The following is a 144,179-nucleotide window of genomic DNA, read 5'->3' as shown; positions in this document are numbered from 1 at the left end:
TTGTCAGTGTATGCACGGGCCTGGCTGGTATGCATCAATTCTCTTTCTGTTGATTTTTCCACCAGAATGATGTATTACCTTTACCTGTAAACATCTTACACTTACGTCTACTCTTTACTATAGTGTACAAATGAAACAAATGGCAAAAATGAAACAAATTGCAAATTTTCTTTGAAGAAGTTGAGAGGGGTAGCTGGGTGGTATCTTTTAATTTGTTTAAGTAGAGTCCTTCTTTTGTCTCGATAGCAGGTCCGTCTTATCCTACTGCCAGAGACGCAGTAAAGAGAGAGATGCCGGCTGGGACAAGCCCATGCTGTGCTTTCTGAAACACCTTGTTAACGTGGGGTCTCTAGGAAACGTTATTCCTGCGGCACATGCACTGTAGCACATTAATGCCTGATTGGTAAGTGTTTAAGTTTACAATTTGCGTCACCACTGCGTCAGTGGGGACTGTGTAAAGGGATACCCTTTACATAATACTGTGGTTTGAAACCTGCAGCATTCACTGTGGTCTTGTTACACAATGAATGTGTACAGTGTTCCGATATAAGTGTACACTCTTAGAAAAAAAGAGTTCCAAAAGGGCTTTTCAGGTGTCCCCATAGGAGAACCCTTTTTGGTTCCAGGTCGAACCCTTTTGGGTTCCATGTAGAACCCTCTGTGGAAAGGGTTCTACATTGAACCCAAAAGGGTTCTACCTGGAACCAAAAAAGGTTCTTCAAAGGGTTCTCCTGTGGGGACAGCCGAAGAACCCTTTTAGGTTCTAGATAGTATTTTTTTGGTTGTAAGAGTGTAGGCTACACTATGATTTGTCCTTAATGTGATGACCCTCCCATTGTCTGCATGGTTCGGATTGTGCCGCGGTAATAAAGGGTTGAATTTGTTTCTGGTACTTTCCCTGTCTATGTCCTCACAGAGCTCAGATAGTTGAAAGTAATCTCCTTGTACCATTCACAATGAATTAGAATTGATTTCCCCCTCGGGGTCTTAGCAATGACCTTTAAATTATTGTCCGGCCTTATTTGTTTGAGTTGGGCTTTTACTATGAAAAGTACCCATATCTATAGGGTCAGAACAGAATAGCTGCATAGCTCAATAAAGAAGCCTAGATTTAACATTTAACCCACTTAGTCATAGCGAGAGGTTTCCATGGTTTAACCTGATTCTGAGTTGATGGTTATAATAGGAAACTATTTTAGAGAGTAGTGAAGCTGCTTTATTCTGGACTCCTGGTGACCCTCCTGCCTGCCTGTTCAGCCTGAGGTGTCCAATAACCCAATTTGAGTTGACTTTGCTTGTCCAGGGAGAAAGGTGGCCTGGGGTTATGGAATGGGATAATTCAAGGAACACAATGAAGTCAAAGATAGAGCGCACACTCACACATGAGCGTGCGCACATCCATGCACACACACACACACACACACACACACACACACACACACACACACACGCACACATACACGCACATGTACACGTACACACACACACACACACAAATGCACACACTCACGTGCAATGCTTGAGTGAGCTAATTCGGTTTATTTTAGGGGTTGCATTGCAATCACATCTACAGTAGTTGATGATCAATATGGAGTATATCTCTACTCTACTTCGCTCTACCTAGAAACTACATTCTCTCGTTGAATTGTGTCTATCTCAATACAGTTTCATAATATTCGTTATTATGAAAACTCTTATCTTAAATGAATATTTTCTGTGAAGTTTGAATAATTTAACGGAATAGTAAAGTGTAGTTGAGCATCTGAACTACACTTTACTGTTCAGTTGAATTATTCAACTTGAGCCTTGGCAATGCATGAGTCATTCTTCACTTACGGACAAGCGTCTTTGTTGACTATGAATCAGAGAACATGGATGAAATGGAAATGAATTGAACCAGCTCCCTGCTGACTCCTGATTATCAGACCAAATGTTGCGTTAATTGCATTAAACAGGGCAATTAGCGAAAACAGAGTGATGAGAAACATATTCATTCCTCGCTCACAGCCGATTGAAACACATTCCTTCACCGATCAACTAGTATTTATGAAATGAAAGAAACATTCTCAAACGAGTGAGAATGTTCAGACGCTTGATGTGTGTATAGTAATTATATTGTGTAATTTCCCCTCAAATGTCATGAACAAACATGTTATTCATAAAAGTTGCGTGAAAAAAAAATTGTTAGGGGTTCCCTTTTACACGTGACGTGATTCACTTTATTGATTCATAAACTGGAAGAAAATCTAAAATCCATTTGAATACTACGTTACAACTATTCCACGCTCCCTCCCTAAGTGATTTCGCCCCTATATATTTTTGTCAATATTGATTGATATCTTCATTAATTGCCAGGCGGCGTCGGACCAGGTGCTGAGTGCGTGGAGCTCGGGGATATAGTGTGCTGTGAACGTCATGCCATATTAAGAGCCGGGCCCGACGGCCTCGGAGCGAGCAGTAAGCCATTGTTGGACTTGGCAACAGCTTATAGCTCCCTGGGGTTTGTGCCATAAAAAGGCTTTCTGTTAGTGGCCCGAGTGCTTATTGTAGAAAAATTGTCCCTCAAAATAATTAGCATAGAAGAATGCAAAATGCATAATGTTAGGCAATTGACAGCTGCTTAGCTGAAACAAAGGGCTGTAAAATGGCTTTTGGTGTGAGCAGCACTTCTCATGGAAATGAACCATTGCCTGCCTTTTGGGGGCAAAGGGATTTATCTATGTGGTTATGCTAATTGTGTATTCATTCATATATCTGATTAATTATTAGTGTATTTAGTTACGTATTAATTTGTATTCAAATGTGGGGCTGGGCTAGATTGTCCTCTCTTTGTCTCTGTCTCTTTCTCTCTCTCTCTCTCTCTCTCTCTCTCTCTCTTTCTCTCTCGCTCCATCTTGTGTTAAGTGAATGTCATTTAGGGACAAACTTGCAGAAATGTCACACAGAAAACTACTGTTGAATTTAAGAAAAAGTTTCAATAATTGATGATTATTTTAGGATCCACAAGTTTCCTGGTGTCTACGCAGCAGGCTGGCAACTCACATCCCAACATAACCTTTGCGGAATAACATCCTCCAAAAGAACTCCCTTGTTGAGATAACTAGAAACAAGTTATCCCTTTCTTGCCTGAATACTTCTGGAATGGGGTTAGTTGAGTCCTTGTGGTCCTCAAAAGGTTGGGGTTTGTGGGATAGAGCACATATTTAAGTAATGTAAAGTGCTAACAGCATGTATTCATAGAGGGAGGATTCCAGAATGTTGTGTGATTCCTGAATGATGTAGGCTATGAAAAGGACTGACATTATCTCCAACATTCCAGACAGGGACTGTGCCCTGTGTTTAGTATGCTAATTCTCCCTCTAATTCAGCTTTGGGCGCAGAAACAAAAAAGTGAGCAGTGCCAGAGGCATCCAGCCCATTGGGGGCAAAAGCAACACGTTCCCCTCAAATTTGTCCTTTTTATATGTATATATACATATATATTTCCAGTTGAAGTTGGAAGTTTAGATACACTTAGGTTGGAGTCATTAAAACTCATTTTTCAACCACTCCACAAATTTCTTGGTAATAAACTATAGTTTTGGCAAGTCGGTTAGGACATCTACTTTGTGTATGACACAATTGTTTACAGACAGATTATTTCACTTATAATTCACTGTATCACAATTCCAGTGGGTCAGAAGTTTACATACACTAAGTTGACTGTGCCTTTAAACAGCTTGGAAAATTCCAGAAAATGATGTCATGGCTTTAGAAGCTTCTGATAGGCTAATTGACATCATCTGAGTCAATTGGAAGTGTACCTGTGGATGAATTTCAAGGCCTACCTTCAAACTCAGTGCCTCTTTGCTTGACATCATGGGAAAATCAAATGAAATCAGTCAAGACATCAGAAAAAAATGGTGGACCTCCACAAGTCTGGTTCATCCTTGGGAGCAATTTCCAAATGCCTGAATGTACCACGTTCATCTGTACAAACAATAGTACACAAGTATAAACACCACGGGACCACGCAACCGTCATACCGTTCAGGAAGGAGACGCGTTCTGTCTCCTAGAGATGAACGTACTTTGGTACAAAAAGTGCAAATCAATCCCAGATCAACAGCAAAGGACCTTGTGAAGATGCTGGAGGAAACATGTACAAAAGTATCTATATCCACAGTAAAACGAGTCCTATATCGACATAACCTGAAAGGCCGCTCAGCAAGGAAGAAGCCACTGCTCAAAAACTGCCACAAATAGCCAGACTACGGTTTGCAACTACACATGGGGACAAAGATCATACTTTTTGGAGAAATGTCCTCTGGTCTGATGAAACAAAAATATAACTGTTTGGCCATAATGACCATCGTTATGTTTGGAGGAAAAAGGGGGAGGCTTGCAAGCCGAAGAACACCATCCCAACTGTGAAGCATGGGGGTGACAGCATCATGTTGTTTGGGTGCTTTGCTGCAGGAGGGACTGGTGCACTTCACAAAATTGATGGCATCACGAGGAAGGAAAATTATGTGGATATATTGAAGCAACATCTCATGACATCAGTCAGGAAGTTAAAGCTTGTTCGCAAATGGGTCTTCCAAATGGACAATGACCCCAAGCATACTTCCAAAGTTGTGGTAAAATGGCTTAAGGACAACAAAGTGGCCATCACAAAGCCCTGACCTCAATCCCATAGAAAATTTGTGGGCAGAACTGAAAAAGCGTGTGTGAGCAAGGAGGCCTACAAACCTGACTCAGTTACACCAGCTCTGTCAGGAGGAATGGGCCAAAATTTACCCAACTTATTGTGGGAAGCTTGTGGAAGGCTACCCGAAACGTTTGACCCAAGTGAAACAATTTAAAGGCAATGCTACCAAATACTAATTGAGTGTATGTAAACTTCTGACCCACTGGGAATGTGATGAAAGAAATAAAAGCTGAAATAAATCATTCTTTGTACCATTATTCTGACATTTCACATTCTTAAAATAAAGTGGTGATCCTAACTGACCTAAGACAGGGAATCTTTACTTGGATTAAATGTCAGGAATTGTGAAAAACTGAGTTTTTAAATATATTTGGCTAAGGTGTATGTAAACTTCCAACTTCAACTGTATATATAATATTACATAAAATGTAAAAATGTTTGTTGTTGTTTCTGTGTAATATTACTAGCCGGTTAGCAGTTTTATGACATTGGCTTTAGCTAGTCCAGGTAGGTTCCCAATGTAATGACACATTATATAAACTCTTGATAGTGTTTTATTTACATTTTAGAGGCGATAAGGTGATAAATTGGACAGATCGAGTGAAAAAAAGCAGTTTTCCCACACGAGATCTCTCCTTCTCACTATCACGCATTAGTTTCACTTCCCCACCCGCCATTTTTAAAAAGACCCGACGGAGCTCATTGCCTTCTTGAATCATGCAGAAACGGGCAGCGTGGAGGTCATGTCATTTATTTTGTTGGAAAGGGGAGAAATTGTGCTATACAATGGTATTGACATTACAGTTGATCTGGAAGTATTACGGTTTTGGGGCGCTAAAATAAGGTCAATTGTACGGACCATGGCGATGTACAAAAGTGAGTGAGTTTATGTTAACCACCCGTTGGGAGGATACAGACAGCTCAAGAGGATATGCAAAAGAATAAACAGATTTTTTACATAGAATCAAGCGTAATGGTTATGGTTCTAGATAGCAGGAAAAAGCTGTTTCAGGTGTTTGAAAAATGCAAAATTCTACAACTTCGATCCCCCAGCCATCCTCATGTACTTTGTGCCCCCTCAGATTTTCAGGGTGTGTGACGCCCATGAGCGGTGCTGCTGTGATTGTGAGGAGATCAGGTTTCAGTGGCTGAATAGGGCTAATTACTCAGATGAATCATCACAGAGGACACGTGGACTGACTGACTGACGGACGGACTAACTGACTGACTGGCTGGCTGATTGACGGACCGAGTAACTGACTGACTGACCACCTGGCTGACTGGCTGGTTGGCTGACTTGTTCACTGACTGACTTACTATCTCACTGACGGACGTACGGATAGACTGATTGTCTGTCTGTCTGACTGGCTGACAGACTGATTGGTTGACTGACTAGCTGACTGACTGACTTACTGGTTGGCTGATTGGCTGACTGACTAGCTGACTGACTGGCTGGCTGACTGACTGACTGGCTGACTGGCAGGCTGACTGGCCGAGGCCAGAGGATGAAACACAAAACTCAAAGCTGTCAATATGAGCTATCTTCAAGAAGACAGGTCCCACCTTCCCTTCCCTCCACTGGGGGCTGCAGTGCTCTTTCTAGGTTCAGATGTTTTAGTTTGGTTTTCAAGTCACCAACTTGATAGAATGCAGAAGCATGCAGAGAGATCCCATAAATTGGATTCTATATGTAATCACATTGAAGCATGTACTGTATATAATATGATGCTCCAGACTGCATGCTTCTACATCATTTAAACGGGTATGTAAAGCATAACTACACCCTGGGAAAGTGATTGCGTCATATGACGTTCATAAAGGATTGGAGAAATGACTGAGATTTACTGAAAAAGATCCCGTACGTTACTCCGGACCTTGACATGTATGGATGGCACTGTAGCCTCTAATTCCAGTCATGTTGATGGCCTAAATAACCACATTGGAACCAATGCATCATTTGGTGTGGAGACATACTTTATCTCTCTCTTATCTTAAACAAATTCACATTAAACACTAACTTCCTAAAAATCATTGTCCTTCAAATCCCAGTATAGTCTTCGAATAATGGAAAATCACTGTTAATATTGTGCCAACATAACAATTTCCATCACAGTATCTCTTTCTGTGTACACTTTAGAGATGTCAGTCAGAAGGCTGTAGAGATAGGCAGTAGTGATTTCCCTGCTCTCTGCTTCACGCTCTTTAAAAGTTGAACTGGCGCAGCAGCAGCACACCCATTCTCCCATTGTTCCCAGAGCAGAGAGCCAGGCGCTTGGTATTCCCAGCACAGGCCCGACCGTTCCAAACTTCGGCCTGGAGGAGGATAGTCAGTGCATTAGGAATCCAGCCTAGTGCCTCTGGTTCTCTCACTGAGCTTTCCAACTCAATCTTGGTCTGTGGTTGTATGCCGTTCCTCCTCCTTCCTCCTCCCCAGCCCATTCCTTTGGACTATCATGTACATCATCACTAGAGGAGTACAGCTTGTTTTAGTTATTTTGAGTTATGGCTGTGTAACTTATTTCCTTATATTATTTCAACTGTTGTCCCTGTGTATACTGCAAGTCCACTCCACCCCAACACGAAACCAGAAAGTCCCCTCATTTGGGTGTTGCAGCAGCAACTGATTCATACTTCTCCTAAAACACTTGAATTATAGGACGCGCTGTGTAATATTTGATCCACTGTCATTAAAAACAAAAAAATGTTTTAACCTTTATTTAACTCGGCAAGTCAGTTAAGAACAAATTCTTATTTTCAATGATGGCCTACCAAAAGGCAAAAGGCCTCCTGCGGGGACGGGGGCCTGGGATTGAAAATAAAAAATAAATACAATATAAATATAGGACAAAACACACATCACAACAAGAGAGACAACACAACACTATTTAAAGAGAGACCTAAGACAACAACATAGCAAGGCAGCAGCACATGACAACACAGCATGGTAGCAACACAACATAACAACAACATGGTAGCAACACAACATGGTAGCAGCACAAAACATGGTACAAACATTATTGGGCACAGACAACAGCACAAAGGTCAAGAAGGTAGAGACAACAATACATCACACAAAGCAGCCACAACTGTCAGTAAGAGTGTCCATGATTGAGTCTTTGACTGAAGAGATTGAGATAAAACTGTACAGTTTGAGTGTTTGTTGCAGATCGTTCCAGTCGCTAGCTGCAGCGAAATGAAAAGAGGAGCGACCCAGGGATGTGTGTGCTTTGGGGACCTTTAACAGAATGTGACTGGCAGAACGGGTGTTGTATGTGGAGGATGAGGGCTGCAGTAGGTACATAGGACAGGAAAATACTAAAACCATTTCTATTTTGTTTAGAAGTCACCCTAAATCATCAAAGACTTGAGAGAGGCCTCTCACCTGTTTTCTCATGAAACGATCCCTTTCATATCAGCAGTCCAGCTGGTTTCTGTACTCTCCTGGCTTGATTAGAAGGTATGAGAGCGAGAGAGAGAGAGAGAGAGAGAGAGAGATCCAGACTGATGGTGATTTATTTTCTTAACATGACATCTGTCTAAAGTGTTTTTTCTTCCGTCTTTCGTCAGTCATCTCTGTACCCTTACCAACCAACCTCTCTCAGTTGTACTTTCAACGCTGTTCTTTCTCTCCGGGCTTCTTCCATGCTGGGCTGGTGGTAGTGTAATGGACATTATTTGGCTACACTAGCGTTAGTTTGATAGACAGTGTTTGACTCCACTTGTGGCGCTACCGTAGTAAATGATGGACAGGGTCATAGTGGGGGACAGTGGCTCAGTGTATTGGGTTCTGCCCTCGGAGCACACAGACTGCAGACACTCTGTTCTGGCCCCATGGGGGGTTACAGAGCTCTAAGCCCCTAACAAATCTCTCAATTGTGCTCCTCAACATACACACAACAGACACACACACACTCACACACACATACATACACAGGCCCCACATGATTGTTATCAGGCCTCTCTCCCGAATAACACACACCCACATTAAACCACCATCCATGTATTACATTCACCATACACTCACCATACACTCACCATACACTCGCCATGCGTTCACCATACATTCACCATACATTCCCTATAGATTTGACTATGGTGATCACATCTTAATGGGGCATCCATCCAATATCTAAAACGAGAAGTGTGATTAAGAGAAGTAGGTGCTGGAAAGCAAAGCCCTGCTTGCGAGCACAGGAGACGTGTCCACCCTCAGTTCCTAGAGGCTCCTTGCCAATATTTGTTCATGTTCCCTCAACTGAGATCTCAGCCCGGCTGAATTTTGTATGAACACAAGCTGCGAGTGATGTCATTCATTGAGCGGGGGACCCGGGGTTTGAATCCCAGTAATGAATTGTGAATGGGAACAGATTAGTTGCAGGCAGAAATTCCCTAGCTCCCTAGCTCCATAGCAGGCTTCTTGAACGGTTGCCATCTCTCCTGGGGAATGGTGTGTGGAGCCGAGCGCTCTTTATTCTACACTTGTTAGCACGTGCACTTACCAGGTCAGTCAGCAGTCAGTCAGGCTGGAAACAAGGAAGGTTAATGAGTCCATGAGATGTTGGCTGAACTGTTTTGGGAGTCAAAACCACCATTGTGAGCGATGAGTTATGCAAAATAGATATAGAATAAATCAGCTATGTGCCAGTATCGGGTTAGATTTATTGCAAAAGCAATATAAGCTAAGAACACAGTGGTTCATTGTGTAGATTGTCTTTAAATCTAGTCACCTACAGTATGTACACATTTCTGTTGATCACAAGACAGCTACTGTTTTAATGGCAAGCATTGAGTAATTTTCAAAATATTTCCAAAATGGTCTGTTTCTGTCAAGTGTTCTCTGTAGTTTCTGTACAAATAACTACTGAAAGTCAAGAATATACCTGTACATCTTTGATGCTTTATATGGTTAAACTGCCTGATTTACACTGAACGTATAAAACATGCTCTTTCCATGACAGACCAGGTGAATCCAGATGAAAGCTATGATCCCTTATTGATGTCACTTGTTAAATCAGTGTAGCTGAAGGGGAGGAGACACCTTAAAGAAGGATTTTTTATTTTTTATTGAGACATGGAATGTGTATGTGTGCCATTCAGAGGGTGAATAGGCAATACAAAAGATTTAAGTGCCTTTGAACAGGGTATGCTAATAGATGCCAGGCGCACGGGTTTGTGTCAAGAACTGCAACGCTGCTGGGTTTTTCACGCTCAACAGTTTCCTGTGTGTATCAAGAATGGTCCACCACTCAAAGGACATCCAGCCAACTTGACACAACTGTGGGAAGCATTGGAGTCCATTAATTGAGGCTGTTCTGAAGGGGGTGTAAAGAATCATTGTATCATGTAAACCACTGTGAAATATCTTTACCATAATCCTAAATATTGTATTTTCAGCTGTTTGAAGCTGGTGTACAAAACCTAAAGTAAAACACAAAAAAACTTAACTTAAGAACGGGAAGCATAGAAATAGCGCACAGAGAACAGATCTATCGCTTCTTAGACTTGCTTTCTTTGAGAATGACAGATCTATAACATGCATTTCTATATGAATTTGATCGGGTCTGCCCAAAATGCAGCTTTAAGTCATCGTAGTAAACAACTTAGTGACTCAGCTTAAAGAAATATGGCATAGTAAGTCCTCTTTCTTTAGGAACGAAAAGTGTGGCTTTAAAGCAAACATTCCAACATGAAATCCACCTAAGACCATAATAGCACTTTGGTATTCCCACACAAGTTTCTTTAAGCCCCGTTAATCATGTGTGTTGTACAATCTTTTTGGCGACTGCGTTCTTAACTGGTGAAGTCACTTATACCAGCAGATTAGTGGATTGCTTGTGAGGCTGTGACCCTAAAATAGCATGGCTGGTCTGCAGCTGACCCATAATAAACATGCATCAGATTGGCCTATTGGTTGAGCTGCTTTACTGTCCAGCGTGTGTATGGATTTCTATAGAGGCCATGCAACCTCGATGCACACAACGCGTCTTTATGTCTTTCACGGAAGCATACGATTACCAATAATTAGGAATGTGGAGTTAATGAATCATCAGGTGGTAGAGCCAAATTCCATTACTCTTTCACACTGATAGGTCTTCGTAGGTCTCTGGGCCCCGGACCGGTACACAACAACGACCCTGTGTGTGTGTGTGTGTGTGTGTGTGTGTGTGTGTGTGTGTGTGTGTGTGTGTGTGTGTGTGTGTGTGTGTGTGTGTGTGTGTGTGTGTGTGTGTGTGTGTGTGTGTGTGTGTGTGTGTGTGTGTGTGTGTGTGTGTGCGCGCTCCTATTCCCTATAGCCCCTTACATACATCAGCCAGACAGACTCCGCAAGACACAGTAATTGCTCCCTCTAAACGTTGAGGCAATCAGCAACTCAATCAGGCCCCAGCGTTACTACGTAGTGCAATGGGAACTGCACTACTCAACACAGGAGGAGCACTCTGGGGGCCCCCAAATCTCTGGAACTAATGACTGTGAATATGTGGCCCAGAAGTATGTGCCCTAAAGAGATGCAGCTAGCTAAGCAAAAATACGGGACCTGGAGGCAGGCAGGCAACACCCTATAGAAAAAGAGAAAATCACCCAGAAATTCACTCGTTGGAAATATTAACCCCTCATGCCCCACCTAGCTACCCCGGGACTCCAGGAGCGTGCTGGAACCTGCCTGGGTAGAAGCCTGTGTATACATAGAACAGTACAGATCTGTTTCTCCTACAGGCCCTCTCAGCCAGTCAGTGTTCTTCCTTCTGCCAACGGAACACTGTAAATCATTCTGCCAACGGAACACTGTAAATCATTCTGCCAACGGAACACTGCAAATGGTTCTGAGGGATTCTAGAGCTTCTAGAGATGCCACACTGATACTGTACGTATGTATTCTTAAATAATATGGATGTCAGGGTGAAGACGTCTGCTGTGACCTAATTTGATAGAGTTATAGGTTTTAGGGTGCTTTTGACACCTCTTTGGTCGATTACTAAAATGGTAGTCCTACAATACCTGACCAGAAGATACTGGAAAGGGCAATTAAGGCCCACTGTTATGTACTCAACATACTATGTGCGCTGACCTAGATCTCCGTATAAACAGTATAAAAAAATAAATATTAAAGATCTTCTAGTAAAACTAAAGTATAAGTGAATGTATTCGTCTTTACTAACCAATTAAATGCAAGTCATCAGTCCAATCCTTTCAAAAAGAAAAGTTCTTAGTATGCCTCGTCTCTCTTCTCTGTGACCTAGAAAAGAGGATGAGTTTTTGCCTTCATCAGGGAGAAAAATATCCGCTACTTCACAGTGTTTTTATGAATTACTCTCATTATTTAAGGTTACTGATCTACTGTGAGAGATGTGTTACGGCGTAACGTACTGCATTATCTAAATCTTCACAGGACCGTTCGCATTAATATTTATGAGCAGGACAGGCAGACGTCATTCTCATGAGCTCTGAGCAATATGAATATTGTAATGAGGCTGGGGAGGGGGGGGGACTGTCTTCACTCCCAACAAGCAACAAACGTCTTGCATCAATATTCATGAGGGAAAGATGCTGCGATGCTGCTCCGTGTTTCCAACAGCACCCAGGCCGTGTGTGCGTACGTGTGTGTGTGTGTGCGTTCATGCACGTGTGTGTGCGCGTGTTTGTTGCGGGGAGACAATTATGCTCAGTGGTCCCACAGTAAAAGCAAAACACCATCTGTAGCATTTAGCAGAACAATGTTGTGGCTACTCTGCTAGGTCTCAAAAGTAAAAGGACATGCTACAAGCCTCCAGAGTGGACCACGTTTCTCTGCCCATGCTTTTACTAGAAAACATTACATGACTGGCTAGCTGTCCTAGCCGCCATATCACCTGTTAGGATACAGTCTAGATCTGCACTGTCTAGGTCAATCACTTGGTGTTCTTTCTCTATTCGTCATCCATGTTAATTGAATAATTGATCAAACCTGCAGAATAGTGGTAAATGTTAGCCTGTTGTCATTCATTCCTATGTAATGGCGTTTTCTCTCTTCTTAGATGCCCTCTTCGTCAAGGCTGTGGTTCAGTAACAATGTTATCGGTGAAGGTCATCTATTGGTTCATCATCAGCACAGCCCATGTGCTCTGAACACACTAGTGCACACATCACGTTACCGACCACATGCCACTCGGATTGTAAGGGGTAATGACCTTGTCACGTCCTGACCCTAGTAAGATGTTATTTTCTATAGTAGTGTAGGGCAGGGCGTGACAGGGGGTGTTTTTGGTTAATCTATGTTTTCTATTTCTATGTTTAGGTTCTAGTTTGTCTATTTCTATGTTGGGATTGTTTGGGGTTGATCTCTAATTGGAGGCAGCAGATCCTCATTGCCTCTGATTAGAGATCATATTTAAGTAGGGGTTTTTCTCATTGTGGTTTGTGGGTTATTATCTTTTCAGTTGTGTGTTTTCCTCTCTGCGTCACGGTTTGTTGTTTTTCTATTTTCAAGTTATTTATGTATTGCATTAAGTTTCACGTTTAATAAATATGTGGAACTACGAACACGCTGCATCTTGGTCCGCTCCTTCGAACAGCCGTGACAGAATAACCCACCACCAAAGGACCAAGCAGCATGGAAAGGATCAGCAGGAGAGATGGACTTGGGAGGAAATTTTGGACGGGGAAGGACCCTGGAGTCAGGCTGGGGAGTATCGCCGACCGAAGAAGGAACTTGAGGCAGCGAAGGCAGAGCGATGATACTACAAGGCGTTATATGCACCGAAAGGCAAGTGCGAGAGGCAGCCCCCAATTTTTTTTTGGGGGGGGGCGGCACACGGGGAGGTTTGCTAAGTCAGGATGGAGACCTGAGCCAACTCCCCATGCTTACCGTGGGGAGCGGGTGACGAGGAAAGCACCGAGCTATGTGGGAATGGCCATTGTATGCGCACTGTATCGCCCATCCGCACGCACAGTCCGGTGCGGTCGATACGGGCTCCGCAGCGTTGCCATGCTAGAGTTGGCACTCAGCCAGGAAGGAGTGTGCCTGCTCAGCGCATCTGGCCGTCAGTGTGTCTCCTCGGCCCAGTTTATCCTGCGTCTGCTCTACGCACGGCAGCCCTCATTCCCCAGCACAGCCCAGTTCGCCCTGTGCCAGCGCTCCACCCGTGCCGGGCTACAGTGACCATCCAGCCAGGACAGGTTGTGCAGGCCATGCGCTCCAGACCTCCAGTGCGCCTCCAAGACCCAGTGTACCCTGTGCCTGCTCCGCGCACTCTACCTCCAGTGCGCCACCATAGCCCAGTACGCCCTGTTCCTGCTCCTCGCACTAGCCCGAAGGTATGTGGTACTAGCCTGGCACCTCCTATACCAGTCCCATGTAGCAGACCTCCAGTGCATCACCAGAGCCCAGTACGTCCTGTTCCTGCTGTGAGCACGCGGTCCAAAGTACGTCTCCCCAGTCCGGTGAGACCAGTTCCAGCGCCCCGAAGGAAGCCTCTAATGATGGTCAATGGTCAGACGTCTCCAGCGATAATCCATGGCATGAAGCCTCCAGTGATGATCCATGGCCCGGAGCCTGTAGTGTTAATCCATGGCACGAAGCCTCCAGTGATGATCCATGGCCCGGAGCTCGTAGGGATGATCCAAGGCACGAAGCCTCCAGTGATGATCCATGGCCCGGAGCTTGCAGGGATGATCCATGGCACGAAGCCTCCAGTGATAACCCATGGCCCGGAGCCTCCAGTGATGATCCATGGCACAAAGCCTCCAGTGATTATCCATGACGCGGAACCAGTAGTGATGACCCATGGCACGGAGCCTGCAGCGAAGGTCCCCAGTCCGGAACCTACAGAGACGCTCTTCAGCACGGCGCCTCCAGCGACGCTCCTCAGCCCGGAGCCTCCAGCGACGCTCCTCGGCCCGGAGCCTCCAGCGACGCTCCTCAGCCCGGAGCCTCCAGCGGCGGTCCGCAACCCGGAGCCTCCAGCGGTGGCCTTTAGCCCAGTGTCTTCAGCGGCGGCCTTTAGCCCGGAGTCTTCAGCGGTGGTTGGCGGTCCGAAGCCTCCGGCGATGATCCATGGTCTGGTTCCTCCGGACATACAGAAGCGGGGGGATCAGCGGGTGGTGGGGGTACTACGCCCGGAACCAGAGCCGCCGCCTTAGATATTAGTCACCCACCCTACCCTCCCTTTGTGTTTTTGTGGTTGTTGTTTTGTTGGGTTTTTGTTTGCATTCGGAGTCTGCACCTTTTGGGTGGGGGTACTGTCACGTCCTGACCCTAATAAGTTGTAATTTTCTATAGTAGAGTAGGGCAGGGGGTGTTTTTGGTTAATCTATGTTTTCTATTTCTATGTTTAGGTTCTAGTTTGTCTCTTTCTATGTTGGGATTGTTTGGGGTTGATCTCTAATTGGAGGCAGCTGATCCTCATTGCCTCTGATTAGAGATCATATTTAAGTAGGGGTTTTTCTCATTGTGGTTTGTGGGTTATTATTTTGTGAGTAGTGTATGCCTGCTCTGGGTCACGGCTTTCTTGTTTGTTTTGTATTTCAAGTGTATGGTTTATTGCATTAGTTTCACGACTGAATAAAAGATGTGGAACTATGATCACGCTGCGTATTGGTCCGATCCTTCCAAAAGCCCTGACAGACCTACAGGTTATTTTCAGAGGTGAAGACATTAGCTATTTCTTTGAGATCATTCTGTTCTTATCGACTAGCAACCTTCTCCTAACGTTATCCCACGTACAGCCAAGTGTTTGGGACGGGGTGGCTGAGCATCTGACTTATCCCTCATCTTGAGACCTGGGTTGGGCTGAATGCCTGGAGCCTGACTGGAGAGGTTAAGTATGCAGGGCACTGATGCTGCGTGGGGATGGATGGCTGCAGGAAAGAAGCTTTGACTAAGAGCTTGACCATTGTGTGAATTCAGTGGGTGTGTGTGGAGGAACATGTGTGTGTCAGGTTTTAATGGATTGTAGTTATTGTGTTGCTTTAATGAGTCTGTAAAAACACAGTCATTACAGGACTCTTCATCTTGTGTGGCCTGACTGGCCTGTCTGAGTCTCTTTAACAGACCGTTCACAAGTTAAACATTTTGTCTGAAAACATCACTGGGCTACGGAGGTCAGGCAAAGAGAAATCTGCCTAATGAAACTCAAGGAAGAGGGAATACTTTAAATGTAAGAACTATGAATCGTTGTGTGTTGATGCCTTGGGTAGAACAATCTAGAGATGTACTTAGTTTGATAACTGAACTGGAACATTCCAGTCATTCCCTGTAATAAAGTCATGAGAACGAGAGCCAGAAAAGTGGTGACGTCATTTTAAACAAGACACTTTACTTCTGCCTATAGCTAGCTTCACTCTGTCTCTTTGAGATACAGTATGTCAATGGAGTTTGCTAGTATTTTTGGTCATGTGCAAGATGATATCATAGGAAAACATAATCTTGTCATGTTCTTGCCAAAAGTTATGCGCTAACCAATTCAAGCTTCTGTCAATTGGTCATGCTCCCAGCAAGCTTTGCGGTGCCAATGGGAAAAGATAAGCTTCAACCACTTGACGCTCATGTCAATGGGAAAAGATGTGTCAACAAATTCATGCTTATGTCAATAAATGAATGAGTGTCATAGGTTTGACGCCAATGTCAATACATTTTCAGTCAATGGGGAAAGATGAGTGCCAACCAATTGACGCTTATGTCAATACATTGCATTCAACGGCAAAAGATGAGTGTCAAAAGGTTGACGTTTACGTCAGTACATTGCGGAGAGAGAGAGTCAACAGACAGACAAAGGTGAGAGAGAGAGAGAGAGAGAGATGAGAGGAGGGGGATGGAGGGGAGAGAGAGGGGGAGAGGTGGAGGGAGTAAAAGAAGTGGAGGGGGATAAAGAGGACGTAGAGAGATAGAGACTGAAGGAGGCAAAGAGAAGGAGAGAGAAGGTGGGAGGGAGGGAGGGAGAGAGAGAGAGAGAGAGAGAAGAGAGAGACGGGGAAAGAAAAAAAGACTGTGAGTGTCATCTTTTCATCTTTCCCATTGACTGGAATGTATTGATGTAAGCATCAATTGGTAGACCGTATCAACCAATTGACAGTGTCAACCAATTTCACATTAACTGCAAAGTATTGATACAGTGCCTTGCAAAAGTATTCACCCCCCTTGGTGTTTTTCCTATTTTGTTGCACTACAACCTGTAATTTAAATGGATATAGGACTTTGGGGGGGTGCACTCTCAAGTTTTCTGTTTTGTCTTATTTCTTGTTTGTTTCACAATAAAAAAATATTTAGCATCTTCAAAGTGGTAGGCATGTTGTTTAAATCAAATGATCCAAACCCCCAAAAAATCTATTTTAATTCCAGGTTGTAAGGCAACAAAATAGGAAAAATGCCAAGGGGGGTGAATACTTTCGCAAGCCACTATATAAGCATCAATTGGTTGACGCTCATCTTTTCCCATTGGCACCGCAAAACCTGATGGGAGCATGGTCAATTGACATAAGCATCAATTGGTTAACACCAAATATTTAGCAAAAATGTGACAGGATTATATTTTGAAGCTGATAATGGGCTGGCATGAATGTCCCATCTTGTTAAATCCTTTTCCCTAACTAGGAATTATGTTTATGCCTTCAGAAAGTATTCATATCTGGTTGACTTGTTACAGCCTGAATTCAAAATGGATTAAATATTTTTTTCCTCAACCATCTACTCACAATACCTCATAATGACAAAGTGAAAACATGTTTTTAGAAATGTTTACATGTATTGAAAATGAAATACAGAAATATCTCATTTGCGTAAGTATTCACACCCCTGAGTCAGCACTGCAGAAGCTCGTTTGGCAGCGATTACAGCCGTGAGTCTTTCTGGGTAAGTCTGTAAGAGCTTTCCACACCTGGATTGTGCAACAGTTGCCCAATATGTTTTTCAAAATTCTTCAAGCTCTGTCAAATTGGTTGTTGATCATTGCTAGACAACCATTTTTAGGTCTTGCCATAGATTTTCAAGTAGATTTAAGTCAAAACTGTAACTCGGCCACTCAGGAACATTCACTGTCTTCTTGGTGAGCAACTCCAATGTAGAATTGGCGTTGTGTTTTATGTAATGTTCTGCTGGAAGGTGACTTAATCTCCCAGTGCCTGGTGGAAAGCACACTGAACCAGGTTTTCCAATAGGATTTTTCATGCTTCATTCCATTTCCTTTTCATCCTGAAAAACTCCCCAGTCCTTTATGATTACAAGCATACCCATAACATGATGCAGCACCACTATGCTTGAAAATATGGAGTGTGGTACTCAGTAATGTGTTGAATTGGATTTCCCAAACATAACCCTTTGTATTCAGGCCAAAAAGCGAATTACTTTGCCACATGTTTTGCAGTATGACTTTAGTGCCTTGTTGCAAAGATGATGCATTTGGAACATTTTTATTCTGTAAAAGCTTCCTTATTTTCACTCTGTCAGTTAGGTTAGTATTGTGGAGTAACTACAATGTTGTTGATCCATCCTCAGTTTTCTCCTATCACAGCCATTAAACTCTGTAACTGTTTTAAAGTCACCATTGTCCTCATGGTGAAATCCCTGAGCGGTTTCCTTCCTCTTCGGCAACTGAGTTAGGAAGGATGCCTGTGTTTTTGTAGCGACTGAGTGTATTGATACACCATCAAGGGATATTTCATGTCTGCTTTTTTATTTTTAACCATCTGCAAATAGGTACCCTTCTTTGCAGAGAATTGCAAACATCCCTGGCCTTTGTGGTTGATTCTGTGTTTGAAATTCACTGCTCGACAATGGGACCTTACAGATAATTGTATGTGTGGTGTACAGAGACGAGGTAGTTATTCAAAAATCATGTTCAACTCTATTATTGCACACAGAGTGTGCAACGTTATGTGACTTTTTAAGCAAATTTTTACTCCTGAGCTTATTTAGGCTTTCCATAACAAAGGGGTTGAATACTTATTGACTCAAGACATTTCAGCTTTCATTTTTAATTCATTTATAAACATTTTGAAAAACATAATTATGGGGTATTGTGTGTAGGCCAGTGATCAAAAATCTCAATTTAATTCATTTCACATGGAATGGTGTTTTCATTCTTACATTCCTATCCAAGAAGGGGACTCTCAGGCCAAGCCTCGTAATTCAGTCACCGTTTCGATGATTTTTCAGAACAGAGAAAAGTCCCTACTTAACGAGAAGAAGAAAGACAGAAAAAGAAGAGAACTACAAGGGAAGGAGGGAGTCTAGAGTCCATAATCATAGTCCATAATCGACGGGTACCTGTGTTCACTTTAAAGTTGTCGAAGACAACGTTATCTCTCTCATAATAATAGTATAGAATCCTCTTTTGTTCCTGTGTTCTGTCTTTGAAACAGAAGTTAAAGACATGTTTTACGTTACCGCATTCCATTGAAGTGCACTCATAGAGCGTATAAGGTTCATTCAAGCATACACTCAGGGATTTTCAATACCGCAAGCATCTCCCTGACGTTTACAAGAATGTGTCTGTTGTGTATAGATCAATCAAGTGTTTTGTTGAGAACTTGTTGTGAACTTTGGCTGTCTGGCGAGAACAACATTGACTTGTCCTTTCATCCTGTCAAGGCCACACCCAGCCATCTCATTGAGGTTGCAGTGAGGAGGGGTGACGTTGGAGTTAGGAGGGGGAGGTTGGAGTTAGGAAGGGGGAGAGGAGGGGTTAGGTTGGAGTGAGGAGGGTGAGTTCGGAGTTAGGAGGAATGAGAAGGTGTAGAGGAGGGGTTAGGTTGGAGTGAGGAGGGTGAGTTCGGAGTTAGGAGGAATGAGAAGGGGTAGTGAGGAGGGTGAGTTCGGAGTTAGGAGGAATGAGAAGGGGTAGTGAGGAGGGTGGGTTCGGAGTTAGGAGGAATGAGAAGGGGTAGTGAGGAGGGTGAGTTCGGAGTTAGGAGGAATGAGAAGGGGTAGTGAGGAGGGTGGGTTCGGAGTTAGGAGGAATGAGAAGGGGTAGTGAGGAGGGTGGGTTCGGAGTTAGGAGGAATGAGAAGGGGTAGTGAGGAGGGTGAGTTCGGAGTTAGGAGGAATGAGAAGGGGTAGTGAGGAGGGTGAGTTCGGAGTTAGGAGGAATGAGAAGGGGTAGTGAGGAGGGTGGGTTCGGAGTTAGGAGGAATGAGAAGGGGTAGTGAGGAGGGTGAGTTCGGAGTTAGGAGGAATGAGAAGGGGTAGTGAGGAGGATGAGTGCGGAGTTAGGAGGAATGAGAAGGGGTAGAGGAGGGATGAGGTTGGAGTTGGGTCAGGTCACTAGGGGTCGATGACAACGTGTTATGGCTCTTCAGATGTTTCTTTGTTGTCTCTTGCTTTAGCTATAAAGCCCCTTGAGAGGGGAGCTGAGTCAATTCCATGAAACCGAAGAGCATTCCTACTGTACAGAAGAGGCCTTGTGTGACATATTTGTGGATATTGGAGTGGTTTATAGTACTGAAGGGCAGAAGGGTCTTAGGGCATGCAAGGTTTTTCTGTGTGAAAATCACATATTTGTCTTTAGTAGGTATGTTTTTCAATTTGGCATTTTGACCGTCAAAAACCAATAAACCGAACAGTTCGATCTAACAGTGAGGGAGACGTTCACACCTTTATTCAGGACAACCTTTCCAGGGTTGATGGGCACGTACATGTAATAAGACGATCTGTAGGTTATGACTGGTATACGGTTTGATGGGTTCAGCTAAATGAAAACCTGCAGGTACATGTTCAACCACAGCTGAACCTATAACCAACTCACAGAGTGATAAGTCTTGTATATAGCCCACAGATCAATTGCATAAGTTATGGCTAATAACTTCTAACTGAAATATCTTCAAAAGTTCTTGGAAAATGGAACACCTGACTTAAACAATTAATGTCTTAAGAGAAGGTTTTATTGACAGGTATGAGCTGGTGCATACGCTGTCATAGGGATTTATGCTCGTATGAATTTATGGTCTAAAAATGAGATTAGCGAATCACCATACCATAAATTAATATAGCTGTAGCAACATACACTTGGCTTTAGCTGTGTTCATGCCATGTGATTCTAATCGGATCATGCTGTCAGTTAGCGTCAAAACACAGAGCTGGCCTATTCTCAGCCTGCCTAGCTCAGCCTGCCTATTCTCAGCCTGCCTGTTCTCTCTGCATGTCTCTCTTTCTCTCTCTCTCTCTCTGTCTGTCCTCCCCTCTCGGTCTCTCTGTCGCTCTCTCACCATCTCTCTTTCTGTTTCGCTCTCCATTTCTCTCTCTGTCTCTCTGTCTCTCCCTCTCTGTAATTTAGGAAACATCTCTCTTCGTTATTTCCCACTCCTCTTGCTCTCCTTCGCGCTCTCTATCTCTGTCCCTCCCTCCTTCCTTCCTTCTCTCTCTATGTCCCTCCCTCCTTCCTTCTTTCTCTCCCTCTCTCTCTCCCTCACAACACCAGATTATAACACTGACTCATCCCTTCACTGCCAGATTGAGAGACGGTCTGTTTTTATCTGAAACATATTAATTCACCGAGCTGACAAAAACACTTCATTCCCTTGGCAGACAGTGATAGATACATTTAAAGTGATTATCTTGCTGATGGACGTGAGAGACACAGCATCGTGTTTTCAAGAGGCCTGGGCTGTCATGTGTGGTCTCTTGGCATTGGTGTGTGTGTGTGTGTGTGTGTGCGCGCACGCATGCATGTTTGTGCGTGTGCAGTCCTGCCCTGTCTGTCTCTCTCACTGATTCTGACGTGTGAGGTATTTTGTTCACCCTCAGGTTGACACTGAGTTGCCTTCTTTAAAAACACTACTGCAAAACAAACGGGAGCCTATAAGTAACCAGATCTGATGCTATCAGCTAATGCTGTTGATTGCTTCTGTTTACCAATCACTGAGAGTGTGACCTAGGGCCAACCACTTGAGCCCTGGAGCCCTGCCCAGATTCACTCTGCACTAATTATTATGTGTGTGTGTGTGTGTGTTCGAGTTTGAGTGGTTACACGTTTAACGGTTAGATTAGAGTTGACCACTCCTGCCATATCTTACATATTAGGGTGGCAGGTAGCCTAGTGGTTAGAGCATTGGACTAGTAACCAAAAGGTTGCAAGATCAAATCCCCAAGGTAAAAATCTGTCGTTCTGACCCTGAACGAGGCCTAGGCCGTCATTAAAAATAAGAATTTGTTCTTAACTGACTTGCCTAGTTAAATAAAAATTGAAGTAGTCCCCAGAAAGACTCAAGAGAGTTCCAACCTAATTCAGAATAAGACATTTATTTTTCAACAATTACAAAAGAACAAAATATTTTTAAATCATATTTATATCTTACATCAGCTGTACAGAGATGACGTGTTTTTTCTAAATGATTCTGGAACAAGAAATGAACTAGAAAACCTACAAGTATTTAAGTCGATGAAAAAATATTTGTCTATACAAAATAGAAAAAAAGACATTGAACTGAAAATGGAATCCATAATATTGTACCCTGATGTAGTGTTTAGGCCTCTTAACTGGTCACAAAGTATTTTATAAAATATTACCAAAAAAGAAATCTTGGCCTCTTTGGTTCCATGATTAGGTATAATACATTTGAACAGAACTCAATTTGCTTTCTATAAAAAAAATGTTTTTTTCCAATGGCAGTTTCTTTCTTTTTTTTTAACTAAATCACACAACTTTTCAGTGCAAATATTGTAACTATCATTCACTTTGAAGAGGAAGCGAAAGATTACATTTCAAGTACTGGTAATAGTTAATAACTATAACTAAAAGTTCAGTTTGTCTGGTGTCCGTGGGTCAATACTATACATTGCATAGCTCATGTGGCACTTATATTTAAAAGGATTGTGAGCAAGGGTCGGTGTACCACATTGTACTCTTTAAAGGCATTTCAATCTGCAAGTGCTATTTAATGTGCATTAGGAAGTGCTATGCTGCACCAGGACTTTAACCAAACAATATGGCAACTCTTCGCTTTTGATTGGCTGACTGAAAGGAGAGGTTGTGCTTCAGCTGTCGAAGAAATGTGACTCTTCCTGTTAAAAGTGTGAACGAAAGAAGAAAGGATTCAGAAGGAAGTAATGGAAAGGTCAATGTTTCTTCCCTATTGTCACTGTTTCATATCACAGCCTAAACTCCCAGGTTTTCATGACAGCTTCAGCATTTGCATGGTGTGTTGGAATGTATTTTTATGTTCTGCTCACTCTTCTGACATGGAAGCCATTTTGATTTCCGGATGCTGGCCGTAAAATGAAAAAGTTTTTATATAAAATGGAATCTTGTGACACATCAACGAGATGTATTTCTTGTTAGAAGTGCTGAAGTTGTACAAGAGGTGAGTTGTCAGGGCTTTCACTATACATTTTGCAGTCATACTTTCTTGAAAGAGGCGTGGTTTGGAATTGTCTATCAGCAAGTGCACCTCCTTCATAATCTCAGGCTCTTTTCCACCTTCGTCAGAGTATCGAAATAGAACTCTCCATTTTCAGAATAGAAATGGCAATCTTGGAAAATATATCATGCGATAAGTACCATTTAGTTCCAATCCCTCTGATAATGACACCTACATGAATTTGCAAACACATGTTCACAAAAAAATGGGGTTAAATCATATGTTCATATGTTGGCAAAAGAAAAAAGGCTTCTACCAGAGAATATTATTAACAAACATAAATATATATACAAGTGTTTGTTCAGGCATATGTGAGAATGAGTGTGTAGGATATGTGTGAATGAATGAAGCTGTGTGTGCATGTGTGTATGCCTTATAATTGTCCATAAATATCACTTTGATTTGTATAATTAATTTTGGAATATCCTTTTCTTGTTTACAAATGTTCATAAAAGTCCACTTGAAGCACATGCGGTCTCAACTCAAGCGCATCCACACTCCTCCACGATCATATTGGGTACGTCTCTCTTGACGATGTTGTATTCATCGTCGAAGTAGAGCATTGACATGGTGCTGAGCTTGGTGGGAATGCAACAGGAGTTCATGGAGCCAGGGCTCATGCCTCTCATCCGATACTGATTGACCACTGCAGTGTGGAAGGACGACGCCGACCCTGGCACTCCCGCCATGTACGGTGGACAGTTGCCCTCACAGTAGTTCCCAAAGTACCCCGACGGCGCAATGATCCAGTCGTTCCAGCCGATGAGGCGGAAGTCTATGTAGAACTGCTGTCTGCAGCACAGGCTACTGCTCCCGTCACACTCCAGCCCCCTCTTTCTGATGCGGTGCTTGTTGTCCGCTTGCCGGGCCTGTATGACTAGAAACGGCCTGTGGGACTCGTCGTTCTGGTTCACGAGGATCGGTAAGACCGCCAGGTCCTCGCAGCCCTCACAGCGCACGTCCAGGTTCTGCCGCCGGCCGCCCTTCTCGAACACCATCTGGATAGCGTTGGTCAGGGGGAAGGTGTGCCAGCCGCTCCTCTTCAGCTCGACACGCTTTTCCACCAGGTTCCACTTGCTGCCCAGGCCAGGCTCCTGGTAGTACACCTTGACTGTGACCTTCCTCCGCTGGCCCTTGTCCAGGGTGTTAGGAAGCAGCCTTAAGTACAGCCAGAGGGTGGCCTGGGTCACGTACAGGTGCTGGTTTCCCTCGTTGGAGATCAGGAAGAACAGGCTGGATTTGGATGATACCAGCTCATCTGGGAAAGACAGGAACAGAATAGGAAAAGGTCCGTTAAAAGTCCGTTTTAAACCTTTAAAGGTCAGTATGGCAATGTTAAAAAAGGAGACAAACACACAGATTCATTGGCTATATGGTCTAAACAAACATCTTTCAAAAACCTTACTGCTATTGGACAAAGCGTCAAGAAGATACTACCACACTGAGTGGTCCCAAGCTTGGATTGTTGGATGAATAGCTGGACAAGAACTGGGCACATTGGGAACAGTTCAACAGTTTGGGATTAAATTGAGATAGACGGTTACTATGGTCTCCCTGGTTATAGCCTGTCTTAATGTCATCTTTATCTGGCCTGGGACGTAAACAGAGTTAGGAATGGTACTAAAGGGATTTGGTGGATGGGTGTACACTGGGAGACAGCTCTAACAGAGACACTCAGCTCTGAGTGTCAGCTCTGAGCTCTGGGCCCGTATTCAGAAAGTGTCTCAGGGTGCTGATCCAGGATCAGTTTTGTATTTTAGATCATGAAAAATAGGGGGGACCTGTACCTAGATCAGCACTCCTACTCTGAGACGCTTTATGAATACAGGCCCTGGTCTTGTCACGTAGGTCTACATGAGGTCTGCAACGACAGCATCAGCCAGTCTGGAATCAGTTCCAGCTGGCCCTTGCTTATAGGGAGCCTTGACAGTGACAATGACAGTACAGATCTGGGATCAGGCCCACTTGAAGTTGCCCCTGGCCCGAAGTCAGGCTGGGTATGGAGAAGAGGGCTTATCAGAGCCAAGTACAAAGGCTCAAAGGCTTTGCTGTGAATACTGCAGAAAAACGAGAGCTTACTGGGCCTAACTGCTTACACAATGCACAGTAATGTGATGTAAAGGCATGGTAAAGCCAGGCACATTGAGTGAAGAGGAGCACGGCTTCACTGTGGATTCATGATGAAGGAAAAAACGAATTTACATGAAACTAGCTGGCCTTCCCAACAACCCAACTATCACCACAGAAACCTTTTCTGGCTGTACAGTGCGTGCCAATGTTTAGTTGTTTTAGGTTTGTGCCATATTGTTTTCATGTGTGGGTAGGTTCAGGTTCGGGTTAGGGTAGGGTCAGGGTCCAAAGTCAGATTCAAATCTAACTTGCACTTGGCACATGACATGACTAAAACAACTCCTCCTCTTCCACACTGACTTTGCCTGGTCAGGCTTCCTGCACCACCATGCAGTTGATCAAGAGAAGACCTGAACCTTGAACTACCTAAAGAAACCCAAGAGACAGTAACATCTTCAGTAGCTAAGGCAGCAACTGAAATAGATGGTTTCTCCCCAGTCCTCCAGTAAGAGTGAAACCTTCTAACCTGAGAGACCATCAGCAACACGCTACATGGATACTCTGTGACTGACTGAGCAACATGAAGCTGTCAGGTGAAGGAAAGTTGGAAAACGCACACATGTCAAGGGTCACCTCTCCAGCCTGAACACTGAGCTGTGCTGCCTGCCTGTTTGCTTGCCGCCCAAAGCGAGGGGACCCGACCTGGGCGGGCCTGGGCCCCATCATCAGGCATAGCTATAATGGAGGCTGCCCTGTCCTGCCCAGTCAGTCTCCATCTGCACTGCCTCACACAACACAAGACAGGTAATCTCCTTGTTATTACTCAACTCAAAGACTTAGTCAACAGACAGCTATAGACCACACTCTGACTGTACTAGCACCAGGCCATGGGTGGCAGCACAGCTGTCAAGACGTGACCAACAATAAGCAAAAAGCTAAGATCTAGTGTCTCCTGATTTGAAATGGATGTTCTATTTATCTTCTGTTTACCAATGGATGACTTTGATATATTACTGTATCGGTTATTTCTTCTTTCATCAGGGGAGGCGGGAAAAGGGGGGCTTTGTGAAACAAACCTAAGGGGTCCATTTTTCACTCTGTGAGTAAAGAGGGAAATTATCTCAGATGGAACAGGATACTCAAGAACGGAATACTCCCCAAAAAGGCACATCTAATCTGAAAGTGATTTGTCAGGTGATCTTATAAGAGCGCCAACGCAGTATACAGCATTCTTTCTTTATCCTTCTCAGGGACAGAAACAGAGTTGCAGCGAAAGCGTCTTCAGATGCTATCACTATAGCTGACACTGTTGCATCTTTGTCAGGCGACTGCTGTAGTAACGATACACAACGGCAAATACAAGGTCTAACGTACAAGCATGATGAAGCCAATGAGTACTGTGCAGGCAGGAACCAAGTCCCACTCTAGGACTATATAAGGGAGATGGTCCCTCACACCATGCATTCTAATACGGAACAGTCGGTGGCAGTGAGTTCACCATTCCAGTTCACTCTACATTCAGCATGCATGGTCCTGGCACAAAGCGCTGACCTTATGTAGATGTACAGCCAATCTAAAGCAGCTCTTCTTTCAGGTCAGCTTATAGCTGGTACCAGGAGATCACAGGAGAATTATATTATATGGGTGGCATTCAGATGAAACGCTCAGCATGGGTGAACATTAGGTTTTTATCAGGTGTCTTAGATTGACTGTACACTCTTAGAGAAAAGGCTTCCAAAAAGGGTTATTCGGGTGTCCCCATAGGACAAGCCTTTTTGGTTCCAGGTAGAAGAACCCTTTTGGGTTCCATATAGAACCCTCTGTGAAAAGAGTTCTACCTGGAACCCAAAGGGGTTCTACCTGGAACCAAAAACGGTTCTCCTATGGGGACAGCCGAATAACCCTTTTAGGTTCTAGATAGCACCATTTTTTTCTACGTGTATTTGAGAAGCACCAAACAGGGTTGGTTATGAACATATCTCTGATCAGCTAACCAAATCACTGACACTCATTGTGTTGGAGAGATGTGCATCCGGTTCGAGAAAATCTTGGGTGACTTAAACTGCTATAAGAATAAGAGGTAATAAGACGTTTGATTTGAATACACGTGGGCTCAAGCAGGTGGCATCATTGATCATTTCCAGTCCCCCTTCATCATCTCTAAGCAAATTGTTCTGTGAGCTCTTCTCAGTGCCACGACCAGCTGGCAGCAGCTACCACCCTGTGTAATACTGCCAACTGGCAAGGAGGGCAAAGAGGCACAAGGAAGGCAACCCAGCTGAATCTACACAAATGTACAGTACAAAGTTACAGAGCTTTTGTGAATAATGTGAAAACATTATGGGGCTTTTCAAATCTTTTTGGGATTGTCCAGATCATTCCTTTCCTTTGAATGTGATATTATACCTACCCTTAATCTATTCTGTTGTTTTGAAGATGAGTGCTATGAGGCTGTTAGTGAGATTTTTTATGAGTCTCTGGGGGCGTGAACCTCAGCCTGAGGACACATTTTTTTCTGTGCTCACACTAACAAATGCTTGGTAGTTTGGTTGACCTAACTGCTGGGCTGCAGGTGTTGGGTCACTTAGTTGGTTTTGTTTTCTTTAAGAACTGCTGGGTAATTGACGCTGGGTTATTGAGATACGACCCAGAGGATCAGAAGACTGGAGGCATAGTTTCGTAGGGGGCGTGGCATTCAGATAGTTATTTTTAGCCACCTGAGCAAATGTCATTCCTGTTCATCTGTTCTGTTGAATAGCCATCACATGCTATGGTTAACCATGGACTTCTTTGTAGCTTTAATGATGCTTATAGAAGTGTATGAGTTCCCTAAAAGTCTCTGTACATCCCATTGTTGGGATACAATAAGGTGGTATACCTTATTATAATATGTAATAATTCATTTTTTTAAATTCAGGATGATGAACAGGAATGACATTTATGATGTTAGATAAGGTCTCTGATACTAACAGTTGTCCTCTCAAGATGAAGCATCGTACTGCCTGTATATGCCTGTAGCATGACTCAGGTTATCACTCAACCAACTAGTGTTTCCCAATAGTGTTGGATCTGTGACATCCACTTGTATTGATCATATATTCACTAATGCCGCAGAGCTTTGCTCCAAAGCAATATACGTCCCCATTGGCTGTAGTGACCATAACATTGTGGCAATAACAAGGAAAGCCAAACTACCGAGAGATCCTACAAAATGTTTTCTGAGGAGTCTTTTGTTGAAGAATTAAAAAATGCATGGTTGGTCCCTAATAAAGGAGGAGAATGCAGATGCAGCACGTGGAGTATTATTCTTGCCAATTGTTGACAAACGTACACCCCTTATTAAGAAACTAACTGTGAGAACTGTTAGAGCCCCCTGGATCAATGATGAATTTTATGGTTCAAAGCAATTATGCAAAAAGTGGCAAACTAGTCAGGCTGCTCAGCTGATTGGTTGACATACTGTAAATTGAGACATTTTGTGACCAAACTTTACATTGAAGTTGATGGGTCATTTTTAACAAAACCTTTTGATACAGCCATTGATTTCAATGGCTATTAGTAGACAAATTGAGAAGTGAAATGACAACATTGAACAGTGAACCATCATATTTGTGTATTGAAGATCTAATAATGAAAGAGAAGGATTGCAACGTTAAATTTGGTCAAGTTTGCGTGGAAGAGGTTGAAAAGCGGTTGTTATCCATCAATAATGATAAGCCACCAAGTACAGACAACCTAGATAGGAAACTATTGAGAATGGTAGTAGACTGTATTGCCGCCCCTATTTGCTATGTCTAACCCAAGCCTAAAGGAGTGTGTCCACATGCGTGGAAGGAAGCTAAAGTAATTCCACTACCTAAAAATAGTAAAGCACCATTTGCTGGTTCTAACAGCCGCCCAATCAGTTTGCTGCCTGTTCTTAGTAAAATGATGGAGAGAATTGTGTTTGAACAAATACAATGCTATTTTTTTATGAACAAGTTAACTACTGACATTCAAAATGCATATATGGTAGGGCACTCAACTTGTGCTGGACTGACTCAGATGACTGATGATTTAATAAAATAAATGGATAATAATATGATAGTTGGAGCTGTATTATTAGATTTCTGTGCAGCCGTTGATGTTATTGATCATAATTTGTTATGAAAAAACTCACTTGTTATGGCTTTACATAACTTGCCATTAAGTGGTTGGAGAGTTACTTATTCAATAGAACTCAGAGTATTTTTCAATAGAGGCTTCTCTAACATCAGATATGTACAGTGTGGTATCCCTCAGGGCAGTTGCCTTGGGCTGTTAATCTTCTCTATTTTTACAAATTATTTGCTACTTGTCTTACAAGAAGCTAAAATGACTATGTATGCTGATAATTGCACACTCTACACATCAGCACCTACAGCCAGTGAGCTCACTGAGACTCTTATCAAGGAGTTACAGTCAGTGCTATAATGGGTAATAAACAACAAACTGGTCTTAAATACATCTAAAACCAAAAGCATTTTATTTGGTTCAAAGTATTCTCTTAGACCTAAACCTCAACTGGAGTTATGCATAAAGGGTTTGACCATTCAACAAGTTGAAGAAGCTGAACTTTTTGGAGAAATGTCCTCTGGTCTGATGAAACAAAAATAGAACTGTTTGGCCATAATGACCATCGTTATGTTTGGAGAAAAAAGGGGGAGGGTTGCAAGCCGAAGAACACCATCCCAACTGTGAAGCATGGGGGTGGAAGCATCATGTTGTGGGGGTGCTTTGCTGCAGGAGGGACTGGTGCACTTCACAAAATAGATGGCATCACGTGGATGGAAAATGATGTGGATATATTGAAGCAACATCTCAAGACGTCATTCAGGAAGTTAAAGCTTGGTCACAAATGGGTCTTCCAAATGGACAATGACCCCAAGTATACTTCCACATTTGAGGCAAAATGGCTTAAGGACAACAAAGTCAAAGTATTGGAGTGGCCATCACAAAGCCCTGACCTCAATCCCATAGAAAATTTGTGGGCAAAACTGAAAAAGCGTGTGCGAGCAAGGAGGCCTACAAACCTGACTCAGTTACACCAGCTCTGTCAGGAGGAATGGGCCAAAATTCACCCAACTTAAGCTTGTAGAAGGCTACCCAAAAAGTTTGACCTAAGTTAAACAATTTAAAGGCAATGCTACCAAATACTAATTGAGTGTATGTAAACTTCTGACCCACTGGGAATGTGATGAAAAAATGTTAAGCTGAAATAAATCATTCTCTCTACTATTATTCTGACATTTCACATTCTTAAAATAAAATGGTGATCCTAACTGACCTTAAGACAGGGAATTTTTACTAGGATTAAATGTCAGGAATTGTGAAACACTGAGTTTAACTGTATTTGGCTAAGGTGTATGTAAACTTCCGACTTCAACTGTTCCGCACCAGACATGCAACTATTGGTCTCTTACGGTACCCAAACCAAAAACAGATTGAATGCGTCGCTCAGTTACAGTATGTATAGAGCCATGTCATCATGGAATGTTCTTCCACCAGAGGTTACTCAGGCAAACAGCAAGTCTAACTTTAAAAACTGATTTAAAAAACATATTGTATCACCACGCTTCTCCTATTTCTAAAGATCTAATTTAACTGTACTGTATAAGAATATTGATATGTATATCTGAATAGTGTGTTAAGTGTTTTTGTTGAATCTTGGTGTCTTTCCTATATTTAAAACTATTTTTATTTAGAATTTAATGTAATATTTATGTTGTTCTTGTCTATTACTGTTCTGTACTTTGTCATGTATTTGTAGGTTTCTATGTGGACCACAGGAGGTTGGTGGCACCATAATCGGGGAGGATGGGCTCGTGGTAATGGCTGGAGCGGCATAGGTGGGATAGTATCAAATACAACAAACACGTGGTTTCCAAAAAATGTCAACTGTTAATTTGACAAAACCTGGATCCTTCTAGCCATGACCATAGCTAATGGGGACGCTAATAAACTAAACTCATGGGTGGCCAATAAGATATAGCTGAAAGCCACGCCCCTAATAAGACACGCCTCCTGGAAATAACCTAAGGATTACATTCAAAAAGGCCAAGCTGCTTGTTCCACCCAGCATGAGAGTAAAAAAATACCCAACTGATGATAAAATTAACCCATGTGTGGGTAATCCCAACAAACCAACATGTTGGGTTATTCACCCAACCCAACTGGCTGGGTCAAAATAACCAAACATGTGTTATGTCCACTAGTTAACCAGCGCTGGGTTACCAAATAACCCAAAGTGTTTGCAGAATAGCTTGGGGAAAATAATAATTTAAAACACCTATAAATTATAAACAGAAGCAACATTTGATTTTGTTTAGTTTTATATTTCAAGCTATTTGACTGAGTTTTCCTGTATGCATGGAACCCGCATCAGTTGATTTCTGGTTTCATGCTCCCTACCTAATGTTTAGAAAGTAGGCTACTACTGTGCCTACTGTAAGGAATTTGTGAATGTATTGTTTTCAAATCACAGACCCTTTCTGCACTTAGCGCGGCCGGGGATGATGCGCAACATCACCTTGATCAAATGTTTAGTCCAAACTTTACGCACCATACCCAGCTTGGTCTGCGTAAAAGTGGTTTTATTTGTTCGTTTTTTTCCTAATACAATAGAGTAAACGGTAGCTTGCCTGTAATATACAATAATTACACACCTGTCTCTGCGAAACTGATTATCTCCGAGCTTTCCTCCAGCACCTCGTTGGCATTGCTGGTCGCGTGTCCATCCAGATTCGGGATTTCTACTCTCCCATCCTCGCGCACTTTACCCGCGTGGAGTTTCCGAAGCGCAGTCACCATCGCCGCCTTCGGGATAGGATGGGTGATGTTGGGTCTTACCCTCATCTGTAACCTGCTCAAGATATGCCTTTTCACCGCCTCCAGAAAGTCAATGTCCACCTGTCCCGATTCTTCGGGCTGACCGATGCCACACGAAGAGCAAGTTTCCTGAGCTACGGTTTGCGTCTCTATTCCCGGCAAAGTGTTCAAGGATCCCGGCGCCGCTTCTTTGCAGCGGACAGACAACACGCAAGCCACAAATAATGCCACTTTGATTATACAGTTAATCATTTTCTTTATGAAGAAGAAAAGTCGTGATATTTGAAGTGCAATAATTCGTTTTCTACTATAAAAAGGTATGCAGAATATTTCTGTCAAATGTAGACTATTCACTTGGCGTTTTAAAAAAAAAAACGATTTCGAATGAAAAGAAAGATAAAGTTGCAGAATCACGTTAGTCCGTATACATTTGCAAGGAGTCCATGCAATAATAAATATTCACTCAATTCAGACGCATTTTGATGGAATTAACTATTCCATTCACCGTAACTTGAAATATTCCCCTTATTTCGTGTCTGTTTTCATTCCCGATGTCTGTCACTCAGTTGACTTCACTTCAGGGGCACATTGGGAGTCAAGTCCGTTCTGCTTGTCTCAATGACTTTGCTTCACCCTTTCAAGATAACACAATTTAAAAACCAGTAGGCTACCATTATCCGTCAATTGAGTTTCAGTTCAATGCCTGACGTATCATGCCATGGTTTAATTGAACTGCAATCCGCAATAATCATCATTTAGAAACGATTAGAAGAGGACAAACTAAACGAAAAGAAAATCACCCATTGGTTGATAAACACAAATCAGGATATTCCATAAATGGAAAAAGCTGAAGGGTCGGTCAAATAATAACTTATCGCATATTGTAGCATCCAGTTTGTCATTTGCTTTGGACTTATTCCTTCAGTTTTTGTTCCTGTGTATCCTTATTAAAATGCACCTTAATTGGATTTGAATTCCCGATATGAAATTGCCCTGATATACTTGAGCACAAAGAGGCCTAATGATCGGACGAACCTTTCTCTTGCTATGTCGATTTAGGAGCCCTCCATAGACTGAACGTTTTTATACAAGGAGTTGAAACCACGTGGGACGTCCCACCAACTAAACAGACTCCTAGTATTTGGTAGGAGATTATGCATAGGCTTAAGGTAAACTATCCTCCTTAGCTCTCCTGTCCAGAGAAAATGCTTATGGCCTATGGAAAACGAATTAGGAGAGATAAAAAAAATTACTTAAGAATTGAAGTAACCAATTGTTTACCAGACTGCCTGATGGCTTGTGCATAATGAATTGATTTGCGCACAATATATAGAATCACTAGCATAGGCTATCTTTACAGTGGAAACGATCTACTTTAGAAATAAGAACGAGGATTACATCAATAAACTTCAATTATATAATAAATTAACATTTGATATGCTCCTTATGAAGCCTGTAGGTCTAATAGCCTAGACAAGGCCATGTTTTAATATAAAACATGCTATCCAAATGTACTGTTTTTTTGCCTTTTCATGCACAAACAAACAGAAAACGTGTTCCCTATAGATGCTCCAAATGAAAAAAATAAAATGGTACCGACAGATTTTTGACAGGCCTTTCTTTTTGTGGCTCAAGCATGACAGCATGGCGACCATAAGCATCTCCCAAACAATACTGGATGAATTGGAAACAACACCAAGGTAATACAGATTTAAGCGCCAAAGGTGACACTGCCAAGGCACCACTTTTATTATTTGAAGTGATACAAAAACATTGACCAATTCAAGTCAGAGCTCTGTTTTATCGTCACTCAAATATGAGTGAAATATAAGCTTAATACATATATCACACAATACATTTTACCTAACATTGGCAACACAGTAATTTGTGAATGCCCAACATATTTTAACGCACTTTTTGTTTATGTGCGCTCTCCCAATACTATAACAAACAGATCAAGTTGAAAGTTGTTAAATGCTGCCACCCATCTTCTAAATATTGCAACTACACATTGCATGAATCGTACACATTTTTTTACAATCTGCAGCCAGGCAATAAACCGATAGGACTGAGCCATATAGCCTATATAGGCATATCTATCTAACAGTTAAACAATAAAACATTAATTTACAGCATAAATCATGAAATATACTGGATAATATTGAGGGAAAACAATGCACAATGACTGTGTAGGCTACTTTAGATAATTAGGTGTGATAAATGAAAACGTTTTCACCGTTTCTAATTGTCAGGCCTACAGACTTATAGCGATGTATTTGTCAAATGCAAGTCTGTGCAATTCCAGTCCTGGAGGGCAGAAACACTTTTGGATTCTGTTTCCACCTGTAGTTAATTGCAATTACCCATGAGGCCTCATTTATAAACGTTGCGTAGACCTACATACCAAATATATAGGCTACCCAAAAACATGCGTGCGCCATTTAAAAAAAAAAACTGAACTTTACCTGCGAATGTTCTTAGCTTTCGCAAAGTTAGACCATGCGTACGCACAGTTTCTAGTGGTTGGATGAAGTATTGCATTGCAAGCAAGCAAGCAGCGGAGTATTTCGAGCAAATGGGGGATATGATGACGTGCTACCTTCATAACAAACAAAACAAATAATATAATATATATGATTCAGTTATTTGCTGTTAGTGAGAAGAGTGAAGATCCATTTTTCTGCAACTTTGCATTCTAAAAATAGATATTTCGTATGATGATTGCAGAATAAATGCCTCACCTTTTCTGACTGTGACGGTTTCATAGTCACGAAGTATTCTGCTCGCTGGTCACCATAGCTGCACCCACCTGTAGCACGCGTTCCAGCAGGTATATTTCACTTGTCACCCCCAAAGCCAATTCCTCCTTTGGCCGCCTCTCCTTCATGTTCTCTGCTGCCAATGACTGGAACGAACTACAAAAATCTCTGAAACTGGAAACACTTATCTCCCTCACTAGCTTTAAGCACCAGCTGTCAGAGCAGCTCACGGATCACTGCACCTGTACATAGCCCATCTATAAATAGCCCAAACAACTACCTCTTCCCCTACTGTATTTATTTATTTATTTTGCTCCTTTGCACCCCAGTATTTCTACTTTGCACACTCATCTACTGTCAAATCTACCATTCCAGTGTTTTAATTGCTATATTGTATTTACTTCGCACCATGGCCTATTTATTGCCTTTACCTCCCTTATCTCACCTCATTTGCTCACATTGTATATAGACTTATTTTTCTACTGTATTATTGACTGTATGTTTGTTTTACTCCATGTGCCGTGTGTTGTATGTATCGAACTGCTTTCCTTTATCTTGGCCAGGTCACAGTTGTAAATGAGAACTTGTTCTCAACTTGCCTACCTGGTTAAATAAAGGTGAAATAAATAAAATAAAAGTACCCCATAGGCTGTCTGATTAACACTCCAAACAGCCTACCGACCCCTCTGAGGCGTCCGCATGGTCCTAAAGCACACTATCTTCATTTGGTATTACATTCCAATGATAAAACCGGGTGGACAAAAATGCAATTTCAGAATGTGGGAGGGACGTTCCCCCTTCGCCTACAACGTGGACCCACTTTATCGTAGTAATTAGATTTCAAGTAGCCAATTTTACTCCATGCGATCCGATTCGGAAGCGCAGTTTAATGGTAGAACAAATCCTTTTCCATTTACGTGTTTTTAGGCTGTATATGTGAATACCCTACTGTAATTTCAAATGCCTCAAGTAAACAACATTTAATTTATAAATATAATACATAATACATATTGTCATGCAGAATAAATTCCTCCCCACCTTTCCTGGCCATGATAGGTTCATATTACAGAATATGTTTTAACCTACAACAAATTACCATGCGCATCTCTCATTTAATTGGGCCTATTAGGTAGGCTATTATTTCAAGTATTTTGCTCTATGCATTCAAAAGGGAGCGTGGTTTATAATATAGCCTACAGTAGAATTCAACAGATGAACAGACAGTTGATCTTTTGTTTTGAAGAGTGTAGGATACCACTGTAAATAGGGCTACTAGGTTTTACATTTTGTCGAGCTGCTAGACAACGTTTCAGAATTTGCGGGCAGTGCAGCATATTTAGGTTTGGGGAAAAAGTAAATGCAAAACTTGTTTGAATTCAAACGATTTGTTTACAGGTCCACAACAATTTGCAATTGTTTTTTTTTTCTTTTAGAAGCGGTCAGATACAGCAAATGTCACTGTAAAAGTTTAAAACATTCTGCCAACACCTCCAGAGACATTTGATCACGTTCGCCATTGCTATTTCCTTTACAGACTGCCCTGGCCTGATTGCAATAGAGAGAAATAGTAGCCTAATGGAGTCCTTTTGTAGTCACTAACTCTGCCATGGTTTGTTGGACAAAACCTATGAGGAAAATGAATGGTGTCTTCGTATGGTTTTTGGATAAACCCTGAAAACAAGGTCTGTGGCGGACACAGGCTTATGAGATCTTATACGTTTTGTTCTATGAAATAATCTTCATCAGCTAACTTCACTTTTTGAAGAATTGATGTTATAAAAAAAGCACATTAAGCACATAAAGGCTTCATAATTCATAATGGTCATGTTAACCGCTATTATATCATAGAACAAAACGAGTAAGATCTCCTAAATTTGTGTTAAGGATCGGACCCTTTTTTCCAATTTTCGCCTAAAATGACATACCCAAATCTAACTGCCTGTAGCTCAGGACCTGAAGCAAGGATACGCATATTCTTGATACCATTTAAAAGGAAACACTTTGAAGTTTGTGGAAATGTGAAAGTACTGTAGGAGAATATAACACATTAGATTTGGTAAAAGATAACACAAAGAAAAATACATGTTATTTTGTTAGTTTTTAAAACAATATTTTGAAATGCCAGAGAAAGGCCACAATGTATTATCGCAGTTTTGGGGCAATTTAGATTTTGGCCACTAGATGGCAGTAGTGTATGTGCAAAGTTTTATACTGATCCAATGAACCATTGCATTACTGTTCAAAATGTTGTATCAAGTCTGCCCAAATGTGCCTAATTGGTTTATTGATACATTTTCAAGTACATAACTGTGCATTCTCCTCAAACAATAGCATGGTATTCTTTCACTGTTACTTACAATGTCATGCTAATCACATTAGCACACATTAGCTCAACCATCCTGTGGGGGGGGGGGGGGGGGGGGTACACCGATCACATAGAGGTTAACATCAGACCCTATTTTCATAATTTATTCCAAAACCCTGTTCTTTCATTTACATTACATTTACATTTAAGTCATTTAGCAGACGCTCTTATCCAGAGCGACTTACAAATTGGTGCATTCACCTTATGATATCCAGTGGAACAACCACTTTACAATAGTGCATCTAAATCTTTTAAGGGGGGGGGGGGGGGGGGGTTAGAAGGATTACTTTATCCTATCCTAGGTATTCCTTAAAGAGGTGGGGTTTCAGGTGTCTCCGGAAGGTGGTGATTGACTCCGCTGTCCTGGTGTCGTGAGGGAGCTTGTTCCACCATTGGGGTGCCAGAGCAGCGAACAGTTTTGACTGGGCTGAGCGGGAACTGTGCTTCCTCAGAGGTAGGGGGGCCAGCAGGCCAGAGGTGGATGAACGCAGTGCCCTTGTTTGGGTGTAGGGTCTTTCCTCATTTATCTTTTCCCAGGGATGGCTGAACAAACCCCATAGTTAACTAATTTCTGGGTTTTAGGACTACAAGCTGGCAAGCTTTATAGAGCCCCACAGTGGAGGTGTCATAATACCCATAAAACCTAGTGGTCAAGAGGGAAATTATTCCAATCGTTTTTCCACCATTCATTTTTCCCATAGGGGATTTTAGAATCATTTAAAATAAGGGCTGTGTTTCGTGTAGGCTTATCCTGGCGTGACGTTTTGATAACCATGTAACTCTCTCTCGGATAAGGTGACTTTTATCAATATATTCGTCTCTATTTACTCTCAGATTCGAAAATGCTAATTAGCATCAACGTAGACATGCAAGACTACAAATCCCTGCAAGGTCCTGCACGTTATCTCTAGCTGACACCTTTGCTAACATGTATTGTGTCAATTTAAAACTTGCACAAGACAGTTCACAGAATTGTCAATTTAAAGAGATTTAGCCAATTTATTAATTACTACATTTAGCTAACTACATTAGATTGTTAATCCAGAGATTCTTACCTTTGCCTCGATTCGGTAGTCTCGTCCAGATCATCATGGCATTTGTAGTTCTTTATGATAGCCACATTAGCAGCTAATTAACATTTCATTTTTGGTGGGTAAATACAGGCAAAAATATTGATAAAAGTCCTTGTCCAAGAGAGATTTGTTTTCAAAATATCATGCCAGGGTAAGCCTACACAAAACACAGCCCTTATTTGAACTGTATCTAAAATCCCCTATGGGAAAAATTAACATTGGAAAAACTATTGGAACCATTTCCCTGTTTGACCGCTAGATGTTATGGGTATTATGACTCATACTGTGGTAGGGAAGACCGGAGATGGTTGTAACACTGGAAAGTGTAACAATGGAAACTCCAATCAGGAGCAAGGTAGAATCATCTGATTCCCTATGTACATGCTCAGTTTAGTCCTGAACCCTCATGTGAAAAAGCAAGTCCCTGTGATAAATTCTTTAGATTCCATCGACAGAAATATGATTTTGAGGAAAGAAAGTCATTATTTTGACACATTTGTTTTTTCTGATGGCATCAACTGCTTTGTAGTTTTATTCACCAAACTTATATCTGGTTTATAAGCAGTCTATGTAGAGATATTTAATGCATGTTAGCAATGGAAGCTAGCTAATGTCGGCATGGGTCAGGATTTTATTTTAGATTTTTTTTCTCCCCAATTTCGTGATATCCAATTGGTAGTTACAGTCTTGTCCCATCACTGCAACTCCCGTAGAGACTCGGGAGAGGCGAAGGTTGAGAGCCATGCGTCGACCCTGCCAAGCCACACCAATGTGTCAGAGGAAACACCTTACAATTGGCGACCATGTCAGCGTGCATGCGCCCGGCCCGCCACAGGATTCACTAGAGTGCGATGGGATAGGGACATCCCGGCCAGCCAAACCCTTCCGTAACCCGGACAACGCTGGGCCAATTGTGCGTCACTTCATGGGTCTCCCGGTCGTGGCCGACTGCGACACAGCCCGGGTTCGAACCCGGATCTGTAGTGGTGCCACTTGGGAGGCCCTAGTTGTAACAACTTGTGAGGAAATCTTACACCGAACCCTGAGTAAAACATAATGTTTTTGGTACATGTTTTCTTATACTTTCACCATGACAAGGTCATGAAAAAGAAAGACAGACAGTGGAGTACCTCTCCACAGTTTGAAAAAGGATGTAGCAGATCATGTAGCAGAGCAGGGGAAGTCAATCAGATCAAAGTTGTACGGCATATGTCATGTCACTCTGTACAGATGCTACAAAGAGAGAAGGAAGCTACTGGACAGGAGCGTGTACGGGCCATTGAAGAAAATGGTGAACTCAGCCAGTGATGACTGTTTGAGGATGAAGCCCGGAAAGACCATGACCCCTGCTCCAGCTGACACACTGGTCTTGTCAGCTGCCTCCCAGGTCACCTCTACAGACACCGCTCAGGCCATTGTGCCCACAGCTATCAAGACCACCACTCCAGCTGCCTTCCAGGCCACCTCTCCAACTGCCTCCCAGGCCACCTCTCCAACTGCCTTCCAGGCCACCTCTCCAACTGCCTTCCAGGCTACCTCTCCAACTGCCTTCCAGGCCACCTCTCCAGCTGCCTTCCAGGCCACCTCTCCAACTGCCTCCAGGCTACCTCTCCAACTGCCTCCCAGGCCACCTCTCCAACTGCCTCCCAGGCCACCTCTCCAGCTGCCTCCTAGGCCACCTCTCCAGCTGCCTCCCAGGCCACCTCTCCAGCTGACTTCCAGGCCATCTCTCCAACTGCCTTCCAGGCCACCTACAACTGCCTTCCAGGCCATCTCACAACTGCTGCCTCCAAAGCCACTTCTTCAGCTGCCTTCCAGGCCACATCTCCAGCTGCCTCCTAGGCCAGCTCTCCAGCTGCCTCCCAGGCCACCTCTCCAGCTGACTTCCAGGCCTTCTCTCCAACTGCCTTCCAGGCCACCTACAACTGCCTTCCAGGCCATCTCACAACTGCTGCCTCCAAAGCCACTTCTTCAGCTGCCTTCCAGGCCACCTCTCCAGCTGCCTTCCAGGCCATCTCTCCAACTTCCTTCCAGGCCACCTCTCCAACTGCCTTCCAGGCCATCTCTCCAACTGCCTTCCTGGCCACCTCTCCAACTGCCTCCCTGGCCACCTCTCCAGCTGCCTCCCAGGCCACCTCTCCAACTGCCTTCCAGTTCATCTCCCCAGCTGCCTCCAAAGCCACTTCTCCAACTGTCTTCCAGGCCACCTCTCGAACTGCCTTCCAGGCCATCTCTCCAACTGACCATATGTGACATTCCAGGCCTTGTCAAAACAGGTGCCACCACTACACCCACCAATGTACTGGCTGGGTTCAGGTGCACTGGCATTTGGCCAAACAACCCTGATATATTTCAGGAATGTGACTATTTCAGGAATGTGACTTTGCACCCTCCCTTATCACTGATCGTCCTGCTCCAGCTGACACACTGGTTTTGCCAGCTGCCTCCCAGGTGACCTCTTCAGACACCACTCAGCCCAATTTGCCCCTGTGCCCACAGCTATCCAGGCCACCTCTCCCACTGCCTTCCAGGCCACCTCTCCAGCTGCCTTCCAGTTCATCTCTCCAGCTGCCTCCCAGGCCACCTCTCCAGCTGCCTCCCAGGCCACCTCTCCACCTGCCTCCCAGGCCACCTCTCCACCTGCTTTCTAGGCCACCTCTCCAGCTTCCTCCCAGGCTACCTCTCCAGCTGACTGCCAGGCCACCTCTCCAGCTTCCTCCCAGGCTACCTCTCCAGCTGACTGCCAGGCCACCTCTCCAGCTTCCTCCCAGGCTACCTCTCCAGCTGACTGCCAGGCCACCTCTCCAACTGCCTTCCAGTTCATCTCTCCAACTGCTTTCCAGGCCAGCTCTCCTACTGACTATATATGACATTCCAGGCCTTGTCAAAACAGGTGCCACAACACCCACCAATGTACTGGCTGGGTTCAGGTGCACTGGCATTTGGCCATACAACCCTGATATATTTCAGGAATGTGACTTTGCACCCTCACTTGTCACTGATCGAACTGCTCCAGCTGACAAGTTGGTCTTGCCAGCTGCCTCCCAGGTCACCTCTTCAGAGACCTCTCAGGCCACCTCTCCAGCTGCCTCCCAGGCCACCTCTCCAGCTGCCTCCCAGGCCACCTCTCCAGCTGCTTTCCAGTTCATCTCTCCAACTGCTTTCCAGTTCATCTCTCCAACTGCTTTCCAGGCCACCTCTCCAGATGCCTCCCAGGCCATCTCTCCAGCTGCCTCCCAGGCCACCTCTCAAGCTGACTGCCAGGCCATCTCTCCAACTGCCTTCCAGTTCATCTCTCCAACTGTCTTCCAGGCCAGCTCTCCAACTGACCATATATGACATTCCAGGCCTTGTCAAAACAGGTGCCACAACAACCACCAATGTACTGGCTGGGTTCAGATGCACTGGAATTTGGCCATACAACCCTGATATATTTCAGGAATGTGACTATTTCAGGAATGTGACTTTGCACCCTCACTTGTCACTGATCGTCCTGCTCCAGCTGATACACTGGTTTTGCCAGCTGCCTCCCAGGTCAGCTCTTCAGACACCACTCAGGCCAATTTGCCCACTGTGCCCACAGCTATCCAGGCCACCTCTCCAGCTGCCTTCCAGTTCATCTCTCCAACTGCTTTCCAGGCCAGCTCTCCAACTGACCATATATGACATTCCAGGCCTTGTCAAAACAGGTGCCACAACAACCACCAATGTACTGGCTGGGTTCAGGTGCACTGGCATTTGGCCATACAACCCTGATATATTTCAGGAATGTGACTTTGCACCCACACTTATCACTGATCGTCCTGCTCCAGCTGACACACTGGTCTTGCCAGCTGCCTCCCAGGTCAGCTCTTCAGACACCCCTCAGGCCAATTTGCCCACAGTGCCCACAGCTATCCAGGCCACCTCTACAGCTGCCTTCCAGGCCACCTCTCCAGCTGCCTTCCAGGCCAACTCTCCAGCTGCCTTCCAGGCCACCTCTCCAGCTGCCTTGCAGGCCACCTCTCCAACTGTCTTCCAGGCCACCTCTCTAACTGCCTTCCAGGCCACCTCTCCAGTCACCTCACAGGGCAACTCCCCACATGTATCAGGCTGTGGCTGGGAAACACCTTGTTACCCTTCTGATTTCAATCCAGTTGAATCCCTGCTGCTCTCCGGGGATGTGCAACTTAATCCTGGGCCTAACATCACCGAGCCAGCGATACTCACCGGAGTGGAAAGCAGGGGATGGCCTCGTCCACAGATCATCGCCGCTGTGGAAGTGGGTGAGTGCTATCGTCCCATGGTTTCTCTCGATTCACCCAGCTCCAGGATAGATTTGGACTCTTCAAACATACCCAAGCCGCTATATGCGATCCCTGACTTTGCTTCTGGTACGCAAGCTGTTTTAAGTAGTTCCTCACATCCAGTGCAAGCGGGAGGGATTGTTAATTCCGCTACCGAACTGCCCCTAATCAAAACGAAACAAAACGGCCTAAACCCAGCTGTCAGAAAACACAGAAAATGTAACTTTTTTCAATGTGTCAATCACTCTCGAGTCATCTGGGACCCACGGGCTAAGCCCAAGGGACTACTAGGAGGGCACTTGAACATTCGTAGTGTCATTCCAAAAAGTGATCAAATTCAACATCTACTCACAGACTCCAACCTTGACTTCCTCTGCCTCTCAGAGACATGGCTCCATACAAACTCTCCATGTGCTGCTTTGATTGTGCCTGGCTACAATGTTTTCAGGAGAGACAGGATTGAAGGAAGAGGAGGGGGTCTGATGATTTACATTAAAGAACATATCCGATGTAAACAAATTGAGTGGTCATGTGATAATGAACTAGAATGTATTGGCCTGAACGTTACACTGTCTCCCCAAATGTCCTTTACCCTTATTGGAATGTATAGACCACCTTCCACCAAAAGTGTGTTTTTTGATCAGTTTAATAACATGCTTAGGGAATGTGATTTTGGGAAGGAGGTCATCTTAATGGGAGATTTTAATATTAATTATGAAGACAAGTCTTGTAGGAAAACCCTCAAACGGATCACTAATACCTTTGACCTTACACAGCTCGTTAAAGGGCCAACCAGGGTGACTTGTTGCTCTAAAACACAGATTGATTTGGTGTTCAGTAATAAACCAGAGAGAGTGACTAAATCATTCAATATGGTTACTGGGCTATCTGATCATAATTTGACACTTATAGCCAGAAAGTTGTCTAAGAGCAGGTTTAAGCTCTCTACTGTTAGAAAGCCGGATCAACTAAGAATACCTAAGAGTGAATTAAACTATTTTGAAAAAGCAATTAATGGAATTAACTGGAATGATCTCTTGTCCTATACAGACGTGGAAGCTGATAGTGAGATGGATGAAATCATACCTTGAAGGCAGAACTCAGTGTGTCAGAGTGAGCAATGAGCTGTCGCCCACTCTTAGCTATGATGTGGGCGTGCCCCAAGGGTCAATACTGGGGCCCCTCCTGTTCAGCTTGTACATTAATGATCTGCCTTCCGTCTGCACTGGGTCTGAAGTTCAAATGTATGCAGATGATACAGTGATATATGTGCATGCAAAGAGCAAACAACAAGCTGCACAAGAACTCACTACTGTAATGGTCCAGGTTACAAAGTGGCTCAGTGACTCGTGTTTGCATCTCAATCTGAAAAAAACTGTTTGCATGTTCTTCACAAAGAGGGCAACAGATGCTACTGAGCCAGATGTCTATGTGTCAGGGGAGAAGCTCCAGGTGGTATCTGATTTTAAGTACCTTGGAATCATACTTGATTCCAACCTCTCTTTTAAAAAGCATGTGAAAAAGGTAATTCAAATAACCAAATTCAACCTAGCTAATTTCCGATTTATACGAAATTGTTTGACCACAGAGGTAGCAAAACTGTATTTCAAATCGATGATACTCCCCCACTTAACATACTGCTTGACTAGTTGGACCCAAGCTTGCTATACAACATTAAAACCTATTCAGTCTGTCTACAAACAGGCTCTCAAAGTGCTCGATAGAAAGCCCAATAGCCATCATCACTGTTACATCCTCAGAAAGCATGAGCTCCTGAGTTGGGAAAATCTTGTGCAATACACCGACGCATGTCTTGTATTCAAGATCCTAAATGGCCTAGCTCCCCCTCCACTCAGTATTTTTGTTAAACAGAAAACCCAAACATATGGCAGCAGATCCACAAGGTCTGCCATGAGAGGTGACTGTATAGTTCCCTTAAGGAAAAGCACCTTCAGTAAAACTGCTTTCTCTGTGAGAGCTTCCCATGTCTGGAACACACTGCCATCAGACACACATAACTGCACCACATATCACACTTTCACAAAATGCATGAAGACATGGCTAAAGGTCAATCAGACTTGTGAACATAATCCCTAGCTGTGTATTGCCGCTTTCCATGTTGTCTGTTGTCTGTAGCTTGTGAGGTGTGGAAACACTGTTGTTTTTATGGATTTTGTCTTGTTGCTTTTTGTTCTATGTTGCTCTGTCTGTATGCTACATCTTGCTTGTCCTATGTTGCTCTGTCTGTATGCTATGTCTTGCTTGTCCTATGTTACTCTGCGTGTGCTCACTGTTCAATGATTGTCTATATTGTAATTGTTTTTAATAACCTGCCCAGGGACTGCGGTTGAAAATTAGCCGGCTGGCTAAAACCGGCACTTTTACTGAAACGTTGATTAATGTGCACTGTCCCTGTAAAAATAAAATAAACTCAATAAACTCAATGTACGCCCCTTCCCAAAAGCAGGGCCCAGGAAAATTACAAGGGGTAGGAAGAGGGGAAAAACTGTGATTTTGACGGATACAACCGTCAAGCAGGCACTGGAAGAAGAGCATAAAAAGTCTCAGACACACACCACAAACATTCAGGTGTTGGTGTTTAGTTTAGCCTAGTTGTTGTATGGTTGAGAAATACCATTTAGAGGGTAAAATAATACATTTTATTATTTAAGTTTATTATTTCTGCCATACAAAATGTTAAACATGGCAATGTTGCTCTCATGTTCTCAGTAAAGGTGTTTAATAATTAGTCGCATGTCATGATTTATGCACTTTTTATTATGTTACAATTCATCCCAAGCACTGTTACTAACCTAGACCATTGGGTAAATTGTAACACTTCACTACTTGTATTTAAGACAACACCATGCATTTGCAATTTGATTTACATATATAATAACCACACCAATTTGTAAAGGACAGCTGTAGGTTGTTTGTGTCAAGTTTCGAATACACTACCATAAACAATCTCTGAGAAACTGACGAAAAGCTGAAAATTGTTACTACCATCCCGTCTCCCCTACTCCATACATTAAAAGCATGCAGCAAACAAAGGCATTATTGCCAACATAAAAGTTGAATGATGGGCGTTTTTCAGGCAGTTTTAATGCTAGTTCACCTGCGCACAGTTTCGGGGCCGGTTTGATTTATAAAGGGAAAAATGCATATGTATTGTGTGCGCCAAGTTTCTAAATATTAATATTTTTTTACATGCAGTCTTTAAAAAAAATGCAGCATGCCTTTCGAACAGTCATCCTACTCGGATTTCCAACTCGGGAGTCGGGCCTCTTTCTAGAGCTCCGACTTTCCGACGTGAAGATCACCGACACCATAATTTGGTTTTTACCTCGGCATCAGTTATTCAACGTCGCCATGACATCGCCTACAAGTGTGATCGGAGAAGCAGTCTTCGCCCATCTTGTTCATATTGTACTGTCTTTGATGGCACAATTCCAAATGACATCACATCCTGTTCATAAAACGTTTTTTTCACACGACGTCCGGGAGTGGTCAAAATATCCGCATTTGCGGCTGGTAAGTGAAATTTGTCCTCTACGTTAGCGTTCCCATGGTGTATACCGGATAACAGCCAAGAAATACACCCAACTCATTACGAGGTGAGACGTTTGCTATCTCTATGCACTTTTGTAGAAGTATGTACAAGTGGAAATCGATATCAGAAGCGGGTTTTGATTTATATCTTATATTGGTCAAACATACCAAAGTTTGCGCTAACGTCTTTTGATTGACAGATTCTCATCCAATATTCGGTTGACCACAGCTTTCTAATTTGTATATATCCAATCGAGAGCTGCTCCTTGAGAGAAAGTGGCGGGTCTAGAAAAGTAGCAGGAAGAAAGTATCAGAAGTCTCAAATCAATTAAAAAAAAAAATCTATTTGGATTTTGGTAGGGGTGCAACTTTCACTAGGGGAGACGGGAGACATGTCCACCCAGTTTTATCTTTGGAATGTGATTTTGGGGCAGTAGTTAGGGCACTTAAAAGGGACATGCGTTTAGCTGCATTATTTTAAAAATACTTTTGGCTATGGGGAACTTATGGTCTTATAGTTCCTGAGAACAATGTTTTATTATGCTTTTAGTTTCTGTTTTGGAACTGACAATAAGGCCTATTACATTGTGGGAATGTTTTCTCTGGTTTTGTAGCAATACATTGTTTATATAATTTTTTTATAATTCATATTTGGATCCTCGTTAGCTTTTGCAGCAGCTACACTAGACATGATGCCTTCATTCAGTTGATGACACAGGAGGTTCTCACACACACTTATTTTTTTTCTTCTGCTTCTTGTGGTATGCTTGATTTATACATCCATTTCATGATCTACTGATATCATTCCTTCAGATTATTTTGACTATGGTCCTTGCTATCTGGGGTCCTTGGGATGTCTCTACTCCATAATAATGTTAAAAGAAAGACGCGCTTCAACAGAGGACAAACACACTTTTTTACTTAGCGACTGCATAGCGAGTCGGAGGTTCATTTAAAAACTGCTGTCAGCACTCAACTCCGTGGAGGAGGTACTTGGCTAGGCACATGTTTGCTTTGCTTCCCAACCTATTGGCTGTGAAGGTGTGTACTGAAAGTGCAGTAGGCTAGGCCTACATAATTTTGCCCTAGAAGGCTGCCACACCACTGCTGCCCTCATTAATGAAATTATAGGGGTCAGCCTATGTTTCAGTCAGCTGCCATTTTGAGATTGGCTGTTTTGTCAACCTTTTAGGTCCATGTGGATCTGTTTTGACATTATATGTACATATGTATACAAAACCCTACCTTCTTTCTCTGGACACTTTTGCAACTTAAATGTTTTAGTTTTGTAGGCTAATTTACATGTTTGTGTCCAACTGTAGGAAGTTCTGGTGTTGGTGGAGGCGGTTTCCGTTAGTGTAGTAGCTGCAAACAGTGTCCAAATCCAAAGATGTCTACCGGAAAGAGTAAGAACCAGAGCTCTCTGGTGCTGCACAAGGTGATCATGGTGGGAAGTGGAGGTGTCGGGAAGTCAGCCCTCACTCTGCAGTTCATGTATGACGAGGTAAGAGCGATAAGTCTAGTCCTTACCAGACTCCGTACATTGCTCCCTTTGTAGAATGTGGTCTGGACGCCCAGGCTAAAGAAAGACTTGGGCAAGCTACCACTCAAACCTCCAATACTGCTTTTCCATTGAAAAGAGTTTACGATTCTGTAAATAAAATAATTCCCTCACTCCTTCCTAACTCCTAGTTTGTGGAGGATTACGAGCCCACCAAGGCAGACAGCTACAGGAAGAAGGTGGTGCTGGATGGAGAGGAGGTCCAGATTGACATCCTGGACACAGCTGGACAGGAGGACTATGCTGCCATCAGAGACAACTACTTCCGGAGCGGAGAGGGCTTCCTGCTAGTCTTCTCCATCACCGAACATGAGTCGTTCACCGCCACCTCAGAGTTCCGGTACGTCCACTCTGATAGGCCGATTTATAGTACATCAAACACATGATCAACTGACCAATGACAGGCTATGCCTTACCCATGTACAATATAGGGCCAGGACCACATGACCTAACCTGGAAATATTCTGGCTATATACATGTATTTAGTTAGAAACATTTAGTGCTTTATATAAACTTTAAGCCCTTCAGGAACATTCACTGTCTTCTTGATAACAACTCCAGTGTAGATTTGGCCTTGTGTTTTAAGTTATTGTCCTGCTAAAAGGTGAATTCATCTCCCAGTGTTTGGTGGAAAGCAGACTGAACCAGGTTTTCCTCTAGGCTTTTGCCTGTGCATAGCTCCATTCCATGTATATATATTTTTTTTATCCTGAAAAACCCCTTAACGTTACAAGCATACCCATAACATGATGCAGCCACCACTATGCTTGAAAATGGTACTCAGTAATGTGTTGTATTGGAGTTGCCCCAAATATGACACTTTGTATTCAGTACAAAAAGTGAATTGCTTTGTCACATTTTTTGCAGAATTACTTTAGTGCTTTGTTGCAAACAGAATGCATGTTTTGGAATATTTGTATTTTGTAAAGGCTTCCTTCTATTCACCCTGGCCTTTGTGGTTGATTCAGTGTTTGAAATTCACTGCTTGACTTAGGGACCTTACAGATAATTGTATATGTGGGGTATAGAGATGAGGTAGTCATTCAAAAATCCTGTTAAACACTATTGCACACAGTGAGTCCATGCAAATTATTTTGGGACTTGTTAAGCACATGTTTACTCCTGAACTTATTTAGACTTGCCATAACAAAGGGGTTGAGTCAATAAGTATTCAAGACTTTTCAGCTTTTCATCTTTTAATGAATTTGTTAATTTCTGAAAACAATTCCACGTTGACATTTAGGGGGTATTGTGTGTAGGCCAGTGACATTAAATCTCAATGTAATAAATGTTCAATTCAGGCTGTAAGTTAAGTGGTGTGAATACCTTAAAGACATGTGTTTCTGGAACGTAATCACAAGGCAATAAATGTGTTCATATTAGTTGGCAGGGGTCTTTACGTCAACATTGTGTTTTGATGTATTTCTGATACTTTCCCCATCTGTTTATCCAGAAATCAAAGCCTTTACTTATGCCATCAAAAAAAGTATATCCTAAGCTTTCATTTGACACCTAATTTGATCTGCTCCTGCTAATTACACCCCAGTGTTAAGTTTTTTTTTTTTTTTTAGGACAGTGTTTAGATCCAACTGGGTCTTCATCAGGACTAATGTATTGTATGTGTCTTCCTAGGGAGCAGATTATGCGGGTGAAAGCAGAGAACGATACCATCCCTCTGTTGGTGGTGGGGAACAAGTCGGATCTGGAGGACCGTAGGCAGGTGTCGTTGGACGAGGTCAGGGCCAAGGCAGAGGAGTGGGGGGTGCAGTACGTGGAGACCTCAGCCAAGACACGAGCCAACGTTGACAAGGTATGTAACCAAACTTAAACATACTGTGCACTTCGCTACAGTAGGACTAGGAACAATACACCTTCATGTAATTTCTTTCTTAGGAGTTCTACATTTTTAGATGGGGGGGGTGGAATTAGGTTATAGGAATGTGTTTCAACACATGGGATACCAGAAACGACAAGCAAGCATGATTTTAAAAACAACCTTAACAGTAAAACAACTTTCAATGTAACTATATGGTTGAAATAATAACTGTCCATTCTTTTCAGGTATTCTTTGATCTCATGAGGGAGGTGCGAAAAAAGAAAATGTCAGAGAGCAAGGACAAGGGTGGAAAAGAAGGCAAGATCAAGAAGGCTTTCAAATGTTGTCTGCTTTGATCTAGGCCAGACCTTTCAGTCAGACACACAGAGCCAAACCAGACCAGAGCCTCCGCAGCACAGTGGCATTAGACAGGGACATGTTCATTAGGACATACTGTAGCAAAATGTTTCGAAACCTTTTGCAATGAAAAAAAAACAAACAAAAAAAGATTGCGTTTCTTATTGGACAATATATTACGTCTCCCTTTTGGAGCATTTTCTTCAGTTTCTTGCCTACTGAACACAACCCAGATCTACAGATCCTTCCCACTGAACTGAGCCTTCTGCCTTTAACACACGCATATCAAATCCATATACAATACCTCTCACATTGTGGCAGTCAGAGGGGTGGCCTTATCACTAACCTATGTTAGTTATGCAAACCATCCGTTGTGCCACTGTTGGGGACGGGTCCAGAGGGGACTGTTTAGATGAAGTGCCTCAACATTGATCGTGAATATATAGGTTATGATCGCAGACAATCACTCACTCGCACACTACTTAAATATGGCCTTGGTTTAATACTCACTTGTAGGAATAAGTAGCCTCATCACCAAGAGAAATTGGCTATGCTGTTTGATGTCTTACTGTTTGCACTGCAATCAATTTTATATTCCTACTTCCACTACTACACTATTTTTTAACTTTTTTTATTTATGGTCCACTGCATGAAAATCGGTCAGATAATTAAGTCACCGTATTCATAATCCAACATATTATCCACATGTAAAATCCAACATGTACTATATCCACATCATATGTAGTACCAGTCAAAAGTTTGGACACACCTACTCATTCAAGGGTTTATCTTTATTTTTACTATTTTCTACATTGTAGAATAATAGTGAAGACAAACTATGAAATGACACATTCAATCATGTAGTAACCAAAAAAGTGTTAAACAAATCCAAATATATTTTAGATTCTTCAAAGTAGCCACCCTTTGCCTTGATGACAGCTTTGCACACTCTAGGCATTCTCTCAACCATCTTCACCTGGAATGCTTTTCCAACAGTCTTGAAGGAGTTTCCACATGCTGAGCACTTGTTGGCTGCTTTTCCTTCACTCTGCGATCCAACTTATCCCAAACTATCTCAATTGAGTTGAGGTCGGGGGATTATGGAGGCCAGGTCATCTGATGCAGCACTCATCACTCTCCTTCTTGGTCTAATAGTTATTACACAGCCTGGAGGTGTGTTGGGTCATTGTCCTGTTGAAAAACAAATTATAGTCCCACTAAGCGCAAACCAGATGGGATGGTGTATCGCAGCAGAATGTTGTGGTAGCCATGCTGGGTAAGTGTGTCTTGAATTCTAAATAAATCAGACAGTGTCACCATCACACGACTTCCTCCATGCTTCACGGTGGGAACCACATATGTGGAGATCATCCGTTCACCTACTCTGCGTCTCACAAAGACACGGCGGTTGGAACCTCAAATCTCAAAGGACAGATTTCCACCGGTCTAATGTCCATTGCTCGTGTTTCTTGGCCAAAGCAAATCTCTTCTTATTGGTGTCCTTTAGTAGTGGTTTCTTTGCAGCAATTTGACCATGAAGGCCTGATTCACACAGTCTCCTCTGAACAGTTGATGTTGAGATGTCTGTTATTTGAACTTTTATTTTATTTATTTGGGCTGCAATCTGAGTCTGGTAACTCTAATGAACTTGTCCTCTGCAGCAGAGGTAACTGAGTCTTCTTTTCCTGTGGCAGTCCTCATGAGAGCCAGTTTCATCATAGCGCTTGATTGTTTTTGCGACTACACTTGAAGATACTTTCGAAGTTCTTAATTTACCACATTGACTGACCTTCATGTCTTAAAGTAATGATGGACTGTTGTTTCTCTTTGCTTATTTGAGCCGTTCTTGCCATAATATGGACTTGGTCTTTTACCAAATAGGGCTATCTTCTGTATACCACCCCTACCTTGTCACAACACAACTGATTGGCTCAAATACATTAAGAAGGAAGGAAATTCCACAAATTAACTTTAAACAAGGCACACCTGTTAATTGAAATGCGTTCTAGGTGACTACCCCATGCAGCTTTTTTTTTTTTGGTTACTGTTATTTCATAATTTTGATGTCTTCCCTATTATTCTACAATGTAGTAAAAATAAAGAAACCCTGAAATGAGTAGGTGTCAACTTTTGACTGGTACTTTTTTTTTTGTTAACACATTTTGTCGACTGTACTTTTTCTCCACAAATGTCAACGTTTCAGTGTTGCCTTTCTAATTCTACACTTCAAACTGAAGCATTAAACTAAATTACTGTTTGTATGCACACTTATTATGGGTTATATACAAACAGTTTTTGTGTTGCCAAATAAAGTTGTCTTTTGTAATGAATTCGCAGTGCAGCTCAGTATTTAAAAGTAGCCCCTGTACATCCTACATTTAAATGGAATTGACCCCAACCCTGCTGTCCAACTTCTGGGTCTGTCATCTCCTGAGTGTCTGTCTTATCAGTTGCCAGTCATTCAAGGTCAAAGGTGCTGTTCAAAATGTGCTTGAAAAGAGTGCGGTAAGGAGTTGCGGCCTTGTCACATGTGCTGGACTATTTGTTGCTGGTGTGGTTTGACTAGTGCCTTTGATGTGTTTTGAGGGCAGAAGAGCACCAAAAGGTTTTATGTTTATGAGTGTTGTAAAACACCATTCCAGTGCTGTTAAACTTGACTTTGACTAAATGGATGACAGAGGCCTTGTGGCCTTCAGTCTGTTAACACACTGTTGCAAAGCAGCAGGACAGGGTCATATCCATTAGTGCACATTGTAGCAAACCATTTTTGCTGCATAAAACTAAACCAAACTAGTGTCTCTTATTGGACAAGTCCGGGTAGTTCCTCCCTGTTTTAGCCTGTTTTCTTCCGTTTGGTGCTTAATGAATAGGATCCAGGTCAGCCTTAGATCCAGTAGCACACAGATGGCATGTCCCATTGACGGCTGGCTAACCTCTTCCCAAGTACATCCTATCTCACTGACACTACAACACCTATGGCCTGAGAAACCTCAGCTAGTTCTGAAGACCCTTCTAGCTTGGCAAGAGAGCCCTGACTCAAGTCATTCAGTCACTAAACACAGAATAAGAGACAAGCCACATCTTCATCAGACCTGTAGCCTCTCTGTAGATGTCAGGATTTTGCAATATCATGTCCTGCGGTCAGAGAGAAATATAATACAACATCTTTGCTGTAGCCTAGTTGAGTTGTTTGTCTCAGGATCATCAGCCACAGCAGTCTGAAATTGAACACTAGGTGGAGGCAGAGAATCTTGATAGAAAGGCAAGAATCATTTTTGTTTCCTTCTGCTGAACATGGACAACTAGGCCTGACTCACCAGTAGAGAGGGAGGTGCTGAGCATGTGACTTATACAGTCTGACTCCACTCCTTCCAGCTGACTGCCCTAACCTGTGTTACTGTATACATACTGTATTGTCACATCATAGAAAAGACTATACAGTAGAAATAGAATGGGCAGAATTCTAATTCAATGGTTGTTGATTCTATGGTGGTTGTTGCTGCAGTGTTCAATCTAGAATGGTGAATGTGGAAAGGCAAATGAGGCAGTGTTGGTGCTGTGTACATATTCACAGTCGAGGCATAGAGAGAAAGGACCATGTCAACAAAAGAATACAGCAGAAATTAGACTTTACTTACAGAACATTGGCACTTCACTGACATGATATGGCTCCTATTTACAACAAAAACACAGAGCATGTCGCAGACCAGGCAGAGCCCATTGAGACAATGGAGAATCTGATATTTACCTGCATTTACAAGTACAGTAGTATGAAAAATATTTCCCCTCAAAAGTGAAATTGTACATCCCTTAAGTTTTTGAGCAACTAAAAGATTGAGATGGATACATTCAATTTCTGTACAGCTTCACCACAAACATTACATTTGTACATCATCCTGATTGATCTTTAAATATATTTCACTAGTTCACAGATTAAGCTTATATTTACATCAGAGTTGTGCAGAATGTTGTACTATTACTAAGTGATGATGATGATGATGATAAGGTAGAAAAGCATCGCGCAATAAAAACAAAACATAGCACCCAGGTTTCCCTTGAAAAAGAGGCGTTTGACCTTAAATGGGACAACCTGGTAAAATAAACATTCCAGTGCCTCAGTCTATTTCATGGTGAAGTGGTAGACGCTGTCTAAGTCCCAAATGGCTCCCTATCTAGTGCACAACTTTTGGCCAGAGCCCGGTCAAAGGTAGTGCGCTACATAGGGAATAGGGTGCCATTTGGGACGCAGAGAGGCGAGTGATCTGATTGGGCCAAAGTTCCCCCATCGCACAACAGCTTTTGTAAACACACCGACTTTCAGTAGATACACGTCCTTTTTAAATCACAGAACCAACTCACGAACCATTGTAAACATTGTCAGCGAGGTACTGCACTGTAGAAGTATCAGCAACATTAAGTTTGACCAAGCCAACCAAGCCAGCTTTCTGATTTCAAAAGCACAATCACATCTATTGATTCAACCAGAAATCATGGGAATTTGTCAGTGTACAGAGCTTCATGTTGCCCGTCCCAATTCTTTCCACTGCCACTGGACTTATGGGGAGCACTTTTACACAGCATACATCTATTGCAATGCTTTCCCATAACAATCATTTCTAATTCCAGCAGGACTTTACACAAGTGGAAAAGTTTTGAACCTTTCTGTTCTTATAAAAATAACTTTGTCTCACATTATTTTAATTATGCCTTAATTTATAACATAGTAAATTTACACTAGTTACATCACACAAATCTAGATGACACCATATAGCTTAAATTTCCTATAGTGGTGTCTATATCCAACAAAAACGGATAAAATTATATACAATTCCAAAATCATTTTTGGGGGTCTAATCATACATAGCAGCAAATATGCTACACGTTCAGTTGAAAAGTGCTGTCCATTCCCAAGAAGCAAAAAGGGTTTCTTTTAAAAATATCAGAAGCAAATCTATAGCTTGAGCCTTACAGCTTTTCAACACATGGTTAATTTGAAAACATTTTCTTTTACTCACAAGGTTAAAAACCTATTGGTCCTGAAAGCTCAGTCTTTTTAATGTAATGTATGTACCGTCTGTATGTACTGTACACCAACTGCCTAAAATCCTGATGTACAGTACCATGGTAACAAACAAAAAAACAACACTTATTCAGAGAGCTCTGAATACCTCATATTCAATTTCAAAATCTGATGCAATGACACTTGATAAACCACCTATGTACTGTACCAACCCAATCCTGCACGGCAAGATCATTCTATGTTACTAGCAATAACAAAACCTGCATAGAAATACTACCCAGTTTTGGCCTGGTCGTATAGTATCTTCGAGAAACTGATGTAACATCACATGATGAGCCATCTCGAATCAAAGTTGAATAGCTGCCTCGAAAATAACAGCGACAACACCACCACCACGTGCCGAGCTCAATGACAGGTAATCAGCTAATGAGATGGTAAAGGGGGAGGGATGCCTCTCATAACCAGTGGAGGTAGCTGAGTGGAGGACGGCTCATAACAATGGCTGGAATAGAGTCAATGGCGTCAAACACGTGGTTTTCCATGTGGTTGATGCCATGCCAACGACTGCACTCCAGCCATTATTATGAGCCGTCGTCCCCTCAACAGCCTCCATTGTTTCTAACCTACCCTGCCTTTACCCTGGTCTGGAACACCTTCACAAAGGACTTGGAGCTGTAAGAACTTGCACTGGAGATGATTCCAATCCGCAGACTAATAAATATAAAAGCTCAAAAAGTACCCATCTGATCGAAACAAATCGGACAACCTATAGCCTCAATGAGAGAAATAACGAGATGATAAGATGAGTAGTACCATAGAGTAGAAGTCAGAGCGCTTTACTAGGACCTCACATAGAGGGTCAACCCACTTCTGAACGGATCTTTAGTTGGCGATGAATAGTTTTCCATTTAAAAAAGAAAACGGACTCTTAAGTCTATGGAGTAATCAAAGACAGAAAGACTAGTCTGTGAAGAAACCACTGATGTGACACCTGATGATGATGCACTGATGGGTTGAAAACAAAAGTCAGTCCACGTTCCATTGAGTTGTCCTGTTCATTATGAAGGTTTGTCTGAAAGTAATGACACTACAGCAATATAATCCAACCCAGCTACTGTTCTGTTTCTCACTTGTCCCTTGATCCGGGACACTTGCTAACATCCCAAATTCCAGTTGATCATCGTAACTTCTTTTCTTTTTTTCTTCTTCCGTTAATTCTCCAAAGTATCGCGTTTTGTCGTCATAAAGTGCAACGGTGCTTTGTTTCCCCTCCCAGGCCAGTTTGAGTGGTTGTCGGTAGTCGTCTCCATGGTTGTGACTAGTCTCTCTTGCCAGACTCAAGATGTGGGAAGAAACTATTGTAACTGAGACATAGGGAGACAGACAGACAGGCTGTGGAAGAAGAGGGTGGTGCTTAGGCCCATGCAGCCCTGTGTCAGTCAGTCAGTCCGTCCGTCCCAGCAGGTCTAAAGCCGACTCTGTCTCTGTCTCTACCTCTGGCTTTGTGGGCGTCAGAGACTCTACGGGTGTCAGGGGCTTTGTGGGCGTCAGAGACTCTACGGGTGTCAGGGGCTTTGTGGGCGTCAGAGACTCTACGGGTGTCAGGGGCTCTGTAGGCGTCAGAGACTCTACGGGTGTCAGGGGCTTTGTAGGCGTCAGAGACTCTACGGGTGTCAGGGGCTTTGTGGGCGTCAGAGACTCTACGGGTGTCAGGGGCTTTGTGGGCGTCAGAGACTCTACGGGTGTCAGGGGCTTTGTGGGCGTCAGAGACTCTACGGGTGTCAGGGGCTTTGTGGGCGTCAGAGACTCTACGGGTGTCAGGGGCTTTGTGGGCGTCAGAGACTCTACGGGTGTCAGGGGCTTTGTGGGCGTCAGAGACTCTACGGGTGTCAGGGGCTTTGTGGGTGTCAGAGACTCTACGGGTGTCAGGGGTTTGACCAGCTCCTCCTTGTACACCTTGAGGATCGCCTCACAGACAAACCTGTACTGGCTCTGGAAGCAAACAGAGCAAAGAGACCGAGGTTATATAAGAGTGAACAGTACTGATGACACCAAGGTTATAGTGTAACTAGATTCAGCCTAACAGCAGAAACATAGCTTAGGCCAACACATTCCTCTCTTGATAGATGCACTAGAATGACACGCAAAAATTGTCTTCGGATGTGATTTAGGCATTGACATGGACTCAGAACATCATTTTCTGTTGTTTGTCTATGAATAATTGTAATATTGAAAGTTAAAAACTGAAGAAAAGAATTCACGGAGAAAACGAAATTCAGATCCCGTAGAATTTTTCATGAACCATTATATTATCAGATATATTGACAGATAATCCATTAACTCAGCAAAAAAAGAAATGTCCTCTCACTGTCAACTGAGTTTATTTACAGCAAACTTAACATGTGTAAATATTTGTATGATATAAGATTCAACAACTGAGACATAAACTGAACAAGTTCCACAGACATGTGAGGGGGGGGTCAAAATCAAAAGTAACAGTCAGTATCTGGTGTGGCCACCAGCTGCATTAAGTACTGCAGTGCATCTCTTCCTCATGGACTGCACCAGATTTGCCAGTTCTTGCTGTGAGATGTTACCCCACTCTTCCACCAAGGCACCTGCAAGTTCCCTGACATTTCTGCGGGGAATGGGAATGGCCCTAGCCCTCACCCTCCGATCCAACAGGTCCCAGACGTGCTCAATGGGATTGAGATCCGGGCTCTTCGCTGGCCACGGCAGAACATTGACATTCCTGTCTTGCAGGAAATCACACACAAAACAAGCAGTATGGCTGGAGGCATTGTCATGCTGGAGGGTCATGTCAGGATGAGCCTGCAGGAAGGGTACCACATGAGGGAGGAGGATGTCTTCCCTGTAACGCACAGCGTTGAGAATGCTTGCAATGACAACAAGCTCAGTCCGATGATGCTGTGACACACCGCACCAGACCATGACGGACCCTCCACCTCCAAATCGATCTCGCTCCAGAGTACAGGCCTCGGTGTAACGCTCATTCCTTCGACGATGAACGCAAATCCGACCATCACCCCTGGTGAGACAAAACCGTAACTCGTCAGTGAAGAGCACTTTTTGCCAATCCTGTCTGGTCCAGCGACGGGTTTGTGCCCATAGGCGACGTTGTTGCCGGTGATGTCTGGTGAGGACCTGCCTTACAACAGGCCTACAAGCCCTCTGTCCAGCCTCTCTCAGCCTATTGCGGACAGTCTGAGCACTGATGGAGGGATTGTGCGTTCCTGGTGTAACTCAGGTAGTTGTTGTTGCCATCCTGTACCTGTCCCGCAGGTGTGATGTTCGAATGTACCGATCCTGTGCAGGTGTTGTTACACATGGTCTGCCACTGCGAGGACAATCAGCTGTCCCTCCTGTCTCCCTGTAGCGCTGTCTTAATGTGTCTCACAGTACAGACATTGAAATGTATTGCCCTGGCCACATCTGCAGTCCTCTTGCCTCCTTGCAGCATGCCTAAGGCACGTTCATACAGATGAGCAGGGACCATGGGCATCTTTCTTTTGGTGTTTTTCAGAGTCAGTAGAAAGGCCTCTTTAGTGTCCTAAGTTTTCCTAACTGTGACCTTAATTGCCTACCGTCTGTAAGCTGTTAGTGTCTTAACGACCGTTCCACAGGTGCATGTTCATTAATTGTTTATGGTTCATTGAACAAGCATGGGAAACAGTGTTAAAACCCTTTACAATGAAGATCTGTGAAGTTATTTGGATTTTTACGAATTATCTTTGAAAGACAGGGTCCTGAAAAAGGGACGTTTCTTTTTTTGCTGAGTTTATCTTGTACACCAAGGACCCAGGGAAAAGTTGCATGGTAGAGAAGAATGTGCCGATTTGAAAGCTATAAAATAAAAAATGTGTAGCTCGCGTCATGTCAATTCTTTTAAAAGTAGCTCTCATGCTAGAAAAGTTTGGAGACCCCTGGCCTAAGCCAACCCCGTCTGTTTTGCCCCATAGTTGCGCACGGGTCGGCTTTGTTGCTAAACAACCAACCCGTCAATTGAGGTAAGAGCCTCCGCTGTTCTCTTAGTCTCATTTCTATGCATCACAGATCAGATTACCGGGGTCTGGATCATCATGGCCCTCTGGTCTCTCATTGTCCTCACGATATCCAATGGATACACGGGCTGATTGCACTCAATCAAACACATGGCTGTTTCCATGGTGATGAGCACCCCAGTCCGACCAATCCCAGCGCTGCACAGAGACACAGAGGACGAGGTGAGTGAGATGAGGCTGAAGATGGCAGCAATGACAGAAGAGGATTCAAATCCTCGTTCCCTCGACTTACACTGTCAATCAATCACTGTTGCTACAACAACACGCAAAGTGTCTTAACTTCTGATTCGAAGAAAAAGGGAACCTGTTTTTCTTGAAGTCAGGTTATGAGGCAGATGTACAAAGGCTTATATTCTTCAAAGATGTTGCGTAAAAGGCCTTACACCTACTTCAAAGCTGTTTCAACAGCGATATGGCTTACAGATGTTAGTTGAGGGGATAAGAGCTTACTTGCTAGTGTATGCAGTGTTTTGTGTAAGAACTAGACCTTACCTGCAGTGTACTATCACCGGCTCCTCTTTGCCCTCCCTCTTTCTGCGGACCAGACTGACAAAGTCCAGGAAGTCAGTGTAGTCGTCTGGGACACCGTGGTCAGGCCAGGCCATGTACTGGATCTGAGTCAGCGGCCTGCTCTCCCCACTCTGAATATAATCAATCAATCAATAAATCAATCAAATGTATGATTATGTTTTTATACTTTTTTTCATACAGTTTTCACCAAGTGCAAGAAGTCATCTCGGTTAACCCAGAAATAAAATCTCAAGACATTTTGGTCAGATGCTCGATGTTTTGGGGCGGCAGGTAGCCTAGTGGTTAGAGCGTTGGAGTTGTAACCGAAAGGTTGCAAGATCAAATCCCCGAGCTGACAAGGTAAAAATCTGTTGTTCTGCCCCTGAACAAGGCAGTTAACCCACTGTTCCTAGGCCGTCATTGAAAATAAGAATTTGTTCTTAACTGACTTGCCTAGTTAAATAAAGGTTAAAAAAAATTACGTAGTCTGTCCACGAGAGATGATACAAGAAATGGTCCTTACCTCCAGGTGTGTGAGAGTTATCTCTCTGACCAGAAATGCTGATTTCCCTTCTTCTGTCACACAGGACACCTGGAAGTCCCCATGGGTAGCGATGGCACCAGAGTTGGGCCAATACTGATGACACTTCACCTGGGAATGAAACAAAAAGATCATTGGAGATAAGAGGAAGAATAGCTTGTCTATTTTCTTTGTGGGGATTGGAAACGTCTTTCATTTTCACCTTTCATTGTTCACCCCACAAGAAATTCCAAAACGAGACCAAAAGCATTGGGAAGGGGCTGAAATGGAGAGAGCGAACCCTGGTTGGGGACGTGACATACCCGTCCTCTCTCCACCTGCGTGGTGAGCATGACCACCATGTTGGAGCCCTGTTCCCAAGTCATCCTCCAGAAGTCAGAGCAGGTGGCGGGCAGCGGGCCCTGGCACGCGATGTAGCGGTTTACAGCACTGGATGCTGCGATCACCATCTATGGGTCAGGAGAATGGCATGGGTTGGCAAATATACACATATGTATAGCTGCATAGTGGCAAATTCATATATGTAAGCATAATCCATGTTTCAGTCTATGTACACACACTTTTAAGAAGTGAGTATCTATCAAGCAAAGTCAGTCTGTCTCTTTCCGGGTGGTGTTTTTGGCTGTGTGAGATATTCATTACCTAGGTCGAAGGAAGGTGTCCGGTCTTGGTAATAAAATCAAAGATTGTGGCGTATATATCAAAGAGTGTTGAGTATCAAGAAAAGAAGAAGGGAGAAGGCCCTCACATTGATGTAATTTGCATTGATATAGTCCCCATCCTCGCCCTTCAGAATAACCCTGGTTGCATCATCTGTGAGACAGCAGATACAGGAAGAGAGAGCATGAGAGAGAAAGGGGTGGCAGGTGAGACAGACGGCATTACTTACATCATTGTATGAGGAAGTACAGCATATGCGACAGAAGATGTCAGTTCTGATGGTTCAGTATACTCACATGGTGAAATGTCTCGATATCGATTTTTGGAAATGTTCTGAGGTAATTTGGCACATGACATTGTCAATCCAGGCCTTTTCCGGTAGAGTTGCTGAGAAACATCGCAACAAAAAACAATGGTTAACATTTGTCATAAGTTAACTGAAGTTCAGACCAGGCCGTGACATGGGCTTGGTTTCTACGTTACACTAAACCACATTCTCACTGATAACCCATCAGTGGAACACGAACAGGAAACGTTTAAGACAGTGTGGAACAATAACAGGAAGCAATAGACTTTCAATATTTCCTTTCATCTCTCTATTTTACTCTCTTCCATCTCTCTCTTTCCGGTGAATTACTTAGATGCTATCTGATCAGTCTTAGCCATGTGCAATGTGAAATACTTTCTAGAACCAGTGGAAACTTTGAATAACCAACTGCATTTAATAATATCAAAGTGGACTTGGAGCAGTTTAGAGTCACAGGGGCCACAGAGGTAGCGCTAGTTATTTGGCCCATGTGAACAACAAGCATATTACTATAGTTAGTATGAGTGGACTAACATCACACCACAGATAGAGCAAGGAGCCAGTTGTTACACTGGATGTATAAATCTGAAGCATCCAGTTGAAATTTCCACTCCCCACCATTCTGTAGATTTTGTCATCGAAGAAGCATTTGATCTCCATACAGTTTTCTGTTCCCAAAACAAGAATCTGTTTACGGAAAGACTGGACTAAGTTTGTGAACTTTACCCTTTCCCAACATTTCCAAAAATTGCATTGTTTAGGAGTGCAAAGGCGAATTTAGTTATTGCACATGAGCACTTCACAGAGTAGGCGTTACCCAATGGAATTATGCAAATACATGCTAAAATGCACCAATAGGATCTCACTAGCTCGTGCTTGGCTTTGCCTACCTCCTTGCTTGTTCTACCTACTATGCTTAATTTGCTCCCAATGGAAACAGGCTGTGCTGTATCTTGGGTTAGTTATAAAAATCTTTGATCAAACTGTGCCTGTATGGACCCAGTACTCGCAGGTTGGCATTTAATTATAATATAATTTGGTGGGTGCTTATATTTGTCCTATTTGATGTGTTTTCTTGCAAATCCCAGCTCCCTCTGAGACACCCCTCGGAGAGTGAGGTCACGACCCAGGTCTGTCATTGTCAACGGCGACCCTGGAGCAATTAGGGTTAAGTGCCTTGCTCATTGGCACATCGACAGATTTTTCACTTTGTCGCTCTAACCACTAGGCTACCTGCAACCCTCATTAATTAAATCTCTTATTGGAATGACTCATGTATTGGAGGCAAGTATGCGGGGAAGTCACCGACAAAGTCATAAAATCTGATTTTAAACCTAACCCTAACGTTAACCACAAAAATATATCTAATAATGCCACACTGCTAACCTTATGCCTAACCCTAACCTTACATTAAGACCAATTTTTGAATATTTTCTTTACAATATAGCCAATTCTGACTGCAACTGGCCCATCTAGCAGAAATCGCTCAGCTCTGCCTCCAGGACAAGATTCATCCCAATAAACATCAACCTTCCAAATACTCAAACCCTCCTTCAGCTAAACATAAACTATATTTTGTAGTATATGTGGACTAACATCAAACTGTTGCTGTACGGCCCCAGTGCTCAAGCCTTCTTTCAGCTGTAGTATGGAGTCTCTCCAGCAGGATGGGTGGTGGTCTGGCTGGGACTGGGGCTGGTCCTGGGGCTGGTCCTGGGGAGCCCTCTCTGGGGAGTACTGGTAGTTAGACTCCGTATCTCCATCCTCCAGCTTCTCCTCCTCCACCAGGTCATACATGGCTGAAGGAACGACAGGAAGGATGACAGCGTGATTGAACATTGCACATCCATTGCAGGTGACAGGCACTCAGACAAACTAAGCAACAACGACAGCAAAACAGAGAAAAGGGAACGACAAAAAGGTAGCAGCCAAATGAAAAACGTCCCTCCTAAGTCATTACACTGTCAGACTGATGCTCTGCCTTAAAGCAGAGATCCGCATTAGGCGAGACAGCGCCACTGGCTGCCCCAGGCGCATTTGTTGTTGTTTTGGTTTTGAAAAGGAGATGAGCATCGAGAAACGTAATAAAAATAAATCGCAGAACACACTGCTGCTCTATCGCGCGTGCAACCATGTCTGAGGGAATGAAACAGGGCTTGTTGTTTGAAGCAATGTCTTTGTTGTTGTAATATCCCACACGGACGTGGCCGTTTCACCGCAAAGGATTCCAGCTTTAATCATAGTATAGTGGATTTGTATTGACCCAATACAGGACAGGCAAGCTATGGTCCCTTACTCACTCGCTCTTGTTTCAGGGACAGGCAAGCTATGGTCCCTCACTCCCTCTTGTTTCAGGGACAGGCAAGCTATGGTCCCTTACTCACTCACTCTTGTTTCAGGGACAGGCAAGCTATGGTCCCTCACTCCCTCTTGTTTCAGGGACAGGCAAGCTATGGTCCCTCACTCCCTCTTGTTTCAGGGACAGGCAAGCTATGGTTCCTTACTCCCTCCCTCTTGTTTCAGGGACAGGCAAGCTATGGTCCCTCACTCACTCTTGTTTCAGGGACAGGCAAGCTATGGTCCCTTACTCACTCGCTCTTGTTTCAGGGACAGGCAAGCTATGGTTTTACAAACCCTGCTGTAAAAAAATTGAATAATAATACATGCCATTTAGCAGATGATTTTATTCAAAGTGACATTTGTTTTTAATGTATGGGTCGTCCTGGGAATTAAACCCACTATCCTGTCGTTGCCATGCTCTATCAACTGAGCTACAGAGGACCGCAAAGGATCATAAATGACCGTAAAGGACCACAAGGCCTGTTAGAGGGCTGTTCTGTTCTCTCCTCACCGTTGGGTCTGACCAGCAGGTTCAGCTCTCCTGAGTCGCTCTCCTCACAGCTGGCCTTGATGAACATGACCACCTGGTCGTGGGTGTGCTCTGAGATGTCCTGACCGTTAATCAGAACCACCTGGTCTCCCTCGTTCAGCCGGGGAACACACAGGTCAGCCTGGGGAGGGCATTAAAACAGAATAGAAGAGAACAGTGTGGTTTTTCATAATTCATTACCTGTGAAGGTCATTTGAGAAGTTCAGGGGTTTGGCAGTGACGGTAGCCCAGGTAGTAGGACACGTACCGCTGTTCCCGGGGCCACTCGGGACACGATCACAGGCATCTTCTGGTCCAGCCCACCCTTCACATTGAATCCAAATCGTCCTTGTTCGTCGGGGCACATTTTAATGAACACCAGATTGTCATGAGGAAGCACTCCATTGGGCTGGGAGAGTGAGAAGAAGAAACACAACGCACAAAACAACGTTTTAGTCAAACGAAATCACAACGTGTGAGTGTGCGTCCGTGCGCGCGTAGGTCTCTCTCCTACCATAGTCTTGTCTTCTGACAGAGGCGTGTCGTACAGCTCATTGATGTGGTTGTCCAACTCCTGCTGAGAGTGGGACTGGGACTGACTGCACAGAGGCCTCCTGGCCTGCTTAGGGGGAAGAGCTGGCGGCTGGCCGTCGACGGTCGAGTCTGGTGACCTGGACACAGACAAATCCAAATGAGTCCTCGCGGCAAAATCAGAATACAGTATATATATCCAAACCTCAACCCAGTGCTGGCTTTATTGAGAACAAGTCAATAAATGCATAAATTAAGCGTGTTATTGCGTGTTTATATATGAACCTGGAAACGCACACACTTAGTCGAGAGCTCTCTGACTCAACATTAACTACACAGTGGAAACTGTGATGTTCCAGAGCTTAACCTCTCAATGGAATATGGACCTTTCACCTGACCCCATTTCTCAGAAGGTAATGATCATCTTCTGTGTACACTGAATCATTACAGGGCTCAGTCAGAGCAGAGGGGTTTCTCAGTTCATAGGAACTCTTCCCCCTATTTCCTAACATTGCTCAGTGCTATAGCCTCAACCTGTGGACGAGAACGGCTTACTAGCCCCTTGGAAAGGCGCTGTGTGTCCAACCAGCATATTACCCTCAGCTTGATGTGTTCATGTACTTCCCCCAGTCAGAGAGCCTCCACGTTGTCTAGCCTGCTGTCTGCCTCGGAGCAGCCCTGAGCAGACCCTGGTGGAGGTTAACCGGTTGGGACAGCACTCACCAAAACAAACATCGTCTAGCGCTATGGGCTCCTCAAAAGGAGTTTACACAGAGATACACAGAGGATCACAGAGAGCGATAAGGTCAAAAAACGACATGCACAGGTACACTGAGGAAGTGCCTATCCAAAGAAAGAGGGAAACAGCGAGTGAGCAAGAGAGAGAAGAGAGAGAGAAGAGAGAGAGAGAGAAAAAACGATCCAAGTCGAAACAAACACGCCAAACCACTTCAAAGAAATCTGCTCTTTCAGAGAATACTGTCTGTGTGTCACCATCCTTCACAAGAGTGAAAGAGAAACGGGGTAATGGCATATTTCCTTGATGTTATGAGAAGATTTGCAATGGTTCAGCCCACTCTGTCTGTGTTATTAACATAACAAGCATTCGCCATTGTGATGTGCCTGCAGCCCCAACCTACTGCTGCAGCTCTTTGGCTTCGGCCTGCCTGCCAAGCACCAACCTCATTATGGACGCTTAAATGACAGCCATGAAAGAGGCCTATTTTGTAGTCGACAGGCAGCCGGAGCTTGGTGCTACAGCCCCGGGGTATTTACATAATAAAAACAAATGGTTTGTAAAGACATAGAAATCAGAGGGCGGTGTGTGTGTGTGTGTGTGTGTGTGTGTGTGTGTGTGTGTGTGTGTGTGTGTGTGTGTGTGTGTGTGTGTGTGTGTGTGTGTGTGTGTGTGTGTGTGTGTGTATGTGTGTGTTTACGGTATGAGGACATTCAACCCGATCAAGTCTCGATGAAAGAGACGCTCATGGCCTGGTCTTTTGGTTTGAAAATTCAAAAGGCACATCTGAGCTGATTTTTTTTGTAGGTGCATGGTAACAGTTGAATAAGATGAGACAAAAGAAGAAACATGGACACCGCTCTTGATAGTATCACTGCTCTTTAATAAGCTTTAGGCATCGGCCTCAACGCTCTGACGGAGGCCTTGAGGCCGATACCTGAAGGTTATTAAAGAGCAGTGATACTATCAAGAGCGGTGTCCATGTTTCTTCTTTTGTCTGATGTTTTGGTTTGAAATGACTCAGGGCTGTGTGTGCGTGGGCGTGTGTGGCAGACAGACTTACGGGGTAGAATCTAGGCTGATGGAGTTGGCCTGGGTTGAGGAGGCTGACTTGTGATTAGCGAAGGTCGGGCAGGGCGAGGCATGGTCGTGGTAGATCACATGGTCCAGCAGGTGTCCCACGGAGGACGGCCGCAGGCGCTCTTGTGCAAACTTGGAGTTCCTGCTGAGACAAGAGGAGAGAGGAGGAGGGAGGGCCATGTAAGGTACCCGAGTGTAGTCATCCAAGGTTATTTAGAGTTACTTGGCATTGCTCCTCCTCCTCAACAGTAGGTTACATCTATAGCCCAATTTCCTTTACCCTCCGTCTCCCCGAAGTGTGCACTTGTTCAGTCCCGCTCATGGATTTGAAACTAAGGAATGTACTGTTTGCTTACACTACGGGTTAGGGCTACTCACTGGTTGGGGGTGCCTGGTGGGGAGCGTGTGGGCAGGCTCTGGGTCTCCAGGCGGTCGTCAGACAGAGAGGCTCTGGAGTTCCGGCTGACTGACTCCCAGTCCATCCTTCCACCCATCGGCCTCCTCACCAAGGGCTTACTGGGAGACCTGATGGGTTGATGATATGGAGGTCATTGTTATTGATAGATTGGATTGCAGCAGGTAACATGTTCATCAGATTTCAATTTAGCAGGATGAGAACGGTTTACGACTCATTAGACTTTTGCTCCTTATTCAGTGTACGATTCCTCCATCCCCGTCTCTTCATGTTCTCACATTTCTGACGTCATTCTCTTAGTATCAGTAAGCAATAGTGTCACTTCATTTGGGCTTCAGGATGGGTCTTACCTGGCGAACACCCTGTCCTTGATGCCCTTCTCCTTGCCGTACTGGACAGACTGCACCTCTGTCCTACCACTGCATATAACACAGAAACATGATCTCTTTAACATTTAACGGAAAACACTCACCAGCAACCTCTGCCCTCACACTTTCATTTCCTGGAATAAGATAGGACCAAACCAGTGTTGCACTATCTACTTTTTAGACATTTTATAAATGTGTGTGGTGAGCCAGCAGGACGTATTGAGAGGGACACGCCCCAGTGTGTGAAACCACAGCTCTCTTTACTCTGTCACATTATTTGTCAGTCACTCATACGTCGTGACATGGCATTGGGAAAGCTGAGAGGACTGGAGCTTTGGGTCTCTACTGGCAGTTGTAGGAGGCACAGTAAACATATTCCTGTGTTATGCAAACCAGCCCACACGATTTCTGTGATACGCGGCACAATGGGTCAAATGGCACCGTCGTGATTGGTACAAAAATGTAAATATGCGTCAGCAAAATTACGATGGTGTTATCCTGAGGGCAACACAAATTAGGGAGGACTGGATCTGAACTGAGTGAGTCAAGGGAAATTGAAAGGATTAGGTCATGTGTAGCCTACACTCAGAAAAAGAAGGTGCTACCTTTCCCCATAGGAGAACCCTTTGAAGAACCCTTTTTGGTTCCAGGTAGAACCTTTTGGGGGTTTCATGTAGAACCCTTTCCACAGAGGGTTCTACATGGAACCAAAAAGCATTCTACCTGGAACCAAAAAGGGTTTTTCAATGTGGACAACCGCAGAACCCTTTTTCTAAGAGTGTACTGTTTTCTCTGGTGAGGGTTAGACACCTTCAGACAGCAGCTATACAGTTACACACACTATCGTTCACAAGACTCATGTAAACATTGACAAACAAACACAATCTTAGCGGGAAAAGCTGGTTGAAACGCCATCATTACAGCCAGTTCTGCCTGCTGGGATCCCAACTTGATCACTGACTCTCTTTCAAAACACATTTTAATATGCAACCTCAGCGCCATGGACCAAATCGGCTAAAGGCTAACGTCACCAGAGACTATGCACTTCAAAATGGCACCATATTCCCTACATAGTACACTCCGTTTGACCAGGGCCTGGTCTAAAGTAGTGCACTTTATAAGGAATAGGGTGCCATTTTGGGACACAGCGACACATTCCCCAGGCCCACTCACCAGTAGCGGTACTTGGAGCCCAGTTGGAAGACATGTGCAAAGAAGTTCTTCTGTGGTGGTAAGGGTCGGTCCAGTCTGAAGAAGGTGTGGTGCTCTACACAGGCCTTCCATAGGTTCTTACAGGCTCGGTAGTTCACCATGTGAAAGGCTAACAGCGCCTCACGGCTCTCATTCTGGAGAGGGAGGGAGGGAGAGCGAGAGAGAGGGAGGGCGAGAGAGAGAAAGAGAGGGGGAGGGCGAGAGAGAGAAAGAGAGGGGGAGGGCGAGAGAGAGAAAGAGAGGGGGAGGGCGAGAGAGAGAAAGAGAGGGGGAGGGCGAGAGAGCGAGCGAGCGAGCGAGCGAGGGGGCAAGAGAGAGAGGGCGAGAGAGAGAGAAAGAGAGGATGAGAGAGCGAGAGGTCAGTGGTGGGCTCAGCACACTTAGGCGTACAGTACAGTAGGTGTGTGTGATTATCACACATGATCAACTGATGTCACACAGATCTAGCTAAAAGAACATGGATGCAGAGGACAAAATCACCCTTCGACTTGCATAGCTGGCCATGAGATAGCTTCTTCTAGGCCAGACACTATGGTGTGCTCTGTAGTACATCTCTACTCGGATACATGAATTATAGCGCATGACATCATTTCATCTAGATATCAAGTACTGTACAACTGCTTTCAAAGGTCTCCTTGGCTTGCATTATTCAACCAGGTGTTTTTGTGTGTCTTCCACTACTAGACGCCCTTGTTGGGATCAAATCCTTTTAGATTTAGTTTCATTTGACCAGCCTAGCACACACACACCGTGCATTATGCATTCTCCAATATGAATAATGATGAGAGAGAATTTGAGCTCGCACAATACTGCCCTACCAAGCAAAAAGGCAGTAGCTGCTCATCGCGTGGAACTGAGAAAAATGGCTTTTATATTTACCTTGATTTCACAGTAACGTTATGCAGTTACTGCTAACATGACCCCCATTTTCTCCAAAACACAGTACAATAGAGGCAGGATACTTGTCCACATGATTAAGCATGTATTTAATATAGCAAAAATGACATTAACTCATTTTCAACCAAATGAGCAGTTACTGCCTTTTTTCTTGGTAGGGCAGAATAGTAGGGATGCAATCACAGTTGAAACCAGGACATACTTACCAATTCTCTTCGGAGTTGAATAAAAAACTGTCTACATTTAAACGAGATCTTTACAATCTGTAGCCTGAAAGAAAGAAAAATAAGCTTTTACCACCAATAGGAAGGAATCTCTCCTTTATTTCCTACATAACAGAGATCTTATCCAGTATTCTGAAGCCACTGGATAAGCTTATAGAATACATAGTCCCGTTTGCCACCCATGTTATCATCCATAAGAATCCCCTCTGTTTCTTCAATCAGAAACAAATCATTTTCAGGTGTTCGAAAGTTCCATTGTGCCTGCTGGCCTATTTCCCTGGTTCCTTAAAGCATGACTCAGAGGGAGAATCTAAATATAGACCGCACTGTCGCAACCTGACACAATTACACTATTACTCATTTCTGCAGAAGTCTCTTTTCATGAAGATAAACTCTCACTGTACTGTACCATCAAAGGGAGTAGGGCAAGATCAAACAGTGGGGAGAGGGCTCATGTTGTCACTTTACAGTAGAGCTGGAGTAAGTTATGGCTAAATCTGGGCCAAAGAAGTACAGCATCATAAATGCTATCCATCCAATGTTTGCTACTGCTGTTTGTTACTTAAGCAATAAGGCCCGAAGAGGTGTGGTATATGGCCAATATACCACGGCTAAGGGCTGTTCTTAGTCACGATGCAACGCGGGGTGCTTGAAAACAGCCCTTCGCCGTGGTATATTGGCCATATACCACAAACCCCGAGGTGTCTTATGGCTATTAGAAACTGGTTACCAATGTAATTAGAGCAGTAAAAATAAATGTTTTGTCATACCCATGGTATACGGTCTGATATACCACAGCTGTCAGCCAATCAGCATTCAGGGCTCGAACCACCCAATTTATAATACTCTTTAGGTTCTGAGCGTCCCATCCAATGGCTCCCCTATATGGAGAATGTGGCTGAATGTGGAAACATACTCAACTGATTTGACTCACCATGGAAAGCAGTTGATTCGTACCCTGTTCTTATAGGTGACAATCCCAGTTGACATCACTCCGATTAAAATCTCAGTGTTGCTTTGATCCTGTAACGGAGGAGGGGAAAAAGGACAGGGAGGATTGTAAGGTGCCCAGCTTTTTGACTTCCTATGTATGGATTCTACTTAACAGAGGTTGATTGGGGAGCATAGTATGCACCCATCACTCCATTTCACACCTGAACCCTTACCCTTGCATAGTGCAATTCGACTCCATAGAGCTCTAGCGTCCGTGCTGTGTTTAGATAATTGAACTCTGACTGGGCAGGAGGCAGTCCCCTGAAAGGAAAAAGAGTGAGAGTGCGAGATAGGGAGAGAGAGCGAGAGAGAGACACTTTAGTTGGCTCCACACAGGCCATTCAGAGAGCGGAGAGTAGGCCACCCTACCATCTACTTGAGAGGATGAACAATGACAGCCCTTGTTCTGACCTGGGCACAAAGTCTGAGCCGCCTCAGCCTCAGCTTCAGCGAATGAGCAGAGTCCATCCCTGTTTAATCTACAAGTTATTTGATATTTTCTGTGCATTTCCCGTTTTACACCAATGTATCCGCACACTCACACAATGTCAGTTGAGAGATTGCTTCTTACTTGTGTTGCTGATGCTGTTTGGCAATCTCTTTCTCAAAGTCTTGTGGTGCGTTGGGGATGAAAGAGTATTCGGAGAGGTAGCCGGGCAAGTTCTCGTCCTGACTGTAGTCCCCTAGCTCAGCTGCAACACAACACAAAGCACACAGTGTGTGAGTGTGTAAGTGCAAGTGTGCGTGTGTGTGTGTGTGTGTGTGTGACATAGAGCACAATGAGGCCTTTAATCCTCTCCTTCTCTCCCTCCTGCACAGCTCCCATTCATTCACTAATTTTCTGGTCAAACTTGTCCTTTGTGTGCAAACGGAAAGAAGCAGGACTTTTGCAGCTTGAGAGGAGCCAAACACTTTTTTGTCAATGTTTAGAAAAGAGAGACAGAGACGAGTCCTCCTGCTGAGTGCCTCAGTGTTTCCATACTGTATAAACAGTCTGCCTTCGTCCCAAATCGCACCCTATCCCCTATACAGTGCACTACTTTTGACCAGGGCTCATAGGGTTCTGGTCAAAAATAGTGCACTATATACGGAACAGGGTGCCATTTGGGACACATGCCATCTTCCATAATGAAAAGGGAGCAGACATGAGAAAGTTGGGGGTTAAGTGCCTCTATTTCCGAAGCACTTTAAGAAAAGTATGTAGCACAATAATGTGAATCAATTAATAAAGAGCCCCGCTCTTTCATTTTAATAGAAACTACATCAGTATGCCAAAACAGTGGGAAAAATGAACAGTAATAGCCCAGTATACACTAACTATCCTGGTCAGAATTGTGACTGACAGACAGACTGGCACTTGTGAAATGTCCTCCATTCTATTGTTGTTATTACAGTAAATGCGGTGAGACCACCATGGCAACTTTCCATTTCCTCCTGTGACCTCTATACCTCCCACATAGCATGATACGTTTACTACAACCCCACGAGGGAGTCAGCCAGTCAGCCAGTTATCCCAGCCATCCAGTCAGCCAGTCAGCCAGCAAGCCAGGCAGTCAGCCAGCCTATTAAGCTAACAACCAATGAGCAGTGTTCTTCTGCCCTGCTGCCAGCCTGGTTGTGGTGATTGTGCTGTTACTCCTCCCCCCTCAGCGGCGTATTGGGGTCAATGTGTAAACAAAGACCCGCAGCAGCCAGGCTACAAGGAAGCTGCATCATTACAAGCCAAGTACAGTATGAAGTAGTATTACAGTTGTGTTTCGGTCTGGGCTTTCCAAGCTACTGTAATAGTCTGATCCCCCCCCCATACTCTCAATGCTTGAAATCACATGGTGGATATTAAGAGGGTGATAGAGATAATACACTATTTAACATTTTCTATCATTAGTCCAGTTAGTTACAAGGTTTCAGGCAGAATTTATGCGACCATAAGTCAGTAGTATAGTTCTAGTTGAATAGCTAAGAGGAATAATTGAAGTACTTACATTGAACAGCGTATGAAGCAAGAAGAGCGGCTGTGATGTATGGACACGGCAGTCTGCGAGCCGAGGATTCAGTTATAACTCAAATTCACCACATGAAGATTATTAAAAATGTTTGAATAAACCAACCACATACAGAGCTGCGTGTTTATCAAATCCACACTCACCTTCCACTAAGTATGTCCTGTTTAATCTGCAAAAAGTACTGGTACCTAAAGGGGACCCAAAACAGCAAGATCAATACAGAGCTTTTAAGTCCCCTTATAATCAAACTGTCTAGAGAATAGCAGTGAGGAAGACCTATAGTGTACTTCCTATTTCTGTCACAGTGCCACCCATTAAGCACTTACCTTGTATACTCCTCCTGAAGTTTATTGGGGTCGGTTACAAAGAATTTAACCCTAAAATTTAAACTGTGTGGAGACCCCCCTGAAGAAAAACAAACAAGCAGATTAATGGAACTAAAACTAGCAATAAATATAATAATGAAAATACTAGAGAATATTCCAAATGTATCAAACATACCTTTTAATTGCTTTCTGATGGGTTTGGTCGGATCCAGCCACCTCTGTAAAATATGGATGAAGACAACCTCAGACACAGTACGGGACAAGAGGGAAAATAGGCCATAAAGAAATTAAGATACATTTTTACTCAAAACATTAGAGCATGTTCCGTATAGAAATCGAACTGTTCTGTGAGACAGCATCATCAAAAATATACATATGTACAAAAGTCTGAATTTCTGCTGTCACAAATGAATATTTGCATTGTTATTTTGTGAACTTTCAGAAACACAATCTGTAGCCCCTTCACAGTATTCTAGCGACTGTTTCAACTCCATTGTTTGCAGGTCATGACCCATAATCTTCTTAGTATCTCAATCGGTTTGCTGCAGAAACGCCACAGTTTGCTGACAGGGCTGGAGAAAGCCTATTCATGAGATGCTGCTATGCTGCCAATCAGAGTATTTGAGGGGATCAGCCAGAGCAGGGCCCTGCGTAGATCCGCTAATCCTGATCACATAATAATTAGTCATTTCGGAAGCCAGTTGATTTGCAGATCAATGATTCTGCGCCGTCCGACTGCAATGTGGTCTAACGCGCACAACCTCACGGCCTCACCTAATCTCTTGCGACAGCCTGTCGAAATAAACGAGCCAATCGAGCAGCTAGCTAGTTACCTAGCTTACGCAAGATTTGGTTCTGGGTTCCGATAAGAGGCCTCACCTGACTGTCTGAGGAGTCGTCGGCCAGCTGGAGGCCGAAGTAGTCTCTCTCCGTCAGCTCCAGGTGTTTAAACACTACATCCAGCAGGACCTGTCCTTGATCGTGCTTCTGCAGGGAGAGAAACCAGACAAGACCGTCAAAAGTCTGTGGTACAGATACATGACTATCTCATGATACAGACGACTGAAGCGACATAGGACTGGGAAGTGTGTTGGCCATAAAGCGATTGAAACCTCCAATACAGTGTAGCCTAAAAATACTTAATTGATAGAGGGTTATTGCAAATCTATCACACAAGTATGTGTAATGCTTACCCTACTGGGTTTCTAACTGGAGGTTGAGCATTGTAAGCGTTTCACAACAAGGCCTCACAGCCTGCTTTCTAGAAGTGTCAGGGCAATGTGCAGCCACAGTCTTCCGGAACACAGAACCAGACCATGTATTATTTACAGAGAGCTGGGAGAAGGAAGGAACACAAATTATACTACACACAGTGACTTCTCTTTGCCTGATTTGATTGGCCCATGTCATATAGGCTACCCACCAGGCTACTATTTTTGTAATTTTTTTATTTCACCTTTATTTATTTATTTATTGGGGCGGCAGGTAGCCTAGTGGTTAGAGCGTTGGACTTGTAACCGAAAGGTTTCAAGATCGAATCCCCGAGCTGACAAGGTAAAAATCTGTTGTTCTGCCCCTGAACAAGGCAGTTAACCCACTGTTCCTAAGCTGTCATTGAAAATAAGAATTTGTTAAATAAAGGTATTAAAAAAAAATACTAAAAATAAAAACAATTAACCAGGTAGGCTAGTTGAGAACAAGTTCTCATTTACACTAAGTGAAATCTGTTCAGGAACATCAATATGAAACATATGTCACTAAACTGTTGACAGCCCCTCTGCACGCTGCAGAAAGCAATAAAGGAGAGAGAGGAGGAGATGGAAACGCACGGTGGTGAGATATTCTAGAGCTAAAAGGTCATTTGTCACCCAATCAATAATACATTTTAAAAAGCCCTATTACTAGGCCATTCAAAATGAAAATTCACTACAATTGTAGGCTAACTGTTAGCACAATCAATGAACCAACAGCATCGCCTAGGGCTATAAGTTCTCTCCCAGACTCGTGGATAGACATTTTGGAGCGTAGCATAACCTGTTGGGGGTAGGGGGCAGTATTGACACGGCCGGATAAAAAAATGTACCTGATTTAATCTGGTTACTACTCCTGCCCAGTAACTAGAATATGCATATAATTATTGGCTTTGGATAGAAAACACCCTAAAGTTTCTAAAACTGTTTGAATGGTGTCTGTGAGTATAACAGAACTCATATGGCAGGCAAAAACCTGAGAAGATTCCTTACAGGAAGTGCCCTCTCTGACAAGATCTTGTTCTTCTTGTCTCTGTTTATTGAAGACTGAGGATCTTTGCTGTAACGTGACACTTCCTACGGCTCCCATAGGCTCTCAGAGCCCGGGAAAAAGCTGAATGATATCGAGGCAGCCCCAGGCTGAAACACATTTGCGCTTTTGACAAGTGGCCGATCAGAAGACAATGGACTTAGGCGCGTGCACGAGTCGACCCCATGCTTTATTTTCTTTCGTCTTTTTACCTAAACGCAGATTCCCGGTCGGAATATTATCGCTTTTTTACGAGAAAAATGGCATAAAAATTGATTTTAAACATCGGTTGACATGCTTCGAAGTACGGTAATGGAATATTTAGAAATTTCTTGTCACGAAATGCGTCGTGCTCGTCACCCTTCTTTACCCTTTCGGATGGTGTCTTGAACGCACGAACAAAACGCCGCTGTTTGGATATAACTATGGATTATTTGGGTCCAAACCAACATTTGTTATTGAAGTAGAAGTCCTGGGAGTGCATTCTGACGAAGAACACCAAAGGTAATAACATTTTTCTTATAGTAAATCTGACTTTGGTGAGTGCTAAACTTGCTGGGTGTCTAAATAGCTAGCCCTGTGATGCCGGGCTATCTACTTAGAATATTGCAAAATGTGCTTTCACCGAAAAGCTATTTTAAAATCGGACATATCGAGTGCATAGAGGAGTTCTGTATCTATAATTCTTAAAATAATTGTTATGCTTTTTGTGAACGTTTATCGTGAGTAATTTAGTACATTTTTAGTAAATTCACCGGAAGTTTGCGGGGGGTATGCTAGTTCTGAACGTCACATGCTAATGTAAAAAGCTGTTTTTTGATATAAATATGAACTTGATCGAACAAAACATGCATGTATTGTATAACATAATGTCCTAGGTGTGTCATCTGATGAAGATCATCAAAGGTTAGTGCTGCATTTAGCTGTCTTCTGGGTTTTTGTGACATTATATGCTAGCTTGAAAAATGGGTGTCTGATTATTTCTGGCTGGGTACTCTGCTGACATAATCTAATGTTTTGCTTTCGTTGTAAAGCCTTTTTGAAATCGGACAGTGTGGTTAGATTAACGAGAGTCTTGTCTTTAAAATGGTGTAAAATAGTCATATGTTTGAGAAATTGAAGTAATAGCATTTCTAAGGTATTTGAATAACGCGGCACAGGATTCCACTGGCTGTTACGTAGGTGGGACGATTTCGTCCCGCCGACCCTAGAGAGGTTAAGGTAACCAGACCACCCAGTATGCATAATGATACACTCAAAGGCGATGACTGGAATGTGTTTAATTTTGGAGTTTAGGCTAGACTGATTATGGACCAAAGACATCCTCAATCTGTTTCGTATTTTTTTCGCCATGCGTAATATGCGGAAGGCTATATTGTATAACGGCACAATTATCATTTTGATTCATAAGCTCTAATATGCACATGGGTGTTTTGAATGAATCATCGCCTTAGAAAGTGCTGTCCATTTCATTGTGTTAGGCTTTGAAACAACATCCACAACGACCATGTAGTTTGTTTCATCCTGATGCTGAACTCCTTTCTTCAAATTGATCATCGCAGTGAGGCGAGTTTTAAAATCACACACAACTGCATTTGCATTGCTGTCATAGTGGTTAAGAGGGACAACAGAGCCCTGAGTACTAGGCCATTAGCACCCTGACCGTTAGCAAGTTAGGTACTACCACAGCATGTCCAGAGTGCATAATTTTTATTTTACTAGGCAAGTCAGTTAAGAACAAATTCTTATTTTCAATAACGGCCTAGGAACAGTGGGTTAACTGCCTTGTTCAGGGGCAGAACGACAGATTTGTACCTTGTCAGCTCGGGGATTTGAACTTGCAACCTTTCGGTTACTAGTCCAACGCTCTAACCACTAGGCTACGCTGCTGCCCCAGAGAGGAGATTACGAGTCACGTGGAATTTTACTACGGTCGTGACTCATGACTGCCTGTGTGGCGGTTACATGGTAACCGCAACAGCCCTAAACACCCCACACAAGTCTATGTGGCGCCAACGAGTGAAATCAGAGTGCTGTGCGTCAACGTGGAGATGATCTCTACCCATAGCGTTCAGCAGCTATCAGGTCATACTCTGTCCAGCCACTAGGCTAATGCACAGCAGCCATGTTGGGAACCAAACTACCAGCTAACAAGGGGCTTTACTGAAACACTGAAGCTCTCCAGCTCTAGAAGTTAAACAGATGCCTGTTAGAAGCCTTCTTGTAGATTCCCTGTGCAGTGCAAGTATTGGAGGTGGCGCACGCATGGCGGTAGAATGCCAGAGGACATGATAATGGAGCTGTCAGTTGTCATTCAGTACTGACTTCACCTGTGTAAACATGATGTGTGTCTGTGCACACTGGATGGTTCCCAGAGGATACAAACCACATCAACGCCAACAAAGTATATGAAACACATACGCACACAAACATGAGGGCCTGTATTCACCTAATCCTGACTGGCAGTGAAGCCTTGACCTGGTTCAGCCCAGCATGGCACTAGTAAAGACAAAGGACTCCATAATGACAGCTCTGTAGTCCCTGAAATGAACTCATCTTAATTCATGACCAGGGGATTAGTGGTCAGCGGCTGAGCAGATTTATTTGACCCAGAACAGAACAAAGAGTGTCGGGGCAACAGAGATGGTCGGGGGTTAGACTGAGGTGCTATGTGTGTGTGTTGTAATTAGAGTACCTCACAGAGGGGAATGCATTAACATTGTGCCTCTCTGCCCCCGTTCCCCACAGTGCACCACACGGGCCAGATATCCCCCACGCTTGGCTCGGAAAAGCTATTGTGATGTGTGCAGTTCAGTCCTGGTGTAAGTGTTTACGCCATTGGCTAGTAACCCCTGGAGTGTCTTTTTAAACCAGAATGCCAGACATTCTGCGATGTCGCTGCTATGCTGCTATTAATGACAGATATCTAAAATGACCCAGGCTCCTTTGGTCCTTACTACTACAATGCATCTGTATTTTAAAGTGCAATTCCATCACTTTTCAGCCACATTTTTATTATCTCCAGCACAATACCAGTGTCTATATACGGTGCATTCGGAAAGTATTCAGACCCCTTGACTTTTTCCATATTTTGTCACGTTACAGCCTTATTCTAAAATGTATTAAATTAAATGTTTTTCCTCATCAATCTAAACACAATACCCGATAATGACAAAGTGAAAACAGGTTTTTAGAAATGTTTGCACATTTGTGACCCGATTCAGGAAACTAGGCGTATGTCGCAAGTCACGACTTCCCAGGAGAGCCTTTTAAACGTAATAAAACATTATTTTTTTTAATCAAAATGTGTTTTTTGGCAGATATGCCTTCTCGAATATGTGAACTTTCATGTGCCTTAATATCAAACGGGTATGTCATCTGTAAATATGAATAGAATTGTTAAATTATGAGCCTAGTTGGTTTAGCCACAGAAAAAGTGAGCAACCTTCCCGCTAGCCTTGATTGGCTGAGATAATGAGTGGGCTGGACATGCCGAGAGATGAGTTTGTATTGGTCGGTGTTGCCTGCTGCTCGTAATGCGTAAATAATAGTTTCTACTGCAGTTTTTTTGTAAACATATTATGTTGCTACTGCTCTCAATAACATTGCTGCCCTGGATTTATCAGGCGCTATCAACAAAGGTCAGTGGGAAAAAGTTGTGATGGACTACTTTCTGGACGACGATCGTGCCACGCAATGCTGACTCTCTCATTTCATAACACGTTTTGAAATCAGTGAAACACAACGGGCCAAACAAGCTGTGCAAACTAAGCTTTCATCCATGTATACAGGTAAGAATCTAGCTACAGATTCAGATATTATAAGTTTCTAATTTTGTCCAAAAGTTGTTTCATTGCAAGCTAAAGCTTGCTGTTAGCTAGCCAGCTGGAGTTTGATGGCTGGCTTGCTAACTAACAATGAATCTAATGTAATTTGGTTAACTTTAGCTTGCTATGACAATCGGTTTGTATTGCTAGTAACGTTACTCTATGGATTGGGAAAATAGTACATTTTTTAGCTAGCTAACGTTAATGTGACATGTCTAAACAAAAGATCCCAAGTTACAGCTTGCTGTTACCTAGCTAACATTAGCTGAGGTTAGGTGGCTGGCTTGCTAGCTAACATTAACTTAGAGTTGAAGTCGGGCGTTTACACACACTTAGGTTGGAGTCATTAAAACTAGTTTTTCAACCACTCCACAAATTTCTTGTTAACAAACTATAGTTTTGGCAAGTCGGTTAGGACATCTACTTGGTGCATGTCAAAAGTAATTTTTCCAACAATTGTTTACAGACAGATTATTTCACTTATAATTCACTGTATCACAATTCCAGTGGGTTAGAAGTTTACATACATTAAGTTGACTGTGCCTTTAAACAGCTTGGAAAATTCCAGAAAATTATGTCATGGCTTTAGAAGCTTCTGATAGGCTAATTGACATCATTTGAGTCAAATGGAGGTGTACCTGTGGATGTATTTCAAGGCCTACCTTCAAACTCTGTGTCTCTTTGCTTGATATCATGGGGAAATCAGCCAAGACCTCAGAAAAAAAATTGTAGACCTCCACAAGTCTGGTTCATCCTTGGGAGCAATTTCCAAATGCCTGATGGTACCACGTTCATCTGTACAAACAATAGTACGCAAGCATAAACACCATGGGACCACGCAGCCGTCATACCACTCAGGAAGGAGACGCATTCTGTCTCCTAGAGATGAACGTACTTTGGTGTGAAAAGTGCAAATCAATCCAAGAACAACAGCAAAGGACCTTGTGAAGATGCTGGAGGAAACAGGTACAAAAGTATCTATATCCACAGGAAAACGAGTCCTATATCGACATAACCTGAAAGGCCGCTCATCAAGGAAGAAGCCACTGCTCCAAAACCACACCATCCCAACCGTGAAGCACGGGGGTGGCAGCATCATGTTGTGGGGGTGCTTTGCTGCAGGAGGGACTGGTGCATTTCACAAAATAGATGGCATCATGAGGTAGGAAAATGATGTGGATATATTGAAGCAACATCTCAAGACATCAGTCAGGAAGTTAAAGCTTGGTCACAAATGGGTCTTCCAAATGGACAATGACCCCAAGCATACTTCCAAAGGTGTGGCAAAATGGCTTAAGGACAACAAAGTCAAGGTATTGGAGTGGCCATCACAAAGCCCTGACCTCAATCCCATAGAAAATTTGTGGGCAGAACTGAAAAAGCGTGTGTGAGCAAGGAGGCCTACAAGCCTGACTCAGTTACACCAGCTCTGTCAGGAGGAATGGGACAAAATTCACCCAACTTATTGTGGGAAGCTTGTGGAAGGCTACCCGAAAGGTTTGACCCAAGTTAAACAATTTAAAGGAAATGCTACCAAATACTAATTGAGTGTATGTAAACTTCTGACCCACTGGGAATATGATGAAAGAAATATAAGCTGAAATAAATCATTCTCTCTACTATTATTCTGACATTTCACATTCTTAAAATAAATTGGTGATCCTAACTGACCTAATTTTTTACTAGGATTAAATGTTAGGAATTGTGAAAAACTGAGTTTAAATGTACTTGGCTAAGTTGTATGTAAACTTACGAATTCAACTGTACGTGTATGAAGTGTGTGTAACATTAGTGATGTTTTCTCAGAATGCCATTTCACGTTGCTAGTTATAGCCTAATGTCAGCTAGCTAACATTGAACTTATTGTTTAACTTTAGCTAGCTATGACAATCAGTCTGTATTGCTAGTTAAAGCTTGCTGTTAGCTAGCCAGCTGACGTTAGATGGCTGGTTAGCTACAGTAGCTAACATTACCTGTATGAACTGTGTGTAGTGATATCGCAGAATGCCATTTCGCATCTATTGTATAATAATGCTACAATATTTGTATCTGGAATTTGTCTTTCAGCATTAATCAGTAGAACACACCAGTCATACAGTCATCAAAAAGAGAGCTGGCCCAAGCAAGCTAAGGCAGCAGCGCAGTCATCAACTACATGCACCATTTCTTCACCAACTATATATAGAGTTGGGAAAACACGTGTGGACCTGAATTGTGATAACTGCAGTGGCCAAAACAAGAACAAGTTTGTGCTCTGGTATTGTACCTGGTGGACCATGCACAAGCTCCACGACAATTTGGACCTTCACTTCCTGATCACAGGCCACACCAAGTTTGCCCCTGACTTGTGCTTCGGCCTCATCAAGCAGCGCTTCAGAAAGACCAGAGTGAACACTTTGTCTGAGATTGCTGGTGTTGTGAAGGACAGCACAGTGACAGGGGTAAACATCCCACAGCTGGTTGGCCTGGAGGATGGTACGGTGCTTGTGGAAAGCTATGGCTGGCAACAACACCTGACTCCATACTTCAGTGCCACAGATCAGCACTTCAGGTAAAAAAGTATTTTCTTTGTATGAGGTTATTCTTATCTAAACTTGGGAGGTGAATTGATGTTGTGCAGGGTTGTAATGTATTCAGATTTTTTTGTTATTCGCTGTTTTACACCTTCGATGCTCTGGAGCCTGGTGTTGTCGCCAAGGGGCGTTCGGACTGTCGTGACCAGGTTTCAGCTGAAGCGCAACGCTGACATCCTTCCTCCCATAGATGGTCTGCCTATAAAAGCACCACCTGGACCGGACACAGCTAGACAAACTATCTTTTTGACAAGATCAGGGAGTTTTGCGACAAAGAGGCTATGGACATCACATGCCCTGCACCAAAGTCAAGGGCAGGACAGAAACAGGCTCTCCGACTATAGATTCCCTTGTTAATGCGTGGTTCGGACAGACCTGTTCATCAGCACTCTCTGCAGTGCCTCTATTCACATGACTCTCTCCTAACACACACGCCATACGTGGCTGATATTGTTGATATGTGTGGTCGTAACATGATTTTGTGACATACCACAACAATATCATGTGACTGTATTAAGTGTCCACCACTTAAATATATGGCGCATGCATCTGTTTATGTACTGGACATGTGCACCTCACTCAGGTTTTAACTCAGGTTGCATGGCCTTAACTTATGTATGGAATACTATGTGATAAGTGCATGTGTAACAGTATATAAAGTATGCTAATGTACTGGTGTGAAGGCATTTGGGCAGTGATGTAAAGTCCTTAAGTAAAAATACATTAAAGTACTACTTAAGTAGTTTACTTTACATGACTTTACTATTAATATTTTTGGCAACTTTTACTTCACTACATTCGTAAAGAAAATAATGTACTTTTTACACCATACATTTTCCTTGACACCCAAAAGTACTCGTTACATTTGGACAGGAAAATTGTCCAATTCACACACTCATCAAGAGAACATCCCTGGTCATCATACTGCCTCTGATCTGGCAGACTCACTAAACACAAATGCTTCATTTGTAAATTATGTCTGAGTGTTGAAGTGTGCCCCCTGGCTATCCATCAAAAAATAATACAATTGTGCTGTCTGGTTTTCTTAACATAAGGAAGTTGAAATGAAATATTTTTACTTTTACGTTTGATACTTAAGTACATTGTGCCCCTGACTATCCGTCAAATTATAATTTTTTTTTAATACATTTGTGCCGTCTGGTTTAATATATGGAATTTGAAATGATTTACACTTTTACGCAAGTATGACAATGTAGTACTTTTTCCACCACTGGATGTGGCTGGGGGTTATAACATTTCTTTCACATGACCTATCAATTTAGACAAGTGTATCTGGGTAAGCGTCATCTAATATTTAGAAAATATTTTTATCTGGACACTTTCTGTTAACCTGAAATGTTTCCTTGTTGTAGGATACTACCACTTTTAGTCTTTAGCACATGACCTCACGTGAATCCTTAAAGAGATGGGTGGGGCTTAAGAGGGTGTGAATAATGCTGAATGGGTGTAGACAAAGGAGAGCTCTCTAGTAGGTACCAAAACATTCAAAGGCCCTTTTTTCAAAAGTGAGTTTACAAGTGTATAAACTTTCAAAGTAGAATTACTTTCCCATTGTTCCTCAAAAATGCTGTGTATGATATAGCATTTTGTAGCTCTGAGTCTCTATTTTTATCCAATGTAAAAAAAAAAAAATGAAATTCAAATGTTGCTACATAAGACAAAATCCAGGTGGTGAGTCACATTTAATAAAAATAAAGAACAGAAATAGCTTATTTACATAAGTATTCAGACTCTTTGCTATGAGACTCGAAATTGAGCTCAGGTACATCCTGTTTCTACAACTTGATTGGAGTCAACCTTTGGTAAATTCAATTGATTGGACAGGATTTGGAAAGGCACACACCTGTCTATATAAGGTCCCACAGTTGACAGTGAATGTCAGAGCAAAATCCAAGCCATGAGGTCAAAGGAATTGTCCGTAGAGCTCCGAGACAGGATTGTGACAAGGCACAGATTTGGGAAATGGTACCAAAGAGCACAGTGTCCTCCATCATTCTTAAATGGAAGTTGTTTGGAACCACCAAGGTACAGAGAGATCCTTGATGAAAACCTGCTCCAGAGCGCTCATAATCTCAGACTGAGGCAAAGGTTCACCTTCCAACAGGACAATGACCCTAAGCACACAGCCAAGACAACGCAGGAGTGGCTTTGGGACAAGTCTCTGAATGTTCTTGAGTGGCCCAGCCAGAGCCCGGACTTGAACCCGATCGAACATCTCTGGAGAGACCTGAAAATAGCTGTGCGGCAACGCTCCCCATCCAACCTGACAGAGCTTGAGAAGTTCTGCAGAGAAGAATGGGAGAAACTCCCCAAATACAGGTGTGCCAAGCTTGTAGCGTCATACCGAAGAAGAATTGAGGCTGTAATCTCTGCCAAAGGTGCTTCAACAAAGTACTGAGTAAAGTGTCAGAATAGTTATGCAAATGCAATATTTCATTATTTTTTATATGCAAAAATACTAAAGACCTGTTTTTTCTTTGTCATTATTGGGTATTGTGTGTAGATTGATTACAGGAAAAAAACGATTTAATCCATTTTAGAATAAGGCTGTAACGTAACAAAATGTGGAAAAAGTCAAAGTGGTCTGAATACTTTCTGAATGCACTGTGTGAAAATTGTGCTTTTCTACATTTTGTAGAAAAATATAAAGTTAAAAATGTCTACCCTATGACATTTTTAAGCACTATAAGATTTGTGGGGAGCAAGAAAATACCCTCCCTCTAATTTGTCTTCGTTTTAATCCTACCCTGAGATGTCACGGAGAAGCATTTAAAAAAAATATTTTTAACCACAGATCGTGGAATCGTGCCGTTTTCACATACGTAGACACTGGTATGGTGCTGGAGGTAATGAACATGAGGTTGAAAAGCGGCAGAATTACCCTTTAAACAAAGTCTAATTTATCTTTATAGGCCTACTTGGTTACTGTGTTGCCTATTGATAGACAACTGGTCTTGAGAGAAGAGAGAGAAGGCCCTGACCTAGTCATTCTCTATGGTGATATGTAGGGCTGTACAGTCAGTGTAGATGCCGGGGGTAGTATAGTACAGTACTTACGTTAACTTTGAAGGCTTGAACTGTGTTATCCAGCAGAAGAACATTACAGACCACCTCTGTGTGCTGCCTGTCTTGTGCCAGCTCTGATGCTCGGTCATTGTAGTTACTGCCAGCTGGCAACTGGGAGGGTGAGGTCATTACTGTCCACACTGGGTCTGCAACACAGAGAAAGAAAACAGCAGGGTGAGGGACCTTTTTATTATACTGCATTTAAATACATTACATTGCTCCAGAGTGGTGCAGCGGTCTAAAGCACAGCATATCACTACAGCCCCTGGTTCGATCCTGGGCTGTATCACAACCCGGCCGTGATCGGGAGTCCCATAGGGCGGCGCACAATTGGCCCAGCATCGTCCGGGTTAGGGGAGAGTTTGGACAGGGTAGGAATTTGTTCTTAACTGACTTGCCTAGTTAAATAAAAGTAAACATTCTGCAATGGCGAATGGTTAGCCTCGTCTTCAACACCAGTATACCACTTTTTATTTAAACAGTCGGCAACAGCATATTTGAGTCAAGTAAAAATAATAAAGACAATGCACCCCTCCTTAAATCTGTGACTGATGCTGAGGATGTCATACTTCATTCTAGTACTTTCTAGAAAGAGATCCCTAGCAGATCCAAGGCCCTTGATCCTCTATGGTCTATGCTCTCACAGTCAGGCTGCAGTACGATGAAAGGATTCAGTGAGGCATGACCCAGTTCACTACCGCTGGGAGGAAGACAGCTACACACACTACAGAGGACTTCCCCAGGAGGGATAGCAGTCTTCACGTCCCTACCAGAGTCCACACACACACACACACACACACACACACACACACACACACACACGCTCGGATGGATGCTGTTAGGCCTAATTCTGAGTTATAAAGTTGTAATAATAGGGGGAAGGGTGATAAATAATTATTCAAATCATATTTCACAATCATATCAAATATTAGGGAGAAAAGTGACTGCAGAAACATAGAAAAAGTTTTAAAACAACTAGGATAGGCTATATCACCTTTGACCTTTTTCCTGCATGACATCATCCATTGACTGCACACAGAAAGGTCCCGAAATAAACCAAGGCCACACCAGCAGCAGGGCTTTTGTCAGTGACAATGGTGTTCCTGTGAATGTCATAGTGCAACACACAAAGACACGCTGAGGCGCTGTACTGTGTTGTCACACTGGCCCCCATCTCTAGAACACCCACATGGGTCAATACCCTGTCACGGGTCTCAACTTCTCAACAGTTAGAGAGAGGTTAAAGCAGGGGGATCAGGGATCAGACACTTCAAAACCTACTAGCTATTATTCTATCGTGTTAATCATTCCCATTATTTAAACATGTTTTTAACAGTTCACATGCACTTTGTCTATGTTTTCCATGTTCTGAATTCTTGAATGAAATGGTCAAACTAGGCCTAAACAATATCTAGGGAGTGGCTGTCCTGGCTTGACCCATACCTTATTATCTATTCAAGTCTATTCAGGAAATGACCGTTTTTGGTTACTATCGCTTACCAACAGAAAAAAGACAAATGTCCAAACGACTCTCAGGTTAAGACTAAGGTTATTTACAACGTCGTCCCTCCTTTGAACAAAGTTGCAGTCCAAAAACATCACCTACAGTGTGCAGATGTCAACACATGGAACAGTCACAGTAGAATCCTAATGAACATACTGATCCATAAATACCTACTTTGACCTTTACTGTCTGTCACTGTGTTCGTTTACTGCACTTTCTGTCACTATAGCCTCCAGGACAACCACACAAAGCTGGCAGTGAATAGCCATGGCAGCTAGCCTTGAGTGGAGGGTGGGTCCATCCAATATCCATGAACTTGAGGGATGGGAGCAGATAGACTGTGTGACAGTGTCAGTGTAACCCGCTTCCAACCTGGCTCGCCTGCCAACAACACCCCCCACCATAACAGAGTCCAAATCATCTATGGGGCTGAGTGACCTTTCAGTAATAGAGCCACAGCTCTGGACACCATTCCAAATGCATAGACTACCTTGAATCCTAATGCAACTCCTAGGCCCTAGACCGAAGTTAATAACCTCACTCCTGAATAAAGTAGGCTACACATTGCTTTACAGATCCATCAGGTGATATATTGGCCTGCCGTTGTCTTAGTATTTTCACACCATGTACAACAGAACAGCATTACCTATCTGATACAGTAATCACTATGGGTTATAAAACAGAAATCCCTTAATGTACTAAGGCTACATTCATTCTTCAAAGCATCTGTGTACAATAAACTGCGATGACAGCTAAGGGACATAATCGTTTTATTAAACCTTGGCTCCTGAAACACTCCCACCCACTCCAGCACTGGATTAACATGCTGTGTGTACAGTTCAGACACATCTCTCCCCCAAGAGACTACAGTACAAACAACCAGGGTCATGTTCATTAGGCATGAAACGGAAGAAAATGGACTAAAACAAGGAGGGACTACTTGGACTTGTCCAATAACAAACACGCATTTTCGTTTCAACACATTTTGCTACAGTGTGGCCTACTGAACACAACCCAGATAGGTTATGTTCCACACACAAAGGGAGTTCCCCTTCCTCTCAGATCTTCCACTCTGCAGACCTCAGTCACCACATGTGCGTCCCAAATGGCACCCTATTCACCATAGGGCTCTGGTCAAAAGTAGTGCACTATGTAGGGAATAGGATGCCATTTGGAGGGCTGCCATCATTAGATCAACTGTGGAGCGCCACACATGCATCACAGATCACACACTCATGCGTGACACTAGAGAGCGTATGCGCTCTTTTTTTCTCTCTCTTTCCACTATTCTCAGTTTTTTGGTCCGGTGCGTGGTCTAGCAAGCCTTCTCAGCTTTGTGAGGCTAAAGCCAACAGTAGCTAACAAGCCCTGGGCACAAATCTAAACAACATTGTTCACGACATAAGAGATTCACTCTGAAAAGGCTTGTTAAAATCATCTGCACTCCTGTGCAACATAGGCTATCAATTATGTCCACACAGAATGGTGCATAATGATAAACAACCTAACAAACACAATTACATTGTCGATTGCCGTGAGCTAGAGGTTAGAGAACGTTGCCATTGATAAAACCCCATTTGCGGCCATTCTCATTCTCCCTGGTTCCTTCCTTCCGCCTCCCCCTCCCGTTCTTAAAGCTCCAGAGGTGTTTGTTGCTATTGATCTCATTCATTCAGATATTTAGCCCCAGCTGCAGTGTAGTTACTTACTCACCACCCCCATACTGTGGAGGTGGGGACACTACAGTGTAGACCCCCTAGTGACTCATCCTGTTTTTGAGCTTCATGAGCACATATGTGTTTTATGTCATTTGCCACACACTTTTCCGCTGTCTGCAGCACACGCTACGTTGATCGGTTTCATCCGTTTCAGCACACCCCCCCCCTTCTCCCCCATCAAATCCCATGTCCTCCATCACTCTCATTCACTGCACTGTCAAAAGCCTTGCACTTGACAATAACTGACCCAGTCTCTAAAAGTGTGAGGCTGCTTTAGACAGACGGAGAGAGATGGAGAGGTGGAGGATACAAGCATCCTCTTCTTTCTACTCTGCAGCTCTTCATCAGAGAGAGAGAGAGAGAGACAGTTGAGATTGTGTGATAGCAAATGGCTGCTCCTCTAGCTCTATATTCCACTATGGTCAGCAAAGGAGGCAGAGAAGGAAATGTCATGATGACATCACTGGGGATTCTATAGATTCCAGGGACAAAGCCATTTCTGTGAAGCTCTATTCCCTCAGTCTTTCTTTGTAGCGGCAGGTAGATTAGAAGCCTAGTGTTTCTACGAAGTCAGTCAGTGCACTAGACTAGAGCTTCCATATTTCTTGTGATAGGAACCGAGCACTGGGTCTTGCATCCAGCAGCATGAATACAACATGAATATGTGTCATAACTGCATTATTACAGGCAAACAGGACTTGTATGAAATCTGAGTGGAGTTTATTATGTCAACCAGCTAAACCAGTGTTTAGCCTACCTGTAATCAGAATCAGTGGGGTTTCTCTGTGTACTGATTCAAGAAACAGGTTCATCCATCTATTGACCCAGACATATATTTAACCTCTACCTTCTCCCCTGGCCTACACTCCCTCCCTCTCCCAAAACCAGAAGTGCACACTCTATTCTGTTCTGTTCTATTCTAGTTAACTGTAGCCTATATGCATGCCAACTGGCATATGACAGGGAAAAAATAACAAACAACACATTGATGTTAGCTAGCTAGAAAGCCAACCTCCAGGCCATCAAATAGTTGTCACTGTCACTAGGACTAGCATCAGCTAACGTAGTGGTGTAGCAATACTGTCTCTGGATAGATTAACAGCTAGTTGGCTAACTTGCTACAACAGCTGTGCTATGCAAGCTAGCAAGCTAACCATGGCATGACGTTATTATTATGCAGGCTGCTTAACGTTACCTTCATAAACTGCGCCGGTAGAGTCCAGGTTTTTGAGGGATAAAATCAAGAACACAGCAATAAGTGGGCGAAGTGGTGAAATTCAACCGCTGCAGATCCACAGAAACCTCCTCATCGTTCGCAGCAGCATACACTCGCTACGGCCGCACAGGTTCGTTTCGGCCGCACAGGTTCGTTTCTCTTCAGCACCACAGCGATGATGGACCCAGGCAAACGTCAATACAGGACGCAACCATTGTAATGCGAGCAAGGCAAGCACGAGCAGGTAGGTATGATTACCACAAAAAAACAGAACTTCCTTTCCGCGGTCCCCAAACTGTAGTTCAATTCAAAGACAACCTCGTTTGAAGACGTTGATCATTTATATGCAGCATAAACCATTGGGCAGCAACGAAATATGGCGTAAACTCCACAACACATATTTTTTTTGGAACGGGGGTGATGTCTGTCAAACTAGTAGGCGTGGCATTCGAGGCGCAGATTTCACAACACGCACGCGCGCAGCCTATATTGTGAGAAATGGGAAAAATATTAAACGTTAATACTGTTATTATTATTATTAGATTGTACGTAACTTCAAATCTTTTTCCATAAAGGTAGTTTGTGTGTGATATATTAAACGCTTATTAAACATTTATCTACCTTTGCAAATAAATATCCTATACTCCCATCTTGTGGCCAATTCTATGTTCATGCCACTTCTATTTGAGATTAATGGTAATAACTGGTATATTGTATATAGTTTCAAAATGAAATGCAGAAACTCTGATATTGTACATCCGCATCTAGAACTGCCCACTTGTAGGTAACATGTAAGTAACATTAAGGTATTGCCTACTTAAAATTATTCATGGAGAGTTTGGAAGTTGTTAATAAATGGTTCTTTATTCGTTTTTATAGATAGTTTATAGATACTTTGTAAATAAGCAATAGGCTATACATTGGTTGAAAATGACTTACATATTTTTTATATGATCACATCTGGACTTGAGCCATCATGGAATGCTCCATTTCTACATCAGGGGGCTCCTGTTCAAATATTGTTTTACTTACCCTCCAAAAGTGGCAGGCTAAAAACATAACATATTGAAAGTCAATACTTAAGCACTTAAATTAAGCCCGACAAACTCTAAATGTGACCTATAATCATTAAAATAATGGCTTATTTGCTCAAAAATAATAAATGTTGACCCCCCTTCTCCCGCTTGAAGCAAACCTATCGTATCAGCTGTTGCAGCGCAAAGTAACTGTTACATTTTTGTGGCAGATGCTGGCTTTTCCAGCAGCTGTGATATGAAATTGATTGGATATAAATGTACAGATCTGAATGAAGTCAGCTTTACAACACGAGAAGGCAAGAAATGTGACTTCATTCAGGCGACTTTACAGTATATATATTGGGGTAAGCTTTTTTATTTAATCGGCTACTACAGATTGCGTTGCTTTGGGATGTCTGGTGTTTTCAGATGTAAAGTCACGGCTAGCTGTATCCTACTGAAATGTGTGTGAAAGTCAAATTATACCATGTAATAATATGAAATGGCGAGGCATTTTACAATACGGAATCCCACTTTATCTGGTTATGCCTAAGCAAATAATTGTTCAACTTTGTTACTGGGTCGAATATGGCACAATAAAAACTAAAGTGTTCAGTCGGGGATATGGGATTTGTGAATCACAGATGAATGGGGATTTATGAGTCACAGATCGGACTGATCACAAATGAGGTGAATGTGTGCGCGAAATGTGTCTGAGAAATAAGGAATCACCCACGTCAGACTACATGAAGTAGTCCTCTTGATCAACAGGTTGTGCTCTGCAGGTAGGCCTACATAATATGCGATTAGAACAGCCTTTGATGACATATAACTGAAAAAACAACAACAGTATTTTCATAATGACCCTAGAGCAGGGATCATCAACTAGATTCAGCCATGGGCCGATTTTTTCTTGAGGGGGGGGGGGGGGGGGGGGGCTGGAACATAATTACACATCATTTGTAGACATCAAATTGTCCACAAGAAGCCCAAATAGATATAATGTCTTCAACAATTATTTAAAACCTTGCTAACATTTGAATGAGATCACGTATCTCTCTATTATGCGTGGGAATACTTTAACAGATTTCTTAAATTAAAATAACTTGGAGCTGATTTCCTGGTGTTTTTACAGTCTTTTATGTAAAAAAAACCCAGTGTTTTTGTTGTTCTCTGAAACTTTGGGGGACAAATTCCCCAGTTGGGGAACCCTGCCCTAGAGAATGTGATACCCCTTGGAACCCAAAGAAGTACCCCTCAGAATAGGGTCTCCCCAGCCCCCAGGTTTGACTGAGAATTGTTTGAGTTGGTCGGCCCTTGGCCCATTCTCTGGCTACAACATTGTTCTGGAGGGCCTGTAAGTTCCACAGGCATCTGGGTCCCTTTCCTGCTTTGGCCAGGGACACAGGCTACAGTATCCACTGAGAAAGGAAACTCTCCACGTCCCGCCATTGTTGACCGCAGGAAGGAAGAGCTCTCTTTGTGACGTCATCATGTTAGACCAGTGCCATTGTATGGAGCTGCAGGCTGGGTTTGCTTACTCATGGCGTGTGTGTGGGTGGGTGATTCCCTGACTTAAGTACATCAGTGAAGATCCAGCAGACAAGGAATAGACAGCTACAGTACAGACCTCAGCCTTGTTTGAGTGTTTGATGTTTTCAGTGAAAAGGTGTGGGTATTCCAACATAAGAATGATACTGTTTTGGCCGAGTGAGTAAGCGACTATATAAGGAATGGAAGCTAAACATTATGATTACCATGTTTTCTATGCATTGCAGTGAAATAGAAGGATCTCTGCTTTTATAATATTCATTTAAGATGTATTCTATTACCACACTATTACCTGTGGCATTTCATTTGTGATTTTTGTCAGGTATTTTTGTCCAGAGCAAGAGAGGGGCAAAGAGCCCATTCTAAATGGCATCAGTCAGACATACACCATCTTCTGTCTTCCCTCTGTGTTCCAGGTATAGCATAGCTGTCACTATGGCAACGAGCGCTGTTCCCAGCGACAATCTCCCCACGTATAAGCTGGTCGTGGTGGGGGATGGGGGAGTGGGGAAGAGTGCTCTCACCATTCAGTTCTTTCAGAAGATCTTTGTCCCTGATTACGACCCCACCATCGAGGACTCCTACCTCAAACACACTGAGATTGATGCCCAGTGGGCCATATTGGACGGTAAATGGATTTATAGATAGCACATACATTACAAATAAAAAGTACGACCTGTTAACCTGGCCAAAGTACTATGTCGTTTCCCCCGAAATAATCTTTCCAATGTACTGAAGAACACGATTGAATGTTCTGTTATAAGGAGAAAAAAGGATAACGTTATTGTGCAGCCATTGTGAAATCTGAGGGATCAGCACACAGTTACAAATATTCATGAATAACCAGGATCATTTGTAATACTGTTCTCAGTGTAGATGTTATATGTGTGACCTGTCTGATCGTGCATGTGTCTGTCTCTGCAGTTCTGGATACAGCAGGCCAAGAGGAGTTCAGTGCTATGAGGGAACAGTACATGAGGACTGGGGACGGGTTCCTCATCGTGTTCTCTGTCACAGACAAGGCCAGCTTTGAACATGTGGACCGCTTCCATCAACTCATCCTCAGGGTGAAGGACCGGTGGGATTTACTACTTAACTTCCCACTGGTGGCCGTGGCTAGGACAACAGTCATTCATTCATTCAGTTATTCATGTGTTCATGCATTTATTAGTCCGTCCATCCATTCATTCGTTCGTTCATTCATTCCTTCTTATTTTTCTTATTTTTTAGGGAATCCTTTCCTATGGTTCTTGTGGCCAACAAAGTGGACCTGCTGCATTTACGTAAAATACCCAGTGATCAGGGGAGGGAGATGGCTAGTAAACACAGTGTGAGTGAATGTGTGAACTTGACATATATATCATTGACAGATATTGTTTGATCTCCATACTAAATTCGGAGCTTTTTAATTTACAGATAGCTTACATTGAAACAAGTGCTAAGGACCCAGCCATGAATGTTGACAAGGCGTTCCACGAGTTAGTTAGGGTAATCAGGTATGTTACCGCCACAGATTATTTAGAGTAGGTTTGTCTGTTTGATACAAATGCTATGAGAGTCTCTCTCTCTCTCTCTCTCTCTCTCTCCCTCTCTCTCTCACCCAGGCAACAGATTCCAGAGAGGAGCCAGAAGAAGAAGAGGAAAGCCAAGTGGCGGGCCGACAGGTCCACTGTGTCCCACAGACTGCACTGTGTTGTCCTATGATGGCTTTTACTTGTACAGCTGCTCCCTACAGGACAGCGGGAAGATGATTAATTTAGGAGTGTTTACTCTCTACCCAGAGTGCCAGGAGGCAGTTTGTGCCCTCTACCCTGGCACATGAGTTAGGTAGTAGGGAGTTGCCCAGACATGGGATGTGACTGACTCGCCCTAAAAGGACCAGTGCAACAATTTACAGCTCTTCTGGGGATGTGCACTAACTTACTCAACAACATGGAGATATTTTATTTATCTTTATTTAACTGGGCAAGTCAGTTAAGAATAAATTCTTATTTTCAATGACAGCCTAGGAACAGTGGGTTAATTGCCTTGTTCAGGGGCAGAACGACAGATTTGTACCTTGTCAGCTCAGGGATGCGAACTTGCAACCTTGCGGTTACTAGTCCAATGCTCTAACTACTAGGCTACGCTGCCGCCGCAAAGTGGCATCACTTTAGCATGACTGCTTTTATCTACCAATGAAGCTCTTTGACTGAGAAACTTGACATATGTGCTCACAAAGTAAATCTGTAAATAATTAGACATACTGTACATTTTACTAAGAGGTAGGCCTTTAAACATTGTTTTACTAAGAGGTAGACGTTTAAACATTGTTTTACTAAGAAGTAGGCCTTTAAAACTTGGTCCATGTTTTCATTAAGATGGAGGCCATTGAGTAAAGCACTGGAAGGAGGGAGGAAACAGAGAGCTTTCCCCAGCAAGGGGGAGTATAGTAGAGAGGGGAGTGAGAGGAGGGGAGAGGATGTGTCTGTTTGTTTTGGAATCAGTGGGCCTGTCAGACAACAGAGAGAAGAAGGGAAAGTGAGGAAAGAGATACAGAGAGAGAAAGAGATATTCCAAATGCATAGCAGCTGGCAAAGGGACTCCAGACATTGTGTCAAAGCCTGGGAGGCAGCCAATGTGTAGCCCCATAACTTATACAGGGAGAATGTCTTTATAACCTCCGAACAAGACTGTTATATAACTGCATTGAAGTTTATTGAATGCACCAAATGTCTTATTTGAATGTACATTTATGAACCATTACCATTTTGACTTATCAGTGCTCACTGGATGTACTTGTGTACTTCTCAAAATGCTTCAAACACACTATTGTGGTGTGTGTGTTTGTGTGTGCGTCATGAGTTCCCCGGATATGTTGTGGCCTAGACGATGAAATCTTATTTTCACATCTGAATATTAGTTTGCTTTGCTACTATTTCATTATTTATTTTATATAAGTAATTTATAGCTGTGTTATCATTAGTAGAAGGCTACTCCAGAGAGGCACAAAGCACAGAGCTTAACTAAGAAATTGAAGGAACAAAACATTTGTAAGCAAAGTAATAAATGTGTGTTAATACATTTTGTGTTCTATTATATGTGTACACATCTTGGGTAAAATGGTTTGTCTGGATAAAACCATAATTATGACACAGAAGACTGTCTATCTCTGTCATTCTCAGTGAATATTAGTGTGTTGATGGTACCCTCCAGTGGATATAAATGTAATTGCAAGAATGGAACAACATTTAGCATGGTTGTACATTTGGCTCTTTGCTCTTGGGAATATACAGTGCATTCAGAAAATATTCACAACCCTTGACTTTTTCCACATTTTGTTGTGATGCAGTCTGACTTTAAAAGTGATTCAATTGAGATTTTGTGTCCCTGGTCTACACACAAGACCCCATAATGTCAAAATGGAATGACGTTTTTCGAAATGTTTACAAATGATTTAAATGATTTTATGTGTGGGGTTTTTTGGAACTCAGTCGGGGTCTGAACTTACTGTTGAGTTAGAATAGTAGAATACACAAGGTGCAAGTTCAAAATCTTGTTTTGTCAGTCACTGACAGTCACTCAATTAGCCATGTCAGCTAACAATTTTTAGATTGCTAAGTTTGTCTGGCCAGTTATCCAAACTTGGGGCCTGTTTGTAGAAATGCAGGAAATTAGCTTTAAAACTGCAAAGAATTCTGTCTGCCACATGGCAAAATGAGTAGAATTGCATAGAATGTGTTATAGAATTTCAACATTTTCTCTCCATTGCATGGCAAAAGTGTAGAACTGCAGAAAACTTTCTTTAAAACGGCAAAAATGTCTCTGTGCCCCATGGCAAATGTGTACAATTCTATGATATTTTTTTTTAAATATATATTTTTTATTTCACCTTTATTTAACCAGGTAGGCTAGTTGAGAACAAGTTCTTATTTACAACTGCGACCTGGCCAAGATAAAGCAAAGCAGTGCGACACAAACAACCACACAGAGTTACACATGGAATAAGACAGTAGAAAAAGTCTATATACAGTGTGTGCAAATGAGGAAGGATAAGGGAGGTAAGGCAATAAATAGACCTTAGTGGCGAAATGATTACAATATAGCAATTAATCACTGGAGTGATAGGTGTACAGAAGATGAGTGTGCAAGTAGATACTGGGGTGCAAAGGAACAAAATAAATAACAGTATGGGGATGGGGTAGTTGGATGGGCTATTTACAGATGAGCTATGTACAGGTGCTGTGATCTGTGAGCTGCTCTGACAACTGGTGCTTAAAGCTAGTGAGGGAGATATGAGTCTCCAGCTTCAGTGATTTTTGCAGTTCGTTCCAGTCATTGGCAGCAGAGAACTGGAAGGAAAGGCGACCGAAGGAGGAATTGGCTTTGGCGGTGACCAGTGAAATATACCTGCTGGAGCGCGTGCTACGGATGGGTGCTCCAGCAAATAAAATGTGTGATTTTTTTAAATCTCTGCCCCATGGCAAAATTAGTAGAATTGCAGGTAATTTGCTTTAAACCGCAACTTTTCAACCTCAATTGCATTATCTCCAGCACAATACCAGTATCAACATATGTGAAAATGGCTAATTTCTAAGTTTCGTAGAATTAAATATAAAGTTGAAATGTTCTACCCGATGACATCATCAAAAGGTAAAACATTTTTTAAAACAGTGATTTTCAAACAATATGAGATTCAAGGTGATGTGGGGAGCAAGAAAATACCCTACCTTGTGCTAGAAACTCGTTCCAGTGTCACGGATCCCTCCAGAACTTTAATCACGCACACCTGTCCCCTATTTCCACTGATTAGTATTTGTATATATGTGCCCTTTGGTTTCCATGGTCTTGTCGATTATTGTTACTATGTCCGTTGGAGTAACTGTGCTGTGTGTTTTGGCTTTCGTGCCATTGTGGATTGCGCAGACGATTACGAGTCTCGTCCCGTGGGTTAATCATTGTGCGCGTGTGTATTTATTCGAGGTACTCCTCTCTCTTTTGTTTGGGTTTCAACCCTGTGTTTTTGTTACGTGTTTATTTGGTCTTCGTGCCCTTACACGGCACTCCGTCATTTGGGATGAATAAAAAACCCTATTAAACATTCCTGCGCCTGTCTCCCGAATCTCTTCATACCAACGTGACATCCAGGTTTTGAAAATCACTGTTTTGTACTTCTAATCCTACCATGTGATGTCACAGAGAAGCATTTTTTTAGGACATTATCTTTTTAACCACAGATCATAGAAGCGCGCTGTTTTCACATTCAGTGCCTTTATTCAGACCCCTTGACTTTTCCACATTTTGTTAGGTTACAGCCTTATTCTAAAATGGATTAAATTGTTTTTTTCCTCATTAATCTACACACAATACCACATAAAGATAAAGCGAAAACAGGTTTTCAGAATTTTTTGCTAATTTCTTAAAAATAAAATAAAAAAATATTTACATAGGTATTCAGACACTTTACTCAGTACTTTGTTGAAGCTCCTTGGGCAGTGATTACAGCCTTGATTCTTCTTGGGTATGATGCTACAAGCTTGGCACACCTGTATTTAGGGATTTTCTCCCATTCTTCTCTGCAGATCCTCTCAACCTCTGTCAGGTTGGATGGGGAGCGTTGCTGCATAGCTATTTTCAGGTCTCTCCAGGGATGTTTGATCGGGTTCATATCCGGGCTCTTGCTGGGCCACTCAAGGACATTCAGAGACTTGTCCCGAAGCCACACCTGCATTGTCTTCGCTGTGTGCTTAGGGTCGTTGTCCTGTTGGAAGGTGAACCTTCGTCCCTGTCTGAGGCCCTGAGCCCTCTGGAGCATGTTTTCATCAAGGATCTCTTTGTACTTTGCTCTGTTCATCTTTGCCTTGATCCTGACTAGTCTCCCAGTCCCTGCCGCTGAAAAACATCCCCACAGCATGATGCTGCCACCATCATGCTTTACCATAGGGATGGTGCCAGGTTTCCTCCAGACGTGACAAATGGCATTGAGGCCAAAGAGTTCAATCTTGGTTTCATCAGACCAAAGAATCTTGTTTCTCATGGTCTGAGAGTCTTTAGGTCCCTTTTGGCAAAATCCAAGTCGGCTGTCATGTGCCAACAAACTCCTTTTACTGAGGAGTGGCTTCCGTCTGGTCACCATAAAGGCCTGATTGGTGCAGTGCTGCAGAGATAGTTGTCCTTCTGGGAGGTTCTCCTATCTCCACAGAGGAACTCTAGAGCTCTATCAGAGTGACCATCAGGTTCTTGGTCACCTCCCTGACCAAGACCCTTCTCCCCCAATTGCTCAGTTTGGTCAGGCGGCCAGCTCTAGGAAGAGTTTTGGTGGTTCCAAACTTCTTCAATTTAAGAATGATGGAGGCCACTGTGTTCTTGGGGACCTTCAATGTTGCAGACATTTTTTGGTACACTTCCCCAGATCTGTGCCTCGACAAAATCCTGTCCCAAAGCTCTTCGGACATTCCTTCTATGTCATGGCTTGGTTTTTGCTCTGACATGCACTGTCAGCTGTGGGAACTTATACAGACAGTTGTGTGCCTTTCCAAATCATGTCCAATCAATTGAATTTACCACAGGTGGACTCGAATCAAGTTGTAGAAACATCTAAATAAGGTATTTCTGTTTTTTTCTTTTTAATACATTTGCAAAAATTTCTAAAAAACTGTTTTTGCTTTGTCATTATGGGGTATTGTGTGTAGATTGCTAAGGATTTTTTAAAATCAATTTTAGAATAAGGCTGTAACTTAACAAAATGTGGGAAAAGTCAAGGGCTCTGAATACTTTCTGAATTCACTGCATGTAGACACTGGTTTGGTACTGAAAAGGATGAATACAAGGTTAATTTCCCTTTAAAACTCTCCACCCCATGGCAAAATGGGTAGAATTGAAGGAAATGTGCTTTAAAAATGCAAAATGTCTCTCTGACAAATGGCAAAATTAGCAGAATTGTTTGAAATGTGTTATAAAATTGCTACATTTTCTCTCCACCCCATGAAAAAATGTGTAGAACTGCAGAAAACTTGCCTTGAAACTGCAACATTTTCTGTACGCCTCATGGCAAAATGGGTAGAATTGCAAATTAACTTTAAAATGTACATTTTTCTCTCTGCTGTCAAGAGGGGATCTAATAAAACATTTTTCCCTCTTGGTGACGGGGTCCCTCAACCAAATCTCGCTTAGGGCTCAAAAAAGCTAGATCCAGCCCATGTCACTACAAAGACAGGTGTCCTTCCTAACACGATACTAACCTAAATGACAGAGTGACTAGATGAAAGCCTGTTCAGAATAAAAATATTCCAAAACATGCATCCTGTTTGCAATAAGGCACTAAATTAAACCTGCAAAAAATGTGGCAAAGAAGTTCACTTTATGTCCTGAATACAAAGCATTATGTTTGGGGTAAATCCAACACAACACATCAGTGAATACCACTATTTGTAGGCATGTTGGTGGCTGCACAATGTTATAGGTATGTTTGTCTTTGGCAAGGACTAGGGAGTGTTTAAGTGTACAAATAAACAGAATAGAGCTAAGCACAGGCAAAATCCAAGAGGAAAACCTGGTTGAGTCTGCTTTCCAACAGACCATGGGGAAACAAATTCACCTTTCAGCAGGACAATAACCTAAAACACAAGGCCAAATATACACTGCAGTTGCTTACCAAGACAACATTGAATGTTGCTGAGTGGCCTAGTTACAGTTTTGACTTAAATCAGCTTGAAAATCTATGCTTTAATATTTTTTTTAAGAATAATGTGCAGATATTGTACAATCCAGGTGTGCAAAGCTCTTAGAGACTTACCCAGAAAGACTCACAGCTGCAATTGTTGCCAACAGTGTTGGGGAATTGTGTGTAGATGGGTAATAAAAAAAAAGATTTAAACCATTTTCAATTTTCAAGGGGTATGAATACTTTCTGAAAGCAATGTATCCCACAGAAAGCTAAGCACTGAAATAACCAAATCTAGTTTATGTAATGAATCAATTTGTTGTTTCTTAGATTCTCAGATTTATGTAGCCCCTTTTCAAAGGATGCAGCATTTAGCCAGTGATGTTAATTTCATGATAATCCAATTTAGGCTTGTGACTAAGTGTACTTCGTAGTGAAGAGGGTTGATAATGAATAATGCGATCCTTTGTGATCATAGGGGAAATGGTCTAGCTCAGAGAGTAGTACAATGGATCACGCAGAGCACGACATTGTCACGTCCTGACCCTGGTATGAGGTCATTTTTCCCTAGTAGATTGGTCAGGGCTTGACAGGGGGGTGTTTTGTCTATGTGTTTTGGGTTTTCTGTTTTCTATGTGGGTTGTCTAGAGTGTCATTCTATGTTGTCATTTTCTATGTTGTGGCCAGGTATGGTTTCCAATCAGAGGCAGCTGTTTATCGTTGTCTCTGATTGGAAGCCATACTTAGGCAGCCTGTTTTTTCATGGGGTTTTGTGGGTGGTTGTTTCCGTTTAGTCTAGAGTACCTGACGGGACTGTTGTTGGTCGTTTTATTGTTTTGTTGTTGAAGTGTTTTCATTAAAAGTTTAAAAATGAGCACTATACACGCTGCGCCTTGGTCTCCATTCAACGACCCCTGTGACAGACATACAATACAAAGATCAACAGCAGCATAGAGAATTAACATGCTTATTTCAATAGGCCAACATAATGTGAAGGAGTTCTGGAGAATATATCAGATTTTTCATATTTGCTTGCTAGGGTTATATATCCATTTTATTCTATATGTATTTTATTATATTCTAGTTTTCTGGAAGCGAATAAAGTGAGAACATTATTGTTTTAACCTGTTTTAAACGTACAGTATACTCCCATTTTATTTGGCATATTGTCAGTACAGTGCTGTAAAAAAGTATTTGTCCCCTTTCTAATCTTCTCTATTTTTACATATTTTTGATACTGAAAGTTTTCAGATCTTCAACCAAAACCTAATATTAGATAAAGGGAACCTGAGTGAACAAATAACACAACAATGACATACTTCATTTATTTATTTCATAAACAAAGGTATGCAACACTCAACGCTCCTGTGTGAAAAAGTAAATAACCCCTTACACTCAATAACTGGTTGTGCCACATTTAGTTGCAATGACTCCAACCAAACGTTTCCTGTAGTCGTTGATCAGTCTCTCACGTCAATGTGGAGGAATTTTGTTCCACCTTTCCAATCAGGACTGCTGTAACTCATCAACATTTTGGGGTTTTCAAGTCCTGTCACAACATCTCAGTTGGGATTAGGTCTGGACTTTAACTAGGTCATTCCAAAACTTCAAATTTCTTTATTTTTAGCCATTTTCATGTAGACTTCATTGTGTGTTTTGGATCATTGTCTTGCTGCATGACCCACCTTCGCTTCAGCTTACAGATGGATGGCCTGACATTCTCCTGTAGAATTCTCTGATACAGAGCAGAATTCATGGTTCCTTCTATTAAGGCAAGTCGTCCAGGTCCTGAGGCAGCAAAGCATTCCCAAACCATCACACAACAACCACCATGCTTGACCGTTGGTTTAAGGTTCTTACTGTGGAATGCAGTGTTTTTTTTTTGTTGCCAGGCATAATGGGACCCACTCTGACCTGCAGCATCAGGTAGGTTCACAGCGCGGGCTGCACAGCCTCCTCATCCTTTAGGAAGGCCTAACATTTCAACTCTTTATATTTCCCCCTTTTTTCTTTTCATTGTTTTTATTGTAATTTTCAAAGCTTTACAGGTTCATTTCAAATAGTTGATCTTATTTTCTTATTTCCACACCTCCTTTTTCAACCCTTTTTTTTAAAGAAAAATAGTTGGAAGATGAAAAAGTATGTTTAGCTCCTGTAACTGCTATATCGCACAATCACATAGCTACATCACAATTACAGCTGATGCCAGTCCAGGATATTAAACCCAATGATCCTCTGACTTTGCACCTGTGTCCTTGCTTTAAAAATAACATGTTTTTTTTTATCTGGTTCTTTTCCCACAGCACTGTCTTTCAGTCTCATATTGCTGTATAAAAGGAGGGGCCGGAGGAAGGAGAGTTACACTGAAACCTGCAGAGGTCCAGTAGGTTAAGATGGGCAAAAGGGAACTGACTTCACACTTTTTGAACCTGTTTGAAACGTCTGTCTGAGCCTAGGACACAAAGACTTTCAGGCATTGAACAATATGTTAACTGTAGTGTCTATATAGGTTACACTGTTTAAAAGTGTATTTCTCTCCTAGAACCACATCCAAACATGAACGTCTTTGCTTTTGGTCTCCTGCTCCTGGTGGCCGTCATCTATGGTAAATATCATCTCTTCATGTTGAACCATCCTAATGTTTTTATTTTCAAAAGTTCAGATTAAAAAAAACCTTGATAGTAGGTCAATAGTGTGCACTAGACTACACACTATGACTATGGCCTATGGCCAGTGACTTTCAAGATTTAGTCGTGGTTTCTTTCATGTTTCTCTATTTCTCTCTCTCTTTCTCTCTCCCCTCTCTCAGGTGAGGCCCTGCAGTGCCATAACTGTGTCCAGGCCACACCAGGCAGTGGTGATTGTGTGGAGACTGTGGAGACCTGTCCTCCTGAGCTGGACGCCTGTGCCAAAGTGACCTACCCTTCCCCTTATGGTGAGTCCCAGCACCATTCAGTCAGCATGGCATATAGCCACAATCACTGCAGAGACGCCACAATGCCTTATTAATCCGACCAGAAATCAATCAAAGACACACACACACACACACACAACACAAATCTATTTACTAGGTAGGCCTACAAGATTATCACTCAGTCGTCAGTCATTACCCACTGGACAAAAACTGGTTGAATCAACGTTGTTTCCACGTCATTTTAACCCCCCCAAAAATCTATGTGATGACTGATTGGATTTGCAAAAATTAACCAATATAAGGGAATTTCCAAATGTTTTCACCCAGCTTTTAACCTAAATCCAATGACATGGTGACATTTCTTGTTGATTTCAAGTTGAATTCACGTTAGTTGACAACTCAACCAAATGTAAATCAAAACTAGATGTTGAACTGACGTCTGTGCCCAGTGGGTATCGTCATCATCATCTCTCCCCCCCCCCCTCTCTATCTTTCTCTCTCTATTTCTCCAGAGAACACCTTCCACAAGTCCTGCTTCAAGATGATGGAGTCCTCGAAGCTTGGTGTAACCAAGGATCTGAGAGTCACCTGCTGCAGCTGGGACAACTGCAACCTATAAGACCTATGACCCATACTCACCTTCTTTATCATTGATATGCATGTGGCTGGAGCCCAGTTCAAATGGCAATGAAATACATTCAGTATTGCAAAATTGTATTTTTTATCTTTTGTTCCTGATTTCAACATATGTCTAAATGTCATAAGAAGAACTTGTTTACATATGATATGAAGGATTCAGCATCCAACACCGCCTCTTACATAAGCTATGCACACCAGTCAGTTGTTTTGTTGAGCTTTGATATTTCAAAATTCTCTAAACACCCTGTCCCAATGTGGAATGTCCCAGTGTGGAACACGACACTGCAAACCTTTGTCTTGAGAAATCCGGGAATTTCCAGTCCTTTACAGAGAGACATAGGGTACTACTTGTGCTAAACCTGAGTAAATACATTGCCCAATATCTCACACAAGTGACTCATAGATAACAGCTTTATTAGCGTACTATGCTGTATAAAAGGAGAAGAAGGAGAGGAGAGTCAAGGAAGCTCAATACACCTAAAGGAAATACAGTCAGGTGAGCAACTACTCTACTATCTACAGCTCCTTAATAACTTTGTCTCATGGTATTGTGCTACTGGGGTTGTCAAATGGTTGGTTTCAGAATGTTTCTGCACATTTCAAATAAATCAGACTTACATGAACCTACATGTAGCAATTGTTGAACATCGCATAATCCCACCGCATAGAGGGAGTCTTCGGTGATGCCTTTTTTCTATTGTTGGAACGACAGATCAACAGACTCCTGAAGAAAGACAAAGGAAAGATGAAAGCTATATGTTTTTCTCTCCTTCTCCTGCTGCTGGCATGTAGCTTCGGTGAGTCTGCCCATCAAGGTCTTCATCTTATTTCATGTCTTTATTTGACAGGGACAATGCCAAATAAACAGATTCATCTGACCCAGATTAAAGCTTGCCTGCGTATTCTTATCTCCATTCTTTAATCTCCAGTCTCCCAGTTTACACAATGGATAACCAGACTCCCTCCAATACAACAGAGATAATGCTGTTCTTCTGTTTTCTCCAGGAGAGGGCCTGAAATGCAACCGTTGTGTTGGCAAAGGCTGCAGAAACACAGTGGAGACCTGCCGTATTGACCATGACACATGCGGCACGGTCATATTCAAGCCCCCACTCCGTACGTATCTATTATCCCCTTTACTAGGCAGTATACCCTGAGTTTCATCTGTATATATCCCTTCACTAGGCACTTTACAATGTGTGTAACCCGAGGATCAGTAACCAATCGATAAAACACAAAATAACCAATCCTTTTGATTGACATCTAAGGAAACATTTGCTTTATCCAATCAAGAAAATGTGCTGGTTTGTGTCTTCTATATCTGGTGTTTTACCCTGTCTCGCTTCTCTCTCTCCACAGCTATCTCATACTTCAAGAGATGCATGAAGATGTCAGAATGCATGTTGCTGGGAAGCAACAAGGACATCGATGCCTATTGCTGCACCACCAACCAGTGCAACTGAGAGACACACCCTCTGTCTACCATACTGTATACTATACAGTCCATTTATTGTACTAAGCTGAATATCACTAATCAATGCACATGATTGAAACTGTCAAGAAGTTACAGAAATAAAGTTGTACTTTTGCGTCTGTTCCAAACAGTTTGCATTTAATGATTATTTATGTTTGACATAATTAACCTGTGATGAGCAAGTTTAGTTTATAGCTGATATATACAGGACTAGTTTATAGGCTATATGATGTGTTACCCAGTAACACAACATAAAATATAGACTCCATTAAAATTGTCATTACACACTCTGTCCCGATGTTGAATGTCCCAATGTGGAACAGAGCAGACCTTGGATAACTCTGCAATGTGGAAAGTAACTATTTATCCGGGGGAGCAAATAGTTACTTTGGAGGTGCCTACAACGATTTGAATACAGATCCCAAAAATGACTACTTTTTAAAACTATTTGTATTTTCAAATAAACTACAAAATATAATGATTTTTGGCCAGGTCTGGAACAGTCACTGTTATGTGGCACTGATCGCTGTAAACTTTCTAGTCTTGCGTAATCTCTTCTGAAAACCAGCAATTCCCATTCCGATATTCAGATCCAGACAAGAGGACATCTAGGAAATGCTGTGCTAAGAAAGGACAGCTCCACACACATCGGAAGGAAACTTAACCAGGTCAGAGATTCTGTTTGAGTTGTAACTTACCTGCAACTACTTCACTATTTACTGCTCATAACAACGCACTATAACAAAGCTTAGAAATCGCCACGAGAACAAACACAAACACCAAAATGCTTAAAAAGTTATAAAGTGTCACAAATATTTGTCTCAATTAAATTGTGCTACTTGGGTTTCACCATGTCTATCATTATACACAAGCCTACATGTGATGCACCGGGACAGGACCAACTGTATACGTCTGTCACACTAAGCACTCTTTGATGACATATGTTCTATCGTTAAAATGACAGCTCATAAGACACCTGAAGAGAAGGAAAGATGAAAGTGGTGTGTGTTTCTCTCCTTCTCCTGCTGCTGTCTTTAAGCTATGATGAGTCTGCCCAAAAAAGAGTACTCTATGTTTTACTAGGTATGATAAACTGTCTCACTGAATACTTGCTTGGTTATTAACCAGACTGAACCATTGTGAAATAATTTTTTCAGCATTGTTTAACATGGAGCGTTCAGTCAGGTTTAACTAAGCTACTAAACAATGATTTCACCATTGTTTAAAGTGGAGCGTTCAGTCAGGTTTAACCAAGCTACTAAACAAATGTTTACACTATTGTTTAAAGTGGAGCGTTCAGTCAGGTTTAACCAAGCTACTAAACAATTGTTTTCACCATTGTTTAACGTGAAGCATTCAGTCAGGTTTAACCAAGCTACTAAACTACACCAGAGATAATGCTGGTCTACTGTATGTCCAGGAGAGGGCCTAAGGTGCAACAAATGTCTTGACAGTGGAGACCACAGCCGAGACACAGTGGAGACCTGCCAAAGCGAAAAATAAAAAGGTCTGTGCGAGAATCACGTTCAAACACTCACTTCGTATTTAGCTCCCTCCTTCACTTGGCCACTTTACCTTGTGCTTCATCGGTGCGACCTACCAAGGTTAAATGATCAGTAAAACACACACATTTTGGAGTAGGAGTGCTGATCCTGGATCAGTTTATCCTTTTAGATCATAATGAATAAGATTATATGGACACGGAAGACCTATTCCTGGATCAGAACTCTGAGATGCTATATAAATACAGGCCCAGGTTATGTCTTTTAGGTATCTGGTATTTTCAATCCTCTCTCCACAGCTCCCTAAACATTTAAGAGACGCATGCAGATGTCAGAATGCCAGATGTTTGGAGACGAGAGTGAGAACATTCATGTCTGGTGCTGTCCCTCTGACCTATGCAACTGAGACAACCGTTGACTACCATAGTTGATTCTTTAATTTGGTGTGATGTCTGGCACCGCAAGAGTACCACATATGTAGTCCATTTACCATCTATTACTGTTGTTGTGAAGCAGTTACAAAATTAAAGTTGCTTCATTCCCCAACAATTTCCATTTGCTTATTGATGTCAGCTTTAACTTGAATGCATGATTCAGTTGGATAAAATAGATGGGCCTATACAGATATCATCTGACTCTTTAGCATGTGATTGGTCAGGTAAGTTGATGGCATAAAACATGAGCACCGAGCAGCACTATATGCCACCACCCAAGGCTTGAGCTTCTCTGCCGTTACTATAGTGACCAAGTGGGAAAGATCCAGGTGGCATTCCTAGAATACTTCCCATGGCAGCCTGCCGTGTCACAATTCTCAGAACACTACACCATCTTTATCAGGAACTTCAGTGATAAAGTTGTATTTATGTAACAGTGATAAGGCAGTTTATATGAGGACAGCACTGTGTTCACACTAGAGTTTCACAGACACCTGTGAAGCACAAGAACTCAGGTGAGATTATTACATTCTGTAGGTGACATTTACATAACCATTCTAAAATACCTGGTAAAGAAAATATCTCGGACTATCCTGTGTTTGGTTAAGCAGTGAAGATGAGAGTCTTGGCTATATCTTTCCTTCTTCTGATGAGTTATATTTGTGGTATGTCAGTGAATAGAATGTTCCGGAAATAACTTCAAAACAACACTGAAACTCTTCCACTCTGCGTTCATGATAATAACATGCTGTATAGTGTTTGTGAACTGTATTAACAACCTAATTGATTCAGTGGATATACAATATACTGACAAATAAGAACACAATATTAAAGTTTACAACAAACCATTTTTAACTGAGTTTGTGGTACTGTATTGTCTAGATGTAGGAGAGGCCCTCCAGTGTTACCGGTGTCGCCCAGACACACTAATGAAGATGTGTGTGGAGACGTCTCATTTATCACTTGGTTATTGGAAGGAATTATTTCAGATCAAATGTGAGAAAGCCACAAATAAAGGTTCCACTCACTCTAATTCCTCCTCTTCCCCAATATCTCATCATCTACAACATTACGATCAGTGAAATCTTGTTTTTATATTGTTTGTGTACGTTTGTTGATGTTGTGATTGCATCTGTTTTGTGTCCCATTGTCCACCTCTCTCTCCTTGTAATGGTGTCATGTTTCCGAGGATTCATCAGCAGCACAGAGTGTGAACATCTCCAGGGCATCGAGGGAGGACTCCTCCACACCTACTGCTGCAAATATGACCTCTGTAACCACTAAAGAGAGTGCATTTAAAATGCCTTCTCTAGTCTTCCATTTGTTATATCACACACAGCCTAAAAATAAAATGAATAAATATCTGCATGTTTACAACGTTCGTGGATCTTTTTTAGGTTATAGTCTTAGGTTAAAGATGTTTTTTTAGGTTGCAGTTTCACACTTCTACTCAGAGAATATTACAACATAATTACAACATGAGTTCAGGGCCGATTTGTCAACAGTGAAAATAAACTGATACATAATTCTTCCACTAGATGTCAACAGAGCTCCAAATTACAGCATAGTCCAATAAAAATAACTTATGGTTCAGCTGGGCACAGCATAAAGATCACTCCATCGTGACAGACATGCATTATTAAAACGCTGAATCAAACTACATTTATCAGTTTCCTACAATATATTATGATCACGCATTTGAGATTAACAAAACTAAAATGTATTAATAATTCAAACTCTATACAGATAATGATTATTTGCCTGTGTCCCAAATGGCACCTTTTCCCTATATAGTGCATTCATTTTGACCAGGACCCATAGGGCTCGTGCACTACTCTGACCAGGGCCCATAAGGTGAAATGTAGAGAATATGGTGCCATTTGGGACTCAGCCCTAGTGTCATGAGACTCCGTGTAGTAGTGTATTGACTCAAACACCCATGCTGAGAGACAAGCTCCGTCGGTGTCAATAGTTATTGATTTATTTCATTACACTCCAATAACCGATCGTTACACCTCCTAGGGAATTGTATGATCACGCTCCAAATGTGATTGTTGTTTTCTAAATACTAACACAGTCAAGGGAATATTTGTATTTGTAAACTAAGGTTGCCAGCGAAAATCCCCCCCACTCACACACACACACACACACACACACACACACACACACACACACACACACACACACACACACACACACACACACACACACACACACACACACACACACACACACACACACACACACACACACACTGACACAGGCACGCACGCACACGCATGCGTAAACACACACAATCACACACACACAAACACACACACATACAAACGTTGATGGCTGAAGTAGGCAACTCGTATCACGCCCATTCCCCCCTTCCCGCATAGACACAGGGGTTTCCTGACCCTGGTTTTATGACCCATATTGTAGGGGACACCCCATTGGCAGCGGCTTCCCCCAGTCAGGAAAGGAAACCACCAGGGTTGTGGAAAATACCATTCAGCAGCCTGCAGGAGACTGCAGGACCCCACACCAACTAGCTACTTCTTCCACCACGTACTTGCAAGGATCCCCTCTCTGCACACACGCATGCATATAAGTACATATTCTTTAAAAAATGTTTTTTAAAGGAGCAGGGGGTATTCCTCCACTTGAAAGTTGCAGTGTGGTTGGACCACCAGGTGAATAAAATGTACATGCGTCATTTATTGAGTAACTCTGGCATTGCCTGATATATAGCCTTAGAGTTTAAAAGGGTAATCTGTAGTTGAAACAATAACAAAGTGGCTACCCTGCCTCTGTTTTGGTAAAAATACAGAGCTCTTGATGCAAGGACAGAAAAAAATATAGTTTGAAGTTTATTTTGAGGCTATATAGTGTTTGTTTACATGTACAATGTTTGCACACAAATGATATAAAACAAGCTTATATTTTTGGTTCTGAGGCATTATAAATGAGGCATTTATAAAAGTTATATTCTTCTTATTTTATAAGGCCAAAAATGTATGTAGCATCTGTGGATTGCCCCTTTAAGATATAGTCACACACTGTCACTCAGCATTGCATGACCAAGGATTTGAGAGGGGCCCCATGCCATTTCTACTAAATACATGATTGCATTTAAACATGCAATTGCGGTCCAAATGACGGAAGACAGACTGAGTTACCAAACTCTTCACCATTCACTCTCCGCAATCTCACTCTGTGTAAACTAAAGCTACTGTAAATGGACAGATTGAACCTGACTCTGGTTCTGAACTGCAGCCAGTGTCAGAAACGCTCCTCACCTGTAGACTAATTATGACACTGTAGTTAGTAGACGGCACAGCTGCTGTGATTCCACACAGCTCAGCACAGCACCACTCTATAAAACCTAACATCGAAGAGGTATGGGCCAGTCATTATCACCCCAGGAGGCTAACGCACCAAGCAGAGACTATTTTTCAACGAGCATGAGCAAAAAATACCAACTACGGGAGGATTTCTTCAATATTTCCTACACGTCATATTCTCTCCTTTCCGTGGGCCAGAAAACGATGCCAAAACGTGGAGAGATATTTTGTGAGATATGTTAGTGGTTAGTTTTTATAGTTTTGCCCATAAAAATGTTGTTCTCTGCTACCGGTGAAAATGATGGGGATCCCTGGAAGCTGTGTAACTTCCCGCCCCCAAGATAGGTTTCCATGAGGCAACAAACTTGTTAGTTAGGTAAGTTTCAATGAATGAATGGATGAATTAACGAAATACTGAATGAATTAATGAAAATGAAGGGATGAATCCCAAATAAGACACAATGAATATGTAGAACTTGGGTTTTTCAGTACAGTCAAGGATAACATTTAAGAGATTATGAAGTGATTGTTGCAGTTCTTTGTTTTTTGAGGCTCCAGAAAATGCATTGGGCAAGACCACAAACAGGTGTAGTGAGTTACAGGTGAACAGGAGTGCTGAGGAGTGGATTCTGTCGATTTTGTTCATGTATAATTACCCTTTATCAAAATGCATTCTTCATTTGAAGCAGGACATTATCATTAAAGATAATACTAGACCTAGATTTATAACGTGAGGTAAATGATCCCTTACATTTAGATTGTAATTTTGGAGGCTATTTGGCAATCATAATTTAAAATACGTCAGCAATTAAACAATTAGATGGCATCGGTCCAAACTCATCACACGCATCGTACCTGAGATCATTTGCCGTTTATGGTAAATGTCTTCCAATGGCAGGCTGAGCTCAGATCCTGGCTCCTCCCTTCGACATGGAAGTTTCATCAGTTTCCCGGGCTGCATCCACAAACTGTCATAAACCCGTCCCGTCGCGACGAGGCGAAACACGCAAGAGAGAAGTCCCCGACAATGTCGTTATTCAAAAGTCGAGGTGTATTTGCGAGTCTGTGTTTGTGGACTTTCTTGTTCTTGAGTGTCAATGCGAAGACGCGGAAGAAAGACGAGACCCGGTCTATGAACGACATCTACAGAGGGAGATGTGCGTCTCGGTGCCTCAGCTTGCACAGCACTCGTATAGCGACGCTCTCCAAACGATCTCAGGTGGAGGTAAGGCCAAAACAAGCCCGCGAGCATGCCGCTGTCTTCATGGAATAAAGTCAAAGTTGGATCAAACGCAGGCAATCAGAATTTTTCTACTGCATTATATAATATTCCATTAACTTTTTTTAATGCTAAATGAATTAATAAACAAGAATGTGCTTGAAATAGACCACCCCATTAACGAGAACATGTTTGTTTTCATTGTTTATATTTAATTTGTTTATTTAGTTGACTATTCACTGATAACTGAAGTTTAGTTTTTGGCCTCACAATAACTGCTTCAGATTTGTTAAGTTTGCAAGCAAACTAGACACAATATATGAAGACAATTCAGTACCATGTTCTGACAGGAAACTGACTATACACTGTACTCCTCATTAGAAAGTTGTCTTTACCATGTCCCATTTTTAAATCTGACTCTGCATTGAGAAGTGGAGCAACCTACTGGCTGATGGAGAGAGAGGCTTGTTATCCTAATTACGTCCATACCAAGCCCTTCACTGCCCCTCCAGTCCCAAGCCTACCACACTGACTGAGCCACCCAGGTCACATGATCAAGTTCATGTCCTCCTCCTTGGATAACATACAGTACATGGAGATAACTTAGCCTTAGCAGTGAACATGCCCAGTTACTCGCTATTCAGCCTCAGGATTTGGAAGGATGGCCCCGTGAGAATGCCCACTAGTATACTCCCACATAGTAGGCCTATATAGATTACTGAATGAATTGATCCATAGGGAATATGGAATGGGGGACTAGTGAGACATGGCTATTAGCTATGGTTTATTATCATAGGACTGGAACTGCACTGACATCAGATCATTAGCCACACTGTCAAGCACTCGCGACCTCTCTAAGGGTCAGGATATGACCTTTAACCTGTTTAATCACTACTTCCCACGGATCATGTAGCAGGGTCAATGTTAGATTGCAAGGGCAGTCCATCTATTCCCTCTGTGATGGAATTCCTGTCATAGATCAAATCTACCCATTGTAGGAGTGGATAGGATACTATGTCATGTCAGCCTATAAAATGGCTAATTCTTATTGCCAGACTTGGGTATATAGCTACAGTACGCTTCAGCTATACGTTTTCATCAATTCGACACATAGTAATGGACAGATGAACGTGACTAGAATGAAGCATATTGTTTGAAAGGTCTCTGTTGGCAATGTGCCGGAAGCAGCCACGGAAATACATCTTGGTACAGATCGTTGAATCTATCGTAACTTTCCATATTGGAAAGTCCCTTTCTGAGATTTGATGGAGACTTTTTAACATGACTGAATCTACCCCGGACAGTGACTTCAAATCATGTTAGTGCCACCATCAATCAGGATTAGTAGTGCACTATATAAGGAATAGGGTGCCATTTGGGATGTAGCCGTACCCTTGATTTCCAGTCTTTCACATGTAGTATTTCGGAAACAATTGTCTGACTTGTGAGACTAGTTCTGATTTGCGTCAGAGGTCATATTGTGCTCCATTCATTGAGTCAAAGTGACATAACAAAATGCCCTTATCTGTCCTGACTTTCATGTCCCTTGGGCTGCCATAGTAGCCTTCATAACATGGGTATGATGAATTGGATGAGTCCCCAATGGTACCCTATTCCCTTCATAGTGCACTACTTTTGACCAGCCATTTGGGATGCAGGCATTCATTGACCTGATAATGACAGAGAAGTCAGATGACTCTGTCTTTAGCCTTGCCGGCACAGGACACAGCGGTCGTTTTTGCCCACAACCACCCCTTCCAGACCCTTGTGGCTGCACTGGACAGACGAAGGCCAGGGTGCCTGTGACTGGCCTGCTCGGTCTCCTCAAGACATTAGCTCACTTAGTCACTTTCACTTTAGGTCACTTTCTTTGCCACTTCAAAAGCTGTGTTGCCAACATGAATGGGTAAAAATCGTGTTTGTACACTTTCGACTTTTGTTACATGGTAGTTAGGACAGTAGTTAAGACTTTAACTTTTACAGTACTGACTGCCCTCTACTCTCTTCTCCCCCTAGTAATTACACTACTGACTGTCCTCTACTCTCCCTAGTAATTACACTACTGACTGTCCTCTACTCTCTTCTCTCCCTAGTAATTACACTACTGACTGTCCTCTACTCTCTTCTCTCCCTAGTAATTACACTACTGACTGTCCTCTACTCTCTTCTCTCCCTAGTAATTACACTACTGACTGTCCTCTACTCTCTTCTCTCCCTAGTAATTACACTACTGACTGTCCTCTACTCTCTTCTCTCCCTAGTAATTACACTACTGACTGCCCTCTACTCTCTTCTCCCCCTAGTAATTACACTACTGACTGCCCTCTACTCTCTTCTCTCCCTAGTAATTACACTACTGACTGTCCTCTACTCTCTTCTCTCCCTAGTAATTACACTACTGACTGTCCTCTACTCTCTTCTCTCCCTAGTAATTACACTACTGACTGTCCTCTACTCTCGTCTCTCCCTAGTAATTACACTACTGACTGTCCTCTACTCTCTTCTCTCCCTAGTAATTACACTACTGACTGTCCTCTACTCTCGTCTCTCCCTAGTAATTACACTACTGACTGCCCTCTACTCTCTTCTCTCCCTAGTAATTACACTACTGACTGTCCTCTACTCTCTTCTCTCCCTAGTAATTACACTACTGACTGTCCTCTACTCTCTTCTCTCCCTAGTAATTATACTACTGACTGCCCTCTACTCTCTTCTCTCCCTAGTAATTACACTACTGACTGTCCTCTACTCTCTTCTCCCCCTAGTAATTACACTACTGACTGTCCTCTACTCTCTTCTCTCCCTAGTAATTACACTACTGACTGTCCTCTACTCTCCCTAGTAATTACACTACTGACTGTCCTCTACTCTCGTCTCTCCCTAGTAATTACACTACTGACTGTCCTCTACTCTCTTCTCTCCCTAGTAATTACACTACTGACTGTCCTCTACTCTCTTCTCTCCCTAGTAATTATACTACTGACTGTCCTCTACTCTCTTCTCTCCCTAGTAATTATACTACTGACTGTCCTCTATTCTCTTCTCTCCCTAGTAATTACACTACTGACTGTCCTCTACTCTCTTCTCTCCCTAGTAATTACACTACTGACTGTCCTCTACTCTCTTCTCTCCCTAGTAATTACACTACTGACTGTCCTCTACTCTCTTCTCTCCCTAGTAATTATACTACTGACTGTCCTCTACTCTCTTCTCTCCCTAGTAATTACACTACTGACTGTCCTCTACTCTCTTCTCTCCCTAGTAATTACACTACTGACTGTCCTCTACTCTCCCTAGTAATTACACTACTGACTGTCCTCTACTCTCTTCTCTCCCTAGTAATTACACTACTGACTGCCCTCTACTCTCTTCTCTCCCTAGTAATTACACTACTGACTGCCCTCTACTCTCTTCTCTCCCTAGTAATTACACTACTGACTGTCCTCTACTCTCTTCTCTCCCTAGTAATTACACTACTGACTGCCCTCTACTCTCTTCTCTCCCTAGTAATTACACTACTGACTGTCCTCTACTCTCTTCTCTCCCTAGTAATTACACTACTGACTGTCCTCTACTCTCTTCTCTCCCTAGTAATTATACTACTGACTGCCCTCTACTCTCTTCTCCCCCTACAGAACAATGGATACCTGGGCTGGTGTCAAAATCATAAACAGTGTGCCAAGGTAACGTACAGATGTTTACATGCGCACCATACCTAACATGACAATCACACAAACTGAATGATCTATTTTCAGAGGAAAAACTCTCAGGGAAAGTCAGCAGCTGAGCAAATAGCATGATACATCATTGTCATAGTGGTTCTTACACAGTACTCTATTTACCATGCAATACCATACATCACTGTGCCAGCAAATATACTGCAGCTAGCTATGTACTGTTCATCTGTCGGTCACAGAGCCTACATAATATATGATTGCAATGTATAGCGACAGGTGCTTTAGATGGATGCTTGGCTGTTAAGCTCTTAGTCTCTCCACTTTGTGTTTTCATCAAATACATTTCTCCACATCCCTCTCTGGAAGTCAACTGTCTTTGGGTAATGAGGTTCCACTCATTTCTGGTAATGAGGACAGTAACGTTCTCTAACAGCCCTGCAGTATACAATCCCTGCAGTGTACAGAAGTGAAGCTGACATGTTGCTTTTGTGCTTATTCCACAGGCTATACTGTAGTATACGGAAATAGAATGGTTGCACAGTTATCATATCTCATAATGAAAACAACAGTCAAATACCATTATGAACAATATTATCTCATATGTTTTTGATAAATTGAATAATGTTTTTTTTAATAACACGTTCACACTCGTAGCTATTTATTCTGAAGCCACATTCCTAATCAGTTTAGAATTGCCTTTGTGATTGTTTTGTTGCTTTGTTTACTACAGTATAACACTCTGGCTAGTTGTGTGTTTTGTCGCCATATGGGAGAGAAGCACAACAACACGCGTCTCTCTCTGGGACAGACAGACACACCCCAGGGTAGGCTTGCAGCAGAAACGTAGTCAGACAGGCTCTGACCTCTCTTGGTGGGTCCGTGAAAACATTTGGCCAACTGCTCAGCAGATTTCTCCAGAACTCCAGAGAGAGTTTTCACTCAAACTTTAAACCAGGTCAATCCCTGCAGCATGATAGCATCCTCCACACTAGGTCCATGTAATATAGCCTGCAACCCGAAACCAATATGCTCTGTTTAACGGTGAAACTGAGCATATCAGTTTGGATACCAAGCTACAGATAATAAAATGTCAGCGCTCTCCTTGTTTTCTTGAAGAGTGACAATGCTATTTTATTCACACAAAGAAAGTAATAATGATATTCTATTCTTGTTAAGAAAGAACACAGCCAATTAGAATTCTCTTCCTTGTAGAATGTTTATTACACGGCAGCTAATTGCCAAATTAGAGGCTCTGAAGTAGAGATCAAGAATCAATTTATTCTCACTAAGGAGATCTTAATGTCTCTGCGGGTCTCACTTTAAAAGTAAACTTGCTTTGCTTTCAGTTCGGTTATGTGCCACCAACGGTTCTGTATATCACTAGAACTCAACATTAGATTTGATAGGCTGCCCAAGGATTCCAGTCTGATTTAAGGTGTTCCTGAAATGTCACTGCCTACTATGAAAGCTGTACTGTAGTTCCAGCTCAACCACAAATTTGGAAGTCAGACCCTCATGTTTTGCAGTATTTGATTACAGGAGATGATTTGTTTTCGCTGCATAAGCCATCGGATGTCTGCATTTGGTTATTGCTTGCAGCAGTGCTTACAGCTACACTAAAAGTCCACCCGCAACTTATCGAAGACAACAACAGTGCTGCCATTTTTTTTTTAAAGCCCTCAATGACTACATCCAGCAGAGCTATGATCATGTTTGGTCACAATAGTCCGATCATCCTGTACTTTGCCCGTGCACACTCAGCATCACGTTGTCTCTGTGGACCTCCCTGGTAACGATGGGTGACTGTTAATCCGCCTGTCACTATCTCTTCGAGGCAGGCAGTCAATTAGGGCTACTATAGATGATTACCATAGCCTGACAAAATGGAGTCCGGTCACATCTTCATTTAAAGGCTTAGCAGGGGATGACAGGATCGCTTCAGTGCCTCATTTAGGAGAGCCGTGGACGGTCATAATTGCCATGCCATTACACCGGGCTGCCTGTCAGCCTCTCAGCTCTGCAGATATGAATGCTTAGTTCAAGTCATTATTATTTTTATTTTTTTTATCACCTCACGACAAGCCTCGGCTCCTTCAGATTGGCGTTTAGGCGGCACTTGGGAGTCATTAGTGTACTAACTAACACTTACTGGTCTAGCAGTTGGGATGATGTGGCCCTAAGGACTATAAATAAGGCTGAAATGGCACCCTATTCCATATATAGTGCACTACTTTTGAATGCACACCACATGAATGCATCTTCCACCACAGACATGACCATGTTAAATAATGCACAGTGTTACTACTACAGAGAGGTGGCTTGTCCTCTTGAGAAAGACTCTGGAACCCCCTCAAAGCCTGTTCAATTTGTAGAAACAGGAAGGGAGAGACAAATGCTTTCCTCCAGGGAGGGTGTCGTCTGGGCACTGTATCAAACACTTGTGTGCTACAGTACAGCCAGGGCGCATCCCAAAATGGCACCCTTTTCCCTAAGTAGTGCATTTATTTTGACCAGGGCCCATATGGCGCTGGTCAAAAGGAGTGCACTATATAGAGAACAGGCTACCGTTTGGGAAGCAGGCTCAGTCTCCCCCAACAGAATAGCAGCGTTATGCACGGTCAGCAGAGAAGTCACTGAGGCCATTATTTACCGTCGTTCACAAAGGAAACGGTTCACTCCTGTCCTACTACATCCTGAAATGGCCATGTGCATTCTGGTGGTGCTTTTCCTGTTTTCCCGGGTTCCTTTGTAAAACAGAGCAGGTTTTCCTGTGTTCAAAATTAAGAGTAAGCATTATTGACTTTGAAATGTATATCAAATTTATGCCATCAAGGGGTAACACTCCGTTGTCTGTTGCCATCAGTGGAAGAGAGTCCTTAGGTGTTCTGTAAATTCCTAGACATTCTATCAGAGTCCTAGAACTCTGCTTTATTTGCGTTTGGTTGCAAGTGGAGAGGAATGCTTGGTTTGAGTTTGAAATGGGGCAGAAAATGGAGCGTAGCCGAGGCACAATAAGAAACGAGGAGACGGGAGTCTGAGCGTCAGTTGGGATTAGAGGAAGAATCTCAAGTTGGAGACCAGAGAAGGGAGATAAGAGATGACAGGACAGGGACTCTCAGAGTACAGCATGGCACTCGGCTATGGCAGGGAGCCGAGGATCTAGACGCTATGGGAGAGCTTTAGACATGCATTACGTTGTAGTATGGAGGGACTGTAGGAGAGAGGAAAGCAAGGACAGGGTACTACAGGAGAGTAGAGGGGTGAGAGGGAGCTAGCTGAATGTATGAGCATGTGTTACTGAATGGGAAAGGGTACAACGTCAGCCTTTAGCAGTTTCAGGATGTTCCTTCTATAGAAGTAGCAGTGGGGCCTGGGGCGAGCTCGGCAGGGTCTCCGCATTTCCCCCTCCATAAAGTGGGCACCTCAGCTGCATTTAAACGTGCGCCTCCTTCCTTCACATTATTCAGAGTTTCCGACAACTACCAACACTTTCCACCCCTCACACACTCACACTCACACACACACACACACACTTGTTCATGTTTTCACAGCAACTGAAGATAAATGTGTTTCCCACTCTCATTCCGACCAAAACGTTGCCCCTGGATAACTCCCATCTTCACGCCTTAAACTTTCAACAACGCATTACATGGCTGAGGTTTTCTCTAGAAGGTTGTAGGAGTGTATTGGACATGCTGTTATACTTGTGTCAAGGCATAAGTAAGTAAAAAATAATAACCATAAGCATACCGAGTTTATATACTGAACACAAATATAAACGCAAAGTGTTGGTCCCATGTTTCATGAGCTGAAATAAAAGACCCCAGAGATTACCAAGACAATCCATCCACCTGACGTGGCATATCAATAAGCTGATTAAACAGCATGATAATTACAAAAGTACACTTTGTGCTGGGGACAATAAAAGGCCACTCTAAAATGTGCAGTTTTGTCACACAACACAATGCCACAGATGTCTCAAGTTGCGGGAGTGTGCAATTGGCATGCTGACTGCAGGAATGTCCACCAGAGCTGTTGTCAGAGAATTGAATGTTAATTTCTCTACCGTAAGCCGCATCCAACGTCTTTTTAGAGATTTTGGCAGTACGTCCAACCGGCCTCACAACCGCAGACCACGTGTAACCACGCCAGCCCAGAACCTCCACATCCTGCTTCTTCACCTGCGGGATCGTCTGAGACCAGCCACCAGGACAGCTGATGAAACTGAGGAGTATTTCTGTCTGTGATAAAGCCCTTTTTGTGGGGAAAAACTCGTTCTTATTGGCTAGGCCTGGCTCCCAAGTGGGTGGGCCTATGCCCTGCCAGGCCCACACATGGCTGTGCCCCTGCCCAGTCATGTGAAGTCTATAGATTAGGGCCTAATTTATTTATTTAAATTGACTGATTGCCTTATATGAACTGTAACTCAGTAAAATCGTTGCATTTATATTTTGGTTCAGCATAGTTACACCTAGAAAAAGAGTGACATCAAATGGATATTGTTACTGTAATATGGTAACTTTCAAATTACCCCTAGATGCAACATTCCCCACTGCCTTTCCTCCATAGCTACCAACCACTGTGTTTCATTGCAGCATGAAATTGGAAATGTGAATATTCCCCTGGGCAGTCTAGCCTGGGTTACTCATGCAGGAAGAGTGTCACTCAGGGGACAAGGACAGCAGTACAGATCTACAAGCCGCTACAGGAAGCACATACTTAACAAACACACTTTGGAAGAGTGGTGTTCTTTGATTTTCAAACATCCTATTTATTTCCCTTATAATGATGTTCCCCAAATTAAATGTAGGCCCAGCAACCGGCTGTCAAGTTCTTTTAGCTGTTCTCTCCTCAAGAGAGTCAGGAACACCGACAAGGCCACAGATGTCAGATACATACAAAGATTCATCCCAATAAACCTCAAACTGCTTAAAGTTAGTGGCAACCATGGTGACACGTTTTTTTACTGTAATAAGCTGCTTCAGAAATCCCCTGTGGTGGCATGGAAGGTGTAACAAGCCCTTACCTCCATCTCTGTTTCTGTCACCTTCAAAGTGCCTGGAACCCTGCAAGGCCTCCTGGGACCTGAAGAGCCAGTGCCGGGAGCTTTGTGAGGTATGATGACTTTTTGACAGCCTCCCATTTCGTTAAGTTAGGGGGGAGGAACGCGCTGAGGAGAGGCTTCATGTTGAGAGGCTAAATTAGTAGAGTTCGGTTCAGATTCTCCTCCATAGGATTTTTTTTTCATCAAACGTAATCAGACACAGACATCTTCTACCTCTGTGCTTCCTCAATTTCCTTACTCAGTCAAACGTAATCAGAAACTGATCTTTTTCCTACAGTTTCTTCAGTTTTTTTTGGTCATGTTATTTTAGTAGTAAAGCATCTGTGCTTTCTAACACTCTAATCTCTCTCTCTCAATCCCCCACCCCAGCGCTCATTTCCCAAGAAGCACTGGGAGTGTGTGACGAGTTGTGAGTTCCTGCGCTCGGTGGTGGCAGTGAAGCAGGGTGACTGCCCTGCCCCTGAAAAGGCCAGCGGATTTGCGGCGGCGTGCGTGGAGGGATGCGAGGAGGACAGAGAGTGCTCTGCCCAGAAGAAGTGCTGTTCCAACGGCTGTGGGCACACCTGCCAACCTCCCAAGAACCTTTACAAAGGTACAGCAACCTCCAGTACACACAGTAGAAACTACAGTATGTACATTTTTTGTTGGTTGGTTACAACCAATATACACTGCTCAAAAAAATAAAGCGAACACTTAAACAACACAATGTAACTCCAAGTCAATCACACTTCTGTGAAATCAAACTGTCCACTTAGGAAGCAGCACTGATTGACAATAAATGGAATAAACAACAGGTGGAAATTATAGGCAATTAGCAAGACACCGCCAATAAAGGAGTGGTTCTGCAGGTGGGGACCACAGACCACTTCTCAGTTCCTATGCTTCCTGGCTGATGTTTTGGTCACTTTTGAATGCTGGCGGTGCTTTCACTCTAGTGGTAGCATGAGACGGAGTCTACAACCCACACAAGTGGCTCAGGTAGTGCATCTCATCCAGGATGGCACATCAATGCGAGCTGTGGCAAGAAGGTTTGCTGTGTCTGTCAGCGTAGTGTCCAGAGCATGGAGGCGCTACCAGGAGACAGGCCAGTACATCAGGAGACGTGGAGGAGGCCGTAGGAGGGCAACAACCCAGCAGCAGGACCGCTACCTCCGCCTTTGTGCAAGGAGGAGCAGGAGAAGCACTTGCCAGAGCCCTGCAAAATGACCTCCAGCAGGCCACAAATGTGCATGTGTCTGCTCAAACGGTCAGAAACAGACTCCATGAGGGTGGTATGAGGGCCCGACGTCCACAGGTGGGGGTTGTGCTTACAGCCCAACACCGTGCAGGATGTTTGGCATTTGCCAGAGAACACCAAGATTGGCAAATTCGCCACTGGCGCCCTGTGCTCTTCACAGATGAAAGCAGGTTCACACTGAGCACGTGACAGACGTGACAGAGTCTGGAGACGCGGTGGAGAACGTTCTGCTGCCTGCAACATCCTCCAGCTTGACCGGTTTGGCGGTGGCTCAGTCATGGTGTGGGGTGGCATTTCTTTGGGGGGCCGCACAGCCGTCCATGTGCTCGCCAGAGGTAGCCTGACTGCCATTGGGTACCGAGATGAGATCCTCAGACCCCTTGTGAGACCATATGCTGGTGCGGTTGGCCCTGGGTTCCTCCTAATGCTAGACCTCATGTGGCTGGAGTGTGTCAGCAGTTCCTGCAAGAGGAAGGCATTGATGCTATGGACTGGTCCGCCCGTTCCCCAGACCTGAATCCAGTTGAGCACATCTGGGACATCATGTCTCGCTCCATCCACCAACGACACGTTGCACCACAGACTGTCCAGGAGTTGGCGGATGCTTTAGTCCAGGTCTGGGAGGAGATCCCTCAGGAGACCATCCACCACCTCATCAGGAGCATGCCCAGGCGTTGTAGGGAGGTCATACAGGCACGTGGAGGCCACACACACTACTGAGCCTCATTTTGACTTGTTTTAAGCACATTACATCAAAGTTGGATCAGCCTTTAGTGTGGTTTTCCACTTTAATTTTGAGTGTGACTCCTAATTCAGACCTCCATGGGTTGATAAATTGGATTTCCATTGATTATTTTTGTGTGATTTTTGTTGTCAGCACATTCAACTATGTAAAGAAAAGTATTTGATAAGATTATTTCTTTCATTCAGATCTAGGATGTGTTGTTTAAGTGTTCCCTTTATTTTTTTGAGCAGTATATTATCTGCAACCAATTTGTGGGCCAATTCAAAGATGAGAGAACATTTTTTAACTTTTGCATAGATAATTTACTGATGTCATGTAAGGTTCGAATCTAACTAGGTGAAAAATCTGTCGCTGTGCCCTTGAGCAAGGCACTTAACCCTAATTGCTCTGGATAAGAACGTCTGCTAAGTGACTAAAATCGAATGATCACATGTGACGTTGAAATGATCCACCTCACCCTTCCAGGAGCCCCTCTGAAGCCCAGGAAGGAGCTGAGTTTTGAGGAGCTGAGGTCTGGTCAGATGGAGGTGAGCTGGTCCACCCGATTCAACGTGTCGGCCGAGCCGGTCATCTACGTGCTCCAGAGGAGGTGGAACTACGGGATCCAACCCAGTGAGGACGCTGCTACACAGTGGGAGGTGGTAGCTCAGGTTAGTCAGCCTTTTTGGGGATGCTTACTTATTGCTACTGTTTTTAGTTGATTATAAAGGGACAAATGAATGTAATCTACTTAGAATTCAAAGTGTGGCAATGTATTGATTGTTCATGAAGTTAAACAACGCTCTGTCTCTGTTTTATGCCTTCTCTCTCTCTCTCACGCTCTCTTGCGCTCTCTCTCTAGACCACGGAGGTGAAAGCGCGGCTGGCTGATATCCGGGCAGGCCGGTGGTACCAGTTCAGAGTGGCAGCAGTGAACGTCCACGGGACCAGAGGGTTCACCACTCCCAGTCGCCACATCCACACCAAGAAAGGTCAGGCAGAGTGTCTGTGTTGTGTGTGTGTGTCTGCTTGCGTGTGTATGTGTGTGAGGCTGACTTAATCACCCTGGGGTGATATTGCACTGACTGTAATGAAGATGAATACAGACTAATTACATTGGCTTTTGGCCATTTCTGAAGTGCTGTATTGTGCTTTAGCCCCGTAGAGCTGTAATACCTTCCAGTCAATATATGAATATCTTTAATAGACAGTTACTAAAGCTTCATGTATTTGGCAGCTGTAATGTCATTAACCTTTTCACTGCAGTGGGCTTAATCAGGGTCACACAGATTCTTAGTAGTCTTAAACAAACCTACTTTGAAACACAAGTATACACCTCACACACATGGTTATGGGCTTAAAAAAAGAATCAACCATGTCAGATATAGAGCTGAACTGTATTACATTTTGAGTTTGCATCCCAATATTACACTTTATATACACATCACAGAAGACTGAAATATAACAAAACGCTTTGACATAGAAACACCGGAAACACTACTGATGTCTACGTCAGACCAATGACACCTGATTGATTAACGATGTCTTCCCCAGACCCCTCCAGCCCCCCTGCCCCATCTGAGCTGAGGATGTCCAACATGACCTTTGGCCCCGGTGGCAGGGCGGTGTCGGTCCGGCTGCGCTGGTCCATCCCCTCAGACTTGGATGTCCCTGTACACCACTACAAGGTGTCCTGGAGCTGGGCCACAGGCAGCACTGGGGCCACAGCACCACTTAAGACCAAGAGGAGGAAGATGGTCAATGGGGTAAGTCATAGAGTAAGTCCCCTACCCTGACATTTTGGGCCCATGGGGTAGGTCAGTCATACCAATAGAAATGGAATGATGTGCTCTGAGGGGCCTTGGCAGTCTAGTCATTCTATTTCTATGGTCATAGCCTCTACACTCTTAGGAAAAAAAGGTGCTATTTAGAAACTAAAAGGCTTCTTCGGCTTTCCCCACAGGATAACCCTTTTGTGGTTCCAGGTAGAACCCTTTCCAAAGTGGGTTCTACATGGAACCAAAAAGGGTTCTCCTATGGGGACAGCCGTAGAACCCTTTTGGAACCCTTTTTCTACTCTGACATGTAGGCACTCATTAACATGGGACATTCCCTGGGACAATGTACAGTGGAAGCCTGTTCTTTCTTTCCTCAAGCCACAACAAATGTAATGGAAGGATAAACAATGGCAGTGTGTGTGGCTTTGATGCCATAAACACTCCAATCGGATGGTGCTTAGTGCTTACACACCAAACCATGCAATTGTATAGTTGTCGCCTCTGGCAAATGTGAATTAATCGCAAATCGATGCTATTAAATAGCCAAAATCTGCATTAGCTCATGTATGTTTTGGAAAATGAACATTTCCGACAAGTTATGCTGTGGTTATTGGACCTACTTTGTACCTTTGTTGTGTGGATGCAGAGGACACAGAACGGTCTTCCTGACCCCATAACCCCTCTGTCCTTTGTGCGTATCCAGGGGCAGAGCTATGTGGAGCTGGAGAGTCTGCGAGTTAACAGAAGTTACAGTGTGGAGCTACAGGCTGTGTCCTATTGGGGACAGACCCCACTGAAAAGTCCCAAAGCCACCCTGCACTTCAACACACGACACAGTACGTCAACAGTCAATGCTTATCAGCTCCCAAATTCTGGGAACATTCTCAGTTCCCAGGTTTTTCTAGAAATCCCAGTTGGAGGATTTACAGAATTTAGCAACTCTATTAAATATTTACCCAGTATATTGAGGTTGGAAGCGTGATACACTACATGACCAAAAGTCTACTTGTCGAACATCTTATTCCAAAGTTGCTAGGGCTGTTACGGTGACCGTATTACCGCAACACCGCCGGTCACGAGTCATGGCGGCAGTCAAATTCCACAAGGCCGTTTATCACGGTAATTAGGCTTCTCCAAGCTCTGATGCTGCTGATGGTCATTAATAGCCTACCAAACTTGCTAACTGCCTGGTACTCATCATCAATGCAATTGTAATCGAAAATCTAATCAAACACTTCATGAGAGCCAATGAGCTCTTATTGCGCAACATTTCAATAGGCTATGCAATTGTGTGAGAAAACAGTGATGGCCTCTACTAAAAAGAGGTGGCGCCCATCAGCTTTTTATAGGCTATGCCTACTATATTTATTTCTCAACTTATTTTAAGCACATTGCTTCTCTTTACAACAGGAGTATAGCCTACCTGGCTGGCATGAAAATGAACCACGGGGAAAAGCGTCCTCCATTCGCTATTTAAGTGCATAGATGACGTATTTTTTTTCCACTGCCCTTGTTTTCGAGACAGGTCCATTTTTTAAATCAAAACAAATTTAACACATATATTATTTAGTATATGTAAAGACAAAATCATTAAATCAAGAATAGTCTGATGGGTGACAATATCACTTGTGAATTATACAATGATGCCCAGCACAAGAAACAATGTCTTTTTTTGCGACTTTTCCTAATCATAGTCACACACCTCATGTAGCCTAGCCCAAAGGCCTGTTTTGATAAAGTTTGTATCACAACTAAAGTGGCCAAATAACTTCTTAAAATGAAGCACATTAATCTGCTTTACAAGGGGTGTAGAGCCTAACTGGCATACTGTACATAAGCAGCGTGTGACTTTCAAGTTCGGCGGAAGATAATTTTCACCATAAAAAGTCACCTTTATAGTAAAAGCATTACATGCATAATCGCATTCGCGGTCATGGCCGCAAAAGGCACGGATTTATTCAGGGAGCATTACGGCCACGCGAAGGGGATGTCGCCGGGAAATTTGAGGCATTGTCAAGTGCTCTTCAAATTCTGAATCAGAGACTGTGTACAGCCTGCGCAAAAAAAACAAGCAGAGCTCAAGCCTTTCACACAACTTAAAAAAATAAATAAATCATTAGTCTCGTCATGCAGCCTTAGAATGTATTAAAAATCAAAAGTTATAGCCCAACGTCTGTATCACAACTAAAGTAACTCTAAATGAAGCATAGGAGGACCTGTTTTGTTGTTAACCGCTCAGCACAGAATAGCCGCATGTGCGCACTCCCTCAAATCGTTTGGAGAAAATATCCTTTCTATTTTATTCAGCTATGTTCAATTGTATTCTTCATACTATTAAATAATATAAAATAATGTCACAGAATTCTAAGGAAATCTTGTCTGCTAAATGAACGAGTGTACTGTAGCCCACAGCCATATGACACACACACACACACACACACACGCACTATACATACACATGGATTTAGTACTGTAGATATGTGGTAGGGGCCTGAGGGCACACAGTGCGTTGTGAAATCTGTGAATGTATTGTAATGTTTTTAAATTGTATAAACTTCCTTAATTTTGCAGGACCCCAGGAAGAGTAGCTGCTGCTTCGGCAGCAGCTAATGAGGAGCCGTAATAAATACAAATATGGCATAGCCAGATCAGGGCCTAACATAAGGACAACTCAGAGTATTCTATTCTGTTCTTCTGAAATAGACTACAGTTTCTTTAGACCTGTATAAAATAAATAATGGCTTTATTGTGATGGTGTAGACTATATTACATGGATTTAGCTGACTTTTTAAAATGTAATGTTCCAAAGGTTTGAATCAGTGGCTTGTAGGCTATTTGTGGAAGCCAGGAGATGCTAAATGTGTTTATGTTAATTATTCGTCAATTACTGTGAGACCAGCAGTTATTTGCTTGACAATCACTGGCTGACAATTTCATGATTGCCACAGTTGAGAAATAAGTAGTTGGTCCCCCCTTCGCTGCTATAACAGCCTCCACTCTTCTGGGAAGGCTTTCCACTAGATGTTGGAACATTGCTGCGGGGACTTGCTTCCATTCAGCCGCAAGAGCATTAGTGAGGTCAGGCACTGATGTTGGGCGATCAGGCCTGGTTCGCAGTTGGGGTTCCAATTCATCCCAAAGGTGTTCGATGGAGTTGCGGTCAGGGCTCTGTGCAGGCCAGTCAAGTTCTTCCACACCAATCTTGACAAATCATTTCTTTTTTTCTTACCCCTTTTTCTCCCCAGTTTCGTGGTATCCAATTGGTAGTCACAGTCTTGTCTCATCGCTGCAACTTCCGTACAGACTCGGGAGAGGCGAATTTCGAGAGCCGTGTGTCCTCTGAAACAGAACCCAACCAAGCCGCACTGCTTCTTGACACAATGCCCACTTAACCCGGAACCAGCCGCACCAAAGTGTCGGAGGAAACACCGTGTCAGCGTGTACTGCCGGCCAAACCCTCCCCTAACCTGGACAACGCTGGGCCAAATGTGTGCTGCCCCATGGGTCTCCCGGTCGCGGCCGGCTGAGCCTGTACTCAAATCCAGAATCTCTAGTGGCACAGCTAGCACTGCAATGCAGTGCCTTAGACCACTGCGCCACTCGGGAGGCCAACAAACCATTTCTGTATGGACCTCGCTTTGTACACGGGGCATTGTCATGCTGAAACAGGAAAAGGTCTTCCCCAAACTGTTGCCACAAAGTTGGACACACATAATTGTCTAGAATGTCATTGTATGCTGTAGCATTAAGATTTCCCTTCACTGGAACTAATGGGCCTAGCCTGAACCATGAAAAATAGCCACAGACCATTATTCCTCGTCCACCAAACTTTACAGTTGGCACTATGCATTGGGGCAGGTCGCATTCTCCCGGCATCGGCCAAACCCAGATTCGTCAGTCGGACTGCCAGATGGTGATTCATCACTCCACAAAACGTATTTCCACTGCTCCAGAGTCCAATGGTGGTGAGCTTTACACCACTCCAGCTTGGCATTGTGCATGGTGATCTTAGGCTTGTATGCGGCTACTCGGCCATGGAAACCCATTTCATGAAGCTCCCGACTAATAGTTATTGTGCTGACGTTGCTTCCAGAAGCAGTTTGGAACTCGGTAGTCAGTGTTGCAACCGAGGGCAGGCAATTTTTACACGCTTCAGCACTCTGCAGTTCCGTTCTGTGAGCTTGTATGGCCTACAACTTTGCGGCTGAGACATTGTTTCTCCTAGACGTTTCCACTTCACAATAACAGCACTTACAGTTGACCGGGGCAGCTCTAGCAGGGTGGAAATTTTACGAACTGACTTGTTGGAAAGGTGGCATCTTATGATGGTGCCACGTTGAAAGTCACAGCTCTTCAGTAAGGCCATTCTACTGCCAATGTTTGTCTATGGAGATTGCATGGCTATGTGATCGATTGTATAAATCTGTCAACAATGGGTGTGGCTGAAATAGCCAAATCCACTCATTTGAAGGGGTGTCCACATACTTTTGTATATATAGTGTGTGCATTGCCCTCTGTTCATGTCCCTGCTTATAATTATCTGGATTGACAGAAAAGGCTGCTTGAGGATCTTTTTTACTGAAGAATGTGTTTGTTTCCTGTAATTGTGTTTTGCTTTTCGTGTATTGATGTGTGTATACAGGGCGATCTGTGTAAAAAAGGGAAATGTAGTGTATGTTTGCATCTGGTCTAACATCGCTTTGTTCCCATTTTCATTGTTCCACAATCAGGGCAGGAGCAGACGTCTGGCACCCACCCGGTCCCCGTCCCCGAGGGCCTTATCCCTGATGTGTTGGATGTGGGCACCCCCTTCTACCAGGACGGCCAGCTGCAGGTCCGTGTCTACTGGCAGAGGAGCACAGGTATGCAGGGGGAAACCCAGACACAGCCACACGCATGAATGAACGCACACATAGGAGCACACACACACACACACACACACACGCAAGACTGGTTGCACACACACACACACACACACACACACACACACACACACACACAAAGGCACGCATGTGTGCATGCACGCACCATTGTGCACACACACACATCCACACACACACATTTGATTTGCCCTTCGACAAGAATAGCAGTGTTGCTGAGGAAATAATCCTCTAACCACCACCTCCCTATCGTTGTGTAAACAGAGATTATCGTAAATGTACAGGCTGCTTGCTGGTAATTAAACACAAAACAAAAGGCTGTTTTCTTACAAGCTGATAAGATGCACAGAAGTACATCCTGAATCCTGTTCATGCAGGAACATGAGCACAGTAAGCTAGCATCGCTACCAAGGGCTCCCCACGGCGCACACACTGGGCTCCCCACGGCGCACATTTTGCGTCAAATAATCTGTTCTGTCTGAACAAGTTGAGCTTTATAGAAGTGAACTATTGACTCTTATTTTGAAAGGCCAATGTGTGCTTTGTCACCAATGTTATGCGATTGATTGATGAATGATTATTGATTGACACTACTTTCCATCTCTCTCAGATCCCACTGTAGTTCGGTATCGTGTCCAGTGGGTACCAGAGTACTGTGGACACAACCAGACCAAAGGAGTGGACAAGATTATCACACGGGTAACCAGTTTCATTCAGTCATACAACCGATTTATGGTGCAACTTCAAGTAAGACAAAGGGTATCTATCTCTATTGGAGTTACAGTATAGGCTGCTCTCATCATATCTGTGTCCACTGTCTTTAACCTCTTATAGGAGGGCTTTGCCAGCCTCCACGGCCTGCTCTTCTCCTGTAAGTACAGAGTGAACCTCCAGCCACTGGCTACTAAGGGACGTGCCCAGGCAGAAACCACCTTCTTCTTCACCCCCTCCTGTGCCACCATCAGGGCCAAGAGCCCCAAACACATAGCCTGTCCCGGCCAGGAAGGTGAGACACCACTGATCACCCAAAGAGGACTTTAATCATTTTGTCGTTGACCTATTGACCCTTCAATTCACATGTCTATTGGTGTACCTCTCTATGTTTGAGATCAACTACATTGAAGTCGGACTGTGCAGAATCACTGATCTACATATCACCTTGCATCCTAAATAACTAGTCAGTATGTGATCAAGATTTGAAATTCTGCACGTCTCTTTGCTCAAACTGATCCCCTCAAACACTCTGTATGTTTGTCCCATAGGAGCTCCTCCTCCTCCTCCCAAGGTGCTGTCCAAGGCAGAGAACCTGACCGCCTCCTTCATGGCCCACAAGGGTAACGTCACAGCTGTGTTTACATGGGAGGTGTCTACGCCACTCCCACCCCAACAGCTCCATGGGTTCCAGGTCACATGGGCGGAAGTGACCTCAGCCAGTCGCCATAACAACCTTCCCAACAGCCTAATCTCACAGTCCCAGATACTACCACCAGTAAGTCCATCAGTATAAACCCAAATAGTGCTGTCCCACTGGGCACAGATGTAAATTCAGCGTCTTTGCCACATAATAATTTCATTGAAATGACGTGGAAACAACGTCGATTCTACCAATGTCTCCCCAGTGGGGTGCCACCATAACTGGAAACCCATATCAACTCAATGAATTAGCCCACCTTTATGCAACAAATCTGACCATTTGTCTCAGTAAATCAAAATCCCTGCAATAACCAACAAATGTCAAAGTAATCCATCTTCATTTTCACAAATTCCCATGATTTGTTACGGTTTAAATAAGTCGCGTCACGGCAAAGGGTGGATGTGTAGTAGAGTAAGGTGACCAACATCCATATAGGAAAAAGCCAACCAGCTCCCCCTTTTCACAGTTAATGAGCCCATGTCTTGCTGTCTTCCCTCTTCTCTCAGGAGCGTAATGTCCTGGTAGTGACAGGTCTGCAGCTAGCCACCCCCTACAGGCTGGAGATCCAGGTGATTGGAGCAGGAGGAGAGGGTCCTGCCACCATCAAGACTTTTTGCACTCCCACCACCTCACCAGTCCAGCAGCACAGTAAGATCATTGATTGGATTATCTTGCTCTTTTCCAGATGTTAAGAGATTTACAATGAGAATACGCACATGCATAACCACTGATAACTGTTCTCTTAAATATGGCCAGTTTGATAGGTGATAGAAAATGTAATGTAAAAAAAATGGGTGATGTTGCAGTCTGACTACGGTTGCAAAGGGAGAGCATATTACTGGAAACTTTCAAAGTCTACCAGTAAACTACCATAATTTTGGTAACTTTCAAGGAACGTATGGAATTTTACAAGATGACATCTAGTTGCCTTTTTGGGTGCCGCCGACTATCACAGGTGTCTGTAATTATCTCTGGCCCTCTGTGTGGCCTCATGTAAAATATATTACAAAAAATCCAATAAGATGATTTTAAAATATAAAGACAAAGCTATAAAACATTATTCTAAATATAAACCAACTTAGTAAATGTATGTGTTTAATATGAGGATTTCAGCATGAAATATTTTTTACACACTTATTTAATTGACTATATCAATATGTTTTTGTTGTAAATGTTTTGAGTACAAACTGGTTGTAGTTGTGAAAAAAGACAATAGTTGGAAGAGTTCCTGAGTTAATTGAAAATAATGTCATTGTTGATTAGATGCTTTTTTTTCTCAATAATGATGCTATTTTATCTTGAACCATGTGGCCTATCCACTAGAAACTCATGGACAATATGGACACAGATATAATAAATGTATACTTTATATATGAATAAAAATGTTTGTTATTCAAGTATAAATCACCAAAGTTGCCATAGATTACCTGTTAATTACCATTATTACTGAAGAATCAGGTAAATTACCGGTAGCTTTGCAACCCTAACTCTGACCGTATCGTTGACTTGTTTGGCCTATCTCAGGACCTAGACTCCGGAACCATCACCAGCACCAGCCCAACATGGAGAGGCACTGACCAGAGCTGACCAGACTGTACAGAACTAACCTCCCAGACTCAGGACACTGGAGAACAGCCACCAACAGAAGAGAGAAGGGTCCTCTTTCAGACACTACTCAGTCATGCCTCTACTGCTGTATCCACACTCTACCAATCAAAGAAATTGCTAACAAGTAGCCCACCGATAAACAGTTCACCCAACCCTTCAATGAGGGAATGCTTCTGAATTTTGCATGTGGATGTGAGTCGTTATACAGTAGATTAAGATTCCTTAGAGACCTTGGCTTTGCATGTAAAATCCTAGTGTTTCTGGCATGAAATTATTTGTACTACCTCCCTCTCTCCGACAAATAGACAATGACTTGTCACTGTTAATTAATACTTTTTTAAAATATAAAAGTGATATTATTTTACGTTTTAATAGGCTGAAGATGTCATTTTGTGCCCCAACTCATGTACTGTAAATGCTGTACATAGTTTGTCTATAATTTATTTATGTCACAGTGGTTTATTTGTATGTATTACTGTACACAGTTGTCTTTGTGTTACATTTGACTGTGTATGTTCTTTCCAGTTCACCCTTTTGTAAACTGACATACCCTGTATAGAGATGTATAAGTAAATTCCATGTCAAAAGTGTCGTGTCTGTGCATATTTTATACTGTATGGTTCAAAAGGCCATAGTTATAAACCAGAGAAAATGAACGACCATTGTGTTTCTATTGACATGATAGCTTGTTTGGTGTGCAAACAAAAGGTTAGCTAGTGAAACATTGGGGACGTGTGGAAATACAAACACACACACCACCCGGCAACGCAGTCTGTCAGCGTTCTATACCCATGGTGCATGGCGTCACACTTATTCCCATTCAACCAGGTCGCTGTGTTTCTGCCTGTCTAACTACTGTATGTGTGCACATGCGTCTGAATATGACTGCTATGGTATCTATCTCTTATTTATATATATTTTACATCTTTGGGGTCCTTTAACTTTTTAGTTTTAGCCTATAAGGGAGTTGTTGGTTCAAGCATTGAAGCCATCCTTACTGCTCTATGTTAATGGTGATTTAATTTGCTATCTATAATTTTAATTCTATCTTTAATTTGCTATCATCCACAGTTTTTATGCGAGTGAAGTCATGACAGCTGTGATGGAAGCAGAAATTTTCTGTAAAATTGTATAAATGCCAACAGATCATTTATTCGTTCGACATGGTGGAATCTTTTTGTTTCAGTCAAATGTATTATACGACAAATGGTGGCGGAAATGCCTTTAATACGCAATTATTGATATAATAGCCATCATATGGAAGTAAACTTGTGGTCCTGCCACTACAATTCAGGAAACCTGGCAGTTTAAATTGGGCTAATGATTAAATAATGATGAACTTCACAGGGTGGTGAAAATGCATTGTATGAGCTTGATGCTCCTTTCCAATAAATGTCGAGGGTCTTATTCTGGTGACATGATGATCGACGCTTGACAACCGTTTTGACAAATAAAAACATTCTCGCTCTTATCCATAATCTCTTCATGTAGACTAGCCTACCTGCAGGGCCTACTCGCACTCTATCTGCGAGCTGTTGGCTACATTGCATGTGCTAAAACCAGAGTAGGCACATTTGCTATTTACAATGTCAGTGATAAAAACTATCCATAGAGTTGAAATTCAATGGAAACACATTGAACACTAGATTTATATTCGGTACATGAAAACTTCAGCTAAGAAGTATATTTTGTGTGCACTGTCATCACGCACTGTTTGTTTTGTATCTGCAATAAGTCAGTTTGATGGAAACAATGATGGAGAAAAAAATAGAAAAAAAATATTTTCTTTATGCAGATGTGAGAATATTCATATTAAAATCTGTCTCCAATTGGATGTAAACCTAGTTTATGGCAGGCAGTGGAGGCTCCTCAGAGGAGGAAGGGGAGGACCATCCTCCTCGGTGAATAAATAAATTTAAAAACAAAGTTATAATTTTTCGATAAAACTATACTAAATATATTCATGTCCCCAAATAATTGATTAAAACATACTGTTTTGCAATGAAGGTCTACAGTAGCCTAAACAGCACTCTGTAGGGTAGCACCATTGTGTAGCCGGAGGAAAGCTAGCTTCCGTCCTCCTCTTGGTACATTGACTTCAATACAAAACCTAGGAGGCTCTTGGTCCTCACCCCCTTCCATAGACTTACACAGTAATTATGACAACTTCCGGGGAATGTCCTCCAACCCATCAAAGCTCTTGGAGCATGAACTGACATGTTGTCCACCCTATCAAAGGATCAGAGGATGAATCTAGTAGTGAAAGCATAAGCTACAGCTAGCTAGCACTGCAGTGCATAACATTTGGTGAGTAGTTGACTCAAAGAGAGAGAAAGACAATAGCTTAACAGTTTTCAACAAATTCAATAAAGGAGAAGCAAGAGAGAGTGGGAGAGAGATTTAATCATTATTTTTTTCACTTTCAGTTTCACTTAGCTAGCAAATGCACATGGCTAGTTAAGCTTACTCAAACAACCGGCTCAAACAGAGGGATACTATGTTAGCTAGCTGGCTATGACTATTCAACACAACACTGGAATTCTTCCAAGTGAAGGTAAGCTTTTAGTTTTATTAATTTATTGCCATGGGGCCCGCTGGTGTAACTGCTAAACTGCTTACTGACTGTACACTGCATGATTGTAGCGGGTTTACTAACACATTAGTTCTGTTAGTTATGTTGACTAGGACGTTACTTCAGCTAATATGGGGACAAAGATGTAGGCTGTGTGAAGCGGTTTTGATATGATTTGGTTGGAAATGTTTTTTTTTGCATGGTCACATACAGCTGATGTGTTCTGCATTGAAGTCCACAAACAAAGGGAAAAGGTGAGAGGAAGAGAGTGCATAGATGCGAGAAGGAATACAACGTGGCTGCTATGAAAGTGAACTGTGTTTACGTGTGATCAGGGTTGTATTGATTCCACTGATTCTGTTGAAAAACCTTTCTTAAACAGAAACAAACAAAACAGCGATGAAAATAGCTGAATTTGTCCAATAGAAACTCTCGTTTGCAACTGTTGGACTGATGATTACACCCTTGATAAGCTAGATGCAGGCAAGAGTGTGCAAGGCGGTATTGAACGTGTCACTGTCTGTCAATGTGTCACTGTCTGTCACCTTTTCTCTCAACCTTTGCGCACCTACGTTGTAAGCTTTCATTCATAGGCTAGGTTATAGCAACCTCATGATGGGTATTGGGAAAATTTTAGTATCATGTAGTAGCCTAAACCTATTGATGTTACATTGAACTGGGTGAATGGAATATGAATGACAGTCATCCAATATGCTGTAATAGAAACAAGGCCTCCGTCATCGTAAGCGGCACTGACCGCCACTGATGGCAGGTAATGCTGTAAAACACTTGAACAGTAAATGGCTGAATGCTCTAGTGTACACTGTACTGGGAGTCCTGAAAGGCCTTGCTGCGAACATAACCACATCTATCCAGCTCCATCCTGGTTCGGGATTTATGACTGTTTGATGAGTATGGGCCCTCATGTTTATGACCTTCCCTAGGGAGAGAGGGGGAGAGAGAGAGAGAGAGAGAGAGAGAGAGAGAGAGAGAGAGAGAGAGAGAGGAGAGAGAGAGAGAGAAAGGAGGTAGACAAATAGAGGGAGAGATGGAGGAAGGAGGATGAAGGAAAAAGGGAGAATACATGGGATATATATCAAAACAGTTTAGAAGGCATGGTTCAAGTATATAAATATATTTCACATATTTAATTGACTGTTTTAGCACCTAGCAACAAACGTCAATATCCTAGCAACTAATTAACTTCAAAATATACAGTACCAGTCAAAAGTTTGTACACACCTACTCATTCAAGGGTTTTTCTTTCTTTTTTACTATTTTCTACAGTGTAGAATAATAGGGAAGACATCAAAACGATGAAATAATACATATGGAATCATGTAGTAACCAAAAACATGTTAAACAAATCAAAATTTATTTTTGATATTTATGTTCTTCAAAGTAGCCAACCTTTCCCTTGATGACAGCTTTGCACAATCTTGGCGTTCTCTCAACCAGCTTCATGAGGAATGCATTTCTAATAGTCAAGAAGGAGTTCCCACATATGCTGAGCACTTGTTGGCTGATTTCTCTTCACTCTGCGGTCCAACTCATCCCAAACCATCTCAATTGGGTTGTGGTCAGGTGATTGAGGATGCCAGGTCATCTGATGCATCCCTCTCCTTCTTGGTCAAATAGCCCTTACACAGCCTGGAGGTGTGTTTTGGGTCATTGTCCTGTTGAAAAACAAATGATAGTCCCACTAAGCACAAACCAGATGGGATGGCATATTGCTGCAGAATGCTGTGGTAGCCATGCTGGTTAAGTGTGCCTTGAATTCTAAATCAATCACAGACAGTGTCACCAGCAAAGCACCCCCACACCATCACACCTCCTCCTCCATGCTTCATGTTGGGAACCACACATGCGGAGATCATCCGTTCACCTACTATGCATTTCACAAAGACACGGCGGTTGGAACCAAACATCTCAAATTTTGATTCATCAGACCAAAGGACAGATTTCCACCAGTCTAATGTCTGTTGCTCATGTTTAGTGGCCCAAGCAAGTCTTTTCTTCTTATTGGTGTCCTTTGGTAGGGGTTTCTTTGAAGCAATTCAACCATGAAGGCCTGATAGACGCAGTCTCCTCTGAACAGCTGATGTTGAGATGTGTCTGTTACTTGAACTCTGGGAAGCATTTATTTGGGCTGCAATTTCTGAGGCTGGTAACTCTAATGAATGTATCCTCTACGGCAGAGGTAACGTCCTTTCCTGTGGCCGTCCTCATGAGAGCCAGGTTCATCATAGCGCTTGATGGTTTTTGCGACTGCACTTGAAGAAACTTTCAAAGTTCTTGAAATTTTCCGCATTGACTGACCTTCATGTCTTAAAGTATTGATGGACTGTCGTTTCTCTTTGCTTATTTGAGCTGTTGTTGCCATAATATGGACTTGGTTTTTTATCAAATAGTATTATCTTCTGTATACCAACCCTACCTTGTCACAACACAACTGATTGCCTCAAACTGATATAGGAATTTATATGATTTATAATGACTAAAGTATTCTGCCCTGAAACGTATGATGAATTAGAATTATAAGACTGTAATTCTCTAATGTGTGTGCATAGGACAAGTTAAGACTTTACTATTTAGCAATGTAAGTGAGACATTTAAGGAGAAGAGGAACTGTAGACAGACAACTTGTGACATGCAACTGTGAAACTGATAACAGGAAGAAGGTCTCCCCACCCAGGGAGAGGAGAAACCGTTAGGCTTGCAGTAGATTATGAAACATATCGAAGCAATGTATTTGTTGGAAAATTCTTGTAAATAGCATTGACAGTGTTAGAGAAGAGGAGGGGCATTTATAAGGGGTATGGTATGACCAAATGTGAGGTATAAAAGGTTATGTGCATAGTATGATTTTCAGAACGTTCTCTGAATAAATGTCTGACCTATTGCAGACTGGGACTTTGTCTAATTCTTCATTAACCGGGGATTTACAACCCCTGGGAATTATTCAAAGCTTAAGTGATAGTTGAGTTCACAACATTGGGATGAAAATTCTCGTGACACAAACGCATTAAGAATGAAAGATATTCCGACAAATGAACTTTTAACAAGGCATACCTGTTAATTGAAATGCATTCCAGGTGACTACCTCATGAAAGCTGGTTGAGAGAATGCCAAGAGTGTGCAAAGCTGTCATCAAGTGAAAGAGTAGCTACTTTGAAGAATCTCAAAAATAAAATATATTTTTATTTGTTTAACACTTTTTTGGTTACTACACGATTCCATGTGTGTTATTTCATAGTTCTGATGTCTTCACTACTATTCTACAATGTCGAAAATAGTAAAAATAAAGAAAAACCCTGGAATTAGTAGATATGTCCAAACTTTTGACTGGTACTGTACGTTTTACGGACACAATCTATTTTACAATAGTTACATTTTGTTTGTTTTTAGTCCTGTCCTTCCGCTACCCTCAACCCCTCCCAACTATCTCTTAGCACTATCCATATTGGATTTCTATTTTCCATATATATATTTTACTGTGCTGTGATTCTTCACAAAAGTTCTGAACATTTTTGTTCTTATAGTTTCTACAGAAATTAAATTCAATATTTGGTTTTTTTCTAAAAGTATTATTATATTATTGATCGATTGACTATGACTTTTCAAACCACCCAGTTTTGCTATCTGCGGCATTAGCTCCAGATAAATGTTGCAATTCTTCCGCCATTCCTTGACCTGTGACCAAAAACAAGCTACATATGGACAGTACCAAATTGAATGATCAAGGTTGTATCCCCCATATACAGTGCCTTCAGAAGGTATTCACACCCCTTGATTTTTTCCCACATTTTGTTAGGTTACAGCCTTATTCTAAAATTGATAACATAGTTTTTTTTTCCATCATCAATCTACACACAATACCCCATAATGACAATGCAAAAACTGTACTCAGACCCTTTACTCAGTATTTTGTTGAATCACCTTTGGCAGCAATTACAGCCTTGAATCTTTTTGGGTATGACTCTACAAGCTTGGCACACCTGTATTTGGGGAGTTTCTCCCATTCTTCTCTGCAGATCCTCTCAAGCTCTGTCAGGTTGGATCGGGAGTGTTGCTGCACAGCTATTTTCAGGTCTCTCCAGAGATGTTCGATCGGGTTCAAATCCGGGTTCTGGCTGGGCCACTCAAGGACCTTCAGAGACTTGTCCCGAAGCCACACCTGCATTGTCTTGGCTGTGTGCTTAGGGTCCTTGTCCTGTTGGAAGGTGAACCTTCACCCCAGTCTGAGGTCCTGAGCGTTCTGGAGCAGGTTTTCATCAAGGATCTCTCTGAACTTTGCTCTGTTCATCTTTGCCTTGATCCTGACTAGTCTCCCAGTCCCTGCCGCTGAAAAACACCTCCACAGCATGCTGCTGCCACCACCATGCTTCACTGTAGGGATGGTGCCAGGTTTCCTCCAGAGATGATGCTTGGCACTCAGGCCAAAGAGTTTCATCAGACCAGAGAATCTTGTTTCTCATGGTCTGAGAGTCTTTAGGTGTAATTTGGCAAACTCCAAGCGAGCTGTCATGTGGCGTCCGTCTGGCCACTCTACCATAAAGTCCTGATTGGTGGAGTGCTGCAGAGATGGTTGTCCCTCTGGAAGTTTCTCCCATTTCCACAGCGGAACTCTAGAGCTCTGTCAGAGTGACCATCGGGTTCTTGGTCACCTCCCTGAGCAAGGCCCTTCTCCCCCAATTGCTCAGTTTGGCCGGGCGGCCAGCTCTAGGAAGAGTTTTGGTGGTTCCAAACTTCTTCCATTTAAGAATGATGGAGGCCACTGTGTCCTGGGGACCTTCAATGCTGCAGACATTTTTTGCTACCCTTCTCTAGATCTGTGCCACGACACAATCCTATCTCGGAGCTCTACAGACAATTACTTCGACCTCATGGCTTTTTTTCTCTGACATGCACTGTCAACTGTGGGTCCTTATATAGACAGCTGGGTGCCTTTCCAAATCATGTCCAATCAATTGAATTTACCACAGGTGGACTCCAATCAAGTTGTAGAAACATCTCAAGGATGATAAAATCAAATCAAATGTATGTATATAGCCCTTCTTACATCAGCTGATATCTCAAAGTGCTGTACAGAAACCCAGCCTAAAACCCCAAACAGCAAGCAATGCAGGTGTAGAAGCACGGTGGCTAGGAAAAACTCCCTAGAAAGGCCAAAACCTAGGAAGAAACCTAGAGAGGAACCAGGCTATGAGGGGTGGCCAGTCCTCTTCTGGCTGTGCCGGGTGGAGATTATAACAGCACATGGCCTAGATGTTCAAATGTTCATAAATGACCAGCATGGTCAAATAATAATAATCATAGTAGTTGTCGAGGGTGCAACAAGTCAGTAACACAAGAGTAAGTGTCAGTTGGCTTTTTCATAGCCGATCTTTGAGAGTATCTCTACCGCTCCTGCTGTCTCTAGAGAGTTGAAAACAGCAGGTCTGGGACAGGTAGCACGTCCGGTGAATAGGTCAGGGTTCCAGCAGGTCTGGGACAGCAGGTCTGGGACAGGTAGCATGTCCGGTGAACAGGTCAGGGTTCCATAGCTGCAGGCAGAACAGTTGGAACTGGAGCAGCAGCACGGCCAGGTGAACTGGGGACAGCAAGGAGTCATCAAGCCAGGTAGTCCTGAGGCATGGTCCTAGGGCTCAGGTCCTCCGAGAGAGAGAAAGAAAGAAAGAGAAAGAGAGAATTAGAGAGAGCATATTTAAATTCACACAGGACACCGGAAAAGACAAGAGAAATACTCCAGATGTGACAGACTGACCCTAGCCCCCCGACACATAAACTACTGCAGCATAAGTACTGGAGGCTGAGACAGGAGGGGTCAGGAGACACTGTGGCCCCATCCGATGATACCCCCGGACAGTGCCAAACAGGAAGGATATAACCCCACCCATTTTGCCAAAGCACAGCCTCCACACCACTAGAGGGATGTCTCCAACCACCAACTTACCGTCCTAAGACAAGGCCGAGTATAGCCCACAAAGATCTCCGCCACGGCACAGCCCAAGGAGGGGCGCCAACCCAGACAGGAAGACCACGTCAGTGACTCAACCCACTCAAGTGACGCACCCCTCCCAGGGACGGCATGGAAGAACACCAGTAAGCCAGTGACTCAGCCCCCGTAATAGGGGTAGAGGCAGAGAATCCCAGTGGAAAGAGGGGAAACCGGCCAGGCAGAGACAGCAAGGGCGGTTCGTTGCTCCAGCCTTTCCGTTCACCTTCACACCCCTGGGCCAGACTACACTTAATCATAGGACCTACTGAAGAGATGTGTCTTCAGTAAAGACATAAAGGTTGAGACTGAGTCTGCGTCTCTCACATGGGTAGGCAGACTATTCCATAAAAATGATCAATGGAAACAGGAGTCTCATAGCAAAGGATCTGATTACTTATGTAAATTAAAAATTCTAAAAAACTGTTTTAGCTTTGTCATTATTGGGTATTGTGTGTAGTTTGCTGATGATTTTTTTTGTTACATTTAATGCATTTTAGAATACGGCTGTAATGTAACAAAATGTGGAAAAAGTCAATGGGTCTGAATACTTTACGAAGGCACTGTATATAACATTCTATTGGTTGCAAGAATTTTGTATAATAATTTAAATTGGGAAATTCTAAGTTTTGAATCTGACATTGTTTTGCATATCAATTCACAAACCATGTGCCATGGAATCGGTACATCGAAAATCTCATCCCAACGACTTTGCAATCTATAGGGCACAGCTGTCATTTTTTTGGTCCTTAAATGAAACTGGTATATATTTTTATTTAAACCAATTTTGGTCTTTAATGCAGGGCTGACAGACAAGTTCCTTACTTTTCCCCCTTCCACTTGCCTCTTCCATTTTTGCGGTAACGCTGCAATTAGTTGGTTGTAATTTTGGGTAGAGCAGACATTTTCATATATTTTTGTTAGCTGCATGTGTGACATAACTCCACCAGTCCTATTTATGGTCAAATTTACAAAGAGTATACTTTTTTTTTTTTTTATGTATAGAAAAATTATGTTTTTTTTTTTACAATTAGTATATTTGAGTTTAACCACAGTATTTATTGTATTATTTGTTCTGTCGTTTCTGGTGGATTAAACTGAAATTGCAACCAACTTTCTATGGCTTGTTTTAAAAGTAGTGATATTTTGGAGATTATTTTGTTTTCAAATAACTGAAAGTGAGAGGTTGCAATTTGAATAAAGGGAAAAAAGCCATTCTTGAACATGGTGTGAGACATTTTTACTAATTTGCTAGCGAACCAGTTTGGATATTAATATTACTTTTGTTTGACTGATGCCTTTAGTGAGAGGTCTAATGCTTAAATATTTGATCATTTCTGCCGTCTGAATTCATATTCATTATATAAATAGGCCCTTTTAATTTTGTCTGGCTTGCCGTTCCAAGTCAAATGGAATATCTTTTGCTTATATAATTTAAAAAACAGTTCGCTAGGTGTAGGCAAGACCATAAGCAGATAGGTAAACTGGAATATAACTAAGGAGTTATTCAGAATGATTTTTCCACAAATAGACAGGTATTTTCCTTTCCATAGTAGCAAGATCATTTCTTTCTTTTGGGATATGTATACCGAGTATGTCCACAGTATGTCCACCCGTCAGACCATTTTATTGGTAAACTACATTGTAATGTAAAAGTTGTATTTTTTTGTGATTAAATACTTAATATAGTACACATTTTTTGGATTTAATCCAGAGAGGTTAGAAAAAGTATCTAGTTCCTCCCTCATCTTAAATGGCACCAATCGCCACTGAGTGGGGTTTAAAATGAAGGTTTCAGCATGAAATATCCTTTATATATATATATATATATTTTTTTTTTACACACTTTAATTTATTTGAATATGTCAATATGTCTATATTGTAAATGTTTTGCCACCAAACTGGTGGCTGTAGTGAAAAAGTCATTAGTTGGAAGAGTAACAGAGTTAATTGAAAATAATACCATTGTTGATTAGATCCTTTTTTCATTAATTAGGCTATTTTCGCTTGGAACTATTTGATCTATCTACTAGAAATTCATTGACAATATGGATACAAATATAAAAAAATATATACTTTATATATGAATATTTTTTTTTAAGTATAAATGACCAAAGTTACCACACATTGCCATAGATTACCTGGTAATTACCATTATTACCTAAGATGCCGTAATTTTGGTAAATTACTAGTAGGTTTGCAATACTAACCCTGACCTTACTGTTGACTTGTTTGGCCTATCTCAATGTGACCATTCAGGACCTAGACTCCGGACCCATCACCAGCACCAGCCCAACATGGAGAGGCACTGACCAGAGCTGACCAGACTGTACAGAACTAACCTCCCAGACTCAGGACACTGGAGAACAGCCACCAACAGAAGAGAGAAGGGTCCTCTTTCAGACACTACTCAGTCATGCCTCTACTGCTGTATCCACACTCTACCAATCAAAGAAATTGCTAACAAGTAGCCCACCGATAAACAGTTCACTCAACCCTTCAATGAGGGAATGCTTCTGAATTTTGCATGTGGATGTGAGTCATTAAACAGCAGATTAAGATTCCTTAGAGACCTTGGCTTTGCATGTAAAATCCTAGTGTTTCTGGCATGAAATTATTTGTATTACTATCTCCCTTTCTCCGACAAATAGACAATGACTTGTAAGTGTTAATTAATAAAACATTTCAATAAAAAAGTGATATTACTTTACGTTTTAATAGGCTGAAGATATTGTGTCCCAACTCCCATGTACTGTAAATGCTGTACATACATTTTGTCAACAATTTATGTCTACAGTGGTTTATTTGCATGTATTGCTGTGTTTGTTCGTTTCAATTCACCCTTTAGAAAACTGACATACTCTGTATAGAGATGTTTTGAGTAAAAATAAATTCCATGTCAAAAAGCGTCCTGTCTGTGCATAATGTATCTTACACTGTATGGTTCAAAAGTCCATAGTTATAAACCAGAGAAAATGAACGACCATTGTGTTTCTATTGACATGATAGCTTGTTTGGTGTGCAAACAAAGGGTTAGCTAGTGAAACATTGGTCTCGTGGGGACGTGTGGAAATACAAACACACACACCACCCGGCAACGCAGTCTGTCAGCGTTCTATACCCATGGTGCATGGCGTCACACTTATTCCCATTCAACCCAGCCAACTGGTCTCTGTGTTTCTGCCTGTCTAAATACAGAATGTGTGCACATGCATCTGAATATGACTCTGCTATGGTCTCTTTCGCTCTATCCCTCTCTATTTTACGTCTTTGGGGTCCTTTACCTTTTTATTTTTATCCTATGAGGGAGTTGTTGGTTCACACATTGAAGAAAGCCATCCTTGCAGCTCTTTATGCTAATGCGATATAATTTTCTGTCTATGGCATGTAACGGTGTAAAACACTTGTATGAACAGTAAACAGCTGAATGCTCTGGTAAACACTGTACTGGGAGTCTATTTAGTATAAGGAATGAATGGCCTTGCTGTGAACATAACCAACTCTATCCAGCTCCATCCTGGCTCAGAATTAATGACTGTGTTTTAAGACCGTGGTCCCTCTATGCCCTAAACACATTTATGACCTTCCCTAGAGAGACAGAGTGAGAGCAAGAGAGATAAGGCAGAAACATAGAGGGAGAGATGGCAAACGAGAGGAGGAAGGAAGGAAGGAAGGAAGGAAGGAAGGAAGGAAGGAAGGAAGGAAGGAAAGAAAGAAAGAAAGAAAGAAAGAAAGAAAGAAAGAAAGAAAGAAAGAAAGAAAGAAAGAAAGAAAGAAAGAAAGAAAAAGGGAAAACATGGGATGTACAATTGAAGTCGGATGTTTACATACACCTTAGCCAAATACATTTAAAATCAGTTTTTCACAATTCCTGACATTTAATCCTAGTAAAAATTCCACAAGCTTCCCACTTGGCCCATTCCTCCTAACAGAGCTGGTGTAACTGAGTCAGGTTTGTAGGCCTCCTTGCTCGCACATGCTTTTTCAGTTCTGCCCACAAATTTTCCATAGGATTGAGGTCAGAGCTTTGTGATGGCCACTCCAATACCTTCACTTTGTTATACTTAAGCCATTTTTCCACAACTTTGGAAGTATGCTTGGGGTCATTGTCCATTTGGAAGACCCATTTCCGACCAAACTTTAACTTCCTGACTGATGTCTTGAGATGTTGCTTCAATATATCAACATAATTTTCCATCCTCATGATGCCATCCATTTTGTGAAGTGCACCAGCCCCTCCTGCAGCAAAGCACCCCCACAACATGATGCTGCCACCCCCGTGCTTCACGGTTGGGATGGTGTTCTTCGGCTTGCAAGCGTCCCCCTTTTTCCTCCAAACATAACGATGGTCATTATGGCCAAACAATTCTATTTTTGTTTCATCAGACCAGAGGACATTTGTCCAAAAAGTACGATCTTTGTCCCCATGTGCAGTTGCAAACCGTAGTCTGGCTTTTTTATGGTGGTTTTGGGGCAGAGGCTTCTTCCTTGCTGAGCGGCCTTTCAGGTTATGTCGATATAGGACTCGTTTTACTGTGGATATAGATACTTTTGTACCTGTTTCCTCCAAGATCATCACAAAGTCATTTGCTGTTGTTCTGGGATTGATATGCACTTTTGCACCAAAGTACGTTCATCTCCACGAGACAGAACGCGTCTCCTTCCTGAGCGGTATGACGGCCCCATGGTGTTTATACTTGCGTACTATTGTTTGTACAGATGAACGTGGTACCTTCAGGCGTTTGAAAATTGCTCCCAAGGATAAACCAGACGTGTGGAGGTCTACAATTTTTCTTTTGATTTTCCCATGATGTCCAGCAAAGAGGCAC

The 144,179-nt window shown here is 42.7% G+C and overlaps 6 protein-coding genes across 12 annotated transcripts; 4 read left to right on the top strand and 2 right to left on the bottom strand.

Annotated features, from left to right (window-relative positions):
• Nucleotides 1-23,229: 23,229 nt before the first annotated feature.
• On the bottom strand, nt 23,230-32,412 carry LOC106574263 (inhibin beta B chain). The gene is made up of 2 exons (XM_014150044.3): nt 31,767-32,412; nt 23,230-24,271 (listed from the first exon to the last, which is right to left on the bottom strand). The coding sequence occupies exons 1-2, from the start codon at nt 32,179-32,181 to the stop codon at nt 23,496-23,498; spliced, it is 1,191 nt and encodes a 396-aa protein (XP_014005519.1). The 5' UTR covers nt 32,182-32,412; the 3' UTR covers nt 23,230-23,495.
• A 13,492-nt stretch (nt 32,413-45,904) lies between these two features.
• Nucleotides 45,905-52,028, top strand: ralbb (v-ral simian leukemia viral oncogene homolog Bb (ras related)). Of its 3 annotated transcripts, none has more exons than XM_014149903.3 (5): nt 45,905-46,029; nt 47,287-47,468; nt 47,657-47,865; nt 49,158-49,335; nt 49,587-52,028. In XM_014149903.3, exons 2-5 carry the CDS (start codon nt 47,355-47,357, stop codon nt 49,695-49,697), a joined length of 612 nt encoding a protein of 203 aa, XP_014005378.1. In that variant the 5' UTR covers nt 45,905-46,029; nt 47,287-47,354; the 3' UTR covers nt 49,698-52,028. The 3 variants fall into 3 exon arrangements, with proteins under 3 accessions (XP_014005378.1, XP_014005381.1, NP_001134153.1); XM_014149906.3 differs by having other exon boundaries at nt 45,925-45,946; NM_001140681.3 differs by lacking the exon at nt 45,905-46,029 and having other exon boundaries at nt 47,350-47,468; nt 49,587-49,835.
• A 1,282-nt stretch (nt 52,029-53,310) lies between these two features.
• Nucleotides 53,311-89,107, bottom strand: LOC106574264 (tyrosine-protein phosphatase non-receptor type 4). Of its 2 annotated transcripts, none has more exons than XM_014150045.3 (26): nt 88,657-89,107; nt 84,231-84,385; nt 73,352-73,459; nt 72,648-72,690; nt 72,473-72,551; nt 72,290-72,334; nt 72,126-72,178; nt 70,715-70,835; nt 70,317-70,404; nt 70,085-70,173; nt 69,133-69,196; nt 67,991-68,163; nt 66,800-66,868; nt 66,413-66,559; nt 66,018-66,179; nt 64,202-64,358; nt 63,956-64,096; nt 63,670-63,829; nt 62,415-62,617; nt 60,808-60,898; nt 60,600-60,664; nt 60,154-60,300; nt 59,834-59,962; nt 59,293-59,441; nt 58,803-58,938; nt 53,311-56,710 (listed from the first exon to the last, which is right to left on the bottom strand). In XM_014150045.3, the coding sequence occupies exons 2-26, from the start codon at nt 84,366-84,368 to the stop codon at nt 56,162-56,164; spliced, it is 3,306 nt and encodes a 1,101-aa protein (XP_014005520.3). In that variant the 5' UTR covers nt 84,369-84,385; nt 88,657-89,107; the 3' UTR covers nt 53,311-56,161. The 2 variants fall into 2 exon arrangements, with proteins under 2 accessions (XP_014005520.3, XP_014005521.3); XM_014150046.3 differs by having other exon boundaries at nt 66,018-66,176.
• Nucleotides 89,108-89,893: 786 nt separating this feature from the next.
• LOC106574266 (ras-related protein M-Ras) lies at nt 89,894-94,383 on the top strand. Of its 2 annotated transcripts, XM_014150047.3 has the most exons (6): nt 89,894-90,058; nt 91,661-91,872; nt 92,169-92,322; nt 92,475-92,574; nt 92,661-92,740; nt 92,849-94,383. In XM_014150047.3, the coding sequence occupies exons 2-6, from the start codon at nt 91,680-91,682 to the stop codon at nt 92,946-92,948; spliced, it is 627 nt and encodes a 208-aa protein (XP_014005522.1). In that variant the 5' UTR covers nt 89,894-90,058; nt 91,661-91,679; the 3' UTR covers nt 92,949-94,383. The 2 variants fall into 2 exon arrangements, with proteins under 2 accessions (XP_014005522.1, XP_014005524.1); XM_014150049.3 differs by lacking the exon at nt 92,661-92,740.
• An 8,417-nt stretch (nt 94,384-102,800) lies between these two features.
• LOC106574371 (uncharacterized) lies at nt 102,801-104,041 on the top strand. 2 transcript variants are annotated; one of them, XM_014150226.3, is made up of 4 exons: nt 102,801-102,935; nt 103,152-103,236; nt 103,445-103,555; nt 103,799-104,041. In XM_014150226.3, exons 2-4 carry the CDS (start codon nt 103,185-103,187, stop codon nt 103,900-103,902), a joined length of 267 nt encoding a protein of 88 aa, XP_014005701.1. In that variant the 5' UTR covers nt 102,801-102,935; nt 103,152-103,184; the 3' UTR covers nt 103,903-104,041. The 2 variants fall into 2 exon arrangements, with proteins under 2 accessions (XP_014005701.1, XP_014005702.1); XM_014150227.3 differs by having other exon boundaries at nt 102,904-102,935; nt 103,108-103,236.
• A 6,103-nt stretch (nt 104,042-110,144) lies between these two features.
• On the top strand, nt 110,145-142,148 carry LOC106574267 (anosmin-1). Of its 2 annotated transcripts, none has more exons than XM_014150050.3 (14): nt 110,145-110,403; nt 114,033-114,080; nt 119,130-119,189; nt 119,509-119,731; nt 121,587-121,771; nt 121,963-122,092; nt 122,655-122,866; nt 123,582-123,714; nt 127,609-127,740; nt 128,369-128,457; nt 128,593-128,764; nt 129,021-129,247; nt 129,679-129,820; nt 141,610-142,148. In XM_014150050.3, the coding sequence occupies exons 1-14, from the start codon at nt 110,206-110,208 to the stop codon at nt 141,660-141,662; spliced, it is 2,004 nt and encodes a 667-aa protein (XP_014005525.2). In that variant the 5' UTR covers nt 110,145-110,205; the 3' UTR covers nt 141,663-142,148. The 2 variants fall into 2 exon arrangements, with proteins under 2 accessions (XP_014005525.2, XP_014005527.3); XM_014150052.3 differs by lacking the exon at nt 141,610-142,148 and adding an exon at nt 130,697-131,367.
• Nucleotides 142,149-144,179: the final 2,031 nt, after the last annotated feature.

The sequence above is a fragment of the Salmo salar genome, chromosome 16 (assembly GCF_965601325.2).
Source record: "Salmo salar chromosome 16, fSalSal1, whole genome shotgun sequence".
Classification (NCBI taxonomy): Eukaryota; Metazoa; Chordata; class Actinopteri; order Salmoniformes; family Salmonidae; genus Salmo; species Salmo salar.
This window is presented reverse-complemented; position numbering and strand designations above follow the sequence as displayed.

Excerpts from the sequence above, each read along its gene's own strand:
- LOC106574264 (XM_014150045.3), bottom strand. The coding sequence starts at position 84,368 with ATGACCTCACCCTCCCAGTTGCCAGCTGGCAGTAACTACAATGACCGA. Across the intron at positions 70,405-70,714 it reads AAACAGCATCAGCAACACAA|GGGACTGCCTCCTGCCCAGT; the intron begins GTAAGAAGCAAT and ends TTTTCCTTTCAG. Across the intron at positions 60,665-60,807 it reads ATATCGAGACATTTCACCAT|ATGATGCAACCAGGGTTATT; the intron begins GTGAGTATACTG and ends GCTGTCTCACAG.
- LOC106574266 (XM_014150047.3), top strand. The coding sequence starts at position 91,680 with ATGGCAACGAGCGCTGTTCCCAGCGACAATCTCCCCACGTATAAGCTG. Across the intron at positions 91,873-92,168 it reads CCAGTGGGCCATATTGGACG|TTCTGGATACAGCAGGCCAA; the intron begins GTAAATGGATTT and ends CTGTCTCTGCAG. Across the intron at positions 92,575-92,660 it reads AGATGGCTAGTAAACACAGT|ATAGCTTACATTGAAACAAG; the intron begins GTGAGTGAATGT and ends TTTAATTTACAG.
- ralbb (XM_014149903.3), top strand. The coding sequence starts at position 47,355 with ATGTCTACCGGAAAGAGTAAGAACCAGAGCTCTCTGGTGCTGCACAAG. Across the intron at positions 47,469-47,656 it reads TGCAGTTCATGTATGACGAG|TTTGTGGAGGATTACGAGCC; the intron begins GTAAGAGCGATA and ends CCTAACTCCTAG. Across the intron at positions 47,866-49,157 it reads ACCGCCACCTCAGAGTTCCG|GGAGCAGATTATGCGGGTGA; the intron begins GTACGTCCACTC and ends GTGTCTTCCTAG.
- LOC106574267 (XM_014150050.3), top strand. The coding sequence starts at position 110,206 with ATGTCGTTATTCAAAAGTCGAGGTGTATTTGCGAGTCTGTGTTTGTGG. Across the intron at positions 114,081-119,129 it reads ATCATAAACAGTGTGCCAAG|TGCCTGGAACCCTGCAAGGC; the intron begins GTAACGTACAGA and ends TCACCTTCAAAG. Across the intron at positions 123,715-127,608 it reads GCACTTCAACACACGACACA|GGCAGGAGCAGACGTCTGGC; the intron begins GTACGTCAACAG and ends TTCCACAATCAG.
- LOC106574263 (XM_014150044.3), bottom strand. The coding sequence starts at position 32,181 with ATGATTAACTGTATAATCAAAGTGGCATTATTTGTGGCTTGCGTGTTG. Across the intron at positions 24,272-31,766 it reads AATCAGTTTCGCAGAGACAG|ATGAGCTGGTATCATCCAAA; the intron begins GTGTGTAATTAT and ends TGTCTTTCCCAG.
- LOC106574371 (XM_014150226.3), top strand. The coding sequence starts at position 103,185 with ATGAAAGCTATATGTTTTTCTCTCCTTCTCCTGCTGCTGGCATGTAGC. Across the intron at positions 103,237-103,444 it reads GCTGCTGGCATGTAGCTTCG|GAGAGGGCCTGAAATGCAAC; the intron begins GTGAGTCTGCCC and ends TGTTTTCTCCAG. Across the intron at positions 103,556-103,798 it reads CATATTCAAGCCCCCACTCC|CTATCTCATACTTCAAGAGA; the intron begins GTACGTATCTAT and ends CTCTCTCCACAG.